Here is a 137,364-nt window from a genome sequence, read left to right as displayed (position 1 = left end):
GTTTGTCTGACCTGGTCAGCACATCCACTAAGTTCAAAGATCTCTTACAGGTTGGTCACTATTTTTCAGATTTTCTTTGGTTTTTTTAAGGTCATAGCAGTAAAAGTAATATTTGCTGGATTTTTAATCATAATCACTACTTTCTTAACTTTTCCTTTACAGTCGTCCCTCAATAAAACCCGATTCACCTCTTGCAACCCTTCCAAATCTACATTCAGCAAGAGAAAAGTGTAAAAATGTTCATGTCTGAGGGAGAAAGAGTTTAACAGCCTTAAAAAAATCTAGTATTACTGTAAAAAAATAAAAGTTAACTACTTTGTGGATTTGTTTTTATTGCAGATTATATTTTTTAGAACATAACCACTGTATACAACAGCTGTGTAGGTTTTATAAGTCAAATTAAGTGAAATATATGGCATAAAAAATTACTAGGATAGTGATGAGTTCAGTGGAGTTTGGGCTTATTAAGTTTACCATTTAGAAAACCATCACCTCTTCATGAGACCTGAATGTTAAGGAAGCATAATTATTTAAATTTGGGAACACGTATAATTGAAAATGACCCCTGTGAGCAATACTATAGCACTGTTATGGTAAACATTTCTGCTTTCTTTCTCAGGAGGGTCTGACTGAATTAAACACAACAGCCATAAAGCCTCAAGTTAAACCCTGGATCAGCGGCTTCCTGTCCGTCTCACACAACATAGAAGAGGTGATGCTTTTGCATTTGTAAACAAAAACAAGTTGGATCTTGTAAAACATGTTTGGATTTTTTTGTTGTCCTCACAGGAAGAGTTTAATGATTACGAAGCGAATGACCCGTGGGTGCAGCAGCTCATTGTAAACTTGGAACAACTCATGGGAGAGTTTAAGGTATTTGTACCTTTTAGTCCACTGATTCCTGATGGTTTTTTTTGTAATCCTCATTTTTATATCTCACCAGGCGGCCCTCTCCCCCGTCATCTACGATACTATGACGAGCCTGATGACCAGCCTAATAGCAATTGAGATGGAGAAGACGGTCCTCAAATGCTCCTTCAGCAGGGTGAGCACAAAGAAATGAGGGCTGAAGAGCCAAACTTGGCCACAAGGTGGCAGTGAGCTTCCTGTGAACAGAAGGAAGAAGAACTACAGGCTCCGGCTTATCTTCAGATGGTCCACGAGCACATAGGTGAATTTTGTGTCTTTGACCTTACTCTGATCCTTTTGTTGCAGCTTGGAGGGCTGCAGTTTGATAAAGAGCTTCGATCTCTTGTGGCGTATCTCACCACTGTCACCACCTGGACCATTAGAGACAAGTTTGCTCGCCTCACACAAATGGCAACTATCCTCAACCTGGAGAGGGTAAATTTAGATCTTATACATTCTTACCAAAGTATTCTACTTTCAAAAAGATCCTTTATCCTGGAGCTTCTACCTTAGTAACACTCTCAGGTATTTAGATTGAATTTTGTTTTTTGACCCACTTTATACCATAATGTAGAAGTTGGACGTCTGTTTGATTTGAGAGCTCATTCTTTATTTATTTTTAATCATACACTTTCACTCCCTGAAAAAACAGGTTTTATCTGAAAAAGCAAAGTAAAGCAGATTAAGCAGATTGCTTATATTCCAATTTAAAGAAAATAAAGTGCTTTAAAAAATAAGCTTTTTCACAATTTCTGTTCTTAGCTGCAGCTACTTTTGGTTGTTGACTTACACTGAAATTTGGACTATTTTTCCCACTCGGCTATCATAATGGCTGGAGCTAGACTTCTTAAACAGATTGACATTATTTTTTTTAAAGCCTAATAAATTTTATTTATTGCATGCTATTTTTTAAAGTCACATCTCCTGCCAGTAAAACAAAAATACAAAATTACATCAGCACTTCAAGCCAGTTTTCTCGTATAAACAGGATTTTAATTTAATTAAGTTATATTTTGATAGAGCCATTTCACAACAACTTTACATACAGAGGATGCTAAAAATTCAAATCAACTTTAATAAACTTTTTTGTGTACAATCTGTCCATTATTTCTGAATAATAACCACCACCCAAAGCTATAAGATTTCTCTCACTTTTTGCTATGAACAAGTGTCAAAAATCAACATAAAAAAAATGAATTCCTGTTTCAATGGTACAATGGATGCAATATAAAATCAAACAGTGAGGAAATGTTTAAACATTTGTCTAGCTAGCACATGTTGTAGTTTAATTTTTTTTTTTTTTTGTTGCCTGCAGACTTAACAGAGGTTTTCGGTCTTTAGCAGGTTCAGTGGAGCAATAAAACTATCCAAAGACAAAAATCACATTAGAAAATATTCTAACATTTTAGTGCACATGCTCACATCTTCATGTTTGTACTTTCAGGTGACCGAAATCTTGGATTACTGGGGTCCCAACTCTGGCCCGCTGACATGGCGGCTGACTCCCGCAGAGGTGCGTCGGGTTCTGGCTCTGCGGATCGACTTCAGAAGCGAAGACATCAAGAGGCTGCGGCTGTAGCTGAAGAGCCTGTGCTTTACAGTGACCACTGTGCATTACCCACCTGAGCTCAGTCTGTGCATTGGGGGGGGGGGGTTATCCATGGTTCTGTACATGAAATGGCTGAGGTTTTACTTTGGTTTTTAAACAAAAGCTCTGATTGTTTCAGAGTGCTGTTGCGGCTCACCTGGCTGATGCCAGTTTTGCTACAGTTCCAGTTGAGCACTCAGACATGTGATGTGAAGCAACTGGGAGTGGGGGGGGGTGTTTAATATTAATTAAATGTAAAATATGTAATTAAAACCACAAGTGTGCTATTGTGTCACAGTGGGAATTCCAACTTCTTAACCTGTAGCTGGATGTGAGAAATCAGGACACTAAGAAAGTGGAGCTCTGGGTATGTCAGTGAAGCACAGCAGTAATGAACATCATACCCATTAAACTGACAGAAGCAGGTCAGACAGCTGATCCAGCCCAGTCATTCAATATATGAATAGCTCCTTGTCTGTGATGAACACTTTTAACCTAATAAATTGAGAGCTGCTGTGCTGCGCTTCTGATCCCTGCCATCCACCACGCTTTAGCACCGCCCTGTTGCCATGCAAGACCTGTTCCCAATCTTTTATTCATGTTTCGGACTCTAAACGCAAAGCTTTGTTCGCAAGGCAATGAAGCATTAAAAGTGGTCCACTCTCATAATGTTCAGCCTAATTTCCTTTGCCTAACCTTAATTCCGGGTACAGATTAAAGCCGGCCTCAGCGTGGCGATGGCACAGCTTGTCATCACCTCTGTTACCTCGCAGCGTAATCACACTCAGACCACCAGCGCAGGAGTCGTTAGGAAAAATGTGGCTTTAATGTAAACACAACATTCGATTGGCTCAGCACAAACATTCCACATGAGAGCAACCAGTAAACTACTGAATAGGATGGGGTGCAGCACAAAAACATTCACAGTAAAAAAAAAAAAAAAAAAATCTGATCAGGTGTAATCATATATTTATATACAGTACGGTGCTTTTTTAAGGTGAAAATGAAGAGAGGGTATGAGGATTGATATGTGATGGGTAAAGAGAATACAGGGATGGGAAGATGACTTGATTGGGTGCACAGGTGAAAATGGAGAGCTGTACTTTGTCCTCTGTGAAAAGAGAAATTGTTCCCTGTTCACTCATCAGTGGGAAACAAAGGTCTTTTAAAAAAAAAAAGGAAAGATAAAACTCCCCAGACAGAGGCTGCCTCTAATGATTTTGTTTTCCATGTGCAGTCTTCTATTTCTACTCAGATTCACGTGGAAGGATTCGAGCACACAGATCGAGATGTTAACGTAGGGCGTCTTTCCACCCTCTTTGCAAATTTGACTAGTCAGGGAAATAAATGTGTGGCACGGGGTTTTCTGGAGGTAGGAGGAGGCATGAAGGGCATGAGGCTTTTATAAATTATACAATGATACTAAAATATTATATTTGTTACTTAAATAATATAGATATGAGCTATGATTATTGACCTTAGTCCTCTATCTGTCATTATCAGATGGTTGGCACCGATATGAAATTTTCCTTCTCTTCAACAGGCCGACGGGTTTTCCTAACATTACAGTGTGGGGGGGGGGGGGGGGGACAATGGCGATGGGCAGCCGCTCCAAATAGAAGTCTCTATTTCCTTGTGTTTGCAAATAAAACAAGAGAGCTGATTGGAACAGACCCGCAGGCTACGAGAGCATGTGTGGCTCTGAAGGAAAGTTCATAACAGCTTCCTTCTTCCCATCCGTGACCCTCAACCATGAGTACAGCACCTCCCCAAAACCAGTATCATCGTCATCTCCACCCTTCGCACGCCAAATGAAGCACCAGAGGCTGTATTCAAATGTCAAAGGCTTGCCATCAAGAATGGGAAAGCGTCCCTCCGTTCTACATGGTGTGTTACATTTGTGTACGTTTAGCAGGACAAGCTGAATAGACCCACTGGTGCTTCTGACCTTCACATTTGTTGATATAGCCATCAACAAAACATGGAAACATTCAGCCCAAAAACCCTTTTTTTTTTAAAGACAAAACTGGGGGAGGGATACTTCAAATAAGGAAGGGAACAAATCATGGCAATAATCCAGTGTGGTGTCTGACGGCAGCTCTTTGGGTCCATTTGGACGTGTAGAATTACATATTTATGTGTTTAAGTATCATCAAAATTACCATTATTATAACTTCACACACTCCATAGACAACCTCTGTGCTTCTGGCCGGGCTTCAGTATAAGCCGCACCCTCTAAGGTTGTTTGCAATAATGATGTCAGTGACGGCATCAAACACTACCTGGATGTTTCCTGTGTCTGTGGCACAGGTCAGGTGACAGTAGATCTCCTTGTTGGGAGAGCGGTTCTTACTCTCAAACTGAACCTGAATATATGCAGTGGCATCATCGTATGTGTTAGCACCTGGAGTCAGAGGGAGGAGGAAAGAGAGGGGAGGGTGAGAGACAAACTCCAGTCCGGACAGAAGACGTTTCAGGAAAAACTGCGGGTTCACCTGTGTACTCCGGAAAACAAATCGTGAGCGGCGATTTCTTAATCTTCTCGGCAAACAGATCCTTCTTGTTGAGGAACAGGATGATGGAGGTGTCGATAAAGAACTTGTTGTTACAGATGGAGTCAAAAAGCATGAGGGATTCATGCATGCGGTTCTGTGGGCCAAAACGAACAACAATGAGCCCCAAGTACAAGAGTTCAGGACTAAAACACAGAAATTATCTAGAAAATTTTAACTCCTGCAATTATATTACAAGTTTTTATTTTATTTAACAATTTATTCTGCATTAAAAAAAACTTTCCCTAATTTTTTTTTTGTTTTTAGTCACAAATAATACTCAAAAGTTAATTTTTGTCTTTGTATGAATATAAATGCCATTCAGGTTTAAAAACTTGATTGTACCAGTTACTTTTCAGTATAGTTGTGGGATCATCAAGTCTTCACTCCATAACTAAAAATTTACCGCACACTCATACTGAAATAACTAAAAGACCCTCACAGTTGTTTCGTCTTCATGGAGAACCTGATCGTATCCACTCAGAGCAACACAGAAGATAATGGCGGTGACGTCCTCAAAGCAGTGGATCCACTTCTTCCTCTCTGACCTCTGACCTCCAACATCAAACAGCCTTAAAAGGAGGTAAGAAGTTCAGAACCAAAGTCCCCAAACTGAGTCATTTGAAGCTGCAAAGCCGTCTTCACCTGAAGTGAAGGTTTTTGAAGGTGAAGTGAGTTTCTACAATGCCAGTGGTTTTCACTCGGGTTCTCAGGATGTCCTGCTCTGTGGGCTGGTAATCTCCTGCCCCAATCCGGTCTAGACTGTCCAGGTAGCTGTTAAAAACAGGCAGGGAGTCAAGAAAAGAGAAAAAAAAGAAGTTTTTTTTTTAAACAGAAATTAGCAACAGTTTTTTTGTTTTTTTGCTGCACTCACTATTGAGCTGAGTCATTAAGCTGGTATTCCCGGGCACGGTTGAAACACTCCTGAGTCCCAGCATCAGCCCATAGACGCTTCATCGCAGCGAGAAGTTCTGCAGAGTATGGTTCTGTGTCCTCCATGCGGCTGACCACATCGCAGACCAGCTTAGCATCAGCCTGGTTAAAATATTAGTCATCTGGTTAAAGGAAGTAGCATAAGAAATATATCTACCCTACTTCATCTGTTATTTGAAATGTATAAAAAATATTCTTATTTCATGTGAGGTTCTTGTTTCTTCTCCAGGTAAGGAGCATAAGATGGTTGATTTCTCCCAAACTAACACTGTAACTTGTGTCAATCCATCTTCTGATCTTTGTATTTCTATTCTGCTTTCAGAATCAAACGTCAGTGTCTGCATCAAAACTTATGCAGGAACAGGTGAAACTAACTTTTCGGTCTTTGTCACCAAACTCGATGCCCAAAGAGTCCATGGCTCGAAGGATGGCGGCCAAACTCTGGATGGTGTTGCTGTAGACCACAGGCTTATACTGCTTCACATCATCCCCAGAAAAGCCATCTTCATGGATAATCCTGCATGCGCGCACAGACATTATCTCAGAGGAAACAAGCTAGAACAGAAAAATGGTCTCACACGTCCATATGTTCCTGGATTTCATTTAAAAAAAACTCTTCTCAAAATGAAAGCTCCACATTTGCTGCTTGCTTTCCTGTGCATCTGTGTGTAAAAGAGAGGGATGCTCATATCTTTTCCTAATAATTTCTATCGCCTTTTACCCTCTTCAAGTGTGCCCATCTTTAATGGGCATGGGAACTGATCACTTTCTCAGTCTGTGAAGAGTAACTGGAAAGTAATGTGATATTTAAAACATTTATAATGCATGATGTGTAATGGAGGAGATTCAATCAGAGCACAAATCAATCGCTAGTGTACAATATTGGACAGTCAAACTCTTCACAACCTAGCCAGATTTGGATAGAACATCTTAAACTCAAATTACTAAAAAATAATCCCATAAAACTCGGACAACATTCCAGCTCGTGCTAGCTGTACTAACAAACCACAGACGTGCATAAGGGAGGCCGCTTTTCATCTCATCAGTGCACATTATGAAAAGATGTTTCACCGCGGAGATCAGCCACCTGGCCTGAATCTCCACCACCATCATCACAATTAACACTTTTATGCAATAAAACATTAACCTGCTAAATGAAAGGGAACAGGCAAGATCCCCCAATAAATTCAGGCTATACATTTTCATAAAAATCGTGTCTGTCTTTATAATATTTAGTGGAGAATTTGACACATCTTCCATCACTAAAGCTCTTTCAACGTGTCTAAAACCTTTAGGAGAAAATAAACTGAATTATAGATCAGTCATTTGCAGAATTCACTCTTGATTTTTACCATACTGGTTCATCTTTAAAAATAATGTACTGCATGTATGCAACACAAATTTGAATCGATTTTTTGCACATTTGATGGATCTCTACTGAATATTTCCATGGAAAATTTCTAAAGAAGTGATCGTTTAAGCCTCCATTTATGTGTTACAGCAAAAAGTTTAACATTGGACCTAATTCTTAATATATCTTCAGACTTTTTTTTCTTACAAACCATTTAGAAAATACTAAATGAACTTTTTTTTTTAAACAAAAAGGCCTTTGTTCAGGTCAGATCTGTGGATTTAGCATTTAAGACATTCCTAACACAGACACTATGAGTTATTAATGACATCCTTTGACCAATCAGAGAGTCTGAAAATGTTAAGTATAAAAATAGACATCACTGACATTTCTGCAGCTGAGTAGCGGCAGCAGCAGAAGCAGCAGCCCCCTTGTTTAATTCATAAAATCCACAAGCAAAATCTACTCCACTGTGTGTATTATTCCACTTTGTTATAGGTCATATTTTCAGACCAGTTTGAGGCCTTAAAACGTCCTGTTACTTTCACTTTACCACTGCAATAGGAGTGGACCTGCACACAAACAGATACTTCTCCCAGATCATTATGTCACAATGAAGAGGCTGCAGATCACACCATTCATGTAACCTTCAATACCTAAACTTTACGACCCAAGGTGAGTGGTAAAACCCATCAATCTGCTGCTTGCTTTGGCTAAAACAAGCCCTGGGAGTATTTGTAAACACTATTTGGACCTTCATCATGGGTCTGGGGAATAGCAGCAAGTTATGGGATACCAGGGACCGCAGGGAGGGTAATGAGGTGAGGTAAGGTACAGAGGGAGGGGTGCAGGCGGTGCAGCAGGAAGAAGAGGAACATCTGCTTCCTGCCAAACTAAGGAGATGCTTCAAAATGTGCAAAAACTGTCTTTCACATGTCGAAACATCTACATACTTTACTAAGAGGTTTAGAGGGAAAAACAGCAGTCGTGTAAAACATCAAAGAGTGATTTAGCTTAGACAGGAGTAGGTTTAGATGTAGTTTTAGAAGCCATATTTCTGCGTAAATCCGCTTTATAGTCAAAGTACTCCCGGCGATATCGGGCACTTAAAGCCATTAAGATTAAAAGCAGAGGTATTCACTAATGGAGCAGTAGTGACCTCGCTGTAATTCACACACCGACACACGCACAGTGACACGGGCCCAACACCCACGGCGCGCGGTCCCTGTAGTCGTGCGTTTCAGCACCCTGGCCGTGAACAGCACCCCGCAGGGACGCACCGGCGCGGCCTTCCGCAGCCTCGCTCAGTGGTCTGCAGGAGGTGCTCAAGTCACCGGCGCTCCTCCGGGGCCTCTTGAAACATGGCGGCTCAACCTGTCCTAGTACAGACAGGGGAGGCGCAATCTCGGGCCTTTCACTCGAGTTTGAGAGCGCAGAAATCGCTCCGAAAAAGGCTCCACTTACTTCATCTGCTTCACGATGGTGCTTTTGCCGGACTCTCCGCCGCCTGTAAAGAACGAAGGGCAGAGTGAGAGCGGCAGGCAGGATCAGTACCACGGAGAGCACCTCCGCCCCATGCAGCAAAGCCAGCCAAGGCGACGCAGCCCTGCGGCCGCAGCCCCGCTCTTCTCTTACCGAGCAGGAGCAGTTTGACGTCCTTAGCAGCGACCATCCCGTCCTCCTTCAGGTTTTTCTCGATGGCCTTGCTCCGGTCCAGAGCCGCGCGCTCCTCGGCGCTCAGTGTACATCCCATGTTTCTAAGCGAATGAGCAATCCCGTCTCTCCCCGGTCCGCCCTGTCCCTCGGCGATCCTCGGTCACTGCGTGGTCTCTCTGTCGTGCTCCTCCCGCGCTGTCTGCTACAGCATTAGGCCCGGATTGAGGGCGAAACGGAGCCGGGATCCCGAATCGGTGACTGCGCCTCTCTCACTGTGTCCCCTCTCTCAGAGGGGGTAGGGGAGGTGGGGTCGTAGCGCTCGAGTCTGTGGGGTTGGGGTTGTTGTTAGGTGGGGAGGGGGGTCTCCTGCCTCCTCTCTCAACAGGGCGGCGCTGATGATGACGACTGCGCGTGCCAGAGATTTCACCGTATCTTAACACGAAGGAGGGGCACGCGAGCTCGAAGACGGCCGCGCGACTGGCTGCGCGAGACTCACCTAACAATCTGGCTGACGTCAGAGCTCTAATCACGCCCGTGGAAAAAAAAATCAAGCCAGAGAGGACTTTTTGCACTATTCTGTCCTAAAACAAGAAAAACGGTAAACTAAATGAGAAGTAAGGAGTTACATTTACACAACTACCCTACATGTATTCAAATAACTTTTAGCAAAGCTGTTACTCCTATTTTCTTGTTTTACACTTTAAAGACCCACACCAATGAAAATTCACGTTTTTGTTGTTTTTAATGTGCTCAATTGTGTCATTTTTCTTATATGGAGAACATCTATAAAGCAAACTAAGATTAAAATTGCATTTATGGGTATTTCCTTATTCAAATTGCTGTGAATCAAGAGCAGACAAAAAAAGCTGTTGGAAAAAGGCTGTAGCTGTGACGTAGGTACTACACTCAGCCAGCAAGACCAAGTGGGCCCCATATGGTTTAAAAGTGGGCAGAAAATGGGGGATCCAGCCGGGTTTGTCCGCAGTTTCCATGGTGGCCCCACCTTGGCTTTAGTGGGCACTCAATGTGTCCACCAGGCAGTTGGCTAGCATAGCGAGCCGGCCCACTGAGTGTTCACATAAGCCACCATGGAAACTGCGGACAAACCCGGCTGGATCCTCCATTTTCTGCCCACCTTTAAGGCCCACTTGGCCTTGCTGGCTGCATGCACCACTTCATGCCGATGAATCTACTTGTAGATGATAAGTTGCATGTTATCCACAATAGAGCTGGAACCTGGCTCAAAACTGTACGATTGGATTGCTCTGATATTACTCACCATTTTCATTGCACAAGTCATGTTAGGTTGGGGGTGTGAGGGGCTGTAAACCAGCCAGTGTAAACAAACCCGACTTAAAAATAAAAAAAAAACGTTTTCTTCAAATTGCCACTGACAATGTTATCTTTATTTAGACCCCATTTCTAATGATCTACTTGTTGAAATTCTATTTATACTGAACTGACAACTGCTTAACATACTGTATACAGCTTTACTTTATACTCACTTACTAAACCTAAAAATAGTGAAGGTTTCAAGTAATTTTACATCTATTCTTTCTTGTTCTAAAGATCATTTTCATTGAATGACCCAAATTCAGCAGTGTGGACACATATTTTTCAGTCTGAGTAGATGATTCTACAGTCAGCAGAAGTTAGTCAACCTCATGAGGTTTATAGATTTACAGACATCTACCTCACATCATCACCACTCCACTGCTGTGTTTTTAGTAGAATATATATTTCTTTTTCTTCCTTGTTTTTTTTTTTTTTTTGTCATGGTTAAAATGCGACTCAAAGCACATAAACTTTCCTATCAGGTCTCTCGTAACCCTTGTGCTATCCTAGGCACTTTAACATTGGGAGTTGGGTCATCTAGACCCACTAGACAGTGCTCTGAACCTTTTTTCTTCAATGATTTGTGATCTTCAGTGGTGTCCATGGATTACAGTAAATCTTTCCACATTTCTCCACCTTTGTCATGGTAGGGAGAACACGTCAATGTAAGGGTGGGGTCATCTAAGATAGCACAAAGGTTATTAAGGACAGAGACCTCTTGACAAATACTTTCAAATATGCCACAGTACGCCTTTTATCAACAGATGTGTCAGGAGTTTGAAAAAAGAAAAGTGCAACAGATTTATCAATTTGATTTCTAACAAAGTACATATAAAAATGTAAGAAAAATCGTTTTTTCCCATTTGTGAGTGCCACCTTTGCACTAAAAAAAAGTTGAAAAAAACTACATTCAGGAATATATTGGAAAGTCAGGTTCAAAAAGAAGGGGATTCAATTTAAAGTCATTTGCAGACTACATTTTTTCACACTTATGACTTAACTGAAAATATTTCTCTGCATTTCCTTATGATAAATATAGTGCTGATGGAGGATCCCATGGGCATTTATGTTGGCATTATACAGTTGTGAAGACTCTTTAGTGCCAGATATTTACTTGGTTTTCAAATCATTGTGACACTCATTGTTAATACTTGGATCTTCTGCCTAAATAAAAATGTTTTCTTTTCTTAGGAGCAACTAATCCCAATGGATACACTTGCTGCAAAGAAAACTTTTATAATGGTGGCAATCATCATCTGCCCCATGTTTTAAAGTGGTTAAATGAGATTATGTCATGGAATCGAGTAAAGCAAATAAGATATGACGAGAAAGAGAATATGGATTTTTTTTTTTAAAGATTTGGCATTAATTTCTAGAAAACAAATGACATCTTTAAGGTCTCAACTTTCCTTTGTGTGTGCACCTTTGTTTCTTTTCGTTTTCTATTTAATTCTCTTTACGCTCTTGTCATTTTTAAGTCCATATATGCTGACTAAAATGTTTGTTGTATTTAAAGCAAACTAGCAACAACAACATAAAAATAGTTTTCAAAACGTACATTGAATATAGCTAAAGCTAGCTGTGGACACTTGAAAGATGCCATTTGTGTGTCGTTTCAAGCCAACTGTTTTGTTTTTTTTTGGAATTAAAAAAACTAGTTAAAGCATAGACAGCTGACCCTTTCAAAAGAAAAAAAGCATAGGTCATGCCCATCCATTTTTCAGTTCTGCTTTGCCCATGCAGGATCACAGTGACTTCAGGACAAAGGCGTATTTTTGGACTGTGGTAGAAAGCATGAAAACCCATGCATGCAGGAGGAGGAGATGCCAAGTCCACACAGAAAACCTGGCCTTCCTGCTGCAAGCTAACAGTCCTACTGTGCAGGTCTAAAAGAAAACCTTTCCTTGTTTTAAACTTCATAATTATACGTGTCCAAAGTTGAGGTTATGACCATACCGTACATAGATAGTACGGTAAATGTGATTAGAGCTTCTAAGCCACACGTCACATCTGGATGGATAGTCAAGTAAAGTGTGAAGCAGGTGGGAGGAAAAGCAGGTGGAGTGGGGGTGGGGCTTTACACTAGACTGAATGAAGCCTAGTAGAGCTCACCCAACAAGACCGATCCATCCATCTCCTCTACAACAGTGACTCGCATATAAAAAGTCAGTACACGCCTCAGGTGCAGCCAAACACACACACACACACGTTCACCAGCAGCTTTGTTAATCAGCAGTTCAGGCGAATGCGTGCGGGCACGTGTGTGCGACTGTCAGCGAGTGATGGCAAAAAAGGGGATTAGCACCAAATCATACCTGAGGGAATTTTCACTAAATTATCTTTTCAGTTTTAATTACACTAATGCATCAAACACAAACATGAAGCCTTTTTTGTGACCATTTAATATGCAAGCAGACATTTTATAGTAAAAAAAAAATCTATAAGCTGCAGCGATGCATTCACTAGAAACAAGCTGCAACAGGATTGACTTACGACAGAAATCACAGACATTCAAACTGTGCACACAACTCTTAACAGTATATTCTTTTAACAGTGATTACTTCATATTAGGAAAAACAACTATCATTAATACTAATAACTGATATGCAAACCCTGATATGAATCACCAGCTCTCATGGGAAGAGGCATGTGTTCACACAACAAGTGTGACAAATGCGCTCACACACATATTCACATACACACTCACATGTAATCCCACAGTGGAATCATTTTACATGCGAGAAAGACAGACTTTACACTTTTTAAAAAGCAAGAAGGACACCCCCCACCCCACCCCACCCCACCCCCCAAACTCCAATCATACATTGATGATTGTCGCCACAGTTTTCAGGACTCGTATTTGGAGTTACTCTCAAGGCTGGATCTCTAAAAGATTTTCAGCCAGGCTGGTGAGTTTGCAGTCCTCCAAAGCTCTGACCAGTCTGCTCAGCTTGGCGGCCCTCCCCTCGGCCTGGACGAAGCGGGTGAGGAGCTGATAGGCTTGCTCATACAACCCTTCTCTCTCGTATTCATAGGCCAGGTTGTCTATGGCTGGGGCTTTAAGAGCGCGGCAGGTCTTCCCCAGGGCTCTCCCTACGTGCCTCCACTGACGGCCCACTCCATTAGAGAAGCTCTGGATGTCTACTGCAGTCAGCATTCGGTCTTCTGTTGGTTCAAAGGATAAAGAAGAAGGAAAACACATTGATGATATTTAATCTGTGATTACGTAAACTCTGATGATGAAAATGATGATAAAAGCAGATGATGTTCAACCTCATGACTGGACAGCATTCATCTGCTTTGCACCACTTGAAACATTATAACTGATTGATTTAATTTCTGCACCAAAACAAGCTTTAACACCAAGTTTCTAATCGTAAGCAAACCTATTTGAGCTATTAGATAATAGGCTTGGAATTTATTAAAAATATTTTAGTATAGAAATTTATCATACAACCCTTTTGAACAATTTCAAAGTCCCTTTGGGGAAGAATATGCCCCCATTATTGAAAATCCAAAGTTTCCTTTATCTTCCTTTTTAAAAACATGACTTGACACTACATCCTGATTAAAATTGCTTATGAAGTTTGTTGCAAAAGTATTGTCCGTCCGTGAAAAGGTTTTGTACTTGTAATAAGAGATTTGTGTGTCTGCAAAAGAAAAACTGAACTGAAACAATCTCGAGAGCACATTAGAGCTCTGAGGCTCACCCTTCATAAACTCATTAGATTCCTTTTTATAATGGAAACTGTCACCAGCGCATCCAACAGATTTGGGTTTTCCAACATTATTTTTTACATGTTTTGGTATTTATATCAATGACAGATATTTGAGGTAAGTATGGAAAAAACTACAAAGACGAAGAGCCCCGTTTGTCTCATAGCTCATGAAAAAGCCACTATATCGCTTTTACTTTATTTAAAATTGGGATGACCCACAATGAAAACAATCCAAATACGTAAAACGAATACATTATCTGATTCCACTAATCTCCTCACATAGACTTGTAGCCGTCATTTTATAAAAGGCTGGATTAAAGTCCTATGGAAAAAAAACAGATTTGAGCCCAATAGCTGTCAGACAATTTAACACAACAATCAATCAAAAAGGTGCAACAGGAATCTGACATCCTGCTTTTGAGAGTCTAATTTCATATGCAGATTTTCAAGCCAAAAGAGCGTTTTTAAAGTCCCACTCCAGCCATCTTTTGGTCTATCTTAAAAGCGTTTCCTTGGTCTTCTAATTCTGATTATGTTGTTTTTAGCCAAAATCATACACCTGTGTCATTTTCTAGGACAGTTTCTGTAGAGCGGTGGGAGTTTATTAGGAATTCACCTCAGAGTTGTGGGCAGGACTATGGTCACGGAGCAACCCGCCCCCTTTTCCCTCCCACTTGCCTTGAGCTCTATGTTTACACTCTTTCCCACTAACTTAAACCCCCTCCCTCCCCAAACCTAACACTACTGGTGCAACAAAAATGGTGAGCAACATTGGAGCTATCCAGTTTTGAGCATACTGACAGCCCAGTCGAGGAAAACAAAGACGTACACGGATCTAGTCGTTTACAAGTGGATGTATCAGAATAGAGCGGAGCAGGGAGTTTGTGGCTCACCCATTATTTTTCTATGTCACAAATGCAATCTTTTTCAAACTCCATTTTTTCGTCTGCTCCTGATTCATTACATTTTGAATAAATAAATACTCAGAAATGAAATTTGGGGCCTATTTTTCTTTATGTCCTCCATCATCAGGAAAATGCCAAAAGCATATGTAAGTAAAAAAAACTGAAACACAATTTTCATCAGAGTGGGTCTTTAAAGACGACACAGCAATGACACCTGATTTAGAGCATTATCCGCTCAAGGAATTCTTACATTATGTGGCAATAATTTATTTTTAGTTCAAATAACTTATATAACTGCAGTTGACAAAAAAAGAGGAAAGAAAAGCCTTTCCAAACTCTCTGAGTTAACACTTCAAAAGGTTAACAGTTCAAAAAGGGCAAACTTCACTGTAGCGAAAGGTAAAAATGTTTTACGCACCAATGATTTTATTCTGAAACTTGAAGCAGTTGCTCGGGACAGACGACTCCTCCTGTGTGAGGGGGGTTTGCTGTGGGGCAGATCCCAGAGCCTGAGTCTGCAGCTGCTGCTCCAACTGATCGATCTCTTCATCGCGCAGGCGTTCCGGCTGAACAAAATAAATTAATTAATAAAAAATTAACAAGGAAAAGAAAACCTCAAGGCGAACACGGATTCTGACTTGTGGTTGCATTAAACAACTGAATCCATTAACACGCCTTGCTTTTTCCTCTGTTTGTCACTCAAAGCAAGAGTCTTTTCTTATAAATACAGTCAGTTTAGAAACATCAATACCATCTACATGATTAAAAATTAAACAGAACAGATTGAAAGGTGCAGGGAGGCATCCCACTGAGAGACTCACAAATGATTTCATTCATTCATTTGTTCTCTTTTTATTCCCAGAGACATGATTTACTTTTCTGTTTCTTTTATATTACAGGTCCTAATAGTATATCAACACAACACTTACCAACAAATGCAATATGTGTTTAATATCAATGAGAAAGGAATATTTTAATTTACTGATAAAAGAGTAGAAAATTTTGTGAACAATAGATTTCACCTGCTGTTTAATTATGATTTGCAGATGATTTACTGAGATGGATTGTGCAGAGGACAAAAGGTGCAACCCCAGTTTTTAAATGAGAATTTAATGTTAGGGTGTGTGTTGTCAAGGTTACATACATTTGTACTCATGCAAACCTTTAAACAAATCAGGCTGATTTTGTACAATAAGGTAAAATTCAGAGAAACACATAAGAAAACCTATAGAAAAACAAAAATCCATTTTGGATCATCAATAAATGTAGAAAATATACATAATGAGGGTCATGCAATATTTTGCACCATGGTAATTTGTTTGTGATGGGTTGGAGTGGTATTTAAAAACAAAAAAACTATTTTCTATGTAAAGTGATAGGTCAGTCAAGGAAAACAGAGACATACATGCATGTATTTGTCTGCAAGTGGATGCATCAGAATGGAGCAGAGCAGAGAGCTCGTGGCCCTCTGACTGTAGCTTCTACATCTCACCCACAAGATTTTTCCAACTGCATTTTTTCGCCTGCCCCTAATTCTGGGTACTCCCAATAAAGGAGTACCCAGAAATGTAATAATATTTTAATTGAGGCTACACAGTGATACAGTGGTTAGCGCTCTTGCCCCACAGCAGGAAGGCCCCTGGGTCAAGTCCCAGCTGGGGGACCTGAAACAGAACACCAAAGCCTTTCTGTGTGGAGTTAGCATGTTCTCCCCATGCATGCGGGTTTCCTCCTGGGACTCTGGCTTCTTCCCACCGTCCAAAAATATGCTTCATAGGTTAATTGGTTACTCTAAATTGTCCCTAGGTGTGAATGTGAGTGTGAATGGGTGTGTGTGATTGTGGCCCTGCGACAGACTGGCGACCTGTCCAGGGTGTCCCCTGTCTTCACCCGCAAGTGGCCAGAATAGGCTCCAGCAGCCCAATGACCACGATAGGGACGAAACGGATTAGAAGATGAATGAATAATTTTAATCTTAATTTTTTATTTACATATCTCCTCCATCATCAGAAAAAAGCCAAGAACAAAAAAAAACACACTTTTATTAGAGTGGGCCCTTATTTTTTTACTGTTTTCATAGAGTGAAATGTATGTTAAAAATCTTTTCTAAGTCAAACTCACATTTGACTTAAAAATGTGTATGAAAAATCTCAGAAAAACTCAAACTTAAGGAATTTATGATACTTTAAACCATTGACTGGTCAAACCTGTGTCCACCGCCATCCAGTTCCAAGTTTAACATCAAAGCAGACCTTACCTCACCAACCTGATATCACTGAGCGTCAGCGTTACCTGAGATTGGTGGATGTGCTGCAGGCAGACCTCCAGCTTGTCCAGACAGTGATCCAGAATGTTTGTGCTGGCCTTGAGCTGGGTTTCAACACTGCACTCTTGAGCCACAGCAAAAAGCCGGCCGGCGTGCTGGGAGAAGGACTGATGCAGAGCTCCAGAGCTATAGCTATCCAAAAACTGCTTGCATGCTGCCATGTTCACAAATTTCACCTCCACACCGAGAAAGGGTTCAGCATCGTGGACCTTTAGGATCTCGTAGCCACCCAGACCTCCAGCAGAATCTGACCATGGAAAATATTGATAAACAATTTGAAAAAGCAGTCTTCTATTTTATCACTGGACTAATGAACTAAAGGGTTCACCTGTAAGTGTCAGTTTGATGACTTTGAAAACAATAAACTTCCCATTTTGGTTCTTGTAAAGGGACAGCAGGTCCACATCAGGGCAGAGCGACTGCAGAAATAGGACCCCACATCCTGTCCACGCCCCTCCATCCACAGTCGTGTCTGCCATCTTCTAAACAAAGTGAAAAAGATTTTGGGGAATAAAGGTGCAGGAAGGAAATGAACCACATCAATAGACTGTTTTTTTAAGCTGGAAGAAAATAAAAACTAATTAAAAATGTAAATTCAGGCTGATAACCCAGACTGGCATCTGCCAGAGGATCGTGTCTGCTCTTGATAAAAAATAATATAGAAACTTATAATGATAAAATATTGGTTTCTAAATGTATGTGGAAACTCATATGTTATCTAACAGTTTAATTAAATTATGAATTTCTAAGTGTATATCTACATACACTCATCTTTGTCCACCTATATGTTAGATATTTTAATTAAGCAGGACATCTGTATGGATACAAGATAATGTCTGTTGTGAGCGGTGAGTTTAAGTTAAGCAGAATCATATTCAAATAATAATCTGACAAAACAAAAAAGCAGAAAACTCCAAAGAAGAAATAAATTATCATTAACATCAGACAGAAAATTACCTCATCTTGTAGCTCACTCTTTTTTAAATAAATTCTCATGTTACCCTCTTTAGTTAGGTGTCCTTTTAAGTAGTATGAACAAATCTTTACACATGTATTTGTAGGTACGTCAGGAGTCAACATTAGTATAATTTTTGACAAAGATTAAGAGATCATCAATTCAAAGCTTCTTTAAGCATTAGTAATTGCACCTCAGCTAAAGGAACTGGCGCTTAAATATTAATAATAATGACCTTCCACTCTGCTCTTCTCATTCGCCCCCCTTCCAAAAGCGTCTGTTCTAGCGCCGCCACAAAGGTACATGGAGATGCAGATTGGACCATTTAGTATCTGTTATGTATGGAAGTTATTCTGGAGCATAATTAAAAATAAAAGTCAAAACCAGAAATGCTATTTCATTTTCAAAATGAAGCTGCATTTGTTGACTCAAAATTAAAAAGAAAAAGCAATCTGCCAAACCGCTTTTTTCTTTTTCTTCTTCAACATCGCTTATTCTGTCACTTCATTAAAATGATAGAGAAAATTGTATTTGACATTTCATTTCGGTAAATGTGTAGCAAAATTCAATAAGAAATGTCTAATTTGACAGTTAACAATGGATTAACAGAAATGCTTTTTCATTTTCAAATGTAACTGCATCAAATGACTCAAAAATAAAATTAAATGTCACTCCTTCAAAATGCTTTTTCATATACTATTTATATATTTATATATAATATTATTCTTCCAAACCTCCGTAGTTATTTGATGTATTGTAATTTGCCATTCTTAACGATGCCTAAAAATACTTAATCTTTATTATTTTACTGTTGCATTACCTGCTGTAAAATCAAATACATTCATCTTCACATCAACAGGATCTTTGTTGCAAACATAAACAATTTTCCAACAACATTAAATATAAAATCTAAATTCTGAATCTCTGTATGAATAACCGTTGTCCAAAATTCTCTAATTATCTTCCCCAAAGATGATAAAGGAAATATCAAAGTTGTTGTACTCCAAGTAGCTAAAGCAGTGAAAATCAGAGTTTTTCCCACTTTCTTTTTTCTTTCTCTTTTGCCTTCTTTAAAGACCATCATTTCATAAAAGACTGGCATAACCTCACTCCTCCCTGCCATCAGCTCAGCCACAAGCCTGTATCTTAGAAGAACCTCTGAAGCCTGTTCAGCCCGTCTATGAGTCGCTTGATGGTGAGCACTCTGCACGGCAAGAACATTCTCTGAGCTGGATTATAATGCATTTCCTCATATTTCACTAATACACGCCATGCTCCGCAACTGTGTCTACGGGAATGTCCACAACTTAGCCAGTGTGTAATTAAATTGTATCCTATCTGCTGGCACTCTGGAAATATACTGCGAGTTCACCATCTGTATAAGGATTACATGATTACCAGAAGCTTAAAATGTATTACTTATTTTTTGCATCCAAAAAGCTACCTCTAGCATTTCCTTGACAGCTGTGAGGGACTACATTTAAAAATGTGCACAAAAACACACCTTTAAATTAGTAATCAATGCTTTAATGCTTTTTTTAATACAGATCCTAAAATTTTACATATAAAGATCAACAAGCAGGTGTTTTGTATCTGTTTTCCTAATTCCAGCATCACTACTACATGTCTCTGAACACAAATTATAAACAAAACTTTACAGTTAGTTATTGAGGCAAAGAAGAGCACGGCACAGCGTCACAACAATACAGTTTAGTGTGGTTTTGCTCACAGATTCAATGTCTTATCATTAAAAATATACAATGCGGGTTGACAAAAATAGCATTCCGTACAGTGAGGCAAAACAGTATTCATCTGCAAGTTTTCACTTTTCAGAAATAGATATACCTTTTTAATTATTTGAACAGAGATGTGACATTATTGTGACAGAAATGGCCCCCCACTATTTCAGTTGGAGATCCATGCTCTATTTACCTCATTTTAATTTGTTTTAATCCAATCTTTGACATTACAATGCTTGGTTAAATTAGAGCATGTCTTCACAAAGGGGTAAAGAACATGTGCAGCAAAACCCACTTCTGGAAGCATTATAGTGATGAATAAATCTGATAAAACTATTATTGGAGTTTTATGTGAAACTTCATAAAATCCTTAACTCTTGCGTTTAAATATTATTTATTCCGCAATTAAACATTGACTATTAAAAATATCTGCCTATAATGCCCTAAAGCTGATTTTAGGTCAAATTTAAGCAGAAAAAAACAAATAAAGAAAGCACTTTTAGGAAGACCGCTCATTAGAGATTGTTCTGGATTATTTAAAACAACTCATTTTACTCTGCGATTAACTTTCCTAGTAAGCAAACAGCTGTAATGCTGAAATCTAACCAGGAAACCTAGTTTAGCATTCTATAACTTTTGGTTGACGTTGATTGGATTGTGATGCACACATGCTAGTTCACGTACAGTACATGTACTGCCGTAAAACTTGTATTCGCAGCTAAGCGGCATGTCGCGCAACAGCGAAACCCAAACAGGAACACGCAGCTCCGTGCTATATTTCCTTAATTCCGCTTACAGATCAAATGTATTTACACTCGTCATAAACTTACCTTAAAAACTTTTCTAAACTGTTCGATGACGCTTCCTCCTCAGAAATCACACCTACTGACACAGAAAGAAGTTCCTGGCCTCCGATTGGCTGAGAAGAAATAAAAGCTCAATCTGATTGGTTAAGACCAGAGCGCAGCCTGAGGAAAAATCATGAGGGCCAGGAAGTAATTCCCTCCTCACCCCCCTTTTTGCTGTAAGAGTGGGGTTTCTTGAAGTAAACAGTATTTTCTCATCTCTGTGGTCAACATTTCCGTGAAACGATTTCGGATGTTTGAAACACAGTTGAAATCGTTCTAGAGTACAGTAGGCGGGGAGGTAAAAACAAAACCTTGAAGTTGTTAGCTTGATGTAGTAAAAAAATAACTGGTAACCAAACTAAATGAAGGATTTACAATTTACTCCCTTTAAATATTATAATATTTTAGGGTGGTGGCAATCATAATAGTATACTGCAACAAAAAACGTGGAGGTAAAAGTTAGTATTTCTACATTTGTTATTTGAAAATGTATTTGCTAATAACAATGGCTTATTCAACTGTTCAATTTGTGAAATAAAAATATGAATATACCTGTTTCAGACTAAACTGTCAACTATTTTATAGCTTTACACGGTAAATTATTTATGAACCTGCTGCTTAATTTTTATTATTGTGGGAAGGAAAAGACTGCACAGTTTTCTTCAAGGTAATACTAATGCTCTTATATCAACTAATTTTACATTTCCAGTTAAATACTGCAACAAAAATAAGGTTAGTAACACCTTTAAATAAATGAATGAGTGTTGCACCATTTTTCTGGTTGCCAGTTGTCCAGATCATCACCAGTTGACTTCCACCTGTTTTATTTTATGGTTTAAAGTGAGATCTCTGTTGTGTATTTGTGATCTTGATTCTGCTTCTGTGGCACTGTCATTTATTAAAATAAATGCCACATCAATGATACTGAAAAATGTAAATTGTCTTATCTAACTTTAAAAAAACATTTATTTGGGATTTAAAATGATTTCATAAAAGTGCTGCATTATCTTGATAGCTGAAGCCTAATAGCATTGGCTCTCATGGTATATAATGTAATTCAATTCAATTCAATTTTATTTGTATAGCCCAAAATCACAACAGTCGTCTCGATGGGCTTCGAAGTAAACATGAACTCAAAAGAATCATGAATACAATGAGTTCAATAGGAAAATACTAAAATGAACTAACAAAGTGACTAAGCTATACTGGCATCCCTGTCCTTAGACCCCCCTTCGTGTTAAGGAAAAACTCCTAAAAAAACGGATTCCGGAAAAAAAGAAGAAACCTCAGGGGTGCCCACATGAAGGAGGGATCCTCCCCCAGGACGGACAGGCGATTTACCAGAACTCTTAGCGAAGAATTAACTTATCTAAATCCACAACTACATATATAAAGTCCAGCAGACGAGCTTCATCCAGCCGTGATTGGGGGAACAGTCAGGGGTGCAAGTCGAGCCTGAGACAGGAACCACAGCCAAGTGTAGGAGCAGGAGCAGAGACGAGGTACTCGGTCGGGTACAGAGCAGAGACGAGCCAGAGGCAGGATCCACAGCCAGGTGAAGGAGCGGGAGCAAAGGCGAGGTACATGGTCAGGAACAGGAGCACGGATGAGCCAACTGGAGTCTGGAAGCACTCCCACTCCCCAGGAGGGGAGAGGGAACGAGTGACAATACATGAATTGCACTGCACCAAACAGCGGCATGGCAAACTAAATGATAAATGATGATGAAGAATAGAGGAGAGGAAGGGTAGAAGTAGATGAGAAAAGAGGACAGAACCCCAGTGCACCATAGTTACCCCAGCTTCAACTTCTAGCAGCCTTTTAAAACAAAAAGTTATTGTTATTAAGTTTAATTTAAACACATTAACATTAAGTTAAATAATCTCTGAATACTAGCTAGTCTGACAATAAGCCTGTCCAAAGAGGAATGTTTTCAGTCTAACTTTGAATGTAGAAACTGAGTCGGCCTCTCTTACATGAGCTGGGAGTTTATTCCATAAGACAGGGGCTTGGTGGCTAAACGCTCTACCTCCAACCGTACTTTTACTAATTCTAGGAACCACAAGCAGTCCTGCGTTTTGCGAGCGAAGTGTTCTTATCGGATGGTAAGGGACAATGAGGTCCTTAATATAGGACGGGGCCAGTCCATGTAAGGCCTTATAGGCTAACAGGAGGATCTTGAACTTGATTCTAGAATCAACCGGGAGCCAATGGAGCGAAACTAACACAGGAGTGATGTGATCTCTTCGGCTAGTTCCTGCTAACGATCTAGCTGCTGCGTTCTGAACAAGCTGGAGACTTCTTAAGGAACTCTTAGGACACGCTGCTAACAAAGAGTTACAGTAATCCAGCCTCGACGTAACAAATGCATGGATGAGTTTTTCAGCATCACTCTTAGAAAGTATATTTCTGATCTTAGCAATATTCCGCAGGTGAAAAAAGGCAGTTCTACACGCCTGAGATATGTGAGCCTTAAATGATAAGTCCTGGTCAAATAAAACCCCAAGGTTTCTAACTGTGGAATTGTAAGTATTGTAGGGTACTTCATCTCTAATAACTGAATTTTTAGCATATGAAGACTAAATTTCACCAACCTTTAAAGCTTTTTTGAATCTAGAATTTGTTTTAAAACTGAAATTAAGAGGCCCAGTATCATTCACTTATCAATGTGAAGTGAAAATATTGCATTCATCCCAGGAACCCATACAGATTTTTGTGAAAATGTTTATTCATAGTAAACAAAGGAAAAGTCATAAAACCCTCTGAAGGCGGACGTGTCGGCAGAACAGCTGTTGTGGTTGATGTGTTTCACAAATTTAAGGGTTTCTTTGTCTCTGTAGACGAGGGCGAGAGAGTTGTCCTCTGGATACACAGTCAGAAGCTGTGCAGAAGACACAAGCAAGTCGGGTCAAGAAGATATGAAGCTCACAAATTAGGGGTAAAATAAATCAAGTTTGACCATTAATAATAACACTCACTTCTTCATCCTCTTCGTTGGCAATATAACAAGTGAAACCCCCAAACTCTGACTGCCAGCCTATGAAAAGACAAAACATTTCTGTAATAGAATGAATAAAACAGTAAAATCTCCCTTTAATCTTGCTTGTGTGCTCACCTGTGCAGCCAAAAGGTAAAAGCAGGTCCAGAGCATATTCTGCCTTCTCTGCCTCTCCATCATGCAACAAGGTGTAGCTGCCATGAGACCATCGACGCACGTTTCCACAACAGACAGGTGTGCTCAACTCTGAACGAGACACAGGCATTTACATAGTAATGGTAAATGATGTATACTTGTGTAGTGTTTTTCTACATTCCTTGAAGGCCCAAAGCACTTTACAGTCACAGTCCCATTCACCCACACACACACACACCCACACACCCACGCACACACACATTCACTCACTGCTGCCTTTTACTGGTGCCAACATATAACCACTGTGTGTGGGGTTTAGTGTCTTGCCCAAGGACACTTTGACACATGGGCGGGCAACCAAGCCTGCAATCTTCTGATTAGGGGTCGACCACCCCAACATATAAACACAACAATGAATGGAAATCCTGACCAAAAAAAGCGACATAAACCTTTCTCTTTCTTTGCACTGGCTGCTGATGATTCTGTTGAAGAACCTGCAGCTTCTCCCTCCATCTTCTGTTTTGCTTCCTCTTCATCCTCACTATCCGCAGGACACAAGTAGTGCAGCCTCAAACCAGTGAAGTTGGAGAGAAGTAGAAAGAAGGCTTCTGAGTTGAGCAGTTCCCAACACTCTGTCACACATTCAGGCAGTGTGTCCAGAGAGGCCACGTCAAAGCACCTAAAAGCACAAGATTATCAGAAGTCTTACTGCAACAGACACTTCACAAATAAGACATCCAGCTAACCTCTACCTCTTATTGGGCGGACCTCTCTTCATCCACACAATTTGAGCTTGTTGCAAAGCTTCACCCACTTCCTTGAATTTCTCCTCCTGAAGCAAAAACCCACTTTTAGCAAGCAGAAACAAGCATCCATGTAGAGAACATCACAAATAAAGGCCTATAATAATTATTATTTCTTTCATTATTCATTCATACTTGGTGATGGTAAGCTACTGATGCAGCCACTGCTGCCCTGGGGCAGGCGTGGCTGCCAGTACGCGCCTACGGCCCCTCTGAGCATCACCGGGACATTCATACGCATTCAGACTTTGGAACCACATTGGGGTTGGTACCCGAAGAAAATCCTTGAGTTGAATTTCCGAGCTATCTTCAAATTCTTCCTGGATTTTCTCTTGATATGAAATGTCCAAGTAGACAGGATTGACCCATTCCAGGAGCACCGTCTCCTGCCAGGAACAAAAGACATACACGTTGTTTATTAAGGGGGGGAGAAGGCATCTTGCTACATTTGTTCTTGTTTAAAATTTTGCATAGAGTAATATTGCCTTAAAAAATGTGAACAGTCAAGATATATTTTTATTCACATAAAAAAATGGATTGTTTTGACATCCTTGAGTGTATCTTAAAGACCCACTCCAAGGAAAATCGTGATTTGGTGTTTTTAACATGTTCCTGTGGCATTTTTTTGATGATGGAGAAGATATATAAAGAAAATTAGGATTAAAATCCAATTTCTGAGTATTTTTTTATTCAAATCATTGTGAATCAGGGGCAGACAAAAAATGCAATTGAAAACAGATTGTTGGTGTGATGTAGGAGCTACTACGGCAGGCCACAAGCGCCCTACTCTGCTCCATTCTGATGCATCCACTTGTAGACGACTAGATCCAAGCATGTCTTCGTTTTTCACGTCTGAGCTGGCATCTGCCTGAAAACTGAATGGCTGGATGGATAGCTCTGAAATTGCTCGCCATTTTTTGTTGCAGGTGTAATGTCGGGTTGCAGTTGTGAGGGGCTGTAAGGGAGGGGATGGGGTAACTCTTCGCCAGCAGAGGTGAATTTCTAATGAACTACTGCTCTACAGAAACTATGTTCTAGAAAATGACACAGCTTTTTTGCTAAAAACAGCATATTCATAACTAAAAGAGCACAGCAAATGCTTTGATAATGAATAAAAGATGATCAGAGTGGGACTTTAAGAAATATTCGAGTAGGTTCCTAATCACAAGAAATCAAAGTTAATGTGCAAAACAAACATGTGGCACAAACGTCTCTTGGTAGATGTGGATTCCTTGGGAAGGGTGGCTCTTTGTATCGAGGAGGTCGCTGCAAAGAGGATCCATGAAACCAGCCGCTTACTGAAAGACGGCACTTGTCTTGAGACAAAACCTCTCGAACCTGCAAAAAATTAAATCATACTGAATCTAGTTTTCGATCCCATCTTTCCCTTCTGGTTCAAACAGTCACAAAGCAGAGCGCTTCTGCTCACTTGGTGAAAGGAGACTGGAGAGACTTCAAAAAGAACTAGAGTGTTCCAAGAGGGTACAAGAGACTTCGCAATACTCTGTGGCTGGAAATGACCTAAAATAGAAAACACAAGAATATGCAAACACACTTGGGTCTCAAAAGGTACACACTCAAGCAGTGGGATACTCACTGTCTGTTGCGTAAAGATCGAGGGTCCCCCCGTCACTGCTCTCCCATGGGGGCACGAAATACAAAATGAAAGCGACGCGCCTCCCCTCCAACTCATCGTCATGACACAAAAGAACATCTTAAAAAAAAAGTAAAGATGTCAAATGCTAACTCAAAGATGCTTGAAATTGTATAAATCTGAATACCTGTGTACTCATATCTGGCACAAGAAACATCCACAGTGGTCTCCAGCTCAACCCCCAACACGTCTCCCAGCCACGAGCGGAAAGGACCAAAGAGTGCCGCCCTGCACAAAAGCAGAAACCTTCACTTCTGATGCCAGGAAAAGTACAAACAACATTTAACCGGATTCAAAACAATAAATCTGGAAGCCCTGTCCACACACAAGCTGTTCTGAGAGCCCTCCATGACATTTGATGCAACATGAATAAAAGATTATCTCAAGGGGGGAGCCATCACTGTGTATTTAATTGCAGTCTTTAACCTCCAGGACTCTACTTGTTCAGTAGACACGGCTGGTTTAGGTTTGTAGGTGTAAGAATAAAACCACATTTAATGTCCTAGTCTCATTATTCAACATAAAGAAGCACAGACGGCAAAAATGACGACAAAAGAAACTGTAGTAGCAGCCTCAACAGCTTTTCAATCCACCTCTCCTGTCTAGAATAATTCATTAATGTGTGCCTTTTATTAAAGTGAAATTCAAGTGTTAGATTTTTACAATAAAACAAGAAGTTTTGGAAATATTGAATCTGTTCTCATTAAAAGATCCAAGGTAAATCCACTACATTTTTCTAAAAAAAAGGCCTTACGAGTTCCCTCTGCAGATTGTTTTAGCAGATTCTACCTTAAACTGTCAGAGGATTATATTTTTAGACCCACAACCCAACACAATGTGCCCTTGTTATGTGTTGTAGCACAAATGAAGTCGGAGGTCAAGGCTAGCAGGCTAGCAGTTTGTTTATGTAGGTTTGGAGCTGCAGGGTCTTGACACCACACAACAGTGGTTCTTGAACTCGGGTGCAGGGTCTTTAAAGAAAGAGTTTTGGTGCTGGCTCAGGCAGGATGCCTGTATGTATGTCAGGCATCCTCTTGCTACTGTAATATGGATGCTCCACCAATGTTACATCAAGCAGGTATGAGTTTTATTTGGAACGCAGCTCAAACATAAAACTCCATGGAGGTGCAGTAATTTTATATACAATTGGCGTTCACTAACATTTTGCTTGACCTGTGCTTCTCTGCACTAAAAATGGGACCCCTTTACCCAGATGATTGCAGTTTTGATGCAATCCAGTTTTGTTGCTACTTATGATTTCTCAACAGTGAGAATTACTGCACAATCAAATGTGTAAATCATGTATATTTTCCTCAATAAATGTAGGAAGCGGGCTAATTAAAAGACAACCGTGCTCTCTAGCACCCCCTTGTGGATCATTAACCCAATATTTCTCTTAAATACAAGCTAAAACTTTTTTTAAACTACTTAAATTTAGATTTTAAAAAAGTATATAATGCACTTAATCTTTCATTCACCATATATGGAGCATTAGTGAATAAAAAATAAAATGTAAACTTAAAAGCAATAAAACTGTTTAATATTTTGTCAAATATTAGTCTTAAAATTCTGTAGTTGTCCTGAAATAAAAGCTTATTAGCGGCATACATTTGTAAATGTATTTATTTTATTTAATAATTAATCAGCAAAGTCAATATTGTTCATTTTTCTTGAACATATGTGGGTTTTAGTAAATAGATTCATCACATAACATTTAATAAGACTGCATGAACTGAACGGGCAGGAAAAGCAGGAACTGATGTTTACAATAAGAATTGAATTAAAAACTTAATAAATAAGACAAAGTTTTTCTTCCAAGCAAAATCAATGCAATAGCAACTAAAATGACCCACAAATGCTGGCGGTATTGTTACAGGTAGTATAGATACAGATGTAAAAGACTTTAGCCGTCATTGAAGAACCAACATGCACAAAACCTTAGATTACCTTAAATAAGCTTAAAGACATTTTGTCAATGGCTTAAAAAAAAGAAAGCTAGGTCTCTCTTAGAGGTAAGAAATATTGATTACAATAAATGTAGGCTTGTGTGTCTGGTTTATGGATAAGCGCTGGATCAGGTGGTGGAGTAAAAGAGATTAACTCGCCATTAACTGTGGTGTTTGTGATTCCGTCCCTGTTCCAGTGAGACAATAATAGCACATAACTGCATAAAAATAGGGCATCTGTTTTTAGCATGTTCTGCAGCTTACTGACCAGAAATCATGATAAATACCCTCTAAAATAAGCACAATAACACCGTCCTACACCAGGATCTTCACTTTACACTTTTATTTATTTACCTCAGTCCAGCAATATGTGGCTCTTTTCTCTTTTTCAGGTCATCAGACTGTGGAGGAACAATAAAAAAAGAAAACCATGAGCAGAGACTTCAACAGACATGAATGTGTGGAAAGTCAGAGGGTTGAGTACCTGTTTGAATTTGTAGAGATCATTTGACTTTTCGTGAAAGTTCAGCTCCAGCAATTCACGCTGGAGATTTTCACCAAAGGTTTTGCTGCTGAGGAAATTCTTGATGATGCAGTGTGGGAAAGGGTGACAATCCAACTCCACATTACCTATACAGAAAAAAGAAAAAGAAAGTGTAAATATGTGCGGCTAGCCCTGAACTTTTTTCTTGGACACAAGGACCCAAGGGAAGGTTAGGATTACGGTCGCGGTTAGAGTTAAACCACCAACCTCCTCCAGGGGAGGAATCAAATGTGGAGAACCCATTTCACACACCAAGCTGCGTGACAGACCACGACGTAAAGTTTAATTTTAAACAACAACAAAATGGAACCGTGGACGCACTTCAAATAAAAGACTTAAATATGACTTTATATTTCATTTTTAATTCCCCTTTTTTATTTTAAAGGAATAAAATGACTAAAGTTGACATATTTTCAACTGTTTATCTTGTCTTTTAAAACTCTTTCAGTTTATTTGATCTATTTCTCTTTTAGGAAGAAAAAGCAAGATGTCATTTTTGAAATCAAACTGGATGCACTGTGCATGAAAGAATAGAAAAACTAAATTTTAGCTGCATAATCTATGTTGTTGTTGGTTTTAATACTTAACCCCACGCTGCCTATTGATGCAAATAGGCAACAAACCACTTCAGCTCCAAAATTACCTTAACTTAGCATCTACTCGCAAACGAAAACAAAAGTGCTTTTGGTTTTTTGATAGATGGAAATAATTTCGGGTGTCAAGGAATTAAAGCATGTAGTTGTTAGTAGATCTACAATTAATCCCTTAGATTTACAGTTAAGTATGGTAGGCCTGCACAATAAATTGCAAATTTATCGTTATCGCAATATCAAGATCACAAAAGTCGGCGGAAATTGCAATACATGGTAACCTTAAATGTGCTAAAACGTTTTTATGACAGCTTAAAGTATTTAACTAATCAAAGAAATCCCTTTATGCAATTGACCAATCAGATGGAGCCCTTTTATGTTCGATGCTGACCTCCTATGTAGACTAGTTTAAGTTACAGTGTAATTTAAATTATGTTGACTCTTATTTAAACTAAACTGTTGCAGTGAGATGGAAATGATGTATTTGGTTGTTTTGCTATTTGTTTATGTACCGCAAATTATATCGTCATCGAAACATTATTCACAATATCGCATATCGCAAGTTTTCCTCACGTTGTGCAGCCCTAAAGTAGTATTTTGCTTTTTAAGTCTTTATCATTATTATTACTTTATTATTATTAAGTATTTTTAAATTTAACCTACAGTTAACAAGACACAGTCCCCTTTAATGGACGTTGAAACTTATCTTTTCCTGCAAAGTTTATTTAAAAAGTGATTTTCAAAATAAAAAAGATATACCCAGAATACAATTTCTTTGCATTTAATAAAGTATTTTTATGGAAGATTTAAAAATAATAATAATTGTTAGTTTAAAACAGGTATTTCTTACAGGTAATGTTTAAAGCCCACTCTTTACTTTTCATTTACAAATTGCTTTAAAATCTTTAATAATATTATCCATGGGTTGTTCCATAATTTTAAAGTTTCATTTGATGTCTGACTTGAACCTCGACTCAGTGAGGTATAAAAGTAGTCATGTGTTCTACTGGATAACTACATGTAGTGATTTTCTTCATTGTTTTTTGTTTGGTTCTGTGGTTTCATCTTTAGGTTGACTAGTAAGTAACTGACCCTGGCTCCAGTGGGTCCCACAGCCCCACGCCTCCTTCATGGCCCTCTTCAAGCTCTCGTCCTGCACATCTGGACAAAGTTCTGGTAGCTCTTCGCAGTTCTTCTTCTTCTTCTTTCTTTTATCAGTATGATCAAGTTCCTCTTGCGCTCGTTTGGAAGTCATGACAGGCCTTGGTGACTGTAACACAAGAAGGAAACTGCAGTGTGGACACAAGCTGAGTTGCGTGTGGCACGTCGCGGGAAAATGACGTAAAGTGTTCGCCTCGTCAACGATATGCCCCGAGTACAGACTTTCAGGCAGGGCTGACGTCATTTTTTTTTTTCTAACTGTCCATCTGGGATGTTTAACTTGTGCTTAATTATTTATATACGAGTTTTATACATTACAAAACTCTTCACTTGTTTAATTTACTTGCATATAAATTAAATCAACATACAATTTTTAAAACAAAAGGTTAAATTTTAAGCCTGTGCATTTTTTACAGTTGTAAAGACAACTCTTCAGAAAAACCCTTTTTCCAACCTAAGAAGTGTTTTTATGGTAATGTTTGATCATTTGACCAGAAGGTCATTGATAAAGTCAGACACTGAACACCCGGTTGACAGTCTTTCCTCTAATTTATCCCAAAGCCCCACCCAATTTTAGACTTGGCACATTGCAGTTAGAAATGGGATTCTGATGCTTGACCATGGAAACTCAATCCGTGAAGCTGCTTGCGCTGTCCTTAAACTACGGTAACCTGGAGGCTATGTGAAGTTTAGAGGTCTGTAGGGGTAGATTCTGTTGAAAGTTTGTGCCCTTTATACAAAATGTCAGCACCCGCTGACCCTTCTCCTACACTTTAAAAAAAAATCAACATCATAAAAATAGGATTTCTGCCTATTTCTAATATGGAATTTGTATATAAAAATGTCATCAAGCTCAAATGTTTAAGTTAAATAAAAGTGACAAAATTGCCTCGATATTCTCATCCCAGACTCCAAGATGCTTTAACTAATACAGAGAGATCATTGTTTACTGCAATAAACCACCAGGTAAAACTAAAAACTGCTTCACAGGCTCAGGGTGAAGTTAAAACCAAATATTTCTCTCTATTTTATTAAATAGAGAATATTAAATATATTAAATACTATTCTGCTTTATTTAAATTTCAAGGGTGGTTTCACTTTTTTCTTTATAGATAGAGAGAAAGCAGAAACTAAAATCCTTCCATCTTCAATTCTGACCAAATGCCCTTTGCCCATTTGGTGTGCTACTGCTGAATTATAACCTCATGTTTAATAATATACCTCATGTCAACCAGAATTTTCCAAGCTGCCTGCCATGTTCCTGAATAACAAATGAAAAAAGAAAACCCTCAACAAAAGTTTAAAGTTAGAGAACTTCATGATGGGAATTATCTACGAGTTCAAAAAAAATCACCGCTCAGCATCACTGACCAGCTCTTGTATAAAAACACACAAAAGAAGGCTTTATTAAAAAGAACAGCATTGTTACAAGTTAAAACAACATGAAATGCAATGTCGCAGTTTTTTAATCAAACATCAGCATTCCTTAAGTGAACATAAAATCCGATTCACACTGGGAAAAGACATCTGCATACTATAAAAAGTTGCAGTCTAATTAAAAAAAAAACAAAAAACAAACCACAAACAGAAAGAAACGTCAGAGTTTACATTTTCACTTTTCTTCTAACAAAAGTATGAACACCCCTGTGGACCTTTATTCTACCTGACATGACAAGGGTCTTTTTTTTTGTAAAAGCTGAGACAGAGGTGGAAATCTTTTTCATGACAGTATTTTGGCTGCACTCACAGAGACAGACACTTCCGTTCCCCCCCCCAACTTAGTTGTAGATGAAGTTGAACCTATTGGAAGAAAAACAGACAATTTGATCAAAAGAGAAAAAAACATCTTAACCAGCCAGTGTTTACACAAAAATATGAATTGCTAAAGGTCATTTGCAAATCAAAACAAATGTTTCTCTTTAACTCTGCTATGCTTTTGATATCTTCATTTATCTATAATCTGATCTATGCATATCTGCAGATCTATAACAATAAATGTTTCCTAAACAAACTATGTGCAAACAAATTAAGTTCATGTTTACCTGCTCAACAACTGTGGTAGACTGGAGATGATGGGTCCGTACCCGGGAGCGTTGTCATACAGCTCAAACAGTGGTGCCGCCACCAGTTTATAGTTTTTAGGAACGGCAAACAGAGCTGTAAAAAATATTAGTCAGAAACTTCAAAACAGGGGGAAACTTTGTCGTTGCACATCCAGTTATTTTCATGCCTCACATTTACAGTGCAAGTATGTACAAACCTTTTTCCTGCAGCTGAACCAGGAACAGCTTTTTATGCTCTTTAGGTTTGGTGATGTGAGCTGGAATGTAAGGGTACTAAAAAAAAAAAAACAATTAATTTGAGGTTTAAGCTCACTCTGTTATGAAATTACAGATTTTATCCATCGATTGATTATAATTTTCTTCTTTATTTTCATATTTTGTGCTGTACAGTGGTCCCTCGTTTATCGTGGTGTTTAGCTTCTAACAATATTAGGTGATAAGGTGAAATTTGCAAAAGTAGAGTTATAGACGTTTTAAGGCTGTATACCTTTCAGACAGACATGAACCTTTTTGACCTTTTTCTCTCTTGTTTAAACTCTAAGTTTACACCTTCATAGAAAAATAAATGCAGTATTATAGAATGAAAACAAAGATCTGCTCACAATCAAAGATTTATGTAAATTTGAGAGGCTGCACACATTTTGTACAAGAGACACAGCACAAAGGAGATTAATTGAGATGGTATTCTGCCAATCAAGACTCAGAATCAGAACACAGAGAAAAAGATCAGCAAAAAAGAGAAACCGCAAAAGCTGAACCCCGACATAGCGAGGGACCACTGCACCTTAGTAAAATTGCAAAGCAAAAGTAAACAAGAGAATAACAATTTTGTGTGTACTTTAAATGGCTGTGCCAGAATGTTTGCTCAAAAGTAACATCTTTGAACCAGAATAAAGTCTTAAGAAACGGATCTCTAGCTCAAGCTGCCAAAACATTTGACATTACTTTCAGATGCAATTATCACAATCAACCAAACGCATCGTCACCAACCTGTGGAGGCTCAAAATTGGGGCGCCACCAGTTGCCAATACAGTCATCAATCACCCAGTCTTGCTTCACCCCATCCTGTCGCCCGAGAATCTAACAGTAAATCAGAATTTAGCCCACAAAAATCCACCCACACCTCATAAACAACACGTTAAAACAGTCCATGCTTTAGATACCTCCGTCATCAGGCGTTTCAGGCCCTCCACCTCATCCTCCCCAGGATTCAGCTCCCCACCCGGTCTGCAGCAGAGAAGAAAACCGTTAGGAAACCGTGCAGGAAGAACCATCTCTCTTGTCTGTTACATCTTAACCACTCACAGCTTGAAGAAAGTTGTCCCCAGCTGCAGTAGCAACACATGAGGAAGCCTGTGTTCATGAACGATGAGAACACCCTCCACTGTCCTGCGCATTCCCATCTTGTCGAACTCTTCTCGCATCCTCTGGAACCGGGCGGCCACCGACCCATCCTTCTCGTACAAAGGTTCTTTGGTCCCAAACGTGTAGTTAGTGAGAGGGTATCTGAGAGAAACAAAACCCTCGTTAATCACTGGTTCTGAAACCTGAAAGATTTGTTAAATAAGAGGCTCGTAAATATGTACAATATATAGTGTCAGAGCAGGTCGCAAACTAATCTATGTATCCGTTTTTGTCGGATCTTTTGCCAAGTTATGAAATCAGTTCATAGTAATTTAACCTACTTAAAGTGACAAACGCATGAAGTGATTTTATGTTTTTTTTTAATTCCCAGATTCTTAAATAGAATAGATTGGGAATAGATTACCAAATACTGTTTCCTCACAGCAAAGTCAAGCCTTACGTTTCTTTTAGAAGTTACTTTTATAAGTATTCATTGAGAGTGGGGTCATGTGTGATGTGTGTTAACGGAGGGGAGTATGAAGGGTGAAAGGTGGGCTGGATTTTTATTGTAATACTGTATGTTTTTTTGTTTTTAAATGTAAATCATTTCGAGTTGGGCAAGGCATGAGAAGCCCTTTTTTATATAAATAAAGTTTGACTAAGTTTAGCAAGTTTTACTTACGGGTAAATTATCATATTGATTTTAAACGTGTAGTGTAAATGAAAAACGATATACTACTGAAAGGTCACGTGCTTTTTTCCCCATAAGACTTTCACATCAAAAAGCAAAAGGTAAACCAGGTGTGGCTAGAAATTACTAATCATGTGCATGATGGCGAGTTCCAAACGAAGAGTGCTTTTCTTCAAAAAAGCAAACACAAACGAAAAAAGGTTTCTTAAAAAGGCCTTAAATGTCTGCATATGCTGTTATTTCAATTGTCAAATAGTGTGAATAGCTGCATGCAGTCTTGGGGAACTCACAGGTTGATGGTTCTCTCCAGAGTCAGGGGTTTAGCGGGCCCGCTGATGTATTTGTTCGCAAACTGCTCTCCACCGCGGCGCGGCCAGCCGGTGCTTGAGCGACTGGGCTGAACGACCGACATTTTTTTAACTTATCCTTTAACACGACAAAATTACACGGGTGTGACCCCAGGGAGAGTCCGTTTGTAGCAGAGTTGATTAACGAAAATGAGCACAATCAATCCGAGGTCTCCGCTGCGCCGTGTCTACAATCGAACCTGGGCTCTTCCGGGAGAACGAGCGCGGCTTTGATTAGATTTTCACTAGCGACATCTGGCGGTGTGGATGATTAAAACACTGCCGTGTTCTCTGCTTCAAGGCAATCTGTTTAAATAAAGCTATTTAAAAAATCCATATTAAGCATGAATTTGAGCAAAGGTTCACAAAAGAAAATATTCTAAAAATGTTCCCTTATTTTTAATAAAACACTATCCTGCAGAGATGGAGAACAACTACTTCAAGAATGAAGAGGATTGGGGTTTTTTTTCCATTTCCTTATTCAAGGAGGTTTTTTTATTTAAGACATTTTCACAATGACTTTTAGTTGTTATGTTAAAGGCTATACCTCAATTAAAAGTTTAATTCAGGTACAGTGGCGTCAAGTCCTTGTAAACATGGACTTAAGTAAGTCTGTAATTACAGGCACAGGTTCCCTCAAATTAAAGTTTTTTTTTATGTCAATTTTTTGAAATATAAATGCAAAACATCCTAATTCGTTTCCACAATAAGCAGTGTTGTATATTCCTTATTTCAACAAAAAGCTTCCAATTAAGCCCAAATCTTGCAGCAAAGTTGTATTGGAAGACAGTTGTGACAGTGTGGGGGTATTTTACTCTCAACTGCTTGGGTCTCATCTCCTTTGTGGACCTGTCTTTGCTGCACAAAAGGATACAAATCACAGAAAAACAACACATCGCACAAAAAAGAAAGCTACTGGAATAAGTCCTTGAACTCAATATTCCATTTAATAGTTATAATTATGTCTCTTTTTCATGTATAGTAAACATGGCATATTTTAACACAGTATTTTTCTTATGGTACATAAACATACGTGCATTCCAAAATTTCCAACATAAAGTCTTCAACATAGTTTACATAAAAAGGACAAAGACACTGCTGGATTTGTTGATTACACCACACCCTGGGGATCTCATATCTTTGGTCCAATGGCTCACCCTTAGTGGTGTGCTGTGATGTTGTGGTCCCTGTAGTGCCATGGATCGTTCCCACTCCCCAAAGCCTGTCAATCTGGGCTCTTTTGCCCGTCACAGTAGCTGGATCTTTGTACTGACGGTTTTTCATTCAGTATCACTTACTACTTTCTGATGTATTTTCCTCTTTTATCTGAGCCTCTACAACAGCTTCATCCCTGCTCTGTTCACTTTCTTTACCTGCTTTATTCAGGGTGTCATCTTCAGCTTTCACACTTTCTCCCTGCTCTTGCGTTTCTGTCATGTCACCATTATCAAGCATAGCTTTCTCCTTCCCACTTTCATCTTTTTTTTCAGTATCAGTGGTTTCTTCACTCCCATAAACTTCCCCTAACTTCTGCATTTGGACCACTTTCTCATCCATATGTCCTAAAGGGAAACAAACATAAAAGTCTGTTAGTAAACCATGCATTAGCCCACATCAGACTCACATTCAGTTTGAAAAATAATCACCTTTTTCTGTCATCGTTTCTGTTTCTTCTACTTTAGTTCCATCTTCTTCTGACATTTTCACATTCTTATCTTGGCCTGGACTATCATCGGTAGAGCCGATCACATCATGAGACGTGGCACTTGAGTTATCAGCAGGGAGCAGGCCAGACGCAGGTGGTGAGAGGGTAGTGCTAACATTGTTGGAGATGTCTGAGCCATTTGTGCAGGAAAAACTAACAGCAGCAGTCACCGAACTACAAGTGAAGGTGTTTTCTGTCTCATTTGAACAGGAGGTGGTGGTGGATGTGGTGTCTTTTGGCTTGGTTTCATCAGTAGAAGTCGAGGGAGGGGAGATGATGGTGGAAATAACTGTTTCTGTTGTGGAGGAAAAGTTCACTTCAATGCTGGATGTTGAGCTGATGGCTTCATGAGGGGCTGAATGGGAAAAGGAGGTTGATGGAGGGAAAGGGGAAACAACTGTGGAAGATTTGGTATCAGGGATTTCACCTGAAACTGCTACTGTAATAGATTCACTTGAGTTTGGAAGAGATTGGGTCACTTCAGGGACTGAGGAAAGTAAGCTTGCATGGCTACAAGAGGCAAATAAAGATGTATCATCACCAACTGCTGTGTCTGAGCTGGGGATGGCTGATAAGCTTGATGGCACATCTGATATGGTTGTGCATGGAGAGGAGGCTGTGATGAGGACACTTGTGTCACCTTCAGCAGCTAGGGTGGAGTCAACTGAGAGAACACCATTTGACTTCAGCAAAGTGGACTCAGTCAACCGGTTTGTGGATGTTGTGGAAACTGAGCTTTGATCAATGAGAGCAGAAACTGTTTCTGGGGTGGTAGAAGGAAGGCTAGTTACTGTTGAAATGGAAGTAACTGGGAGGCATGGGGTGGTGGACTCTGAAGAAGTGGAAGGAACAGAGATAGTGCTTGGAGGCTCAGTGATGCTTTTAGGTGATGTGGGCAGCTCAGTGGAAGAATCGCCAGTTTTGTGGGTAGATATTTTAAGTGCTGTACTACTTGTGGGTGTTTCTGCGGTCTGTTCATCTGAGCAAACACATACATCTGTATCAGCAGGAGTTACAGTACTTGAAGGAGAAACTGTAACACAGGCTGAGTCAGAGACAGAGTTTGAGATTGTCGGTAGAAAAGGAGCAGTGGCGTCGGTGAGAGCAGGGGTAGCTGAAGCTGGACTGAGTTTAGCCGGAGTGTTGGACTCTGCTTCCTGTATCTGGGTTAGCTCATTCTCAGGTGTGTTACGGCCGGATGCTGCAGGGGGTGGACCTGGTTTGACAACTGGCTTTGGGAGAAGAGCAGGTTTCCCAGCTGCCTCGTGTGCAGACACACTCGTCCGAATTTGATGCCTTGTGTCTAAAGACCAAAAATATTTCTTTTAAATGCAATTCTACACAAATAGTACATCTGTTAAATCAGATGAGTTTTACCTGAAGAGGCAGACATTGTTCGCGGTTTTGACAAAGTGGGAGGCGGCTCAGATTTACTATCAATGATGGTACCTGAAGCACAAGGAAAATGTTTATTTTTACAGAGGAATTAAGTATCTGTTTTGCCTCTTTTAATGTATATACGGAAAATCTTTTGAGTTTATTATCACAGTGACTGGCAATACTCTGGTTAAAAAAATTTTTTTTTTACTTATTCATGCATTGTCTTTAACATGAAAGCCAATAAGAGTTTAATTAAGTTGAGAATTTCAAGGATCTTACCTTCAGACTCTGCCTTTTTCATTTCTCCGTCTTGATTCTACAAGAATTACCAGAATGTTTTGACTCTTCTTTTTATAAATTTCCAGTTAAAATCCCCTGAACTGAAACTAACCCACTTATACTCACCTGTGTCTCTGCTGGCTGAGGTTTGGAAACCCCAATACGCTGAAGCATGAGATGCAGTTTCTGCTCAAAACTATGTTGGCCTTCAAACTGTTTCTGAAACCAACAGAAGAACCTCTTTTAAAACTTGTATGAAGCTATAGCTGTAAAGCAGAGTAGGCTCTGAGCGTTAGTTCCACTCACCTTTGCTGTGTTTTTGGCATTGGCAGTCCCTGTCGCTGCTGATCCAGAGAGTAAAATAAGAGACTGGGATTTCCCCTCTCTGAGAGCTCGGCGAGGAGGCACCACCTCGCTCCTCAGAGATGCGTCATCAGTAACAGGTGTCTCCTGAACAACTGACTCTCCAGTAATAACACTGGGATGTTCCTTTCCTTTATCCTTTTCATTTTCTTTTGCTTGCTCTTTCACGCGATCCTTATCTTTGTCTTTATCGGACCTGGTAGCCTCCCTGAGTGGACGAATTAGATCAGCGATGGAGGTCTTTTTAGCACGTCCCTCCTGGCTCGGCTCTGATTTCAAACCTCGCCTCTTCTTGAGGGTAAAAAAATCACCAAGCTTCCTCTTGAGTGTTTTCGTTGGTGCTGGACAAGGGATGGAGCTGTCAGGAGCCACTTCTTCTTGTACTACAGTCAGGTCTTCATCTGGTTTGTCCCTAAGCAAATACACTCATCACAGCAAGTTCTCTTCTGAATCTGTAAAATAAATTAGACTAATCTGAAAGTTGCATACTTACAGAATATCAGTGGGGAGGACTCGCTTTGTAAAAAACTCCTCAACTCCTTCATCCACTCGCCCCATGTGCTCCAGGACTTCATTTTCACTCTCAATTATCGTTTCCTGATGACAACAATGATGATACACAAAAAATAGGCAACAAACGCCAGAGAAAAGATGAACAACAACTTAAATCTTATGAGACTTTGAATTATGTAACAATCATCTCAGAAAATCCACTCTGACAATGCAATTTCTGCATGCATCTTTTGGTTTAATTGTCTACCCATCTGTGCCATGAAGAAGTCCCTTGGGGTGTCATTTGCTCAGGAACATATATTGTGTGTGTGTGTGGGGGGGGGGGGGGGGGGTCTTTGGATTTAACGCACATAATATGACTATGATAACTTGTTTTGCCAATAAAGGTAACATGATATCAGAACTGTTGTCATCCAAAGTTGTCTTATCCTGATCACATCAAAATTCATGCCCACAAGTACCAATGAAAGCCAAGAGGTTGGCAGCAAAACACAGTTTTAACAGAAGTCGTGTTACATGATATGCTGTCGTGGGAATTGCTTGAATTTTGTTTCCGAGGGAGGGACTGTGTGTCTACAGCCTAAAAGCTCTGTCAGAACACAATTAGCTCAGTAGAAAATACATGATCAAACAGTCTAATAATTTGATTTTAAAAAAAAGGTACTACAATGTCATTATCTTTAGCTTACAGAAAACCAGAAGAGGCATTCAGACTAAACTGGCACTTGCTCTCTGTAAAGTAATTATGCTCACACATGCAAAAAAGGAAATGAATTCTTCAAAGAGCCAGTAGCCGGTACAATGAAACTGCTTCATTCAAACAGGGACCAGGCTTCTTTTGCAGCACTCCCCTTCTATCCTTCCCTTCCCCCTGCCGCTCCCCTCTGTACCCTATTACATCTCTCCTCTCTCCCTCCCTTTCATTTTTCTTCTTCACACACAGACACCCTTTGCCACACACTCCATTTTTACCAAGCCCCTCTAATGGTCCTACACAGTACCTGTGGTCTGCTTGGGCGATAGTTCAGTTTTTGTCGGTGAGGTCTCGGTCTGCTCTGGGTGTAGTGCCTGAGAGCTGGTCCGCCCAATGGCAGCTCCATTGGGGAGACACGGCACGCTGTTGCCGTGGAGCTGTGTTGCCGTGGCTCTGTTGCTGAGGCACCGTTGCTAAGAGCACCAGCAATATGTAATGCCTCCACTGAGGTGGGAGGGGCCAGGCTGGCTAGACTGACAGATCTGACAACAGAACCTCGCCTTTCTCTGGCCCCCCTCCCCTCAATGAGAAGAAAACCAGAAAAAAAAAATGGTGACAGATTAAGAAGAGGCTCAGAGAAAAGAACACAGTCCCCATACACTGATGTCTGTTTCATCCATGAATCCTTGCTCTTATCAGCGCAATGCACTAACTATCGTATTACAATAGAAAATTATTGGATGTACACATTGTTCAGTTGATTATGTAACAAATTAATAATTTATTTTTGATGCGGAAAAGATGGTCTGATCCTGTAATTGATACGTTAACCTGGTGCATCCTTTTATCACAGAGATTACAAACACAAAGTCCGCCCTTGTAAATTTTAAAATAATGTTATGGCACTCCTGGTAAAAAATGATAAAGGAGGTTCCCTGACTTTACCAAACTATGGGATTAAGCGCATTTTCTTCTGGCTTTACAATTTCATGTATTGGAATTACAGTGCTGCTCTATGAGCACTGTCCAGATATTGTTGGGTGGTTGGTTATTTGACATTCAAACCAGATTCAGCTGAACAATGTCTACACAGAGCTAAAAATGTTTCATGCTGCTTTTCAAAAAATTTATATTTCAGGGTAGAGTTGCACTAACAATTTAGTTTCACAGTAAGCAGCTCTCATTATAGTATCACACCCAGAAAACATCTCTTTGTGTAAATCCAGGCCATCCAGTTTACATACAAAGTTATTGTTGGAGCTTTAGAGTGTGTGTGTCCACTCCTGATGCAGACATACTCTGTCAGTAAAAGTTGCTCTGCTCTCCGGTTGCCAAGTTCTTCAGTCACCGATGTGACAAATGGTGTCCATGCAAGGAAGCATTTCCATCCCAGATGGCAATGGCCTGAACTTTATGCTCCGCTTTGACCATCTGCACCATTTTAGCAGAAGCTTTTATTTAAGCAAACTCTGATATTATAGTAAAGGGAGCAGTGTGGGATTGAGTATTCTGCCAAGGGACACAGTGACTAAAAACTGAGATTTCAACACCTGTCCCAACTATGGGCAGAAGGATTGCTACTAAAATCACTAAAAATCAAATATGCTGCAGTTAATAGTACAGTTGAAACAATGAGAAAACCTAACTTGAAACAAAATTCAGAAACTGAAATTAGAATGGTATTAACAAAACATTAAGTCAGTGTAGATTGTGACTATAAAGACGCACTTTAATCATCTTTTTAATCATTTTAAACCCCTTTCCCAGTGGTCTTTCAATCGTGCTTATGCTTTTTTTTAAGATAAAATCAATAAAACCTGTGCCGTTTTCCAGGACATTTTCTGCAGAGCAGCAGGAGATCTTCAGAAATCCGCCTGAGTTGTGTTCTGTTGTCGTGAAGGGAGCCTGCCCACATTTCCCATCTTCCATTGGGTTAACACTGTCTCCTGCTACCTTCCAGCCCTTCACAACCTCAACCTAGCTTTACCATTGCAACAAAAATGCTGAGCAATATTAGAGCTATCTAGTGGCACATATTACAGCCGGATACCTGCCCATATGAGGAAAAAAAAGACATACATGGCTCAATCTGTCTGCAAGAGGAAGGATCCACTTGATCCAAGCAGCGATCTTGTGGTCTGTTGACTGCAGATTTTAAGCAACTACAAACTTTTTCAAACCGCAGTTGTTCATCTGCTCCTGATTCATCACGAATTGAATAAAGAAACACCCATGAACACAGCTTTAGTCTTATTTTTTTTAAATACATTTCCTCCAAGAACATGTTAAATACACACAAAACAGAATTTGCATCAGAGTGGGTCTTCAATTTATTGACTATCACTATAGTGACTTAGTAATGTCCCTCTACGGAAACAAGAAAAAGTTGAGCTGCAATGTCAAAAAAGCTGATAGGTTGTTTTACTGCTGTTTTGTTGATTTTCGTCGTATTGATAACGGTTACCCCGCCCACTTCCCGTCAATTCAAATCTGGCGCCTTTAACTAACTTCAACGCAGAGCCACAGTGAGGCCACGCCCCTTTACGTTCTAGAGGGCTGTTTGTGCGCAGCCGCGTTGGTTCTTCAAGACCGCCATTTTATGTTAGGCCTGCTCTCCCAGAGCGGGAGAAAACTGTTAGCCGAGCCCTGAGGTCCAACGGCTCTCCCCTGCAAGGCTGAACAGAGTAATCGCAGCAGTCGATCTCCAAAGTCAACCGACGGGATAAGGAAGTGCGAAGAAGTAAGTAAACCGTGTGTATTGATCTCAAATCCAGGGAGGTTTTTGTAGGAGCCGTCCCCGGCCTCTAGGTGTCACGGTAGGGCTTACCGAGCTGGCGGCTGGCGGGGGGTGTTTGTCTCCCTCTATCGTTGTTCAAAATGCACTAAATGTGTCCGTAAATTGTAACCCCTTGTCACATGCGAATATTTCGATGCCTTTCGGTGGATAAAAGGATGTTTTCCCACAAAGGATAGCCAAATGTACTCGTGTTTCTGTTTTTAGTTTGTTCAGGCCTGTCGTCCATCTTATCGTACCCTTTGTTTCCTGTTTTCAGACGTACTCGCGCTTTCCTACTAACTAACCACTAGGAAAGTCTTTTGAGTAGTTTGTCTTGTTCACGCTGCAAGTTCGTTTTCTTTCAGAAATACTTTTTCTGTCAAGTAGGAACAACCAAATTCACAATAACATAAGTGTTTCAAAAGAAGCGAGTGAGTAATTTAAAAACAAGATGGTCCGACCAAGCGAATGACAACAATACCCTAACGTTGAGTCAAAACGGGAACCTTACTATTTGAAAATCCTCCTGTCTGTTAATCAATGTGCAAATACAAGACTTAACATTATAAAGTTTTTTTTTTTTACTGTACTATTAACAACTAGTTAGGTCGTATTTTTAAGTTTAATTTAGTTGTTTTTAAAACTGCTAATTACAAAAGTATTTACCAGGCATTCTGCATTTTTCCATCTATAGTTTATAATCCTTTTTGCATTGAGGGTCACTGGTTAGTTAGTCTATTTTTTAGTGGGGGGTGTCATTTAACTTCCTGGTGCATTTTTGTAAATTGAGTAAACATAGATAAGGAGTCATTATTCTCAGTTTCACAAGATGTCTAGACTCACTTGGATTTATTGACTTGTTTAAAGGAGTTAGTCATGACCACAAATTCAAGTCAAACTGACTGATTTTCTGAAGAGTTGGGTTTTTCTTAACTTTCTGTTTCTCCTTAGAGTGTCGCTTGGTTTGACCATTGCTGCGGAGGGCAAGGTTGTTTCCATGGAGACTGGCCAAGCGACTGCTCTGGCCTCCGATGGAAAAGTCCTGTCGGAGGGCGGAGAGGCCCTGATTCAAACTGGCCAGGGGGATGAGGCCGGTACTATGGAAATGATGGTGATGGATGCTCTGGATCCAGCTTTGCTGCAAATGAAAACAGAGGTCCTTGAAGGGGGCGGCACTGTCACCGTTACTGGTGGAGATGAGGGGCAGATCATCACTCTCCAGGTATAAACAGACAGGTTATCTGTCTCCATACAGTTGTATGGTTGATTATGATAGAAATCAAAGGCATTTACCTTTTGTTTGTAGGTGGTGAACATGGAGGAGCAAGCAGGAGCTGCATTAGGCCTAGGTCAATTACAGCTAGTGCAGGTTCCAGTCACAACAACTACTGTAGAGGGGCTTCAGGCGACTTATGTTGAGGCATCTGCTGCCAACAAAGATGCAGTTATTTGTCACACACTTCCTTTACCTGAGGGGTTTCAGGTGAGAAATCCCTGCTCATTTTCTTGATTAAACAATATTTGTTACTGATCTGTCTTACTTGATATTCTGTCGATCCTTTTCAGGTTGTAAAAGTGGGTGCCAACGGTGAGGTAGAGACTGTGGAGCAAGATGAGCTCCAGGCTGCTCAAGAGGATCTCCAAGGGCAAGAGGGTGAGGAAGTAGAGGAAGATGAAGAAGCAGCAGAAATTGTAACATCGGTGCCTCAAGATGACCCAGAGTGGACAAAAGACCCAGACTACCAACCCATCACAGCCGTCCGTAAAGGAAAGAAGGGAAAGAAGAGCCGCCTGCGTTACGCAGAGGGCGACCGGGACATGGATGTTTCTGTGTATGACTTTGAAGAGGAGCAGCAGGAGGGCCTGCTGTCAGAGGTGAACGCAGAGAAAGTTGTGGGCAACATGAAGCCCCCGAAGCCCACAAAAATCAAGAAAAAAGGTTGGCTCATCGTATGGTATTTCTAAAGAAAGTATTAGGACACGAAACGGTTGCAACCCCTGCGAAATTGATCAAATGTCTTTTTTTCCAGGTGTGAAGAAGACTTTTCAATGCGAGCTTTGCAGCTACACATGTCCAAGGCGCTCTAACCTGGATCGGCACATGAAGAGCCACACGGATGAGAGACCACACAAATGTCACCTCTGTGGAAGAGCCTTCAGGACAGTCACCCTGTTGAGAAACCACCTCAACACACACACAGGTAAACCAAATATGTTGATTTTTAACAACTAAACTTATTTTTTTTCTTCCCCCAGATAGCCAAAAGGATAAAACTTCTCTTATTTCTGCTCCTCCAAAGGCACTCGTCCTCATAAATGTACAGACTGTGACATGGCGTTTGTGACCAGCGGCGAGTTGGTGCGTCATCGCCGCTACAAGCACACGCACGAGAAGCCTTTCAAATGTTCAATGTGCGACTACTCTAGTGTGGAAGTAAGTTACACAAACGAAAACAAAAAAAATGTCTTCCCTTTGTAGAAAATATGAGAATGTTTTTGAGGTATCCGCCTCATTTTTCATCAGCTTTTGAAATCTTTTCCCAGGTGAGCAAGTTGAAAAGACACATCCGCTCTCACACAGGGGAACGTCCCTTCCAGTGCAGCCTGTGCAGCTACGCCAGCAGAGACACCTATAAGCTGAAGCGGCATATGAGAACACATTCGGGTATGAAATGCTCACTGACTCACATTTGTTTGTTTAAAAGGCACCACAGGCTTACTGTCTTTTATGTTGCAGGCGAGAAGCCGTATGAGTGCTACATCTGCCACGCTCGTTTCACACAGAGCGGCACCATGAAGATGCACATTCTGCAGAAACACACAGAGAACGTGGCAAAGTACCACTGCCCACACTGCGATACTGTCATCGCACGCAAAAGTGACCTTGGTATGTCCTTCAGAGCACCCACTGCTTTGACCTCAAGACAATTTAAGGATGAGATCTTGGGTTAAGAGGAGATTGAGATGATTGTAAACATTCTCAAACGACTGAAATGGTTTCTAAAATACAGGGAAAAAGAGGACATCAATTGAACGTTATTTAATCAACTGTCGTGTTCTGATGACATTTTAGGTGTCCACTTGCGAAAGCAGCACTCGTTTATTGAGACCGGGAAGAAATGCCGTTACTGCGATGCTGTGTTTCATGAGCGCTATGCTCTCATTCAGCACCAGAAGACGCACAAAAACGAGAAGCGTTTTAAGTGTGACCAATGTGACTACTGCTGCCGGCAGGTTGGTGTTTCATGGAGAGATCTTCTGCATGTCTTTTAGAGTGTTTAATGGTGTCTGAACTGGTTTGATTTTTCATTTTACAGGAGCGTCATATGATCATGCACAAGCGTACGCACACTGGTGAGAAGCCGTTTGCCTGCGAGCAGTGTGAGAAAACCTTCAGGCAGAAACAGCTTTTGGACATGCACTTCAAGCGCTACCATGACCCCACCTTTGTCCCCACTGCTTTTGTCTGCACCAAATGCAGCAAGACGTTCACCCGCAGGGTAGGTTGAGCTTTGGTGCATTTTGTTCAGTTGTTGACCATTGTATCATATGAATGGTGTCTGCGCAGAACACCATGCTGCGTCATGCTGAGGGCTGCACGGGCGAGGCTTCAGGAGATGAAAATGGAACTCCCACACCCAAAAAGGGCCGTCGTGGCAGGAAGAGGAAAATGCAGGCCAGAAGAGATGATTATGACGACGATGATGAGGATGATGAGGATGATGATGACAACACAGGTATTTTTTTTGTTGTAATAGATGTATAGTAGGGTTGTGTGTCTTTCTCAATACAGGTCCCCAAATCAATTTATAATAGATTAAACTAACTTTCAACTATCTAAATATTTAGTATTTAAAACTATTAAATGAAAATGTCTTTTAACAGAGAAACTTATTTCTATTTGACATTTTTTAGTTTAAGCAACAAAAACAGCTTCAAACATCAAAAACCTAATATTTTGGGCTTTTAGACTGTTCAGTTCTTTGATTTAAAAAAAAAGTGTCATTAATTAATGATTCACATTTAGCCAAATGCATTTGACCTGAGTTGGTATGAGCAAACTTCTGATTGGATGACTTTGTTTGCATCACATCTACACAAAGGCAAAGACAATAGAGAACACAACAGGAAAAGAAGCCTGACAAAGTTGATGTAAAATCTTTTTATCTACCTATTCTTGTTTGTATCTGTCGTTTAAAACCGATACTGCTGTTACTGTCAGCACTGTATTGATTTATTTATTGGTTCTATATAGATAGAGTTAACTATGCCTACCAAGTCCTGGTTCTGCGTGTTTTCTGTAGATCAGGTCTTGGCAATTCTAAAATTAGGGGATTGATCTTTTGTCATGTTTTTCACACTTTAGCATAAACAATTCCATTTACATGTTTCTTCTAAAACGTGTCTTATTCTGCCCTTAACCTGTCAACATTCACATAGTTTAACATAATCCATCACAGACCCTTTGTTTGTTTAAACAGACAGACGAGCTGCTGGTGCTCTGATTGCAGGGACTTTGTTTTGAAATCTTTTAAAAGTGCTCTGCTGCAATTTGTGCAAGTCACTACATGAAAAGCAATCTCTGTGTTTGGTAAAAAAGATGCAGACAGAATTCCTGAGTGTTGAAGAGTGAGGGGTTTCTTTGTGGCTTTATGCATGAAGCTTTCAAGTGACTGATAAATTACTTAAAGTCTAAAAAAAATATGCACCTTAGTATTTACGCTGCAAACCTTTGTACATGTCTCCCTTTACTTGATTGAGCAGTCGAGTTCTGCTTTAAATTTTGTGTACAAGAGTTCTTCTCCTGGTGTGTCGTTTAGGATATAAGCTGACCATATCCTTTGTTTTATTTTTAAATAAAATTCCAGAGTTAGAGTAATTTATTTCCATTTATTCTGATACAGAGGGTGAACTGGATGAAATAGAGGAGGAAGATGACCTTCTAACTGAGATTGAAGTGGAACAGGCTGCTCCTGTCATCCCCATCCCAGCTCCAATTGAGCCCCCAGTCAAGAGGAAACGTGGACGACCTCCAAAGAATAAGCCTGAAGGTAAGCTTCCAAAGCATCATTTCTAGCTTTTTCTCCACTTTGTCCTTGTTTCAGTGGTATTAGTAATCTATCCGTTGTGTTCAATAGAGCCATGGTAACAATGTAATTACCCTTTTGTGGGATCAATAGTGTTGTTCTACTCTATGGACCTGAAATGAGTATGACCTGAAACTATTTTCAGTAGCTGCCATTATTCATGTGGAAGATGAAGTTCAAGAGGTGGAAGAACTTGTGAAAAAAGAGGTTGGCGCCGAGCAGGTCAACTGTACAGACGAGACCACTGAGCAAGTGATCACCGGCGGAGGGAAACCCGGCGCCCAGTCCGAGGAGCTGTCCCAGGCGGATGCAGCAGCACAGGAGGTGCAGCTGTCTGCAGCACCCTCCAATGGAGACCTGACCCCTGAAATGATCCTCAGTATGATGGACCGATGATGGGCATGAGGGTGGACGCTGTAAAAACACCCAAATTCTGGAGTAAATCCTCTATTTTAAGTCTTTGTATTTAGGATAACAAATACACAGAAACAGACATCACTGTTGTAATTTAAGATTGACCTTGTGTGTAATAAGGATAAATGGGGAAACTTTTTTTTCCTTTTTTTTTTTTTTAGTAAGAAAATGTATTTCAGTACGTTTTTAGTTTGGAGTGGCTGTAATTTTTTAGTCTGTGTCTTTTTTGCCCTTCCTCTCTGATGTTTACAAGCTAAGAAATTCATAGAAGAAGGCCGTCTTTGTCTACTTGTGTTTTAAATAACGGGCCTTGGTTATATCCCTGAACCTCATTCTAATTTTTCGGTTTCTAGCCTTCTAATTCTTTTTGGTTTTTATTTTTAACTGTTTTGTACCAGAATCGATGGGATATACCTTCATGATTTTTCTGGACTATTGTGTAAACAAATGAGATGAGCTTCATGTACTGCTGTGTGGACAGGACACTGCTTTTTTTAAAAATGGCTTTGAGGATTACCAAATATTCAACCCAAGGGGAATCCTGGAATTCAGGAAGATACTGTCCCTGATCAGTTACTTCAAAATATGAAATGTGAAACATCATGAATTTTGTTTTTTCCTTGTGTTAGTAATTTCCTATGTTTAGAGCATATTGTAGTTTTTTTAAAAAGCTTACTAGATTGTGTATCTCATGCTCTTTTCCGTTGTAAATGCTCTAGAGGACTTGTGTGTACTTCACACTGTCACAAACAAGTGCTAGGAAGAAGGGGCTGTTTTTGCTGTTGTGTAGTCATTCCACTTGGGGTTGATTTTCGGTTTCTATCTTGGCAGAGTCGTGTAGCAGCTTGAATGACAAACAATTGTGACATGAGCGAATAATGACTGTACAACTAGTTAAAGAGAGAAAACGTTTTGAGATGATTTCTAGAGAATTGAGAATCAAGATTTTTTTAAACGATTTGTCTCACTGTTGCAGCAACAGTTTGCTTGACTCCTTTATTTTGATTGGCTGAAAAACATCTGAATCTTTATGTTCTTGTATTTTGCTTGCAAATATATTTTATTAAATGACAAACATGATATTTGGGTGTTATTTGCTCATTTTAAATAGGAAAAGATTTGAGGTATGAAGAATTAAAGAGGTTTTTCATTTTTCTACTGGTGTTAGTTTTATGATTTACTAGAAAAGGGGGCTGTACTACAACATGTGACACACAGAAAAATGCATCATGTGATAGAAGTATGTTGAGGTTACTCCGTTTCCTAAATTAACCCATCTCAAGATATGAATGAACACAGATAATATCAAAACTATTTAAAGTTACTTTTACTATTTAAAGACTGATGAAATTGATGAAATTCTGCCCTGGGTCAGTAATGGAACAGTAATAGTTCAGCCATACAGCATGGCAGTGGAGTTGTCACAACTGGAATACTGAGAAGTTTGAAGAATCCATCAAAAGGTCACAAATGAGCAATTACTCATTAATGAGTGTGGATATAAAGAAGTGGTTAATGGAAGTCGTAAAACACTTTGAATTGATAAAATAATTTCAATGAAAAGGAACTTTCAGCCTTTTTTAAAAGAAACATCTTAAACCGTTGCCCATCTCTGGTACGTTTTTAATTTATTGATCCAAATGTTTTACCAACAAGCACCGTAGTTTTGTGGGAATCTCTGTTGTGGACTAAAATGCGGAAATCATTGATTTCAAACCCCTTTGTTTCAATGCATTTTAAACAGAACTTTAATGTGTCTTTTTATTCTGTTTTAATAAATAAAACATGCTGTAATCTCCAAGAGCCACATACACAGTTGAACTATATGTGTGCAGCATTATGATAATGTAATTTCCGGTTTTGTACTGTGGCGAATCTGGAGCACATTTCACTAATGCCAACTTTTACATAGGCGTTACATACAACTCACGAGTCAACTCCGCTGGATGGATCTAAAGCTAAAAGTGAGGCAGCATTAATTCCTGAGTCACATATGAATGACCGGAATCATTACGTAAGTTTGTTACTCCCCTCCAAGAAACATCACACTTATTCCTTCCGTTTATTCCACAGACAGATGCACCGCCAACATGGCAAAAGTATCCATGGAGAAAACAGCCTTGTGGCTAAGGGACATGCGTGTTGCCACAGTAACTAGCTAAGACAAGCGTTCCGGCTTTTTGAGCAGGATTTCAAAATAAAAGAAGCGGTGTAGCTTGACCGCTGGTACAGCAGTATTTGAAGCAGACTCCCTCATGTGGGTACACAATGAAGGCAGTGAGTCCATATGCCAGTTTAAAATACTTCAAGTGTATGGCAGAAAACATAATTGGACATCAAATTTTCTTGATTAAAAATTTAATAGGTCAAAATGTCTACCAGTCACATCATCAGTGTTTCTGGAGTCAGAAGGAGTTGCAACGCCATTGCCACTCATTAAAGTGGCCATTACATTTTCCCAAAGGAATAATTTGAGAAAAATCCCTCTTGAGTCACCACCTTATTAACGTGGGGGTAAAAGCCCAGTCATGTTTTTTCCACAGAGGCTTTTTTCTCAACCTTTCCTTTCTTCCTCCCTACACACTTTTCTGATAGCATGTACTCTCTGTGCACACCTCAATGCCAGCTGAAGCTATTTTTGGATCTCCAGATTGTTGATACCACATGACTATTCTAGCTTTTGGCACAGTTTTTATTCAGAAATGCCTCAGAAAATGACCAGTACTGCATTTATTGTTCCATATAAGTCAGTGCAGATCAATTTCCTGGGTAAGCATGTACATAAGTTACAGTTAATTTTTGTCTTCATTCTTTCCATTATTAACATGACAGCTTTGAACAATAGGAGGCCAAAGGGCTTGGGAAAATACCACACTGGTACTTCCATACCTTGAAATTAACTGGTAGTGGAGAGTAGTCAGTGTTGGTCAGTCAGCCAGCCCCCCTGCTGGCTGACTGATTTGAATGATTATAAGTCAAAACGACAATTTCAGAAGATTACCAAAAAGTGAAAAGGAAAAAAGCGAAAATCTAACAAGGTCAAACCTCTTTCAAAGTCATTTCTGTGGTACACATAAATAGACGTAAATATGCGTATTATTCCATTTCTTATTCAATACAAGCTGAGATGTCAACATGTATAAGTCAACATACTCACTATTACTCAATAATCAGTTTCTCACCCAAAGGAATGCTGTTTAGCTTTGACATAGCTTGAAGATTACAGGCTCCACTACGTTATTTGAGGACGCCGATTCGATTCAAAGTCGATATTGGTTCATTTTGAACGATCCAATTTGATCTGATTCACTGACCTAAAATCTATCCAGGATATTACTTCTTGTTAAAGTCTTTTGAACCTTTTTTGTGTTTTATCACTGTATTATTTATTGGTAAAACACTGTATACAGCCCAATGGGCCTCCTAGGATGATGATTGAAGGTGGTCTAGAAATGGAGAAATGAACTGAAATGAAACCTTTAGTTAAAATTTCAACTAGTTTGATTCAGAGAGAAATACCTGAGTACTGAACAGTGCAGGTGAAGTTTCCCAGATTCTTTATATTTCTTCCAAGACAATCAAGTGTAAAGGAAATATGTGTACAAACAAATACGTAAACAAGAAGTAATTGCAAATCCATTAGTTCCATAAGGTTCAGTCCACTGTTTTTTTTCCACATAAAAATAATACAAACTGAACATTATCAGAACATTCTACCACACTGTATGGTCACGTCTTTGCTAAATTCAGTGTTTCCACACATTAGACTGTAATGATGGATTGATCATCTTTTGCTGCCGTCACGTGTGTGGTGTTTTTACATCATAGTGAATTAAACCTACCATGCCTCAATCCAAATGGTATTTTCTAATATGGATAGTTATTTTATTTTGAATTGATTTGATTACCCATTACACCCCTATTGTTTTGATCGACTGATTCACCGATTCACACGTTACTATGTTTTAATTTTCTCTGTGTTTCTAAAATGTCCTTTTCAATACACTGACAAAATGTTGTAAATTAATGTCATTTTTATTGCTAAAATTAAAAAAAGAAAGACGTTGATTATAATAGCAACCACAATCCTTTTTCTAAATCCATGTTTTGGTAATTGTGTAGTACGTAAATGGATTTATGAACTTTTACACTGAAATCCATTAGCCGGAAGCAGTTACGACTGCGTACAGACGGTTTGACTGATGACAAAAAAAAAAAAAAAAAAAAAAAAAAAAAGGGCTGCGAAATCAAGAAGGACAGCGCCCAGAATAACTGTAAACCTCTGGTAAATGCGCGCAGCATCTCGTCGGGATGGGACGCTGCTTCTCTGCTTCGCCTCGTGGGATATTTCAACAGAGGTAGGCGCTTTTATCTCCAAGGTCACTAAGCGGGCCCTGAGAATTGTCTATCCCTATGGAGAAAGTCTGAAGTTGTGTTGCTGTGAATGTGATGTTATCGTAATGGTATCCGGCTGCCATCGGGCTATGGCAGACCGTATCCCGGTTCTCCACGGAGGGATTGTGGGGTTCTCGTTCTCCTCAGCCGGCGGCTGACATGTGACCGTAATAACTTGAGGGTTCGGGCTCCGGGGATCTTTGTGAGGACGGGGGGCGGACTTTTGTGGCCTTTGAGGAGCTCCTTCAACTGGGATATGGACAAATCTGAAACGATGGCGTCCCCCAAGTTATTATTTTTCCCCCCCTCTTCTTCTTTTGAGTTGATATTCATCCTTTGCCTCTTAGTGCAAGTAAAGAGTCCCCCTCCCCGTAAGGGAAGAGCTCGTTTATCCGACTCAGTGGCCTGCTGCCTGCCGGCGGGTTAGCCTAATCCAGTAATCTGGAATAAAGGTGGCTTCATTTTATTGATACATCACTTCCCCTCATCCTCTTCCTCCACTTCCTCCTCCTCATCCTCAAACAGACCCAAAGTATGGATGAAGATCCTAACAGAGTGGAGTCATTCTGTTGGAAATATCCAAAAACACAAAATAAAAATAAAAACTCTTCTAACATTTATTTAAAATATAATTTTACATCTGGAAGTAAAAAAAAAACATTGCCAATTTTAATGTAACCTGTTCTGATAAAATGATTAAAATGCTCGTCACATCCATCTAATGTTATATTATGAAGCTATAGAACTTTAGTTATAAATAATACTAGTTTTTATTTATCTAATATTTGACTCATTTGTGGAAATATTTTCACTATTGTTAGTCTAATCCTCTTTATGTTTTGTAAGATAATATTAATTATTATTTTCAAATTTGGATGATATTTCTATTGATAAAAACAATAAAAACAGACAGTTGTAAACCTCCCAGCATGCACTTTGTGCTTTGAAGCCCCCCCCCCCCTTCCCCTTTTTTTTCAAACTCCAAGTCTTGTGAGGTGTTTGCAGACAGTATCCTCTTTGTTTTCGCTGCTCTGCCAAGAGGATTAATGCAGCTAATAACCGCTAATATAAGAAAAGAAGTATAGAAGCACGTCAGGCAGAGAGGAAACAAAGCAGTTGGATAGATCTGGATGTTCTGCTTGCTGTGCACATGCGAGGAGCTGAGCTGTTTGCATTGTTTTTCCTTCATGCACCCTAGTCAGTGCTGCAATCTGTGTTAATCAGGAGGCATTTATTTATGTGTAAATGCTCTTATGTCATGGCATCCTTTTCCTTTGTACTACCGTAATTTTGCTCAGATGCTCTCACCCTCCTCCAGATTAGGACTTTGACTTGAACTCCTCATGAGGGGACCTCACCTCACAAACACAATAATCCCACATCAGATCAGATGTATTTAATGGAGTTTTGTTTATGTAAAATGATAATCCAAATCTACTCAATCCCACCAAACCCAACAGGTGGAGCTCTTCCCATCCCATCTGTTACAACAACAATAAAGCTAATTTCTCGACTATGCAGAACAGATGTCACTATTGGTGTGCAAGTTTGGCTTCTGCTTGTGCGTTTTAAATCTGTAATCTCTGTTGTGAGTGGATTACCGGTTTGAACCCTCTTGTATCTTTTGTTAAAGTTTCTTCTGACCCGTGCATCAATCCAGTTGGCATTTTAAAAAGAAGCTGATTTTTTTTCTGATTTTTTTTTTTTTTTTTTTTTTTTACAGCCAAGTGCTCGGTGGAAGACCGGTTTTATATTCCTGGGCCAGACTTCAGTGTAGAATTTCCTGTGTAGAGTCAGCCATGAGACTTCCTGCACTCTGGTGCTGGATGTGGAGGAGCAGGGGTGGGGGTGGGGGGGGGGGGGTGGGGGGTGGAGAGGAAAGGAAGAGAAGCATAAGCAGACTGTACGCCCCACTGCTGTCAGCTGTGCATACAGCCAGCGTGTCTTTTGCTGTTTCAGGCTTTTGACAAAGCCCTTTGGACAAATTGAGGAAGTGAAACTCTTCCTCTTCTTTTGTCCCTACTACAGCCACCTCTGTGTTTTACCGGAGCCTCTCTCAATAGTAGCAAAAATTGTGTCAGGTACGGGGAGAAGAGCAGCATTTTTAACCCCGACCCTCTCCTTTTGTGCAGACACAGGACATGCCCTTTGATTTGCTAAAACCACACGGCTACAGGCAACTCTCTAGGCATGCAGTGATTGTATCGCCCCACTCAGCAGGTGACCAATCTTTAAACTTGCTCTGGGATTTCTAGTTTCTTCTACGGCTATGATCTTGCACTCGCCTCCCAGGCCTTATCAGGTGTGATAACTCTGCCTCCTTCCCTTCCTCTCCCTCCCTCAGTCCTGTTTGATCCAAAAGAAACGTGCCTGTCTAAAGAAGCAGGATGTTCACAGGCTCCACCAAGCTGCCACCCGCTAAAACCCCCCAGCCCGAGAGGCTGGACGAAGTGTATGCTGCCTTACGCAGAGGCTTACAGTGAGTAAACACACCTCAATACAGGGTGGGATATCGCAGGTTTAGAGCAAAGACTGAAGATTATGTCGCTGTCAGGTCGTACCTGCAGGTCCACCAGCTGGAGCTGGACAGTCTGGGTCACCAAGTTAGAGAAAACAAGAGAAACGGTCGTCTGGTGAGATGTCAAACTACTCCCACTAGTATTAACTTTACTGTCAGATCGAGAGGGTTCACTGTTCTCCTTCTGTTCATTCCCTGCAGGGGTCGTTGTACGAGCAGGACAAGGTGAGTTTCTTTCACACCCACTGCAGTGTTTTAATGGCAGAGCAGATAAACAGCACGGATGGAGGGAAAACTTCTCTCACTCCATTTTTTTCTTTTTTTAGCAAGTGAAAGCCATAGAGAGGTTCATGCGCCGCTTGGAGTTCCACCTCAGTAAGGTGCGTATGCTAAAATAATGAAAAGGATTTTGCATGGGAAAGCAGCATCCACATGTGCATTGATAAGAGCAGCAGTCCAGAATTTTTTTTTTGTTTGTTTATATTTTCAAATGACCAGCAGGCAGATGTTTGAACAGAAGATACAATTCAAAAAATGATGGATATATTCGATCAATAGTTAATGTAATTTTGGCAGAAGCTTTCTTTTGACAGCAACCTTTACCATCTGCTTGTCTTTTATTTTTTTTATTCCTCCTTGTGTTCAGTAAAACCACAAGGACCCATGAAGTAGTGATGTTAGCATCATGGAAAGGTTTTTTTTTGCAGTACCTTACTTTTTAAAAAAACACTGAATTTTGAGAAATTAACTCTCACTTTGCTACCTGCTGAAAACCCCCACAAGTTTTGAACAGCTTGTCAACTAAATAAAGTGTTTTAGCCAATAGACAGATGTAAAATGTTAAAGATTTGAGAGTTTTCGTCATGAGCTGATTCTTCTGTGGCTTAAAAATGACAAATGCACACGGTAAAAATGAACAAATAAGCAGTTAAAAACACCTTATAGAAATTGATTTCTGATCACTACCTGCATTTTTTTGGTATATTTTTGATGAAACCTTTGTCCTTTCAGGTTGAAGAGCTGTACGATGCTTATTGTATACAACGCAGACTGCGTGATGGAGCAAGTAAGATGGTGGCAGCATTCAACTCTGCAGCTGGCAGCAAGGAAGCTCGGGAGAGTCAGAATGAAGCCAACAGGGGTTACAGGGAATGTACAGAGGCAAGTGAGCTCCAACAGCACTTTATGCAGTCCAAGATCTTCACTTGGATCCGGGGGGCTGGACAGATTTTGATAATGGTTTTGTGAAATGAAGTCTGTTCTGATGATCAGACTTAAGTATTCCGTTATTATTTGTGCTCAGACTGCCGTTATTGTAGGTTGGTGGTGAGCTGCAGCTCAGGCAGCCTGCTTGGTTTTGGCTATGAGCTCAACAGACTGCTTTGTGGCTGGAATCAGCTGACTGTGTTTGTAAATGAGCAGATATTTTAGGACTTAAGCTGCAGAATTGGGAACTTGGAGTTATCAGCCTTGTTCAGTTCAAATTCTTTTTTTTTTTTTGCTGCGCTTTGGCAAGAAATGTGTAACAAATAAAATATATATGACTTAGTGCTAAATAATGAAGTTATTAATGAAAAATTAATTGTTGATGATTCTGCCATGATTTATCTTTCTTTTTTTACTTCAAGATGTATTAATAGATGCAAGTATGTATTAATTATGTGATAGAAATAACCCATAACTGCTAATGCTGCCTGTCTGAACTGGTTTCTTTTTTGCGTGTGCAGCACATGTGTTCCCTTGAGAGTGAAATAGAGAGCCAGATGGGAGAATTTCATGTAAAGATGAAGGGTGAGTCATCCTTCTCTGACTTCCCTTTTTCTGTTCTCTCCTTCTAGTCGAGTTCTGACATTTTTGTTTACGTCTGATGTTTCAGGTCTTGCTGGATTTGCGCGTCTGTGTGCTGGTGACCAGTATGAAGTAAGACAGGAACCCCCCCTTCTGTTCTATAAATATCTGTTTCTGCACAATCCCCTGGTTTATGGCTGGGCCCTCTTAGGTTCTGATGCGTTATGGCCGGCAGCGCTGGAGGCTACGAGGTCGAGTGGAAGTCAGCAACAAGCAGATATGGGACAGTGAGGAATATATTTTCCTGCCACTTGTTACAGAACTGCTGTCAATAAAGGTAAGGAACCATATCTGAAGTCCAAATAAAACATTAAAATCAGTTAACGTTTTTTTTTTTTTATGTTTGCTGCTGTATTTGATATAAAACCTTTCTTGTCTTTAATTGAGGAGTCTACTTTAAATCTGCAGTAAAAAGGTTTTGTTGACGTTTAAACTTGAGGTTACAAAAGTTACAGGAAGAAATATTATAGCAGTAATTTTACTGCTTAAGAGACGGTGATTGGAGGTTTAAATGGACATTTAAATATCAGTGAAGAGAATAAAAAAAGATCAAATTTAAAGATTAGCTACAGTGAAAATTGTAATTTGGGTGCATTTTTGAAGTTCTGATGAACTCCTGCTGCTCTGCAGATAATGACTTTTTATTTTTGCTAAAACAGCCTAATCATAATTCAAAGACCATTGGGAACACTTTTAAAGTGAATCTATTACATTTATATTTAGTACACACCAGACCTGCTTGGCTGCGTTTTTTGAACAGTGACACTATAGCAGTATGTAAATGCACAGACAGTCATGCCTTCTCTATCAGATGAATACGACCGGAAGTCAAACGTTGGAGGAAACGGCCGTTCTAATGTTCTGTGCTAAAGCTATACGAATGCCTAAGCTGTCATGACAAAGAAAAAAAGCACTTTATCAATGCCCCAAACTGAATAATGGCAATACTATTTTGTACAAAAGTCTGAAAACTCATAACTCAAATGTTTAAATTATTTTAGCTGGTTGGTCTCATTAGTTTCTTGCAGATATTGCTACAATGGGACTAAATTGTGTATTTTCTTGATAATAATAAAAAAATTTATTTCAAGTGCCTTTCAGGTCACCCAAGGTCACTGTACAAGGTTAAAAATAAGAAAGCAGAATAAAACATCAATAAGAAATTATCAGAGTAAAACATGAATAAACATAAAGACATAAAAACAGGATAGAAAAACAGACAAATGAGGTTGTGTTAACTGAATGGATTAACTGTGTGATTGTTTGAAGAGATGAGTCTTGAGTTTGGATTTGAACAGTGGCGTCAGAGTCAGTGTTGCATAGATCTAGAGGAAGAGAATTCCATAGCATCTTGCTACATGTTGTAGAATATCATATACGAGATAATCTCTCCTGCCTTAAATGAAACCACGTGGTTTATGATGTATGGTACTGAAACCTGATCTCTGTCAGGTTTAGGCTTCACTGCCATCTGAACATGTTTACTCCAATCCCTTTGTGCTCCAACGTTTGCAGATAATCATCAGTGTTGAGGAGTGATCTAAGCATGTTTTGATATCTGAGATTCACTCCTCTCGGTTGTCAAGGTTACGGAGCTGAAGAGCCTGGCTAATCACGTGGTGGTTGGCAGCGTGTCCTGTGAAATGCTGGACCTGTTCTGCCCGCTCCCGCAGACGCTCGCCGTGGATATCAACGACCTGGGGACAGTAAAGCTGAACCTGGAGGTCACTTGGAGGTACCTAAACAGGCAGACCCCGAAGCCCCTCCTATCACCCAAACATCATTTGGTTTTGGTGCTATAAAAGGTAACTGTATTCTCCTTCGAAAGCCCATTTGATAAGGATGACCAGACCTCCTCCTCCAGCACGGTTTCCAAACGGTTGCTGTCCAATCAGAGCCCTCCGGACACACCATCCATGCGAGAGCAGGTGTTCTACGTAAGTATCTGAAAATGGAATACATATTTTGATTGTTGTTTTAAATCAAACAGTGAAGGGTCCACAATAAATCCTCCCCACCCTGTGAAACGTTTATTTATAACACACAGACGTGCATTTTTCAGATGAATCTCTGATAGCCGTCAGAGTCATTGCACTGGCTTGTTCTGTTTCAGCTGCTCCCCAACTGCTTGGTGTGTAGTGGTAGCGCAGATGTGTGCGAGGACCTTCACAGAGGGTTGTGTGTGAGGACGTGTGGCTGTGGGAGCGGGGTGTCCCACGTGGGGGGGATGAATGTGGGCAGCGCAGGCTTGTCTGGCAGCAGCCGTGTGTTTGAGCGCAGCTGTGGCTCTTGTAGCTGTTTGATAGAGGTTGAGTAGCGCTCCATTATGTCCCTCGTCTTCCTCATCTTCAATGAAGAGTGCACCTTGTAGCGGCTCCAGGCAGAGCCGCTCACTGGAGAAGGCTTTTCCCAACCGCACGGCGGATAGGGCCCGGTTCTTGCGCTGGGAGTCCAACCGTCAACTTCCTCCCTCTGTGTCACCTCAGCCGGTGTGTTTAAAAGTAGCTGTAGTTGACTCTGCTGTAGTGAGAATGAAGGGATGTGTGCTTCATTGTAGACACAATCAAAGCTGTCAAATTCAAAGACCAAATCTTTATTGAAAGTTTGATTTCTGGACATATTGATTACAACTTTTGCTTTTACTTTTAAATCTATGAAGTTAGAAAACCTCATCTAACCCTCCAGATGCAAATAAAATTGTTAATTCAGAGATAATTAAAGGTTTGATTGGTTTTAGTTAAAACTTTTTTTTAAAGATTTTCCAAAACTGAATTTTGTTCTTGCTCTTTCAAAAATTTCATTAACCTGCTTTGAATTTTTTTTTTACATCTATAAAAAATGAAAATGCAGTCTGTGCATTTTGCAGCTCTAAATGGAATATATTGTATATATATATATTGTTTTATGTTAAAAAGAAAAAACTATTGCTTGTTTTTGCATATTTAAGATCCAGTACTGATTCATTTTCTTTCTAAACAAGTTTTTGTGTTTTTTCAGGCCAAAAACAATTTTTCTGTTCAAGTTTTTTCCTCCTTTGAATTCTTTTATTTTAAAACTAGTTCTGTGAAAACTTTGATACCAAGCAGAACTCGTTTTGAAATGAATCAAATATGTATTCATGTAATTCTCAGCCCTGAAAGTGGGTTTGGAAAAGACTTTTTGAACCAGATCTCCCTCTTTTGTTTCTGATTCGTAGTTTGGAGAAAAGAGTTCTGTTTGAAAGTTTGTGTAAAGTTAACGGTTGTTCTCATATCTTCCAGTCCCTGCTGAAGCGTCAGGGGGAACTTGAGAACGGGACAGTCTGGTCCAACTCCTCGGAATCCTCTGACGACTCCTCCAGTCCTGCACTGGCTCATCACGCTCAGAGGCTGACAGCCTCCAACGTGCTCCAAACCACTCTGACGGTGTCATGCGGCCCGCACAAATCCACAGCTTCCACTCCATCGCTCTCCTCCAACCAGGAAGAGGACGAGACAGAAGTGGGAGATGTTTTCCCGCCTACAGATGCGGTGTCCAATGGCCACCTGCAGTCCTCCTGCTCAGACTGCCTCGCTGGAAAGAGCGGCTCAGACTGTCCTGCAAATCGCAGGTCTTCTGTCCCATCAGAGGACCTTTCAGAAGTCTCAGCAGAGCTGAGCTTCTCCTGCCCAGAGGAATCTTCTATGTCCACAGCGTCTTCAGAGAAGAGGGCAGACATAAACAGTCCCTGTGAGGACTCATCATCACAGGCTGAACAGACTGAGGCAGATACGCAGGACAGGGACAGAGCTGAAGCTGCAGAACGTCACCAAAATTCACCACAAGAGTCCATGCAGCTGTTAAAACAAGCAGAGGAAACTCCGACGGTGAGCTGGAGAACTCTTCCAGCAGGTTGGTCTGTCGGCTCCAGGCTGGCGCTCACATGCTTTTGTCTCTTCTCAGGCTCCCTTTCCTGCTTCTGCAAGCTTCAATCAGGAAGTGGAGACGGCTCTTGAAAGTTTTGACTTTCTCAATGACTCTGATTTTAATGAGGACGAGGAAGACAGACCGCAGGAGGAAGAGAAAGTAGAGGAAGAAGAGCAGTGCGGGGAACGCATTGAGGACCAAATTAAAACTGAGGAAGAGACGAACAATAAAGAAGAAAAGAACACTGAGAACTTGTGCTCCACGGACAGGTCAGTGTTTTTAGTTTAATCTTTTCAGTCCAGGTCTTTGCTATATCTGACTACTCAACCCCCCTGAAAAAAAAGTCAGTTTTGACTTCAACACCTACTTTTTCTATGCTTTTCAAGCACTTTGGACCAAGTTTACCATGCTGCCCTTTCAGGCGTAAACCTGTCCAGGATCTAACATTTCACACTTTTGTTTTGCCAGATTTGAGAGGAATGTAACCCTCAACCTCTGGTTTATGTGCAAATAAACTTATGACCAAAACAGATTACACAGATGGAGCAATTTACCCTGATGTAATCCTAAATATGCATTAGGAAATTAAATGGTACATGAGACAAACATTGAGTAAGGACTAAAACTCAAATCTCTCCAAAATTACTATGAGCACATTTAAAAGCCCTCCAGCTCTGCCCTAGAATCTGCCCTGTGACAAAGAAGAGTCATTTTTGGAGCACCTTCAAGCAAGTAACTGGAAAATCTGACGTGTTTTTCGAGTCCGCTGTCCTTTTAAAGGTCTGGAAGTGGTGTAAAGACCTGTTTATTCCTGTTCAGAAAACTATGTGTCGTGTGCACATCCTAAAAAAACAAACCCGGGGGTTTGAAGGAAGTTATTTCTGTTTTCCGTTGACTTTTTTTATTAATGTTTTTTTAAGACACATGTTTACTTCTCCAAACTTAATTTGTTCATGTAAGTGCTGTTCGTGTTTGTATCTGGTCTATGGGATTGGTTCACTTCAGACGTAAGTAGTTTTTCTGATGAAGCAGATGTTACAGCCCCACATTCCCCAAATCTTATTCTATGGTTTGCTTGTACTTAGATTCATGATCAACATCTAAAGTTAAAAGTGTATAAGATTGAAATATTTACGGTAACTTGTAAACCTCTTGATGAAGAGCATCTTCCCGAGTCGTTACACACACTGTAACTTCTGTCTTTGTGCAGTGACGATGAGGAGGGAAATGATCTGGAGATTCTCATGGAAGCGCCTGAGGGATTCAGGAACTCAGATGAAGATTGTCGTTCTGGATCACAGGTGAACAATGCTCTTAAAAGGCGCAACAATGCTTTGGCTGTTGCCATGTAAAAAACAAATAAATACAAACTGTGCTTCAAACATTTTGAAGGCCTCGAGTGTTGAAGATGAGCAGGATTTGGGTCTTGTGGAAATTCCTAAGGCTGAAGATGAGATCAGTAAGGATACAGGAGTTGGTGAGTGGTTTCTTACCAGAAGCAGAGACTGTTTGAGTGTCAGCAGGTGCTAAAATGACCATTTTCTGTTCATATTTCAGAAGAGGAAACTTCCCAAGAGCTGTAGGAGCATCTTTCTAACCCCCCCAGCCCGTTGGCCACTGCTATCTTGGAGGGCCGAGTGGGGCCACAGCTGATCCGCTTGTCATTTCAGTGCCATTTCTCTGCCACTCTGCAGGCCTTGAGGATGTTCCAGTCACCACTTAGACAAACAAATTCTTCTGTCACAGTGGAGTTTGTGCTCATGTTTGCCTTGTTTACCAAGTACGCTGAACCGGGTGGTTCTTTCCTAAAAAAAACCCACACACACACACAAAAGCACCTCCAACACCAGAGATCATTCGTTTGACTTACTCTCCATCAAGTTGCCTGTGTTAAAGTGGGATGCCACTAAAGTTTACACTTTTATAAGCTGAATAAGAAACAGATAAGAGGCCTTGTTTCTGAATTTTCTAAGTCATTATTTTCAAACCATTCTATAAGTTAAGTCATCTGTTTACCAAATTGCATTAGCCCCCCCAAAAGAAAAAAAGCACCACCAGTATTTGTGGACATGACAGAATTAAGCCAGCCAGTTACATTTTCAGTGTTGAGTCAGTGCACAGCCCAAAGCTCTCTACTGTCGGAGGACAGACTTTTATGAGCATGTGATGTTTGTCTGAAGACAAGAAGTCCTTTACAAACTAGGAATGTACCCTGAAAACAAAAAGATCTTTTCCCTTAAGAGCCTTTTTCATTTCTATCTGCTGAACAGACACATTAGGAACACAAAATGTACCTGTTTTTACCAAAAAAAAAAAAAACCACATGTAAGTGTGGATCTGTATTTAATTCTGCATGTCTGTATAAAAAAAATCAGTTTCAAGTGTGTAAGCTAGGCTCTGAGCGAAGAGCCACCTGGTCTATAACTGTGTGACAGCTGCCACATGGGGGCGCTAGTCTGTCATTGATGTGCTTTGTCATGTTCCTTCAAACGCCTCTTCATTCAGAAAGTGCCTCAAGTGACAAGAGATGTTCCGGCTTTAAGCGCCACAGCAGGAGAGCTGGCAGAAGATAGCAGTGTTTATTTTCTGAATCACTTTACCAGTGTGCAGTAAGAGATATTTACTGTTTCATAATAAGAATTGTATATGTATTGAAATGTCAGAAATGTTTCAACTTTATAAAGTTTTCTTTAAAACGGATCAGAGTAGGTCTCGTTTGTGGTTTTATTGATGCATAAGTGTTGGTTTTTAAGGAAAAACGTTTTTTTTAAAGAGTGTAAACACATTTTTTAAACAGATAAAAGCCATTTTATTTAAAGTAATTCACATGTTAAGATGAGTTTATAAAAACAGCCTCATCAGTTCAACATGAACTCGTAAAAGAATGACTAAAATCGTACAAACTTTCTAAGAACATTGAACTAATGTGTGGATAAAACAACAGCATCAGCGACAACATGAACTCCACTTTCATCAGTGTTAAAATCGGCAGTGCAGTTTCCTGAGAATCATCGCTGAATAAACCCAAGAAATAAGATCTCAACCCCATCCATTACCTACATATGTCCACATTCATCCTGAAGGGAAGAGACCCTGCAAGTAAAAACAAATCCCACTTGATTTCTGTGGAGGAAACAATATTATTAGAAATGAAAAGCTTTTTAAAAAATATTTATTAAGTTAATTTAAGATAAAAGGTTAGATGTCAAATTAGTACGTTTAGAGCAGGGCTCTGCAACCTAATGCTCCAGAGTCACATGCTCTTTTATTCCTCCGCTGTGGCTCTTTGGCGTCAAAGACAAATATTAAATACATTATTTTTGCAGTTTTACTTCTTTTGTTTATTAGGTTTTGTGGTGGAATATTATTAAAAAAACACACAGTATGTTCTGCAGCACTGCAATATAGAATTGTATTTACATTTATTTAAGTTATAATGATAGAAAATACTATCTTTGACTTTCCTGCATTTTTAATTCAAGTAAATCTGCTGCAGCTGGAGGATCTTACTTGACACAGGGTGTATCTTTTTTTAAAAGGAACTTGTAAATGCTGCTGTTAAGAGTAAAATAAAATATTTATATATAGGAAAAATATAACATTGATATACTATTGTAAATATCTCAAAGCTACATTTTCTAAATGGAGGGCTTAATGACCACAAAAACACAAGTTAAGTATATTTTCTAAACAATAACATGGGAGTTCGTGGCTCCATCTGGGTTTTGGTCCGTAAGAAACGGACCTAAATGGCTCTTTTAACGTTAAAGGTTACAGACCCCTGGTTTAGAGGATCATACATTTTAGAAATATTTAAATTTTGGTAGATAACTCGTCCTTATAAAACATACAATATAATTTGAATGTAAAACTGGATGAAACAAGGAATTTTAATCTGTTTGCAAATGAAATATATTTGACTTGTTGATTCTCACCTATAAACTAAGAGGTGACTCCACTGACCCCCCCAGCTGATGTAAAGCTGCACTGAGGCCATTCTTCAGTGAGGAGTAGTTGGGCTCCTCAGAGTACTCCAGGGCCATCACAGACTTCAGGTAGGTGTGAAACGCACCTGTGCAGTGAAACACAAACAGATCATCAAGCAGTGGATCGCCTCCTCTGCTACATGCTATGAAAAAAAAAAAACTTACTGGAAACTCTCTTCTTCCCAAAGCAGTGCCTCAACAGGGCATCTACATCCTGTCTGTACCTGCATTTAAACGTTTTTATTCCAGTGGTCATGGGTCAGTAAGTTCAAAATGTAAAGAAATGCAACAGAAATCGGAATCATTCAAAAAGGACACTCCTGTTACAGCTACCTCTGTTTCTGCACGGCCACCTGTTCTGGCTGAGCGAGTTCGATCCACGGCAGCGTCCCCATGTGCCAGTGCAGCATGCAGTAACCCAGAGACTGCAGGTCACTGCGGCGAGACGGACCTGAAACACACCAGCGACAGCATCTATGCTACAACGGCTTCTTTCATGAGCAGTTTCCCTCACACCACCAAAAAACTAAAACTATCTTAACAAACAATAACAAGGTTATTCCGCTAAATGCAGCAGAGGTTACAGTTCAGTAAAAAAAGTCTGCAGTTTGATGATCAACATGGGATCATGTCTGCATCACTGAAATCTGAGTGTCTGAGTGACACAGCTTAAGAGAAGAAAACTGCATCAGCTAAGGTTGGACTAAAGGGATTCCATATTCATGAGGTCAAAGACCCACTATAAAACTGTTCTTGGTGTTTTTAACATGCTCTTGTGGCATTTTTCTGATGATGGAGGAAATATATAAAAAATAAGTTTAAAATTGCGTTTGAGAATTTCTTTATTCAAATGGTTGTGAATCAAGATCAGACCCACAAATGCCGTTGGAAAAAGCTTGCAAGTGTGACTTAGATGCTACAATCGGCGAGCCACAAGCTGCTCCTCTCCATTCTGATGCATCCACTTGTAGACGACTACCGGTAGATCCACGAATGTCTTTGTTTTCCTTGTTTGAGCTGAAATCTGGCTCAAAACTGTACTGGCTGGAAAACCCAACTCCAATGTTGCTCGCCATTTTTGTTGCACTGGCTTTAACCTAGTGAGAGAGCGCCTAAAAAAATGGATGACAGGATGTGAGGGTGGGCTTACTCTGCACACAGTCCCGCCCACAGCTCAGAGATGAATTTCTAATGAACTGCTGCTGCTGCTCTACAGATACTATATACTCGAAAATGACACAGATTTTTGGCAAAAAGATGGCATAATCATCATTAAAAGACCACCTAGAATGCTCTTAAAAAAGATCTAAAGATGATTGGTCTGGGACTTTATAGAGTCAGATTTATGCTACGTGGGGGGTGCACCTGCTCCTTTGTGTGCGTCCACGCTGATGAATGGCAGGGCGCCTTCATGCGGCGTTCTGCTGGCTTCCCGGTACTCCACATGTTTTCCTCCAGGACAGTACCTGAAGGCGTGGCAGTATCCTACCAGGTACACCTGACAGAACATGTAGGAAACATGTTCGTTAGAGGATTCTGGTCTGGTATTAAAAAGAGAAACAACATTATCTAATACATTTAAGAGAGAAAAAAAACAGCACAAAGTAATTTTTTTTTAGGTCTATTGAGCCCTTTAACAAAAATCACCTGTGCATCCTGTCCTGGTTTGATGTAGATGTTTTCTGCATTAATGTCTGCGTGGACGTACTCATTCGAATGGATGAACCTCAGCACATCCAGCTGGAAAAGCAAATAATTCCATTTATACTCGATTTCCTGAGTCATGAAGGCCACCTGACAAGCAGACATCCAGGAGAACACTCACTATTCTACAGGCCAGCTGAAGAACAACGCTCTCTGACAGAGGTTTGTTTTCTTTCTCAATGACAGAGTGGAGAGAGCGCCCCATGTCGGGGAAAATAAGAAACCTGCACGGTAAAGAGAAAAACCTCAGTGTGACATGTTCATAAAAAATGAGTAAAAAGGTCATGAAGTCATACCTGTATGAATCTGCATGTAGACCAAAACCAGCACAGGAAGGAATTCCAAGAAAATCCATCTTGTTTTGTTTGAGCCATTTGTCAACTACAAAAACAACCAATCCCAAAATCTAACTGATCAAACCGATGTGATGGGGCACCTTCTCTAAGTAAGACTACTATTCACCAAGATCAGAACAGAAAGGGACAACAAGAATAAAATAAAAAAAGTCAACAAACTGAACAATTACCAGCAGCAGGTTTGGCAGCTCTTTGCAGAAAGTTCTGCTCATTAAAGATTTTTCCTTCTTTAGCTCCCTAAAATTAAAACAACAGAGGAAGTCAAAGAAGCATCAGACAAAAATTCTCATTTAAAAAAGATCTGAAGAATTTGTGCTGACCAGTTTTAGGATGTGTGATTCCTTTGAGTTGGGGCGTAACACTGAAAGAAACAAAAATATGACTCTGTTAAGACAAATAAGCCTTATTTATCATTTTTCTATGCTGTTTGTGATCATTAAATCTGCCACTAATGAAGCTACTTAAACAAACACATTCATTTCAGTCCAAACCCTAAGAAAAAGTGCAGAGTTTTTTTGTTTGTAAAAAAAATAAAAAAATAAATAAAAGCTGAAGCTGATTGGTTTCCCAGTGTATCCCAAAACGATGAAATGTGCATTTCTAAGAAAAGAGCACTGAAATATTACAGTCTTCTCATAGTATCACCTTCATACAGAAGCTCTGTTGGACTCTGACTGAGCAGCCTCTGCAGCTTCCACTTCTTTCCCGTCATGTCGGTCACCTCCTCGCATTCTTGCAGCAGCTCCACTGCGACGGCGTGCTTCGCCCTCTTACTCCTCGCTGTCACCATCATTTTGACATTGGGAAATTATTCAGGCTGAATTAGAACCTACTAAAATATATTTTAAAAAATGTTTCTGTGAATAAGTATTAAACTAAGGAATCAACCTAATAATAAAAAACTCTTAGATCTATCATAAACCCTTGTTACCAGGGAAACAGAGGCAGCAAAGTTACACAACACATTCAGAATGCAGACAATCACCTCTTCAAATTAAGAGAAAATGATCCAGAAAATATTGTGAAATGCAAATTCAATTACAAACAAATTGTAAAAAAATTCAGAGATAGGAGAGAAGGAGGGGCAGACTCTGTTTAAATCTACACACTGGAAAGCTCCTTTCTGCTCAAACAACACTGCTTCACCCAATTGTGAGCTCTATAACACACTGCACTGCAAGGAAAATGAAAACTGGAAGCCAAAAAACAAAAAGAATCTAGATTTTTAAAAAAAGCTGGCTTAGGGCTACATTGGTTTAATCAGATTCACAGATTGGATTCAGTACAGTAACATTCAGTTCTTTTTTAAGTTTGGTTTTTGTGTTTGTTTTGGATGTTGGACTTTGTTTCTGTCATGTGTCATGCTTAGCGTTCTTTCTCTGTACCTAAGAAACGCATCTCTCATCAATGTGGTTCAGGTTTGTTAGGGTTTTTATGTCAATCTGAGACTGATACTATTGTCTGGTAAATAAAAACATGCATGTTTATTCATCAGGTTCTGCCCTACCTTTTAAAGGAGACTTGATGACTGGTGAGGAAACAGGTGAAGCAGCATCGACTGCAGGTCCCTGTGTTGCCCCGCTTCCTTTATCACACAGGTTTTGAGGCTCTTCTGCTTGTCTCTTAGGAGGGCTGGACATTTTGGCCTTTCCCTTGCCTACAGAGTGTCAAGAAAAGAATGTAAATTAAATGTATGTAGGAACGAAGAAATACATGTTGTGTTTACCTTTAGTTTACCTGATCGAGTGCACTTTCCTCGAGAAGGTGAAACATCTATGGTTGGTTCAAATTCAACTTTGGCTTTCATAGTGCCAGTTTCTGTTGATGCAAATAAACGTTAGTGCACATTTTTTGGATTCAAGAAGTGTAACAGTGATTTGAATTGGCAGGTTTAAACAGGCACAGTAACTTCTGAGTTTGGTCATGTAACGTCTTCCAAGATTTGGCCTCTATTGCCAGCAGCCTAAATAAAAACTATAATTATTCTGCAGATCATTTTACCTTCAACTATGGCAGGATGAGCGCTGGGTAGCACTAGGGGGGTGGGATCTTTGTCCAGGCGCAGCGATTTACGGGTCTTTCGCAGTGGAGGGCGAGGTGAAACGTTCATGGAGGCGATGTCCTCCTGCACTGTTGAGTAAAGACAGATAGTTAAGATCTGCAACCACATGAAGACGAAAGGAATTGATTTTTTTTTTTGTTTTAGTCCAAAATGCAATTGCACTAACCCTTATTTTCCGTAAGCTTACAACTTCTTGCAGCAAGGTTTGTTTTAGTGATGGCTGTCTCCACTTCTGCTTTTGTGGAAGCAGTGGAGCTTCCCGGTCCAAAGTCTTCAGCCGCCCAAGAAAGTTTCTCACCACATGATGGACAAAATCTGTAACCAGGCTGCAACTTTGTCCCACACTGGGGGCAAAATTGGAAAGGCATCCTGCAAAAGTAAACATATATTTATTAGGGGTGTAACAATTCATCGCTTAATCAATGAATTGATTTCTATTCCTGAACCAGATTGATTTGTCTGAGACAGAATTGAATCAAATTGACCAAGACCATTAAAAAATCCTTTCAAAATGAGACAAATCGATAATAGAATCAAAATAGGAAAATACCATATGGTTTGAGACATGGTAGGTTTATTTTACTATAATATAAAAAACAGTGCTTTTGGTTTCTATGATTTAAAAAAAATGCCATCACTTGTGAATGGAATTGCAATTAATTCTTGTTTTCTTGTTTGTATGCATATTTAATTTACACTTGATTATCTTACAAGAAAGTACGAGGCATCTGGAAAACTTCACCTGCACTGTTCAGTACCAGATATTTATTTCAGAGTCACACTGGTGGAATTTTTGGCAAAAGATATTCTGGGTGAATTTTAGCTCAGTGAATCAGATCGAAAATCGAAAAGTGAATGGAATCGACATCCACAAATATAGAATCGAATCATTGTGAAAATGAATCTTAACACCCTTAACATTTATGCATATGACCCTTATGGTTCTGTACAGGAACATTAATCCTTATTGTGTTCAGAGGCTGACACGGAACACAGTTCTCTAAATCACGTGTTTGTCAGGTCATACTGACAGCAAAGTCTGTCACAGCTTCCATGGAGGAGCTATCACATTTTTAATTGATTTATATCTCATAAAGTTCTGCAAAGTTAGTAGCAACAAAATATATCAAAAAGTTTAAAATGTATTTTTTAACCTACTTACGGAGAAGAACGATGCGACAAAAGCAAACAAACTATTTTTTCATTACGTTTTCAACAACTTGTCAAGTAATATATGTTGGTACTGTACTAGCGATAGCAAACTGTCATTTAGCAAAATGAAAATGTTTACCTCACGCATATAATTATAGGCAGTTAATGCAACAAACGTCAGTGTGGCTTACATTAAAAACTATTCTCTTTCGTTTTCAATATACCAATAATTATGAAAACTACGATGTATGAAATCGTTAACGGTACCTGGAAAAACAGACAAGACTGTTTTGGTTTGAAGCTTGCTGTTCTTCTTCGCCGACTAAACAGGAGAGGTTCCAAACGTGCTGCCCCCTCGTGGAATGCTGCTAGAATTACAAGCAGCCCAACTTTGTTGACTTGAAGGTCAACTTGAAGGTAGTAAAGATCCAAAGGCTGACAAACTTAAGGAAATGGAATGGTACTATATTAACTCCTTAGGAAATAAAACCCTCTTCCAAAAATGAATATATGATTCGGAAATTTCTTTTATTTTTAGTGAAATTAACCCCACCACCTTTGTTTTTCTTTTTGGTGAGATACTACACAATTCAAGCATTCATTAAAAATAATAAAAATCCATTTGAGGTAATAGATATATACACATTTTTATTTGGAAACAATTTACACATTCAGCATTTGAAAAATGGCACTGCTGACAACACAATGTACTTCAGTCTAAATCAAATGGCACAGATTTCTAGTGATGGCCTTACAAATATTTATTTTAATAGATTGGAAAAAAAGAAACTTGTGGCTGCTCTTGAACACCATCTGAAAAGCATCAGAGTTAACTTGTAACATTAAAAATTCTTTCCATACAAATTTTTATTTCAGTATAAAACAGTCTGCTGACATTTCATTTGAAAACATGATAAATCTGTAAAACATTGAAGGGAGTGTATAATCATTTAAATGTATTAAATTGCACATAATTATCATAAATAGGAACTATGCATTTCACCTAACTTAACTATGAATAATATTGATATTTAGCCTGTTTTCATATAAAGGCACAGTGTTAATTAAATATAGTAGGTACAATTACATTATGATTTAAAAGAAAGCAAATCAAAAATGCGTCCCAAACCTCTAGTGGACTATTATAATATTAAATACATATACATTTGGAATTTAGCACATACATTAATTTTTTCAGTTCTTGCTACATTTTTTACTTGAATTTCAGAAAACTGCAGAACAATTGTTGATTTCATAAAGCATTTACAAAAGGAAAAAGGGCTGCAGTACAACGAGGTGAAAACTATGAAGCGCATGTTCACTGGGGGAGGCATCGATAAAACCACAGCATCCAGGAAAACATTTAGCAAAGCTTTAGTGGAACAATCGCTGATCTGTTAGTTGTCTGGTTGCAGATAAATGTTATCACTCAGACGTGTGCGTTCACCAATCTGTGGAAGACAGTCTGTTTCTGAGAGCACATTCAGCATTATGAACAGAGAGGAATTGTACATCAGGTATTTTTACAAATAAATATGCCCCACAAACAACCCATATGCAGGAATCATTGGAAAGAAAGTATATTACTGAATAAAGGGGAATAAAATGAAATTCCCACACGAAAAACAACATTCACTTCTGTACTGGTAGGCTTATCAGAGCACCTTTTACAGCGAGTATGATGTACTTTCATGAAGGAAATGGTACAGATCATGATGAAGAGGTGGACTGTCATCAAGCCAAACATACTGTATAGACTCCCACTTTTTAATCTTCAACAGGCACACTTTCCCCTGTCAGGAGCCTCTGGGATGTCTTGGTGATTGGGTCCGTTGGGTCGAACCGTCCCGTCTGGGATCCACGACTTGTCGACGCAGTGCTCCATTCTCCTCATGATAAGATCCAGCAGGATTCTCACAGCCTCTGTGACGTTTTGTCCATTTGCTGCACTCGTCTCGAAGTACGGTATTCTGCGTGAATGCAAAAACCACAACAAGAATTGATGCACTCGTTTCATCTTTACTATTTTAAACACATTTATTCCAAGAGGGAATTTTATTTTAGCTCTTCTGAACTTCAGTCCCAGTTAGTTTTATGATTAAAAAAAAAGAAAAAAACAATGTTTAAACACAACAACAAAAAAAGTGTTGCTGCTAGCAAACAGATATTTTTAAGTTATAAAAGTTCTCTCAGGTGTGGCTAAAAAGTACTAGACCAGGATATTTTACGTCAGCAAATATTTGCTTTTGAAGGAGGACAAATTTAGTCTTGCTGTTCAAGGTTAGGCAAACACAGCGCCACAGCCCTCTTGACAAACGTTTAAGGGAGAGGTTTAAGTGCGAACGGATTAAATCCAGACTGAGATACCCGTATTTCTCTGCCAGCTCACGAGCCTCGTCTTCACTGATGGCTCTCTGATCCATCAGGTCACACTTGTTGCCACACAGAACCACGTCTGGGTTTTCACAGTACGCGTGCATCTGTAATTGACCTGGAAAGCAACAATCAGGTGTTTAGGTCTCCGTTTCAGAACACAAACAAGAAGGACATGATGGACTGATGAGGAGCAGAGCAGCAGCTCAGGAAACTATTTTCAATTCTGAGTTTGGACATCGTCAGACGTACTCATCCAGTTTCGGACATTGAGGAAGCTTTGTTCGTTTGTCAGATCAAACAGGAGGAGGAAACCCATAGCATCTCGAAAAAAAGCCGTCGTCAAACTTCGGAATCTGAAACAAAATAGGAATAATTCACAACCGATATGGAGGATTCAGAAAGTTCTTCAGAATGCGAGTATGAAAAGAAGTCCATGAACCTCTCCTGCCCTGCAGTGTCCCACAGCTGCAAGTGGATCTTCTGTCCTTTACTGGATGTTCCGCCTGAACCTGTGGGAGGAAACAGCTGTAGGGAAACAAAAACCAAAGACGTCAGATGTTTAGTAAAAATTCAGATTTGAAGGTTCTTCTGCACAGAGAAAAAAAAAAATGAGACGCAATCATATAAACCTATAATAAAAAATCCTAATATTTCTACACAAATTGAAGAATTCAAAGAAAAAAAGGATTAAATGGCAAAAAACATAAATATGGCCGTGATAACAGACCGTCCTGTATCGTTTATACATTTAACTATTGATTCCTATACTTATGGTACACATTTTTGTAATCCTACAAGATTGGACAATAAAAATATAACAACATTTATCTCAAGACACTGCCATAACAACTCAAGAGGGCAAATGTTTGGGAAATATCTTCAACACAGATGTTAGCAACCAAATATAGAAAAAAAAAACTATATTCAAATAATGTTCTATGGTTTTTAAAAAAGATTACTATACTTTGGAATCTAGCAGTCAAAAGAACCAATTTTGTGTGTAGAACATTATTTTTGGCAGATTGTTTAAGTCCAACGCAGTAAACAAAATTTACCATGAAATATTTCTTGAAGTGTAGCAAACGTGATAAAAAAAAATTGTATTTTCTTATCATAAATTTGAAAAACACTGCTCTGATGTAAATTCACTCCTGAAGTGTTTTGCAGGATTTTGAAATATTTTAGAAAAAGTTTTAGAAGTGGAGATTAGTAGCAATAAGGTAAGAAGAAAGTCAACACAGCACTGAAGGTAAGTGTTTATTCTTCAGGAGGGTGGTGCCTGCACCAACATTAGTCATATCTAAAGCTTCTGTTACAACATCAGCTGAGCTGGCAGTCTGCAGCAAAACCAGCACCTGCAGCAATCAAAAGGCATCAAACTTACCACAGTTTTTTCCCTGAAGTCTATTCCCACTGTAGTGATGAACTTGGAGTTAAACTTGCCATCTGTGTATTGGTATAAGAAGCTGGTTTTTCCCACACCAGAGTCCCCCAGAGCTAGGAATTTGATGAGGTAGTCGTACTCCCCATCAGACATGCTGAATCCTTGATTTCTACATTTTAGGATTGTTACAAACAAACACAAACCGACATGGTCAGTAACCTAGCAGAAGACATAGGAAATCCTCAATCGAAATGTAAACAAAAGGAAACAACAAAATTATTAAAAAAGTGGTAAAGATTTCCATTTGTTATTCCAGCCTTTTCTAAATACTTTAAAATAGAAAAAAACATTCTCTTGTAATTCTACAGGCAGATGTAGCACTTTGAGAGGAAAGAGGAGCAGCAGCTTCATAAAAAGGACTTCTTTAAAATGACAGAGAACAAAAATGTGTGGAAATATTTTGCACAATCATTGCCTGAGGAAACACTAATCCTCTTTTAAATAATATTAATAAACGAATGAAAAAAAACAACACATCTCAGTTTACTGCAACATGCCAAGCTTTACATTCAAACTTTTAGGTATTATGGATTAAGAATGGATTTAAATCTGCCTGAACAAAATGTAAAGCATCACAAGGCTGTGACTAACTCAAGGAAATATGAAACACTTGATGTAACTTTTTGCAATGCTTCAATAACTGCAGGAAAAACCTAAAAAAAGCAGCAAAGCCAAATCACATGGTTGGTGCTGACCAGAGCCAGACAAGCCCTGCATTCCTGTCTCGCCCCCTAACCTTTCATCGAGAACTATAAGCGGATTGGGGTTTCATGCAGAATCCAGATCCATGAAAAATGTGCTGGAAGTCATGGCAGCAAGCTTCACGGCGCCATAAACAGAAAGTTACAACGTGCAAATCCCACAACTGCAAGATTTGCATCTCTGCAGACAAACCTGTTTTGATTCAATAAAGATTAAAAGTTGGATCAAGTTTGGCATCAACAAAGCTCTTCTAACAGGCATTTATCTCCAATGTGATTCACTTCTAGTGTAAAAGCATTTCTAATCATCAGTTTTGAATTTTCCAGATTTTCTTTTAATGTTTTCAAAAACGTTTCATTTGCTCCACTGCACAGCTTTTCTTGCATACAAGGCTAAGTGAGCTCTACAACACATTCAGCCTTAAAAAGTTAAAGGTGTTTTGTTAGTTTAATTTTATATAAATCTGTCACATAGTTCATACTGCATACTTCAGAAGAATCCCATTAAGCCCCCCCCCCCCCCCCTGCCTTCACTTGCAGCGTCTTCATGGCAGAACACACCTGATCCAGGTGATCAGCAGTAAGTAGGGCGAAGACTGCTGGAAAACAAACACTCTGTCCTTTGCAGCCATTGACTGAATGCAGCAAAGTTAGGTCAAACATGGCTCCGCCCACTTCTGGCTGTTCCACGTCCCAAAATATCCCAGCCAAACTACTGAATCTCGACAATTCACTTTGGTTTACAAATTCATGATTCAACTTTTCTTTCAGGATTTGATTTGTCAGTGATCTATTGAACGAATGCTTACATTGATAAAATTGTAAATCAATAAACTAACTGAAAATCTGTATTTGCCAGATAAAAGAAGATTTATGAGTGAATATTGAATTTTCCAATTGAATTTCATCAGCACGTTCATTTTTATAAACCCCATTCCTACCTTAGGCAGTATATTTATTTGTAATAACGTCTAAGCTGTTTCTATTCACAGTATAACCCCCGCAAAGAGGTGAGGTCCCATCTCGACACAAAACTTGACTTTGTTTAGCCGCAATGCAAACCCGTGGAGTTTGCACCAATAACGTTAATACTGCACCACGATGCAATCGCTTACAAGCAAGACATCACCACACAAACGAGTTTCAGTCCTCTTACAGTCAATGTAGGAGTCTGTTATGGGAAAGCTCTGATGTGATGCCAACTACGATGACTAACCCACTCCACAGGACTTTCCTGATGACATGAATCAATTCCTCCCCACTGAACCCAACATGGCTGCCAACAAAACTGAATTGAAGAGCATTTCATGAAATCCCATTTAGAGGTTTGAGACTCATTTCTATTTGTTTAGGATATTTAAAGACTTTTTTTTTTTAAACTAAAACTTCTCCTGTGGATCAACCCAAAAATCTGTTGTCAGGAACAGGAAATGTCACCACAGCTATTTCACATTCAGGTTTATTCCACAACTTAGACATTTTTGCTAAATAAAGCCGGTCAAACTAAAAACAGCACAGTAAATATGTTTTGGAATTAAAAGAAAAAGTTTTATCAATTTGCACTTTGACAATATAACATTGATTCATGACATCCATGAAATCATTTTCTTTTATCCGTTATTTATGGTGTTTTTAGGCAGAAAAAAAAAAGATTTTCTGTTAGTATTTAATTTATTTTTTTAGTTCTTGTAAATGTAGCTCAGTTTTTTTAATAATCTAACAAAAACAAAAAAAGTTTTATTAAAATTGATATAAAGTTCGGGAAAAAATCTGTTTAATTTAATCCTACAGAGTTGGAAACTGAATTAAACCAATTGTTAAACAAAATCAAATCAATTTAGTCATTTGGCAGCAAGACCCATATTATTCATTAAAGCTCCACTCTGTAGAAAATCCTGTTTTGGAGTTTTTAACATGTTCTTATGGCATTTGGAAGACTCATAGCCAAAATTAGGCTCAAACTTAAATTTCTGAGTATTTCTTTATTAAAATCAGGGCTGCCCGATATGAGGAAAACTCGCAATTTGTGATAATAATGATCAATATTTCAATGACGATGTAACTTATGATACATGAAAAAAATAGCATAACATCCAAAAACATCATCTACATTTCACTGCAACAGTTTGTTTTAAATAACAGTCAACATAACTTAAATGATTCTCTAAAATGACCCTCGCCTACTTCAAATTGTTGTGAATCAGGAGCGAATGAAAAAAGGCTGTTTAAAAAAAAAAAACATTTTTGTGATGTAGAAAACACTGGGCGGACCACAAGCTCCCTGCTATGAGCTCTTAGCAACGGGGAGGGGAAGGGGAGCGGAGTTGCTCGGTGCAAACAGTCCCGCCCACAACTCAGAGACAAATTTCTAATGAATTCCAGCGGCTCTGCAGGAAACATGTCCTGAAAAACGACACGTTTTTAGGTTTTGGCTGCAAATGGCAAAATCATAACTAAAAGACCACTGGGCATGCTTTTACAATAGATCAAAAGATGATGGGAGTGGGACTTTAAACTGTTGCATATACTGACAAATGTATAGCATTTTAAAGAAAGCAGTCAAAGAAACAAGAAAAAAGAGAAAACCCTAAAAGTCAGAAAAACAAAAAACAAAAAATAATCCTGTATAAAACAATAGTTGCTGCATGAAGATGAGTTTTGAATGGGATTTATTTTCAGGCAGGAGAACTTTTCACACCTTGTCATTTTAGTGAATAGAAAATTGTCACCTGAAACTAGTATTATGAGTGTAATACCTATTTGAATAACATCACACTGTTAAAATCTAGTTGGTAGTATTGGTAATAAACAGTGAAGCAGCAGACAGAAAAATGGAAATCTCAACAACTTCACGTGAATTAAAGTATCAACATTTGGATCTGATTTGACAGCTTATTGATCAATCTACTAGTTAAACTCAGATCTTCTTTATTGACAGGGTCCAGTACTTCTGCTTAGGTGAAAACACGTCACAACGGCAGCACAGCACAGCAAAACCACACTGTCGGAGGGAAGACTGCCTCAGCATATTCTAGCAGATTATCAATCTAATCAGACGTTTCCTTTGTATGAGACGTGTTCCAAAGGCACCGTGACAAATGAGTTATGAAAAAGAATCTTGCCTCGCTTCATTGTCGTGTCATAACTGAGAAAAATAAACGCTCTACTGACAGAATGAGATCTTTTACAGAGCTGAGCAAAAAACAAAAAGGGAAGTGCAGCCGTTGCTACTTAAGATATGCTTTCCTTTGACAATCATGGCCCAATTTGTGCTACTCCACTGATCAAAGACGTGGCCGACGTGATGCACGTGACATTAGAAAAAAAGGCCATAAATTTGGATATATTATAAGCTGGAAGGGCCCTCAAGACCCTAATTCTTTTCATACATAAACTGCTCTAACCTGAAGCTGGTTCAGTTGAATGAACCTGTACAGCAAATAAACTAGTTTATCTACATACAAAAGTGGCAACAGTCTTGTGCAAGGATCACCTTCTCAGCTATTGAGGAAGTTTGTCGGAGACGGTTTTTTTCTTTAGAAAAACATGGCCAAATGTCTCATGAGTTTCCTGTTAAGGTAACATGTGCTAAGCATGTTAGCTTGTTTAGTTTGCAGCTCGAAAAAAATTTAAAATTATGATTTTTTTTTTTTTTTTACACAAGCAGCTTTCAAGCTAGAAAGACAAAAATGAGCCTATCAATGGGGATTATGAATAACCTGTAGTATATAGAAAGCATTCCTGATATAAAATGGCTAAAATACAGAGGAAAGTGTTAGATAAATTCAGACTGACTGATGTATTTCCGAACAGAAAACGACATCAGCTGATCAGTATGAAAGCGATGATCAATTTAACAGCGGGTTCATCTGATGACTCCTACTTAAATGAATAAAGTGACTGTTCAGTCAAAGGTCAGGAATATTCCATTTTTATTTCCAATGACAAATGGAAGTTCAATAAAATACAACAGATTTGTAAGATGAGAACTCATTTATAGAAAGTGCTTCTCAAAAATTAGAAAGAATCTTTCAACAATCTTAAAAGAATTGCAAAAAGGAAAACGAATTCAGATGCAAAACTAGAATTTAAAATTGAAGTGTTAACATTTTAAAATAGTCACATTCCAAATTTTCTATTGATCTATGGTAAAAGCGTCCCATTGGTCTTTTAATTATGATTATGCCATTTTAAGACATAATCAGAAAACCTGTAATTTTCTAGGACCGTTTCAGCAGACGGCAGTAGTTCACTAGAAGTTTGTCTCTGAGTTTTGGGAACTGTTGGTGCTGAGTCCTGAGTCTGTCCTAGTTTCCCAAAATCCATCTGATTGCATTCTGTCCTGCTAGCTTACAGCCCCTTACACCCCCAACCTAACATTACCTGTGCAACAGGGAGCCATCCAGTTGTAATTAGATACCAGCTTGAACGAGGACAACAAAGACGTACACGGATCCATTTGTCTGCAACTGGATGCATCGGAATGGAGCTTGTGGCTTGCCGTAGGAGCTCCTACGTCACACCTAAAAGCTTTTTCCAATGACATTTTTTCATCTGCTCCTGATTCACAACAATTTGAATAAAATAATACTCAGAAATGCAATTTTAATATTAATTCTCTTAATGTATTATGTCCTCCATCATGAGAAGAATGCCACAAGAATACCAAACCACCATTTGCATCCGAGTGGGTCTTTAAGAAGTGAAAGGTGCTCTTTACTTTTGATATTATGTTGTAGTCCAACAATGTTTACATTTTAAACCCATTAAGTGAGTTATAATGATTGACGGTTCTGGTCTGCCGTGGTTAACTGTTGTTTTAAACCTCTTGGTAACATCCTTTCCATGTTAAGCCATGTTTAAATAAAGATTAGTCAAACTCATGTTATTCTGCCTGCTTCATTTTACAGAGGGAGGGGGCGAGCGCGGCTGCCAGCCCTCCCACCCATGCAAGACGGAACCCACGTAGCAGCCAAGTCACAGATAAATGGAGGAGCCACCGTGGGCGGCCAAGGGAGGGGGGTTCCGGATGTGCACCACCAGCTTATCAAAATACAACGTGACATAATTAACAAGAATGTGAATGTGCTTTTTTGGGGGGAGGGGGTACATTTTTTATTTTTTTTTAAAGGGAGGCACAGAAAAACACGTGAGACAAGAGGCGCTCCAAATCCATTTGCACGCAAAGATGCGGGCCTGAACAGCCAATTATCCCAAACCAATTGGTCCTCAGCTGGTCCTCATGTGGGGGACGCCGGAAACATTTTAGTTAGCCTGCAGTGCGGGTCCTGTCAAACTCTCAAACTTTTTCAGACATGTTGTTCTCAAAATTGGACCGTTTGGTCAAATGACCTCCTGCGTGAAGAGATGTTGGTGGCTTGCAAGGTGTAACGATGGTTTGTCATTTCGCTGCTTGAGAAAATAACGAGAAAAGTGTCCGCTCAGGAGAAACAGGTTCAAGTTTTCCAAATATCAAAGCTCTTCAGTTTCTCAAGGAAGCGCAGAAATACCAGCAAGACCATCAAGTCGAGTAAAAAGTTTCCTGCTAACCTCTGACAGATGCTACGGGCTGATTTCTTGACATTTCCTGAAAGAAAAAGTACTCACCAGCCGCGGGGCGTTGCTGCTCTGCTGTCTGTCGTCAAAAAGAAAACGCTCAACTGTCCGCTTCGGGCTTTATGGAAGCTAAATGACGGAGTTCTTGACTTTCGGCGTCCCTTTCTGGCCCAGCAGAGAACTTGAGAGCAGCCGCATCTACTCGGAGCTCAGACCAACTGCCGCCTGGCCGCGCTGAGAAACAGCGCCTCCCGACGGTACAGGCGGGAACTGCAGCACGTCAAGGATGGCCCACATGGGTCAGTCCATCTGACTGGTTAAAGTTTGATGAATAAATAATACAACCATATTAATTGGTTGGTTTTAAATTCAACAAATAAAATTGTTACGCTGAATAATCTGATATACTGAATGAAAAAAAAACTTATGTAATTTGCAATTTTTTAGTTACCTCTAAGGTTCCTTGATCTCCCTTCTAAAATATTTTAGAAATGTCCATGGTAAAGGAGTACACAAAGAAAATAAATAAATTGATTAGAAATTTCTTATGAATTATGAACTAATTATTTGTTAACAAGTGATTGCTGTTAAACCAATAAATGGTTGTTAGCAAAAGCAAATAAATAAATAAAATTCATAATAATTAATCTTTGCACATGACTTTATTCTTCAACCTTAAATGTTACCCACTGCAATGAACAGGATGATAGCAGTCTACAGAGCAATTTAACACTTGTTAAGCGGTGAAATATTTTTATCTCTGGTTTGGGACATTTAACAATAGCTGTGTTGTTTTATTGAATGCATCAGGTATTCACATCATCTTCCAACGTACCTAATAGAAAACTGGATAGGTATTGATAAAAGCTTAAAATAATGAATGCACAAGCAATCACTCTGGTATACAACCATCGCATTAAAATAGCATTATTTTTTTTCAATACAGTAGAAGAAATCCAGTATTTGTTCCATTGCTAATTTTGTAGGGTTTGCCTACTTTGAAAAAAAATTTATAGTTTTTTGTCATCTTAATGGTAGATTCAGTGTAATAGTAAGAGTTAGAAAAACACAACGAAAATTGAGAAAATAACTTTATATACATTTAACTGTATATTTCTTTATCAATCCAAACAGCTTATCTCTATAATGCCATATTCATTTAATGCTTACATTTTCAAACAATATTAACTCAAATTCTTTAAAATTTACCTTGGATAGAACATTTCAATTCTTCTTTCAAGTTTGGTGTTGGTACAAACATTGCAAGATTTAATAATTACATATCAGTGTTTACAAGTAAAGCTAAAAAAAAAATACTTTGTTTTTGCTTGTTTGCCTAAGTTTTGCTAATTGCTAGTAAGAAAAGACATTAATTCCTCTGCACATAATCTCACATGAACCGGTGATCCTTATCTGACCGTAGAAGTAGGTTAAAGTACGAGGCTTTTATGTTTCATTGTGATGGACTGACGATCTCTGCAAAGTGTGCAGAGGGAGAGGCCATAAGGTATTTACTTAAAGTATGCTCTACACATGTCATGTTGAATTAAGACATTTTTATTCAATATACACACGTTCTCAAAAAGTATCTTATGATGGCCTTTGAGTCCAACACAGGCAGTGTGGCTGAAATAAAGACACAAACATTTGTCTGTTTATTTCTTTATCACGATGAATTACTTCAGTCTGTTTTATTCTGTTTCTTCGGCACATCTGTGTCTTCTTGTCCTGAGATCTTCTGTACAGGCTCAAAATAAGGTTTGTAGATATACAAGCCTCCCGCAACCCCGAGCACAGTGGCCAAAAGCAACTGCGTGAAAGGCAATCTTTGCCTAAACATGATCCTTTTCAGTTAGAAATCCCAATGGAGACACTAGAAGATCCTAAAAACAGAAGCAAAATGATGTAATCAGTACATTTATGCAGACATCATTTCCTGGTGGGTTTTTTTTTTTTTTTTTCTTTTGCATTTGCTTCACAGTGATGAATGTTGCACATCCTTAACATGTTGTAAGTGAAACTTTCACCTCAAACTTACACACCCAAAGCAGTATCTCCACAAACACGAATTTATTATTATTTTTAATCAAATTATTTTTCTAATGTTATGATGCCACATTTTTATTGCATGTCCTCCCGTTAGCTTTAGAGGAAATTATGGTTCTTTCCATTTTGAAATTAAAATAACCAGAATAAAATTCTTTACCTAAGCCTGATGAGTCAATATTAGTGCTTTAGTTTTCCTTGTTTTGTTTTTAAAATAATATAAGTCATGAATGATGAAGCAATGAGACACGTGAAACTTTTGTTTTTATGGTGTTACTTTCAAAATTCAAACCGGAAGTGAGTCCTAACTGGGGGGGAAACTTGACAACCTTGACGTTTTGTGAGTACTTTATGAGACAAAACCGCCATAATGTATTTTTGCACAAAGGTTACAGTCTATAGCATTAGTTAATACGAAATCAAATAAACTGACAGCGCGTCTTTCTGTAAGGCAAATAAACATGAAAACAACAAGCAACCACAACGCACAGCAAGCACACTTACATGAGAGGAGCATTCTTCTTCTGGTTTTTGCTGTGGTACAACACTCTTGAAGGAGCGAAGAGTGCCCTCATGTGGGGAATTAAAAGAACAACTTGAAAAAAGGTGACGTCACACAAATAATGGTTAAGGGTTGCTAAGATCTTAAATATACTTTAACAAAAACTTAAAGTTATTGTCTATTTATGATTAACACATTTGGTAAACCTTATAAATGGACACTCATTATTTTATTATTAAATTATGACACTTGTGGCAAAAGATCTAAAACAAATGAAATTAGGAAATTTAAACAATATCATAAGCTTGAAATGTGTTATTCAAATTTCCAACTGCTTTTCGGATGCTCAATACCAATGTATTCCCATGGTGAAAGAAAAAATGTGTTTAAACAAAAACTTCAAAGTGTTGGACCCAGGCAATCGACTATTGTTGTCTGATAGTACTCCATCTCTAATAGGCGGTTAATTAACTATTAGTTTCAGATTAATAATAATGAAATTCATTATTGGAGCTGTCAAGTCAAAAGTGAACAGAAAAGTCAGACAATGACGAAATTCTTGAAAAAAGGAAAGTCGAATAGATTTTTCCTAATTTTTCCAAATTATGAAAAGTACATTCTTATTGAATGTCAGGAGTACACCTATGTTTAAGAGCTACCTATACAATTTTCAGCCTCAGGGATTTAAGAATAGAGCAGTATAGAATAGAATAGAATAGAATAGAATAGAATAGAATAGAATAGAATAGAATGAAACGTTATTGATCCCACAAAGGGGAAATTACCTTGTTACCATAGCTCTATTTAAAAACAGCAGATAGCTAATAAATAACAGGATTAGGCCTGCACAATATACCTCAAATTTATCGTTATGGCGATATCTCTGCAATATGCATATTGCAAAAGACAGCGAAAAACGCAATAAATCGTAAACCTTAAATGTGTTAATACAACCTCAAGGTAACTTGAAGCATTTAACGAATCAAATAAATCCCTTTATGCATTTGATCAATCACGTTGTTGACCAATTGGATGTAGGTCTGTTATGTTAGATGTTTGTCACCTATGTCGACGAGGATCATTTGGAGTATAATTTTTAAACTGTTGCAATTAAATGGGAATTATGTTTTTGGTTATTTTGTTATTTGTTTATATACCGCAAATTATACCGTTATCGCAATATTAATCTCAAATATCACATATCGCGAGTTTTCCTTATATCATGCAGCCCTAAACAGAATGTAGGGTCTTTAAATACTAAATATTTTTAATATATTCTCTCAGATTCAATTATTTTATTACAAAATATTGAGAACAATCAGTTTCAACAAAAATATTCTTTAAAAACATCCTAATCAAATAGAAATAAAGCTGTGTTGCCATTGACTGTAACCAATCCCGTCCTTTCACTGTCACGCATGCGCACAAGAACTCTGACTTGACAACAAGGCTTCGGATGTGAGCCATCGACGAAATGGACACAGCAGTTGAGTATTAATATTTTAATTAGCCTTTTTGTCAAACCAACGAAGACTTTAATAACTCTTGTCATCGTGACATAAGCTTTATAGCACATGTACTACGTTTTCATCATGCCGGTTAGTCGCCACGCCTATTAGCGCTTTTGTTGAGTTGGGTCCTCCCTTCTTCGACTGTTGCTGACCGGTTAGCAACATTAGCCTAACAGCTATATCATTCCTCGAATGATGTAAACCATCCACAGCGGGGGGAAATGGTGGAGTCTTTCGTCATAAACTAGTGTTTTGTTCTTAATAGGTGTCAGCTAACAGCATAGTTACTCAGCACGCGCGCCTGCCTAGCAATCCAGCCAACACCGATGGCAACCATAACCTGGTTGCTACTACTAGGTGTTGGTATCAAGCTGAATGCGGTTGTAGCTAAATGGAACCTCTAACCTCAACCCACTCCTTTTATTTAAAAAAATCTATAATCAATGCCTAATTTTTATCATCAGTATTATGCATTGATGAGGTTTTCATTAAATCTGCAAAGCATCCTTTCTGTATTGACACTTCCTCATACATTTTCTTGGTGTGTCTCATTTGTTTTTAGGGCCATAAGCATGAAAAACAGGAGGTCAGTGATAATGTCAAGGTGGTAGTGAGATGTCGCCCACTCAACCAGAGGGAGAAGATGACGGGATTCAAACAGGCCGTCACGGTGGACGAGATCCGTGGAACCATCACAGTTAATAAGTTCGAGACGGCTCAGGAGCCTCCGAAAACATTCACCTTTGACACTGTGTTTGGGCCTGACAGCAAACAGCTGGATGTGTACAATCTCACAGCTCGCCCCATCGTAGACTCAGTACTTGAAGGATATAATGGTACAGTTCGTGTGGTAACACTTTTCTTATGATTTATCCTCTCTGAGTGACTGAACTTTAAAATGGAACAAAGGTTTCTATACTGTTGTATTTTTTTTCTTCGCCTATATCATGTCTCTGCTTTTTACCGTAGGCACAATTTTTGCATATGGGCAAACTGGGACGGGAAAAACCTTCACCATGGAAGGTGTGAGAGCAGTGCCAGAACTTCGAGGGATAATCCCAAATTCCTTTGCTCACATTTTTGGTCATATCGCCAAGGCCGAGGGGGACACCAGGTAAAGGATTTTGACACACAGGCCACGTAATATTGCACCATGACATGATTTTGCTGTTATCAATACATGTCAAGCAAAATATAATGTAGTTAAATGTTGGTTTTTAGCCTGATTGATAGATTGAGGTTATATTTGAGGAAAAGCTCACCCACTACTGTATCAAAAAAAACATTTGTGTAATGTGATGAACATTGTTAAATTTACTGTATGCCAAAATTGTAATGTAAGAATGTCAATGCAGTTGCCAAGAGCGATAGAGTTCATTGATTCCTAAAAATTGTCTCCTCCTAAGTATTTATGGTGAATCGTCTGCTGAGCTTGCCGATGACCAGTTAAAAAAAAACTTGCAGCCGGATCCTATCAAGACAAAACAAATTCAAACCCTCTTACATATTTCAGTCATTTTGACATTTCTAATGTTATGCTACATTATTCTACAATGGTCAACGATATTAATATATAAAAAAAATCCTGATCTGACCCATTTTTAATATTATAAAGACCCTTTTCAAACCCTTTCTTTGTGGGTTTTATGAGCTGGAACTCTAATTTATGTAAAAAAAAATAAACAAATACATACTTAAAATCATTATACAGCGGGCCCTTAATCTAAATTCTATGAAAGTTGAGTTTTTTTGAATGGAATTGTGGAAATGAATCCACTTTTCCAGGGGATTCACATTTTTTGGAAAGGGTTTGAATGTCTCCACTGTCAGCAGTCTGCAGCGAGCGCTTTTTTATGTTTGGGAATCACATCCTACTGATGGGACGGGGTCTGAGGTGTTCGACCGGTTGGGATACTCACTGAGACACACGAGGGTGGCTCCGACTGGACGAGTACCTCGGGTCCGTCGGTCCCTGACCAGAACTCTTGTTTTGTTTTTTCACCTGCTGGACTAGACACGTTTAAACAAAAATAAAAAACAAAAAAAGAATCACATCTGTTTGGACGTTAGCTCTCATGTGCTTCATCTAGTTTGGAATTTCGTCATAAGCAGCAACCAGCCAGGTGACAGAATAGCCGTTAAACAGAATTTGTTCCATCCCAGGAGTTGCTTTAATGTTACATATAAAATAGGAACTTTTAACTCTTACTATTAGATTACTTCAACAAAGCCCCTGTTTTGTCTTTTAAAATCTTCATTTACAACCTCAACTTAAGTTAAATATGCTTTTTAAAGTATTAATCAAGGTTTTGTCCACATATTTACCTTTTTACAGATTTTTAGTTCGTGTGTCATACCTGGAAATTTACAATGAGGAAGTCCGGGACTTGTTGGGCAAAGACCAAATGCAAAGGCTAGAGGTAATACGGTTATTCACTTTAGTCACCGATAACAAACTGACTTTTATTATTGCAGTTCTAGTCTCAAAATTGTACAGATTGTGGAAAAAAAAAATGTTTTTGCGTGACAGGTGAAGGAAAGACCAGATATAGGCGTGTACATCAAGGACCTGACTAGCTATGCGGCGAACAATGCTGACGACATGGACAGGATAATGACAGTGGGCCATAAGAATCGTAAGCACAAAAACTGACAGAGAACATCAATATTTACTGTTAGTTAAATAGCCTAACTGGGATTTTTGTTAATCTACAGGAATAAACTGATTATGTCTGAATAGGAAGTACATGATAGGTCATTTCTCCTAGTAAACCAATTCATTACGTTACGTGATCTAATGGGTTTTATTTTTCTATATTTTATTAACCTTTTATTCTTACATTTAGGATCTGTTGGTGCTACAAACATGAACGAGCACAGCTCCCGTTCCCATGCTATTTTCACCGTCACTATTGAGTACAGTGAGAAGGGGCTGGACGGAAACCAACATGTGCGAATGGGAAAGCTGCACTTGGTTGATCTGGCGGTATGTAAAATAAAAAAAATGTCCCTCAGAATGAGATGACACTGATGTCATTTGTAAATGCATCTCCACAGATACGTCCCCTTCCATTTTCTGATCTACTTTATCCACCCCATTTGCTTTCCATCCCCGCAGGGTTCAGAGAGGCAGGGTAAAACTGGAGCCACAGGTCAGCGGTTGAAGGAGGCAACAAAGATCAACCTCTCCCTCTCCACACTGGGGAACGTCATCTCAGCCCTGGTTGATGGCAAGAGCACCCACGTTCCCTACAGAAATTCCAAACTGACCCGTCTGCTTCAGGATTCACTGGGAGGAAACTCCAAGACTATGATGGTACAGCTGAAGTTCGAAAAAATGTGGTTAGAGATGATGCAGTTGATCCATTTGGTGCAGATTTATTGATGTTTCGTTGCATTACAGGAACAGACTAGTTTTGTCAAAATTTAATATTATAAAATGGGAATCCTAATGAATGCTGTTCTTCTTTCCACCAGTGTGCAAACATTGGTCCCGCAGACTATAATTATGATGAGACCATAAGTACCCTGCGCTATGCTAACAGGGCTAAAAACATCAAAAACAAGGCCAGGATCAATGAGGATCCCAAAGATGCTCTTTTACGACAGTTCCAAAAAGAGATTGAGGACCTTAGGAAAAAACTGGAAGAGGGTAAGAAGCCGATGATCAAACACATACTCAGCACAGAAGAGCTTAAAGCACTGACACTTCTTATTTATTTAAAGTGTAGATAGGCTGAGAAACCTGCGCTTTTGTAATTTTAGGTGAAGAGATCTCTGGGTCAGAGGGCAGTGGGTCTGAGGAGATGGATGAAGGTGATGATGAAGCTGGAGAGCCAGGAGAAGGCCGCCGGAGAAGAAAAGGTAGGAGTCTGACATTGGAACAATGACTAGGGCTGGGGTTCGTTACTAAGATGGCGATTAGATTTGATTCACAAATCAAGTTAAATCATCTACTGAAGAAACCAAGATTCGAACTCATATATTATGTTTGAATGGTTGCTAATTGCAAATCTTTTTACTGAATGTAGGAAAACTAAAAAAAATGTATCAGTAAATATTTTTACAAAATATTTTTTCAGGGCATTAAGAAATTAATGTATGAAAAAGACTTTATTCTGTCCCCTTGTCTTCTTTCACCTCCAAAATTTTTTTTAAATGTTTTACAACCTGCAAATTATAATTTAATACCAAATGAGAGTAAGGCTTCTGATTTCCAAAAATATCAAGGTAAAAATTTGTTAGTTATATATTCTGGAATAAATCTTTTAATACTTATATCTTTTTTATTTAATAATTACCCTTCAAACAAAAATAAAAGCAATTGAGTTTGGTGAATTTTTTCTGTTTCAATGCTTATTTCATGTCTAAAAATGATTTAAAGATATTTAAAACACAGAGAAGACTCCGTTTCCTCAAAAATATTTGGGAATAAGATGCACTTGTGGAGAAGCAGCTCGTTTTCCCAGTAAGCCATTCCTCAATTGACTCTGACAGAGACCCTACAGCTTTGATGCTGTTCATTTTGCCTGTTATTTGCCCCCTTCTTGTACCCCCAGCTGCAGACTGAATGACAGCTGGTTGTTGTTTAGGACCTGGTTGTGAGCACCTGAGAGCTTTGGTCCAGATTCTGAGGGTGGCAATTGAAATATGGAGGAAAAGGCAGAGGAAGCGTTAATTACTGCCCCACAGATAAATTTCTCCTTTTGTGGAGGCAGTGTACGGTCTAGGGCAGCATCCTCTTGTAAGAAAGAAATTGTGCTTCCACAGACTGCTAAGACTTCTGTTTGTTAATTACTGTGATGTAAATAAGTGTTAGAAATGCAACAGAACAGCCTTCCAGACAAGAGCTAGAAGTAGAAAAATCAGCCTGATAGAGAAGATTCATCGTACAAAGCATGTACAATGATATAAACTATCTCTTTGATACATTTTATTAAGAACAAAACATTGTTTTAACAGAGAAACCTTTACTTTTGTGCTGAGTTTAGATTGTTTCAGAGTAACAACAACCTGCTTATATTGTGTAACTGTTGCCCAATCTTAAATACACCATTCACCCATACTGGGTTTCATTTCTATGCATATTGACAGGAATTTACCAGGTGTAACTGGAAGTTTTCTCCTTTTTGGAAGTTTGTTTAAACCTTTTTTTGTAGTTTTCTTGCAAATTTTAAAGTCAGAAGATTTGAGATTGTTCTGTAATGTATCACTCTTTCTCTTTTTCTCTTCCTCCTTGTGCGAAACACGTCCTGTTTTAAACACACCCTCCTCCTTATTCAAGAAGAAAGAGGTTGGTGTAGGAAACTACATGATCTCGGTGTCATGTAATAAAAGTGTCTTTCCTCAGATGAAATAAAAAAAGACTTTCCCCATCCGCTTCCGTAGCTGTTACACTAACTGGTTGCTTCTTTTTGTTTTTGTCTGATGATCAAGCAAGGTTTTGATTTGCTATGTCTTGTCCTTTGTTGTGCCAGCATTGAAATGTTCACGCTAAGAGTAATTTAAAACTGCATTTGCATCAAAGTGCATGTAGTTTTGGAGCTAGACTTCAAAAATATACACTTGCCTTAGAATCTGTGAGAAAAGTTATTGGTTTAGCTTAAACTTTGCATGTATTTCATTGGTATTGTGTGTGTGTGTCTGTTTAGGAAGGAAGAAGGTCTCGCCGGACAAAATGGTTGAGATGCAAGCAAAGATTGAAGAAGAAAGAAAGGCTTTGGAGGCCAAGCTTGACATGGAGGAGGAGGAAAGAAACAAGGCCCGAGCAGAGCTGGAAAAGCGAGAGAAGGACCTTATTAAGGCCCAGTGAGTCTATCTAAAGAAAAAAGAAAGATACTCCTTTGTATTTGGGAGTTTTGTTCAAATAATTACAATTTTGCCTTTAAATCCTCAGGCAGGAGCATCAGCTGCTGCTGGAGAAGTTGTCTACCTTAGAGAAGAAGGTGATTGTGGGTGGAGTGGATCTTCTGGCCAAAGCTGAAGAGCAGGAGAAACTCTTAGAAGAGTCAAACAATGAGCTTGAAGAACGTCGGAGGAGAGCTGAGCAGCTTCGTAAGGAACTGGAGGAGAAAGAGGTACCTGTTTAAACAGGGAGGACATACTGGCACTGTGTCTCCATTGTTTTCTTGGTGCTGCTGTAATTTTAAACTCATGAAAAATTATTTTCACCAATTTTGAAAGCCTTAAAAAAAATAAACTCATTTTCTGAAAATGAGCTATTTTATTAAAAAGAGTAACCAAAATGCTGCGGCTCATGGTGCTCTGGAGTTGCCAAATTTCAACAATTAATCATGACTGACCTCCAAACTTCATTTGCCCTTTTTACTAGGGGAAGAACAATAATGTAAAGAGTACTTTGTGGAAATAGTTTTTATACCAGAGCAACTGCATCCAAGTCACTCTTCCCAGAACAAAGCTTTAAGCTGATGTGCACAGCTTTACAAAACCAAAGTCTGTAAGGAGATAGACGAGCTGGTTTGGTTTGGGAAAAGGGTTCTGCACACAGTTCTGACATGATAGATATTCTTTGAATTTGGTCTAATTGATTTAAAAAATCTCACGTCTTAACAGACACCAATTCACTCAAGATTTTCAACTACTTCAAACATATATTGCTGCATTACGGAGACTAGAAATATGATTAGTTTATTACCACTCAAAAGCCTATTCCTTTTTTAATCTGATGACCAAATTCTACAGTCTTTCTTACCTAAATTAAAATGATTGACCTCACTTTGACCACAGTAGTTTTTTTTTTTTTTATTATTTGATTTTTTGCTGTGAAAACAGTCTTGTGACCATCTCTTCCCATCAAACAGCAAGAGCGTCTGGACATAGAAGAGAAGTACACCAGCCTACAGGAAGAGGCTCAAGGGAAGACCAAAAAGTTGAAGAAAGTTTGGACCATGCTAATGGCTGCCAAATCTGAAGTAAGCAAAACTATCCTGGGTGATGCTTAATGATCCTGCGACAGACTGGCGACCTGTCCAGGGTGCCCCCTGCCCAGTGGCGCAAAAAGTGGCTATGCAACATATGCGTCACCTAAGGGCGCTGGCCAAAGGGGGCGCCATACCCAAGTTGCGAAAACTATTTATAGTCCGTATTGTTTTATTTCACAGCTGTTTGTGCACATTGATTTTCATGATATGATCAGTAACAGAAGCACATCATAACTGATTGGGCGCCGCAGCCGCTCCCCCCTCCCTCGGGTTTTGAACAGAGAGCGCAATCCAGCACGTTCTCACGGACACGTGCTGGAGCGCGGTCTCGCGGAGATGCACGCGAGGGCGCACTGTTGATTGTTTTTATTTGAATTATGTGATCATCTGATGACAGCATTAAATGGAAAGGCAAAAGAAAAAACAATCGGGGGATCCAAACAGAAAACACAAAAGGGACAAAGATGTGGTGTGGATGAAGAAAAGTTTCTCTAAATGGTTGAGAGACAGCAGGTATGTTATAGCAGTGATAAAAACAGGCTTGGAAACATTCAGGTTAAAGCTACTATAGTAAAATGGTCACAAAAGTGTCTTGCAGCTGTACTGAGCAGGATTTACAGTATCAATAACCATGAAGAGAAAGAAGGAGCTTGTTTGTGCTGATTTAGTTTTTAAATAATTTCTTTAACTAGAAAAAAACACTGAAATTTTTTTTATCCTTTGACTGAAATAGAACTAAATGATGATAAAAGCTGCTCCTTTAGGCAGGAGTAGGCAGAAGTATGTGTGATGGTAAGTTAGATGGTGGTTTTGTTTCTTTTTATATTGTTAAAAGTTTGGATAGTTATTCATTGAGTTTATTTAGTTTACAGCCTTTTGCTTTTAATATCACTTTGGCTGAACGACACTTCGGATTTTAGTTGAACATTTGGAGATGTTTGACAACAATAAAGAAATCTATTCTATTCTATCCCACCACTAAGTGATATCCAACACAAATATTATTTAAAGATAAAAATGTTTCTATTTTTACATATAGTTTAGTCACTGTATTCTTTGAAAATCTTCCTAACACAAAGTTAATATCACACAGCTGTGAGGATGGAGAGAAAGAATCAGGACAGATGGAGGAAAGAAACAGGCTGGTCTTATGGTGGACGTTCAGGGCAAAGCCAGTTCATAGCAAGTCAGTCATTTTCAAATAATATTCATCATTAGCAAGATGTTTAATTTATTTAAAACATAAAATAAGTTTTGCTTGGCCATATGATTTAGTGGAGAAGAACACAGACAAAAAGGGGGAAGGACACAGACATGAGGTTGGTGATGCATCTGATAGAAAAGAGAGCAGAGATGACTTCAGGTAGGAATAATGAAACCATTTAAGTCACAAAAACCTAGATGCTCATTCTGGTTTAAACTTCTGCTGACCACCTGTTCACTTATTTTGGGGAAACAAGTGCAGACATACATGACAAGTCAGTCCCAACAGAGAAGAATGAGGAGAGACGATCAGCTGATGAAGAGGGAGAAGAACAGAGAGGTACAGAGGAGAGGGCTGGGGCAAAGCATTACTTAGAAGATTCTTCTGAATGGCCTTCACCACACAAATTTGGGGAATCATTGAGGCAAAACATGGTAGAAAATAGCTCATAAAAAAATGGTTCTGCTGGGCCATATCAAGAAGCAGTAATGGGATTTATACATTTAAACAATAAAGGTGTTGTGTGGATGTTTAGATAGCCTTAGAAGGGGTGGATGGGACGTTCTATTATGTGTATTTATGTCTGTGTGTGTGTGTGTTAATGTGGCCGCATACCCCTATGAAATTAGGTATTGCGCCCTTGCCCCTGCCTTCGCCCAAAAGTGGCCGGAATAAGCTCCGACAGCCCCGTGACCCCCAAAGAGAATAAAGGGAAAAAGATGAATGAATGAATGAATGCTTAATAATATCAGTGATTTATTCTTAATAAAATCTATAACATGAGTCTATATATTCACTTCTAAATCAATTCTCCAAAAGCTGTTAACATTTAAATGTACTGTTGTTTTCTCTGCTAGATGGCAGATCTTCAACAAGAGAATAACAGAGAGATTGAGGGTCTTCTGGAAAACATCCGCCAGCTGAGCCGGGAGCTCAGGTTGCAGATGCACATCATAGATAATTTTATTCCCCAGGAATATCAGGTCTGTATGTGCTCACATTAAAAAAAGTTTTTGTAAATCACATTTCAGAAACGTTATTGTAATTTATCTTTAATTTAATTAGATTATGTCATATCATTTATGATGACATCCATATCAGATTTCTTGAATTTTGTATTGCATTATTACAGGTAAGTACTGAGTTTGACAGGGATGGATTTACGATGCCTCAAACCTTCATGAAGCACACCTGCTGGCCGATGATGAGGCCTGCTGTTAGCAAATAGCTTAACTCTTGCTTGTAGACATATCAAACAGACTTAATGAGTTCAAATAGCACAATATCGGTTCCTAAAGCATCTCAGGCTTTCAGCATTTGTTTGTAAATACGGGCAAAACCATCAAATCTGGGGGGTATTCCAGGAAGCATGTTTAAACTACCCTGACTTTAAGCCTGAACTCTGGCTGAAGTCCGCCTGAACTTGCTTACTCTGGATATGCCCGTTCTAAAAGACCGGATATATTTACGCTCGATTTGGTAACCCTGGTGTTACGCCCCCATTGTGTCTAGGGGCACCGAGGCGGCATAACATAAAAAAAAGTAAAGTTTTGGCTAATAATTTAACTGTAACAAAAACACCAAACAAATGTCTCCATAAAATAACCAAAATTTATTTACAAATAAACAACCAACAAGAACTAAAAGTGAAGCTAAAAGGCTTCAGGGTGAACCCAGGCCAAAATAACAAACAAAACCCCAACTAACTGAAACATGTAATCTTACCTGTACAAAGGAAAAGGAAAATAAAGACAAAAACTAACCTCCTTAACCTAACAAAAACAGGAGAAAACATGTACTAAAGAAAATGGCGGTTCACCCCTACAGCTTCACTTAACATAACTATAAACCAAAAGATTAATCAGAGTGGGCACAGACAAAACTACGAAGGACTACGAATACAAAATACAAAAGTGCAACACACAACTAAACAAGAGGTGAAATCAAAACCAAAATGGAGAAGAGGGCCAAGCTGCAATGGAGACTGTTGCAGCAAGGCTCCCTTCCCACAGTGTGGAAGTCCATGGGGTGATTTAAGGCTGCCTCCTCCAGCTTTGGTCCAAATTGAGGCCACACCTTCATGCACCACACCTGTAAATAATCACAGACATACAAACAAAGATCCACAAAACACTGAAGTCCCACTCTAATAAAGAAATAATACACAAAACACAGAACAAACAGAACAAACCAAAACCAAATACGGCCACAGCCGTAACACTGGGTTAATGCGTGTGCACAGCAAGTACATAAAGACATTCTCAATGGATCGCTGATTTCCCGAGTCACCATGGAAACGCGTGGAGAACAAAAGAGAGCGCCATACTTCAGTGAGATGGAGTCAGAGATTTTAATGACGGCATATGAAGATTAAACGCCCATCCAAAAAGTAATACGGCTGCATCAGCAAAAAATGTTCAAATGCTCTACAGCAGGGGTGTCAAACTTATTTCCTCCGAGGGCCACATCAGCATAGTAGTTGTCCTCAAAGGGCCAGATATAACTTACACATGTAACTAAATGTAATGAAAAATAAACGTAACTACTCCTTAATGTTAAATAACTCATTATTTATTTATTATAACCTTTTAAATTGACAATTACAGTTGCATAGAAAACATATGTTTACTTGTTACTCTAGCATAAATCCTGTTAAATTTGATTCTGTCAGGTTAGTTTACATGGACAGTGTTTAAGTCCTAATGTCTAGTTTCCCAATCCGATATTTCAAGTCCAATTCCCCCTAGATATGAATAAATACACACCAACTTTTATTTTTTATTTTAAGAAATTAAAAACTTTTATGCTCTTGCGGGCCACATAAATTGACGTGGCGGGCCACATTTGGCCCCCGGGCCTTGAGTTTGACACATGTGCTCTACAGAATGTCTTATTTTAAAAGGACCACAATGAATTTCCTGGGTTGATTTTCTATTTAGGAGATTCAAATCAGAATCCCTAAATGTATTTATTGTTTGATTGCTTATTTATTTTTTCATGGTGAACACAGACACTGTACAGATACAGACACAACCATCCTACACCAATTTTCTATAATTTTCTATAAATATAATACAAACCAAAAAGTGTGTAAATCATACAGAATCCATTATCTACTCTTATGCCTTTTTCATTTGTTCTCTGTTTTTCTTCTAGGAGATGATAGAGAATAATGTTTACTGGAATGAAGACATAGGAGAATGGCAGCTGGTGAGGTCACTTTGATTTGTGTTTGGTTGTCATTTTATGACATTAAAAATATATTATAATTAAAGTAAATAAACTTATTTCTATTAGATTATATAAGACTTTCCTTTCATTTTGTTTTATTTATTTATATGTATATTTGTGCATATTTTTTCAGAAATGTGTGGCTTTCACTGGCAACAATATGAAAAAACAAAGCCCTGCCCAAGACAAAAAAGAAAAGGATGTAAGTCCATGAGCTGTAACTGTATTTATTTCCTTGTTTCTTTGACAAACTCAGTTTGCTTTTGTTTTGGTGCTGTGACATGAAGCCGTTCGAGGTGGATCTGTCCCATGTGTACTTGGCCTACACAGAGGAGAGTCTGCAGCAGTCACTGATGAAGCAGGAAAGGCCCAAAACCTCTAAAAGTAGCAAGAGCGGCCGACCTAAGACTGGGCGAAGGTGAAGTTTCCATCAAAAACTAACTGCATAAACATGTTTCACTTCTTTTTTTATTTATTTTTTTGTGTTTAAGTCATTTACATAGAAAATGTGGTACTCTTTTCTACATTCTCAGTGCAGCTACTGTTTGTGCGGGAAAAAGGTTTTGTAAGTAATGCTAAGCCTCGATTTATACTGACAAATGATGTAAACGTGGAAACTCTTGATCTGCAATGTTCAGATGGAAACAACAGCAGTCAACATAACACTGATTTTGAGACAGAGATTTCTGAACAGAAAAGTAGCTCAGTGTTTAATTCAGGAAATTGAAGCAAATATTAAAGATTTTATTTAGACATGATTCGTATGCTTCTTAAGATATCTTTATTTAGAGGTTAGATTGAACATAAAGTTGAACCGTAACGTTGAATCAGTTATTTGTTTTAATGATTTAAAATTTGTAATTACTCCTTTTTACATTACTTTTTTACAGTTAAAATATCCCTGTGTTGCATAAAATTGTAATGGGGTAAAGTTTTTGTTTTTTCTTTTAGCTGTTAAAATTTTAAAGTTTTTTTTTTAATGATAAATCATTACCATGGATGCTTTTGTTCGTCTTTCAGTATCTCTATATTCCTTCCATCAAGGAAAATGATAATCCTCCTATTAATTTAAGAGAATAATTGTGGTTGGGTGAAATATGTATGTGATGTAGAATTGAAATGAAGATGGTGACATTATTGTTAACACTGGTGTGCTATGCTGCTGTTGACATTCATCATGCACCCATCTCCTCACAGGAAAAGGTCTTCAAAGCCAGAGGCTGTGATTGAATCTCTTCTGCAATGAGGACGGCTGAAGGCGAGGACTCCATTTCACTGCAACTCTCATGTCTGTTAGTCAGTTAGCCTGTTAGTCTGGTTTTTGCTTGAACACTATGTATAGCAAATAATGTTTACATTTCTTTTGTTACTTTTCCATTGTTCATACTGTAATAATTTTCTTCAAACAGTCTTACCTACTATGAGCTGGTTGAGTACTTCATGATGCAGTTCAACAAAAATAGCGTTTCATATAGTCTCATTTTATTTATAGATATATTAAACAGCTGTTCGAACTTTACAAAAAAATTGTTTTAGCTCTGCACATATGCTCTGCCTGCTTGACAGGTTACTGTTTGTTCAAATCATTAAGGCGTTGTGTGACTGAAAATGACTTGTGTTTTCGGAAAAAGATGCAAGAAGATAGATAGAACAAAGAGTTTTGGGGAAAGAAGCATGTAAATATTTGAACATATGAAGATAACTGTCATTTTTATTTCCAGTGACTGATGTTTTTTTTTTTTGTGAGAAGTTAGAACTTTTTTTGTAAAAGTTGTTGTGGTTGATAAATCCACTGTTTTCTTGTTTTCCCACTTAAATGTGCACCTAAAATAATAATGTATATTAGGCTCAAACAGCAGTTAAGTTTTTATTGGTAATGTTCAATATTTTCTCTTTATCAAAACATGATACTTTCACTTTTTTTCATAAATGGTGGATCCTGCTGAAACGTAACCTTCCTGTTTTTAATGCAGCCGTCTGTTGCTGTTTACATTTTCTTCTATTACTGCTCCATACCACAAAAGACCCACTCCAATATTCTTTTGATCTATTCCAAACAGATTCTCAGTGGTCTTGTTATTATGATTATTAAAGCCTGTCATTTTCCAGGACATAGTTTCTGCAGAGCAGCAGTTCTGTAGTTCATTAGAAATACGGGACCAATGGCACAGAGCACCACCTTCTCTTCCCCTCACCATTACAGAGAGCTTTCTGTTTACACGCTCTCCTGCTAGCTTACAGCATCTCTCGCCCTCTATAACCTTATTGGTGCAGCAAAATGGTGAGCTAAATTGGAGCTACCCAGTAGTAAAATATTGACCGGGATGCCAGCTCAGAGAAGGAAATACCAAATATGAATAATTTGCTGGGTCAACAAATTGTAAAGCTAAAAAATAAGTCACCAAAAGTGAACTATTTAACTGGAGCAGGGAGTGGGTTGCATGTGTGCAGCACAGCAACTAAACGCATTTTTCACCCAATTTGTTTCTTAAGCTCTAAATCTCTGTGTGTTGACCCTCGAAAGGTGAAATGAAAATAAAAAGCTTAAAATGTTTCCTGCTTCCTGTTTTTCATTTTTGACAAGATAGTTTGCATTGTGAAGTTTAGTACTGTTAACTAAAAGTTTTGTTGTCCAATCAACAAAGTGCTTTCAAAACATGAATTTATCATTATTTCAAATGGTTATAAAATGATAAAGTGATTGTGGATTGTTAACCATGCCTCAGTATCTGGCATTGTGTAAGGTGATCAAAATTCCAACTACTTCACCCAAATCCTCTTTTTATTCAAATAATTTTATATTCAAACGATTTTGAGAATGTCATATTTCCACTTATTTTCCCCCCTGCTTTATGTATTTTACCCCAACAGTAAATTCAAAAAAGATCTGTTTTTCTGGTCCATTTTCCAAATATTTTTTCCACCAGGTACTCACTCCCTCATCTTCACAGAAGTTTTCATACAAAAGAAACCCCAAAAAATGTCATTCCTCTTAAGAAGTGATACATGTACTGGATTGGTGGACATGCCTTTACCCTAAACCTAAAGAAATATTATTTATAGGTCCTAAAGAACACAAGACTCAAAATTTTGTGAAATGTATTTAATTATCAGTTTTGTTTGAAACAGAACATTTACAACTTAAAGAAAGAAGAAGAAATAAAATGTAAGAGAATTTGAAATCTTTAGAAGCAATTAAAATAAAACATTTTTTTCTTTGAAATTTTACAAAAGCTTTCATAAATAAAATAAAATAAACAGGTTGAGTTCCTTTGTCACTCCAGCCAATAGGTGGCAGTATTGCACGTTTAACTTTGTCGGTCTACAAAAATTAAACGCAAAAGAAAATGTAAAACGAAACAGTAAACTCGGAAGTGAAGCTAAGAATTCTTAGCCCAGAATTCATTTGCATAATTTGTACGTTTGTTTGAATACACATGTTTTTAAATTTATAAAGTTGAATCGATAATGACAGAAGAACAGTTTTCAGGTTTGTTTTATTGTGAGATCAGAAACTGAGTGAGCTTGATCTCACGTGAGTTACTCCCGACTGGTGAACTATCATGCTGACAGTCAGCAGATGGAGAATCTCCGATCGCGACTGTCTTTCGGGAAAAAAGCCGACGATGTGAAACTGAGGAAACGTAACTCCCGCCTGTATTCAAAGGAGGACGAGAGCCTGGAAAACGGTGCGGCTGTAACTTCTGTGCGCGTTTTCCATGATGTGCTCAGAGGAGTTCACGGTGTTTTGATCCTTGGTCCCATCAGGAGCGCTGGGAGTCAGGGTGCTCGTGTTTTCCGTGGTGTTCAGGCTGGTGAACTGCCTGCTGGTTCGGACCAGCTTCGTCCCTGATGAGTACTGGCAGTCTCTGGAGGTGTCCCATCGAATGGTCTTCAAATATCCTTTTGGACGACGGTCATCAAGAGCAGCAGACAGTCAGAAAGAAAATTCGGTTTGGATTTGTTTAGTGGTCTTTATTATATTTATGTATTTGTTTATTTATTTATTTATTATAAAACATATTTTTACATTTGTTTCCTCCTTTAAATAAAGTATCGTAATGACCATTGGGGGTACCAGCTCATGACCATTCAAGTATGTTTGGGTTTATTGCATTTTCATTTTTGATTAACCTGACAGACCCCCCCCCCCCCAATACTTAGCAAACATGCATTCTGTAAAGTGCATAAACATTATTTATTAACTGAATATGTCAATTTCAACCAGATAATTCAAGGAGACAAGGACCTTTTTCAATTTAAAGCACCACTTTTTCATCTTAATCTCATCCTGTTCGGTTTATTCATAATCTAATCTGTTTAAAGTAATGTTTTTTGTTTTAACATGTTGTTATATCATGCTTACTACATTAAAACAGAGGTGATGACAATAAAAAAGCATGTTTGTTACAAAATTGTCAATTTGCATTTGATATAATTGTGAGATTTTGTGCGGTTATAACCTTAACCACTGCACTTATGGGTATCTGACCTGGGAATGGAAAGCTGGAATAAGAGGATTTGTGTATCCTCTTTTCTATGCATGTCTGTACAAGATCCTACTCTTCTTAAACCATGACTCGGTTCATCTCCTGGTAAGTTTCTTTGTTTTCCTATGAAGAAATTGATTATATTTGTTAAGCTGGTCACTCGTGAAGTTTGTGCTCTTGCTGTTTCTGAAGATTTGGCTTCCAAGAATTGCTCAAGCTCTTCTGGCAGCGTTTGCTGACACAAAGTTCTTTTTTCTCATCCGATCACTGGAAAACCATGACACGGCCAGATGGACAGTAAGTGAAAGGGCTGTTGGTGCATGTCATTGCTTTTTTCTTTTACATTGAAATTAATACTCTTCTGTTGTCTGCTTTGATAATCAAATGCTTCAAATTATTGCTGCTTATCTATCTATCTGTCTGTCTATCTGTCTGTCTGTCTATATTAAACTGATTTCTCTGCATGTGATTGTTGTCTTATTTATTTAATTTAATTTTGAGATCTGACTTCGTTGCACAGTTTTACAAACAAATAAAATCAGTATTCATCATAAAACTGGATTTTGTGAAGTCATGAGGAGGATCATAAGTTTGTGGTTTCTAACCTTAAAGTTCTTGTGGTGTTTTTGTCATCCAGTTCTTCTGCCACATGGTCTCCTGGTTCTCCTGGTTCTGCTGCACTCGGACCCTGACCAATAGCACAGAAACCATCCTCACTTGTTTGGCTCTTTACTACTTTCCTCTGCCTGGATCCAAAACACACAGCAGGTGTCAAAATGTCCCTTCACTTCCTTTTTCATTTACTCTCATCTTTTCAGTCTGTAACTCACAAATTCTTCTTTTCTTTTTTAGCAAGAAGTACTTGGCCCTGGTGAGCTTGGCTGTGATAGTTCGACCAACGGCGCTGATTGTCTGGTTTCCTCTGTTGATGCATCATTTCTGGCAGGAGGAGCATAAACTGAGGCTCGTCACTCACAACTACATTCCCATAGGGTTTGTATTTTCAGCTCCACAGAACTCACTGTCACTGCAGCCACTCCTCTCACCCTCATTGTGTGTCTGTGTTGTCGCCATCAGAACATTGGCTTTGGTGATTTCTGCTCTGATCGACTGCGTGTTCTACAAAAAGGTAAAAGTACAGCTTTTGTTAGATCCGGTATCTAAAGTGGGATCTAATAGCTGCTCTTTCTTCTAGTGGACTCTGGTGCAATTCAATTTTCTCAAGCTCAACATCTTCCACGGTGTGGCCGATTTCTATGGCTCTCACCCCTGGCACTGGTACTTCAGCCAGGGCTTTGCTGTGGTGATCGGACCACATCTTCCATTTTTTCTTCATGGATCCATTCTCGCCTTCAGAAAGTACAAAATCCTCTTGGCAGCAGTCGTCTGGACCATTGTGGTCTACAGGTTAGGCTCTTTCTGAGTTAAGAGAAGATAGGACTGTTTATTACAGCTACTTGATTGTATACCTAATAAAATTATATTTATCTTCTGTGTTTTTAAAGAAAATTATCTTCATTATTAATTTGGATTGTTTAAAACATTAAATGCTTACATTTTTGAAAAACGGTATTATTCTCCCTCCTCAGTTTTCTTCCTCATAAGGAGTTCAGGTTCATCTACCCAGTGCTGCCTTTCTGCATGGTCTTCTGTGGTCAGTTCTCGGTTTAAACCTGCAAAAGTCTAGCATGTGGCTGCTCTCAGATAGATGCGCTCAGACGTTTGTCTTCCCACAGGAACATCATTGGCTCATCTTACAGCACGTCGCCGAAGTGCAGCTGCTTTCCTGCTGGTGGCCAACCTTATTCCAGCTCTTTACACGGGCCTCGTTCACCAGCGGGGAACTCTGGATGTGATGATCCATATTCAGAAGCTTTGTGATGTTAAAGGCAACTCCACACAACCTCAGCCAGACGTCCTCTTCCTCATGCCTTGCCACTCTACACCCTTTTACAGGTACAGCATCTTTCAGCAGCTGCAGATGAGTTGGTACCCCAACAAAGAGCAACAATTTGGCTTCCAGATCAGCTCACAAACCCCGCCCCCAGAAAGTCAGTGCTAGCTTGGAAAACAAAGAGCAACAATTTGGCTTCCTGTTTGAAGCAGATTATCACAAAAGTGACTGAATCCAGATCAGCTCAGAAATTAAATTGCACTGTGGGAATAATTAACCCTTGTGCTATCCTAGGCATTTTAACAGTGGGATTTGGGTCATCTAGACCAGTGTTTTTCAACCAGTGTGCCGCGGCACACTAGTGTGCCGTGGGAGATGGTCAAGTGTGCCGTGGAAAATTGCCCTCATTAACTGATCTAAAAACATTTCCCATCTCCAGGAAATCAGCTCTTTGTTCATCCAAACAGGTCCTGATAAAACACTGAGTAGTTAGGACTATAAACGATCATAAAATACTTTTTTCTTTGTGTTTATTTGATTCTATTAAAGACATTTTGATAAGAATGACGGTAACCCGAAATAGCTGCAGCTATAACTGTGTAAGGAAAAGTCCCGCAGCTTTTACTGTCTCCACGACTCCACCAATCATTCTTGAAGGCTTAATCACATGTCATCAGTCTGACTAATCAGAAGTGGTTAAAGTCTCCACTTCCTTGTTCCAATTTAGCTCATAACTCAGTCAGTTCCGACAAAAACACCAGCTAAAGCTCGTCTTTAGCGGTGTAGCTTTCCACAGAATCTGGTATCAGACCGTGGAACAAGTGAACAAAACCATGAAACTCAGAGACGCAAGTCTTTCTGCCTTTTTGTAGCAGTTTTCACACTACATCTCCCATGATGCATTGGCTTAAAGGGACAGCGTCTTGAAAACACAACGAACATACAGTTTGTATGTAACTTAACTTTTATTACATCTTTCAGAAAAACATCTGCAACTTCCTGCTTTTTCTGCCACAATTATCACAAAAATGCACGTCAGATTGCCGGGGGGGGGGGCTGTAGATCAAAACAGACTATGAGTTTCTGCTTTTTTTTTTTTTTTGGGATGCTGGTGTGCCGCGGGATTTTTGTCAAGGTTAAAGTGTGCCGTGGCTCAAAAAAGGTTGAAAAACACTGATCTAGACCCACTAGACAGTGCGCTAAACCTTTTTTCTTCAATGATTTGTGAACTTCACTGGTGTCCATGGATTACATGAAATCTTTCCACCTTTATCATGGTAGGGAGAACATGTCAAAGTAAGAGTGGGGTCATCTAAGATAGCACAAGGGTTAAGATAAATGAACTGAAGCAACTCCTAGATGGGTTGTTGTGCAAGGAAGACTTCCTTATTCGCTGCTGTTGTAGAAAATGGGCCAACTCAGAAAGTCTGGTTCCAAAAACATGTTTTCCATCTGTTGTTAAATTGAAACACTATGTCTATGAACCTCGTCTTTTAATATTTAAGACTTAACCGTTGTTCTATTATGGTTGTGACGTTTTGATTGACAGAATAATAAACTGAAACTTAAACAGTTGACTGTTAAATAATGTTTTTGAACGTTGTGCTTCTGTTGGGTGTGCCCGTCACCACTTTCTGGGAAAGGAGGGATTTTGTGGTGAAAAGCTGAAAAAAAGGGTCAGATTTTTGTGGTAACTGGAAAACAATGTCAAAGCAGCCTTTAACTTACCATGAGTGCATCAGCTTATATTCTCTTTTCTCTTCAGTCACATCCACTGCCCACTAAAGATGAGGTTTCTGGAATGTCCTCCAGATCTCGGAGAGGAGGGATACTTTGACGAGTCCGACAGATTTTATGAAGATCCCCTGCTCTGGCTCAGAACGTCATTTCCATACAAATCCTCTCTGCCAACACATCTGGTTTTGTTTAATGTTTTGGAAAAGGTAAAGCCTAATTTACATTTGTGAAAATATTGGTAAAAAGATGCAACTTTTTAAATGTTTTTTTTTTTTTTGCAGGAAATCTTCGCATTTCTGCAGCGCAATGAATTTGTCAGGACTGCAGAGATATTTCACACTCACTTTCCAGAGGGAAAGGTTGGAGGAAGCATCTTTATTTATGAAAGGCACTGAAAAACACTGGAACAATTAAAACTCTAAACAACATGTTATCAATTTGCAGCTGAAATAAATATTTTAACTGTTATTTCTTGTTTTAGTCCGTGTCAAATTAAGAACCAAAAAAGAAAAAAACAGACGAGCTGTGATGTTTTTCCAGTTTCATCATCATTGCTGTGCCAATAAAAGGGAAATAAAATTACAAGCTTCAGTGAAAGCATCTTCAGGTGGAATGATATAAGCAGCATCTGATCAGAGATCTGCATCCGCAGCCAGCTCATTTAAACTATTTTTACTACAGAAAGTTAAAGCAAAACACACAATATACACAGAGCCACTTTAAAGGTGGATTCATGTCAAGGTGCTTTCTTGGATTTTACCCTTTGTAAACATGGCACTAACTAGATTCCAAATGTCTGTAATTCTTAAAGTGAATCACAATGAATGTTTTTAGAGAGGTTGTTTCTCTAACAGACTTTTTCATAAAGGTTTGTGAGGTCTCTCACAACTTCAGTTGGCATCTAAAACTCTACACCTTTCGTGAACAGCCAGTAGCATACGCCTGTGCAACATTACACAAAAAAAGTGACTTTAAATTTGGGTACAGCCCCTAAAGATTTACAGCTCCGATGTTAAAACTGGCTGAGATGTTGTCAGTATTTGGGGTCAAACGGCATTGGGCCCAGCTCTATTTTGACGTCAGTCAGGTGCGGGTCTGTGCTTCTCTGTCCTGCTCTCCTACATTTGCGCCCTTGGTGCTGCCGATGTCTGGCTTTGTGCTGCTTCCGCTGTTGGCGTCTCGCCCTCAGCTCCTCTTTTGTGTCTGCACTGGGTCTTTCAAATGGCCCGCTGTGTGATACAAGCACAAAATGTGACTGCTATGATGCATAAAATGCACAAACGACACCAGCATGGGTAAAATAAGTACAAAGTGCAGCATACCTGTTCAAAAAGAAAACAGAAAGCAGAAACCCCGCCCCCAGAAAGTCTGTGCTAGCTTGGAAAACAATGCAGTTTAATGAAAATTAAACTACAGAAGTCTTACCGCGCGCTAAACCTCTTTGCGTATGTTTCTCTGAAGAAGTGCCTGTAGATGAAGTCATCAAGATCTCCAAACACGTCACCATCCAGACTGTAATGCTCTTGCATGTCTGTCAGATAGTCTTCAACTTCAGTCACAAAGTCTGTGAACAGCATCTGATCATGGATGAACAGCCCGTTGTGGAAAAAGTTGCCTAAGAATGCGTCCAGCTCCTTCCAGTGGTGGAAATGGTCCACCTCCTGCTGCAGGTAGCTGCGGAGCAGCTGCTGAAATTCATCTGCCCTGATGGGCTCTGTGGCTTTATTGAACAGGCTCATGGACTCCTGGTAGGCACAGTCAAAGACCCCACTGCATCCTTTCATCCTGCCCTGATGACTGCTACTCGTTTGATCTTCATGTGCTTTCCAGGTGGACTTTCGGGTGTTTTGAAAAAAGTCTGATTTGGCTCTGTGTGGATAACTGTGGGATCTGTGCTCCCAAGACTCCTCGGAACTCTTTTCCTCATTTTTCTTATAAAAACCTCGAGCTTTGTTGAGGAACGTTGATGCTGAATCCTTGAAATGTCGGAAGGTTGATTTGACAGAATCAGAAAACTTCCTTAAATTCTCTTTTACAGCCTCTTTAGCTTTCTTGATCTGCTCCTTGTGGTGGTGGACAAATTCCTTGGTGGAGTTTTTTACAGCATCAAAGGTCTCCTTCACTTTCCTTGCCATACCCTGCTTTGTTTTTCTCTGTTTAGACTCTCTGTCTCCCTTAGATCTTTCTTCTTTGGTTTCCACATAAAGCCTCTCGAACAGATCCGAGCGCTGCTGCTCGAAGCCGAGCTTCTTCTCCAGCTCCACCAGGTGAGACTGCAGCTCTTCTACTTCTGCACCCGCTTCCTTTCCAGCTTCAGGGACGAGACCCCTCAGATGATTCAACTCTCTCCTGAGCTCCGCTGTAAGCCTGCTCTCTTTGTCAAACTTTAATCTCAGCATCTGAGCTTCAGCTTCCATGTCTCCGTTCTGGATCTGGACGTCAACAAGCAGCTGCTTTTCGTCCTCCAGTTGCTCTTTCAGGCTCTGGTTTTCCAGCAGGAGAGTGTCAGCTGCAGCTCCCACTGCTTCCAGATCCCTGACCTTGGAGCGCAGGTTTCCCATCTCCTCCTGTAAGATGAACAAAGACCTTTCCCCATCTTGAAGCAAGATCTTTAGCTGCTGGTTGTCCTCTGCTGCCTGTTGCAGCAACAATTCCAGTTCATCGTTCTTAGCCTTGATGAAAAATAGAGGAACAAAGAGGGGAAACCTTAAGCTGTTAATTGGAGGACAACAAATTCTGCATTTAAGAGGTAAAGAAAATGCAGCAAAAAAGAAACTGCATTTGTGTTTGGACAGTAATCCAACATCACTATTACCTGAGCGTCTGCCTGTTTACTGACGAGTTCCTGGTTCTGTTTCTTTACTTTCTCAATCACTTCTGTGAGCAGCAGCATGATTTGTTTCTCATCCAGGCGGTCGTGTTCAGACCCAATCATCTGAATGAGAGTGGGAAAACAAAAATGTCATTACATTTTATTAAATTATTAAACGTCAAACTTCAAAACTCACTGAAAAATTGAAATTGTAGCGAAACATTTAAACAAAAAAGTTAATCAGCGAGTGAAAATCACGATTAAAAACCCAGAATGTGTCATCACATTCAAACATACCTGGTTTGGGGAACCTTGATCTCTGGCATGTTGCTGAATCAGATCTCTCACACTGTCAAGCTCATTCACTCGGGATTTATCCATATGTTTTTGCCTTTCCTGGATTTGGGACGTACCTGTAGAGTATATGAAATGCAGAGGTCTGTGAGTGGAGGCCTGTTTGAGCAGTTGTGTTCCCTCAATTTTTCTTAACCAAATGTTTGTAAGAATAAAACTTTTATCAACAAAATATAGAGATGAGTGCAGATATAGGTCTCCCTTGAAAATTAGATTTTATCTCAATGGGACTTCCTGGTAAAACAAAGGTTAAATAAGAAAGAAACTCAACAAATACCAAAACAATTTTTTTTAATCCAGATGTTAGAATTAATGACTTCAACTAAAACTTACTTTTAAGTTTCTTACCATGAAAGTGGCCAAAGCCCATGCTGATGGCTATGATGAGGGCAAGCAGGATACATTTGTTGAGGATGCTGCCGTCCCAGCTCTGACCTGGACCCTTTACAGCAGCAGCAGTCGGTTCAGCCTCCTGCTGCTCTTCTTCACGCTCTTGTTCTTCCACGTCTGGGGTCTTGACCTTCTCCTCAGCTGACCGTGATGCCGGCACGACCGCCTCTTGTTCCTCCTCCTCTGGGTCTGTTACGCCCGCTGTGTTTTTCCTCACCCTTCGTCTTCTTATCAGAGCACCGGAGCTTCGCTCAGCCTCGTCTTCACTGCTGCTGGAGTTAGTCACTGTTGGGTGCTGCGCTGGAAAAACTACATATGACATGGAGAGGTGCAGAGGGATAAAGAACAAAGTCAAAACCAGTTAACTGCAAAAAAAGAATAGTGCAAAACGTCAGATTTTAAGATCAAATCTATAGGATTTTAAACACATAGATATAAATAAAACCCTACAATTTCAATTTAAGTTATATTCTGTGTTTGTGAGATGTGACTTAACTTTGTCCAAATATCAGCTTGCACACTTGGAAATCCCTTGATACTGTGATCAACATGCATAATATCAACACAAAAAAATTATTTCCGCATTAAAAATGTTTAAAGGGAATTTGTTTGTAAAATAAACTAAAAAGAAATCAATGATCTCTTTCAGTATTATCAATTATTTTCAAGAGAGGATACATTTGATCATTTCCAACTATGCATGTTGAGTTTTCTTTTCACTGTTGTTAGTTAGGCTAGTTTTTCCCAATAAGAGTGAATGTTGCACTTAAAATGAGCTCATGCACAGCCTTTTAAACAGCATTCCTTCAGCCAAAAATGATTAAGGCTTGTCAGAATTAGCCTGCACTGCTGCTGAGCAAGCATTGCGTCAAAAGATTCACTCCACTTTCAATCATTGCACCTGTAGGAGAACGCCCTCCAGAGAAACGACTTCTCAGACGAAAGCTTAAGTTCATCAAACTCTGCGGGAACTTCCACTGACTGAACAAAACATCTGAGGAGAAATTCTTTTGCTGAAGCTCTCTTTGCTGACATTTTGAGTCAAACTGGAGTAACCAGTTTGTTCAAGGAAACACGAGAGCTGTTCAATGCAGATGAGTGTGTGGTACCAGTCTCTGCAGCTGAAGAAGTGAAGGCGTAGTGGCTGCTGCAGGACGTGCCGAGGTAAAGCTCTGCGGGGGCGGCTGCTTCCTCCTCGGTGTGCTCGTCCTCCTTCACATCTCCCAGTGTTACGATGTCAGAAAGATCACTGGAGGATAGCACAGGCTCCTTCCCTGCAGAATCGCCTTCCACCTAAACAAGATATGTTCAGATTAGTCAATAAAAGTGGGAACAGCATCATCATAATTAAAGACTATTAACACACATCATTTTCAGGTGCTTTTGTGTCCAGAGAGTACAGTGTTTTATCTCCCGCCTGTTCTTCCAGTGTGTCATCGAGGGATTGAGCAGTCTCCTCAAAAGCTGCAAAACATAGCAAAAAGACAAAATGCAAAAAAACACACATTAATGAAGCTCTTCACATTCACAATCTCATTTCAGGTTAGGCATGTTCAGAAGTTTATAGGAACACCATAATTTGAGAGGAGATATTCTCTGATTAAAACCCCTTAGAGACTTGATTGTAATTAAGCTTTTTCTAATTTTGTGCTTTGTCATCATCTGCAAAACTCTATGATACAACAATAATTATGATTTTACCAGGTGCTGAAGTCTGTGAGTCCAGCTGCTCTGGTTCTTCCAGTGAGGGGCGCTCTAACAGCTCAGCTCCAAATTCAGCAGTAGCCTCTTGCCCCAAAGTCTCAATATCTGAACCCTGTAAATAAAAAAAAACATTAAAACTGTCCAATACAGGAAACATTTTTTTAAACACGTCTGTCGAAGTTTACCTCATTACTAATAATGCTCCAGCCACAAGATGACTCTGCATCACTGGATGTTTCTGACATCTTTGTCTGCAATGAACATGTGGGTCTGTAGAATTAAAGACCCACATTGTTACACACACATGGCCAAATACAATGCACACAAAAAACAGCGACCTCTAGTGGTGGCAGAAAAACTAGCAAGTGAATCAAAGCAGCACGACATAAGTGAAAACAGCTTCCGTTAAGGTCCTGCATACTCTCGGATTGTCCGCAGTTTTACCCGGCATAGGGATTTAAAGACAACCCGGGCCCGTTTTGAAGCCACTTTATCTAATTTTAATGTACACGTATATGTTAAAACACTACATTTCGAAGCCACGACTCAACCTACATCCGCCTTGACAACAATGCCTTTCAGATTTAACAAATCTATTTTAAACAAAAAGAGCTGTTGCATTAAAAAACAACAACAACGAATTAACTCACATAAAATTACAGTCTGAATCAGCAAACCAGGGAGCTGTTTACAACCAGTTCAGCGGTTATTGCAGTATGACCGGACGTAGCCGTTGAAAACACTGTAATGTCACAGTTTCTGGGAAATGTAGTTCCCTATATAAATTTCAAGTACTTTTCCCGCGATACGTCAAACTACAGTTCCCGAGTATAAGCCCAAACTCCAACAAGTTTGACGGGGTGACGTAAACCACGTAAATAATAAACGTAGTCGAAAGAAAAAAGAAAAGCTCAACCCAGTTGTTTCTACTTTGACTGCATTGTGGATGGTGTGGGATGAAAGAAAGTTTTGCTAACTCCTAATGAACTTTGATGACCAATTTTTAAAAAAACGTTTTCCTTTAGGACTGCCTTAAAGCTAAAGTTTACATTAAAAGAAAATTTAGATCCAATGTAAATGCAATGCAGTTTTAACAATCTCCTAGAGACAAGTGTTCATTTATTTCGGAACTGCTCGCATGTTAAATTATTATGGCAGATGATAATAATAAAATGTATCTTCTTTTTTGTTTTATTCTGTATGTAATTGTTTTTTGGTCTCATAGCAAGAAATATACAGAAAGATCCTTGCTTGAAGTAACTAAAATCCACATACGAATGTAAATTTTCTGACAAAAAACTGTTTATTGGATTTTTTTGGGGAGTACAAACAGTATATTAATTTTACACTTTATTTTAGAAATCCAAAACAAATTAATTTAAGAATGTCTGTTTGTAATACGTTCATACCATAGTGTGAACCCCATTGAGACGAATGTTGTTATTATTATGGGCTACATTGAATTGAACTAATACGTTCAAGATCCTCATGCAAGTTATAACTCCCTGGATAGAACGGTTTACTTTTTTCCCTCTTTTTCTTTTCCTATGACATTCTATTGTCAGGTGATGTCACGTCATGCCAGATGTACTCTGGGGAATCAATGTGCTCACTCACTACTATGTTGAAATTTGAAAATAAACTGTTTTGTTTATATCTGTAAGATCTCGAAGTGCAACAAAGCTTTTTTCAAAAAGGAAATTCATTACTGAGGTTTTTAAAAAAATTGATATATAATGTAAACATTTAAAATTTAAAATGTACTCCTTCATATATAGCAATATCATTTCAGTTGTATTTTTATATAATTATTTTTACACAAAGTTTGGTGTTTCCGTTGGCTCAGACTGGTCACACAAAGAAGTGCAAATGTTGAGGAGCACTTGGTGATGGTTTTAAAAAATATACATATTTTAGTAAAACACTTTATAAAAATGACATAAACTAAGGTTCAGAAATAATTCAGAAGAGTTATGTTGTTGTAAAAGCAGCTTCCCTCTGAGCCTAAAGCTAAATTACAGTGTTTTCATTCAATCACAACTTGATAAATGAGAATATAGAGTTATGGTTGGATGAAATGCTGCAACTCTACTAATATTATATATAATATTAAGTCTTTGTGCTTTTTCAAAACTGAAATATTTAATTGAAACCAAGGAACACAGGATCTATTGAACAGGAATCAAAGAAAACAAATTTACCGTCATACATTTTTTTGTATTTTTATTCAAAGTGAGAATCAGACTTTTTATAATAAAACATTGTCTAAATTGCCCTTGAAACACTTGGGAAAAAACTTGCTAATCATTTCCATGTCACAAAAATATAACAAATCATCAACAGAAAATATCAGATAGCATAATCATTGCAAAAAAGGTACATTCAATTTCATATTTTGAAACCTGTTTTTCCTCACTGCAGAGCAGATGCGGGTTCCCCTGAGCATGACTGTAAATAACCCGCTGTGCTCAGAAGCTTAGAAAGGAAAACAAAGAGCGAACTCTATGTTTTATCCCTTTAAATTCACATCCTCGGACAGGAACATCAATCCAGCATTTGACATGAAAAGCAGCAGACCAAAATCCTGGGTCCTTTGATTTGATTACAGACACACAGTTCTGTGTCATCTGAACTGAAAATACAACAAACAGACAAAATAAACACCAAAGTTAGCACCTATGTACCCTTGATAACTATATGACCCAAAACTATAACTGGTGTGACTCAAAAAGCTTTGGTTTGGTTACTACAAATGTTCCTTATTGACAGATTCAACATTTAGGGATTTAAAGAGAACTAAGATGTTTGCTTTGTTTAAAGTTTGCAAAAAAAAGCATTGTGACAAAATACTGAACTAAAAATAGAATACCAAGCAAAAATCACTGGAACCGATCGAGTTTCACACAAATAGGATGCTTTTGAACTGATATCTGACACCAATATGCAACGGTGACCATTTCAAAATCTTTGGTTCAAACAGTTTGCCCTTTAGAGTTAAAATGATTGAAACGCACGAATCACTTCCCTTTATAATGATTGAATCCTTCGGAGAGTCCACTGATTAAAAACACAGAAACATGTCAACGTCTGTGCACCCACTGATGTTTCTTTCTTGAGTCATAAACTAAATCACATCTACACTTATTTGTACAAGTGAACTCTCAATACACCAAAATATCAAAATATAAATATTTAATCTCTATAATTATTTGAGTATATCTTTCAAAATAAAGTGTTGAGAAAATTATTGTTCACTCACTCTTGTGGAAACATACCAGTGGGTGCACATTAACATGAAACTGCACTGTTGCAACTCAGACCACTAATCAATATAATACACTGTATATATCTCTTATAATATTCACCTACTATACAGACATCTGTTTGCAACAGTTCACAAATAACTCTGCAGCAGGATAGTTTGGTCAGTGTGCATAAAACTGATTATTTATAGTAACTCCATAAAGCCTCTGCTAGCACTTTCTGCGAGTCTGTAAAACTCAGCACTCTTTGTGCAGCAGGTGAAGGCCACTAACGCGCATGGCGTTGTTTGAGGTGCAGCGCCTCAACTGATCTCTAAGGCCACATTTCATCTTTGGTCTGATCCCTTGTGATTAATTCTCCTTCCTCGGTGGCCTTTTGCCAGAGATTAGTCGAGGAACCATAGCAAACTAAATCCGCAAACAAGTCTTTGGGTAATAGCTTTGCAGTCACCGCTGCACATTGGCTTGAAATACAAAACTACAAGTGCTAATCTGTATCTAATCTACATCAAAACAAAAACTAGTTACAAAATAACTACACATCGTACTCCTCTGAAGTACAATAACTTCTAAGAAAAATAGAATTTTAGAGGTAAAACATTTTATAGCATTCTTCACTTCAGTCTCCTTGATTAGACACTTTTTCCACTACAATCATTCTTCATGTGTCGCATCCTCACGTGGAGTTGCTCCCTCAGACAGATTAGGCTTTGGTGTCTGTCATCTGAGGAACACTGTCCACATTAAGGCCAAATATTATAAAGCTTTTCTAACCCAATATGCCACTGCAAGCACTTCTGGTGTCAATCTATACGCAAGTCAAACAGGGAAGTCAACAACAACCAGCTCTGCTGACTCCCTCTGTCATCTAGGAGGCAATTTGCATTATATGGAAAAGGCAGCACTAATTCCTGAGCTACTGGCACGCATGTCAGAGATACATTCATAGGATTTTCTATTAGGAAATTACACAGTACAATAGTTTAGCACTGAGAAGATACCCTGTCTGTTCACCATGTAACACTACATGGCTTTTCAATGTACTAAACCTTGTTCCCTGAGTGGAGGAAATCAATACAATAACAAAAGTTACTCTTAAACGAGGTAGTATAAAACAGGAATAGTAAGGGCAGCTGCACACGCGCATACAAAATAAAAACTGACATTCATTATTTCTTTCAAACTCAAAAATGGACAAAAATATTATTAATACTGGCTCAGTACCTCAGCATCGTCTGAGGGGACAAATAACAAAAGGATGTGATAAAATCCTTCATTCCACACAACCAGGTGGAGTGAGAGGAGGAAGCTGCAGTGCCCTTACCATCCACCAAATCAAACACAATGTAAAAGAAAATGGGACAACAATTACACCAAAAGTTATCAGGACGTACAACAAGACGTGTAAATGAAGCTGCCCATCACGTAACCTAAAGTAGTTAGAAAAAATATAGTGGAAAGTTTACCCTGAGGTAAACTGAGGTAGATTAAAAGCAGAGAGACCTCACACTCCCCTTCTGCTCCAGTGATAAACTCTCATAAATAATGTCAGATATGTCACTTCCCTGACATTTCATATATTTCTTTAAACATTCACGGTGGGTGAGATTTTTTCTCTCCAAAATATACAGAAAAAGAAACTTAAAAAAAGACATTCATTGAAAGAGAAGCCATGGAAACCAACTAAACCTCTCGGCCAACAGCTGACAATGTTCAGGTCTTTGCTGGCTTCCTGATTTAAAGATAAATGATAATAAAGTTCACTCTTTCTGCTTCTTCACACAGCTTACAAAACTCTCACGCTGACAATCAGTCCAGCAGTTTGCTTGCAATCAAAAACAACATCCACAGGCCTTTATGGGTGAATTTTCCATATGTTGGTGACCTGGATAAAGCTGTTACCCCTTCCACGATACTTTCTTATTTCTGAACATCAGTGCAAACACATGCACATGCATTACAGAAGAGGTTTTCCAAAGCTTTACAAGCTCTGTGTTCCTCTGAAGCTCTCTTAAGTAGGTTGATGTTCTAAACTTTTACTTAAAATCGGTTCTGTTAAGTCACTCTTTCAGCTAAGACTTCTGGTACATGAAACCCATAAATAACCTGTTTTAAAGTACATTTAAGAAATGACATGTAAGATTTGGGGCTTCTGCAAGGCGGATTTTGTTCTGTTTTGAGTGTGACACCTTAGCTAAATGATAAAAGTCATTTTGTCCATTTTTGATGTTGCACAATGTTGTTTTGATTGCAAGTCACTGCCTTAATAGATGCACACGCAAACACAGACATGGCTGCACACTTGCAGACTGAAAACCTCTCTGGGCTTCACAGTGACTTGAGGCAAATCTCAGCAGACCCTCTCTATCAGGTCAATTTCCCTCTCATCTGACAGCTCGTGGTGCTCCTCAGCAGGACCGCTGCAGTCCGAGTCCCCGCTGCTGTCCTCAGCCGACAGAGATGGCGGGCGGCTGTTCGGACCAGAAGACAGGTTGGTCAACTCCGTCTCGTCGTGAGAGTAGCGGCCAGAGTCGCCAGTTTCATGGCTGCCGTCGCTGTTGGAAGATCTTTCTGTGTCGCCTGAATGTTCCAGCAAGCCCTGAAGGGTGGAGGGCTGGTTTGGAGAAATGCACAGTTCTTCCTCGTAGGTCAACATCGTAGTGCCAGCCTGATAGGAGACAATGCCGTGTCCCTAATTTGTTAAGAAAAAAACAAGAAAAGATGCCCAGGTTTACAGCTGTAGAAAGCAGCTCTAGCTTTGAGTTAAACTTGTTAAATAAAAATACCCTCAAAGAATAATTTACTCCAACAATTTCTTTTCCCAAAAAGATTTGTGGAACAGATTTTCATGAAACACCCCCCAAATACAGAGATTACAAGTAAAAGATGGTTGAGAAAAGATAGGCCTCAGGCTCAACTAATGAAAGGCAAATGCCTTTGCAGCTAAAACAGATAAAGGGAAGTTAAGTGATTCTGATTTCTGGGGATTTTATGGTGCCAACATAAATGTAAACATGACCCATGAGAACTCTGAAAAGCCCACTGACCCGTCTAGGAAAGTCTTCATCCTACCTGCATGGCAAAGCTCTCCTTTTTCATGTCACTGCTGAAGAAAGACCATTTCTTTTTCTTCTGAGAGCTGGGCTGAACAGGTCCAAGAGAATTGATGATAAGATTTGTTCCACCCTACAAAAAAAGAAAGTTTTACTTTACTTTAAATAATTAATATTTTAATTAGCATTTCACCATTTAATCTGTTCTTTAAACATCATCCTTACTAATTTTGTAATAACACGTTGTTAATCTTAAATGCAAAAAATTACTGCATTGTCGCTACATATTTTCAAATTAATTTGTTAATTGTTTCCAGTGGAATGCTTTTGTATATTTTGGTTTTATTTCATCTTGATATATACTTAATAGTATTTTTTTTTACTTTAGCATCTACGTAGTGGCTTTGGGTCATCATTGGAATGGTCACATCAGCATTCTCCTCCTGTTCCTCTGATCCCTGCTGACCTACAGGTGTGGTAGATCTGCTCACACCATTTCTGTAGATCTTCACAGCCGAAAGCTTCCTGCAGGGAAAAAACATTCAACAGGAGACTCACAGAAATTGGAATATTAGGGAAAAGGGATAAGTGTTGCCGGCATGTTTACACAAAGTACCTGTTTTTGCCTCTGCATATGATGATGAAGGCACAGATAATGATGCAGGTGAGAGCAATGCACACGCCCACACTTATACCTGTCATTGATTTTTGGTCCAGATGATAGAAACCATCAGAAAAGCCTGGAAAGTATCAAAGTTGAATGTAAGTACCGTAAAAAAAAGAACATCGTAGTCACCCAATGTGTTTCTGTGTGACTTCAGTAATGAAGTCACTGACCTGTGGAGTGTGAGGAGCCACTGGAGAATCTGATGTCTTTTCCAGCTGAGGGATCTGCTCTTACTGCCAGCTCCAACACCTGGGAAAATGGACCATCGCCCATTTGGTTGGATGCAGAGACTTTAACCAGGTAAACCTGTCCAGGCTTGAGGTTCTCCAACAGCGCCATAGTCAAGCTTCCTGTGGTGGGATATGATCTTTTTGTAAGTAAATTGTTCTAAAAACAAATTCAGTTCTTAACCATATTTACAGAGATTAGAAAAGAACAGCCTAAAAAAATTAAAGGAAATGTTACATATTATTTAAATCCATATAAAGGTTGTTGGAATTAGTTTTGGGAGTTGTGGGTAACATTTTCTTCATAAGGTATTTGCATTTGCAAACTAAAAACAAGCAAATAGTGAACAATTTAGCAACAAAACCCTAACATTTTCTTATGCATGTTATCCATTTAAACCTGTTAGAAACTGATGGAAAATATCACTAAAAGTAGGATTTAAACTCTTCTTTTGTCAAACATCAACATTGTATGTCTGTAGACAAAGCATTCAGTTGCAGCCAGAAACTGCATCGAGCCAAGACATACAGAGAGAAGGCAGGCTCTTACAGAGAAAACAATAGCACACATTCAAGCAATAAAAAATGACAAATATAAAAGAGTAAAGAAGCTCTCAAAGCTGCACGAGCTGAGCTGTGAACAATGGGACTTTGTGATGTAATTAAAAGCAAACATTAAAACAATCATCAGGAGAGAAGAACTGAAGAGGGGGTGTCAGGAAATCTAGGATATTCACCTCCCTTTCACCAGTACCACCCAGTCACCCCCCCAGCAGGGGGGCTGGATGCTCAGCATTAGAAGAGGAAATGTCTTTACTTTCAGGCATATTACCACAGTGTGAGTTGTTTGTTGTTTATTCTCATGTGTGTAGGCTCTTTCATGTGTGTTTCCTGGGATCAAATCAACCAAACTGCATAAATTAACGCAAACCTTTGCTTTGCTGAACTAGTGCCTTCTCAATAAAGACATTCAAGATTTCCTTCCAAACCATGTTCAGTAAAATACATAATCATAATCAATAAACGACAAATATTTAGCAAATACATACATTTTCTCGAATCAGTCATTTTGAAGATGTTTAAAACATTTTTAGCCTGTGCTGCTTACCCTCTTTCCGCAGCATTTGCCATTTCCCAGCAGCCCACGTGTTTCTAGAGGCGTACAGGACAGTGTAGTGCGTCACAGCTACATTGGGTTCATCGGGGAGTTTCCAGGAAACGAGTGCTGTGTCTTCCTCAATTAGTGTCACTTTGACGTTGGAAGGGGGTTGTGTGGGAGCTAGGTGGTCGATAGAGTGAAAAATTGTTATGAGTGATCTAAGCCTGAAATGTTCAATTAACTTCCACAAAACAACAAAGAATAAAGAAAGCATTGAGCTTACCTTCAGGTAAAGTGGTTTGATAGACCACGGGGCTCCAAGGGCTGGACAGCTGCTCTATATGAAGGCGAACGGCAAATTCATATTTAGTGTTGGGCTCCAGGTCACGTACCACAAAACTCTGCTCGTTCCTGCAGAAGAAAGATGTGACAAACTTCAACATTCAGGTCATTCAAACTTATTCAGTGAAACTCTTATAATAACTTTAAATAAAGTGAAGTGAAAACACCAATTAAGACTCCTAGATGTGAGCAATTAGCCCTTCTGATGTTTTTGTCATTCAATTGAGCTGGCCTTTCAAAAATCTCCACTAGATGGAGCTGCGGAGCTGTAGTGAGAGGCAATTAAATGGAGCTGGTGCCAAGAACACTAATTATTTGATGGCTCAAAATGTTTGATTTACAGACAGCTACAGAATACTGTGCTTAAAAAAGAATATAAATGAAAAAGATCTTTATGAAATTCTGAAAAGACAGAAATTTCAGGATCAAAGTGACCAGAACCAGAAGCTTACGTTTGCAAGTAGAGCACTAGAGATGCATTCTGCAGGCCGACAGGGTTGCAGCGTACAGTATAGTTAACTGCATGGCTGGAGCTGAACGCCGGTCGACTCCATTTTAGAAACACAGAGGTGGAGGTATTGGTCCTCACGTGAACATTATGTGGAGGAGGTGGAGGAGGCACTAGGCGATCCCGAACAGCTGAGAGAAACATCTCGTTAAGATTTTGTTGACATTTTTGGATAAAAAGATGCATGAAAATGCTGAGGCACTTACAGACACATCCCGGAGTGCTAACAGTCTGATCTGCTTGATATCCATCTTCATCAACATTATAAGCCAGGAGTTTGACATGATACTTCTTTCTTGGGTCTAAAACAATAAAAAGGGAAAACAAAGCAAACTGTAAAAACTTTCATTCAGGAGTTTGTGAAGAAAGGTGCTTCAACCAAAGAGTTGGACTTCGTAGGTGTCAGGCCAATGAGGTTTTCTGGTGTGACACTGCAGTGGTAAACGAGCGGTTGGACAGTGTGACAGATGCTCTTCGCTGTGAACCCTTTGGTCAGTTTCAACACCATTCAGGGCATCAGGACAGAGAGATCCACTATCCATCACCCTGTCACCCCGAGTCTTTTGACTGCAAATAAGAGAGCCCTTTCTTTGGCCCCGGTCAGGCCTGCTGGTCAGTGGTCACTTGCCCCTTGCACTTAGATTGTGAATCTGGAGGTCAGATAGAGATAAAATCCCCTGGGAGGGGAAATGCAGACGGTCAACAACAGTTTCAGGCCTGAGTAACCCTTCACAGCTGAATAATAGCCATCTGACCAAATGTCCCATTTATCCCTAAAAGAATAAGTGATTAGTATCCAGTTTATGGTTGCATATGATATTTGCAAAGACTTTTTGTTTGCCTTTAAAAGTTGCAGCAGATGCCATTATCTATCACCGATATAAAAGTGATAGGCAGCCAGACGAAGTCACACTTTAGCATTACCTAAGGGAAAGGTGTCTTTGTATTGTCTGGTTCACACACTGTCTTGATCTGAGTGGGAAAGGACCACAGGAGATGTTTCCATGGAGGTTTTCAAAGTGGAGCAGCTCACAGCCCACAGCCCTGGGGAGGTTTACTCCAACCAAACCAAGGCCAGCAGGTCATGTTGAGATAAAATTCTTAAAGCATCTAAGGTGGTGGGGGTGGGCTTTGAGATGGGACTTTGTTTATTTAACTTGAAACTTTAAAAAAAAAAATCTTAAAAAAAAAGACAAATGTTTTAGATGAAGATGCTATGAAAGTTTTGCTAAAGTTGAAAAAATTCAAACTAGAACTAGTTTAATAAGGAGTTTGTGTATCAAACTCACAAAGGATTATACATTCTTTGACCAGAGTATTCTAGTAATCCCGGTCTTTTAGGTTGAAGTCTTTAGTGCCCACCTCCACCGAGGAACAGGCATTGAGAGTGCACCTCTTCCCAGCCCCAAAAATACAATGGGTCTGCCATAATTATGCAGGAGAGGAGCTCTGAGAGGGGGGAGGCTGTGACATCTGGGCCACGACCTTTGACATGGAATCTCGGCAAGCTAAATCCTGCAAAAGGAGGGGTTACACGTTTCGCTCTAAAGGGGGAGGGTCAAGCAGAGGAAGTGAGTAGAAAAACAGGGAAACACCAGAAGTCAGAATAAAATGCTTGTACTGAAGTGAACTCCTTAAATTGCAAATGAATGAAAACTGAGCAATCAGGTTTAATTTTTAGCCACCAAAATACATCCAGATGTTTGATCATTTTAGACAATACCTGATAATCCATGAAATACACCCCTAAAATGCAGCTTTTTCTATTTCCAATCACCAGATTAGACCTCTTATGATTATTTATCTGACATTACTAGTATGCAAGTAGTTTTTTTGCAGGTTAACATTGTGTTGTAAAGACCTGCAGCTGTACATTGTTCTGTGTGCATTGTTTGGTCTCGCAAACCTTCTCTTTTTTCTGCCACACAACCCATCAGCTCCTGAAGTTTTGTTCTGTTGCGAAAGGCCCCCCAGGCCACAAAGAGCCAGGCCATAAATGTCAACTCCTGCATGAACTCTCACACCAGCATCTATCATCCCTCCCACCATTCCTCTCTCTATTGCCTTTACCCACACAAATCAACACGTATACACAAACTGACACGCATGCAGCTAAAGCAGGAAAAAGACCTTTGAAAATCATGGTCATTCAGACCTAGTTTTCCCACCAAGCACGTTTTTTAACGTCAGGAGTGGCTGCAATGTGGCCTCCAGCTGGGATATAAATCTACAGTTGTGCATCCAGGTCTGTTGCCATACGTCTATGAGAAACATTTCAGTTCACCAACTTCCAACCACAGGCCGAGCAGAGTACGCCACGCAGAGAAAGGTCACCTCACCGTGCCACACACACACTGGAGCCTTACGACCACATTCCTGTCCCCTCACAGAGCCCTCTCAATCATTTGGATTGTCATCAGGGATCATTCAGAAGGAGGCCGGTTCAGAGCGGAATCCTCTGCAGATGTACACAGAGCTGATTCAGCAGCATCCAGCCCTGGAACAGCTCCCAGCACAAAAATCAATGTTGTTTTTAAGAAGGAGAACAGTTACTGCACTCAACATCAAGTGGATTATCGGAAAAGCCATTTACAGTACCAGGAGATTTAATTTGAAGTCATGACCTGCTGAGGAACATCAATTTCCGACATCAAGCTACTTTCTTAAAAACAGCTGGATTGAGTTCGATCTTTAGTAGTAAAAGCATCAAATATAGGGAACAAGGGTACGTGTATAAAAAAAATTGATATATAATTCGTGAGCTTTGTACTGTCACAGCGAAATTAAAGCCTTTCTTTATGTCTAAGTTTACAAAATAAAAAGACAAAACAAAAAGAGACTGAAAAAACGTACCATGTATATAGTGGTAAAACAGATAAGAGTTCCCATGTGCTAAAAAGTACTTCACTGTCTATTTAGTTTTTCCTTTTCCTTTTTGACCAGTGGGTTACTGCAATTCTGTTAACAGCAATATAAACACAGGGGTGAAAAGCGTCTCTCCACTATTTTCACTGGTGCAGGATGTGTTGCCCCACAAGTGCAGTGCTGGAGCTCAGAGCTGCAAGATACAGAGCTCACACAGCTCGCCCATTGTTTGGCTAACAACTCAGATGGTCAGGGGAATGCATTTCCTTTAGGCCCTGGCTAATAAACCATCTTTGTGGCTCTCAAAGCCAAACACAATAAGAGTCTTTGATGCCTGTGATCCTCCAGCGACACTGCTCAAAGCAGTCATAAAACACATGATAAATCAGCTTCCTCAGAACAGCTTTCCTCTCCATCAAACAGCTCTGCAAAGCCCCTCCACCCAATGAAACCAGCACTTTAATTCAGGTGAAGCTCTCCTTTAGTTTGGATGACAACTACCCATGTTAACTTAGAGGGAAAATTGAGTTTACTTCTTGATTTAAAGATATAATAAAATCTAGAAATTAAACGTTTGACTTCATTTGACAAAGTTTGTTAGTTATCTTAATCTTCAATCATTTTTATCTACTCTAACTTTGTTTAATCTATTCTCTCTACTTCCTTTTTTCAAACACAATTTCCTGATCTTCAAGAAAGCTGCTGACCACCTGGTTGACCCCCCTGGTCACAGATGGTCAGATGTCCACTGAACTGGCCTGTCCCCCCTCCTTCCTGCATTATAAAAACCTACAGCTTTGCTGACTCCAAGACCAGAAAAGCTGTGATACGTCTACTAACACAAAAGAAAAAGCTGCACTCAAATATTCTGCTCAGAGGTTGGGAGGTCAGAGCAGGAGGATGTGAAGCTGTTCTCGTTTTTATGCCCAGTGATGCTCTGCTCAACACGTGACAAGCCCTAATCCCATTAATCACTCAAAAGCTTTGGTGTAAGCAGATGCTGCGGCTGGTTTTAATCAAATTAGTCAATCAAAGACTTTGTTCTGAAAACTTTGTTGGTTTCAAGAACTTTTTAGATGATTAATAACACACATTTTAGTCAATTATAAATTGTATTATAGACATTTAGGCGTTGAATCTCACAGCTAATAGTGGGGCAAAAAAATCTGTCAATGATAATTAACCTTCTGAACTAATTTTAACACAAGCTATAAAAAGAATAGTTGTCACAAAAAGCTTATAAATGAAAATTCTGTATCTCAAAAACCCAAAAGTGAAACTTCTTGACTACACTAATGAGTGACAGAAGGCTGGGAAAATACTGCATACAAAGTGATAATGTTGCACAAGGTAACCTGACACAAAACTCACCAAGGCCTTCAATGATGTGTTTGTTAACAGAGGCGCTCAGCTGAACTGGGGCGCTCTCAGGCTGGCTTTCCTCGTGGTAGAAGAGCTTGAAGCCCTGCATTCTGGCTGAACCTCTCGGTGTCAGATGCCAGCGAGCTAAAATCGTTGTGCAGTTTAAAGGCTCCAGATGCAGCTCAGGAGCCAAGGGAACTGAGGAAAACAGACAAGAATCAGAAGGGAAACAATACGTTTTAAGATGAAACAGTATTGATAAAGGTGTTTGTAAGCTATAAACATGTTTAGAATAGTTCCTAGTATAAAAAAAAAATCAAAATAACTATTCCCAATTTTTGTCTTACATAGGAAAACTAAAATGTGAACTGGTCACCTCTTAAAAATGTTAGAGTCCATACAAAACCTCTCTAGCTGTGTTACATTGTGTTTAAACCACAACAGCCAATTCTATTTCCCCAACTCAGACAGGATATGATTTTTCTCTTTTGTAGAGGTTTATAACAGTGGCAAGGAATATTAATGTTATGATGTAAAATGGTGCAAGGGTGGACAGCACGATAATAGAGACCAATTGATCAGAATGTCATTTCATCAGTCTTATAATGAAATGTTTGTCCTGCACTTTTTCAGTTTTATTTAGTTATTTACATTAATTCTGGACAATAAAAACAACATATTTGCTTCAAGCTGTACCTTGAATGCTGGATGCCTTTGGAGTACGATGAGAAGTCCAGGCAGACTGCTCGCCCCACCCTGCGCTGGTGGCAGCAGCAATACGCAGCAGGTAGATGGTGTCTGGTTGCAGATTTTCAAGGAAATATTGGGTCTTTTCCCCTGGCAGCTCTATTTGTGACACCCCGCTCTCAGAACTGGTGCGATAGGACAAGCGGTACCCAGAAACGTGACCACGGCTCAGCTTCATCGGAAGACGCTGCCAAGAAACTTGGATGTCTGTGGGGCTGCGGCTGGTGAGGCTCAGCTCTGGAGCCCGGAGGGGAACTGTGGACAGACAGGAAATACAAACATAAATTTGTCTTTTTGCTGCTCACTTCCTTTATATGTTTACTGTAAAAACAAAATAAAGCTATTACTTAGATACAATAAAATACGAAATTGAAAACACAATTTCCAAAGATAAAATAAGATATAAGGGAATGGGAAAACTGGCAGCTTTTATCGTTTGTTTTTTTGTATTTAAGGACATTTTTATTTTAACCCATAAGAACCCATAGTGACATCAGTGTAACAGAAAAACATAAATGTGTTCTGTGTTCTTGGTTTGTGGTATATTCCACATAATTTTATTCTTAAGGAGAAATGGGTCTGGGTTCTTATAAGAGAAAGTCTAAAGTAGACAGTGTTTGGCCTCACCATCCTCAAATGTGTGTTGGAAGACATGGTCGGACATGCGACTGGCTCCCATGGGCATGTAGGCCACCACATAGAAGGTGTAGTTGCGGGCAGGCTCTAGGTCATCAATAATGTAGCGAGTGGTATCGTTTCCAATGACAACTTGATATTCCTCATTGTTTAATCCTGGACAAATGAAGAGATTACACAAATAAATAAATGGGACTTTTCTTTTCAAAAAAGTATGAAACAACAACAAGCAAATACAGATTTTTATTGAAATTTTCAGAATATAAATGATAAGATTTCATTAGGGCTCTAGTGGTTTAGTCAGTGATTGCTGTTGCTGTGGTAACAAAAGCCACATTGTTGTCTCAACAAAAGAAGTATTCATGGTTCTTAGAATCTCATGTATGTGAGGTCTGATTTTAAAACAGAAATGCAACTTTTTAAATCTTTAATTTTGACATTACATTTTTCCAGCACTAACATTTTAGTGTAGTCCAAATAAAAAATATAAGAGACAAGATTTGAGATTGGATATTCATAATCACCAGCTTTGAATTCTTACCTGGTAAACAAAATACTTAAAAGTCAATAAAAGGACTTTTTGTATAATAGCCTGAAAGCCTCAAAGGGCCTTTTCAAAAATACAATGCTGGTTTTTCTGTTCAGTTCACACACTCTTGCTGCCTCCCAGAATACACACATTTTTAGACACTTCTTTACATGCACTAATTAGCTTCTCTTTTCAGAAGAACTTCAATGTATCACCAAGCCACTCTGTCAACAACCTGCACTGTTTAACATTCTTTAAGTGCTCAACTATGCACTGACTGGAAACTGTAAAATAATTACTGTTAAGCTGCATTTTTAAAGAACTTTACAAAGGGAGTTCAAAAAGCCTTTATTTTGACCTCCTTATCTGGAAAAATCCAGCAGGTGCTCTTTTCTCTGAGCAAAAATTCTGTGTCCTTTTTCCAGCGGAAGTCAGCTGCATTGTGATTAAGTGCAGTGCTTGAATGAACTGGCAGCACATTCTCCTGAAAAGTTGCATTGTGCGAATGTGACTCTTGTTATCAAACGTAAGTATTCCCACGGAAACCCAAAGACTTGGCTGCTTTTCTCCTGCCTCGGTCTAACCTTTGGGCTTTATGGGAACTTTTTAAAATGTTTTTGTGAATTGTAATGTCTTTATATTCTATCCAGCAAAGGAATGGGCTCCCGAAATCCAAGAGATGTTTGTCCTCTCGACTATTTGTTTAGAAAGTTTTTGATTTGTTTCTTTTTTTTTTTTAAAGTATTTCTGTTTAAAACCTCCTAACAAAATAATAACTTTCTTAACAGCCTTAGAATGTCTTATTGCATAAAAAAATACTATATTGTGTCAAAGCGACACTCACCTTCAGCCTTCATGTAGTGCACAGAGTACGCAATGACTTTATCCGAGTTATACTGAGGCCTTTCCCAGGCCAGAAGGATGGCAGAGCTCGACACGGTGTCGGCCCGGATGTTCCTGGGTGCGCTTGGCCGATCCTCCGACATCACCACGATGAGTCTGGCCATGGAGAGGACCGACCCCAGCTCGTTTTCTGCCTGGCACTGATAGATGGCATCGTCTTCAAGGATGATCTGGTTGATGACCAGTTTGCTGTTAACACACAATGCAAAGTATTAAAGAAACGGAGCTTCCCTCTGCTCTTCCTCCAGAGTGCTGTCATTCTATTGTTATTTTAACGAACACTGACAGCTGAATGAGAAGCAGGAATCAAATTATTGGAAAACCAACAAAAATTCAATTTGAACAGCTGTAAATTATTTGGTTTCCTTTCTACTGTGGGAGAAATGGTGAATTATTAATTTAACCAGGTTAAAATTGGTCAACAACTGTCTAATGAGACTCTTGACTCTGGTCTCTTGGTCTCTGCGGACATGTGTGAGAAACCCAAGGAAGAAATGTACCTGTGGTACATCTTGATCCGACCGTTGGACTGAACTTTTTCTCCATTTTTGAACCATGTGATCTGAGGTGTCGGAACCCCTTCAGCATGACACACAAATCGAGCGGTGCCAGCACGTGGGCGGGTTAAGCTCTCTGGCCATTCCACCAAGGAAGGTGGAGCTACATTTGAAAAAAAATATGTAAAGGGGACGAGATTAGTTTGTTATAAACTACAAGGAAAAAAAGTAAAAGTAACCTCCTGGAAAAGTAGTAGAACCTTTACCTAACACAGTGATGTTGGCTGATGAGACAGTATAGTTCCGTGTGCCGGGAGTGGTGGCTCTGCACATATAGACCCCTCCATGCTGCGGCTTAATGTCAGTGATTAGGAGGTTGCCATTTCCCAACACTTTAGTGTTGTAAACATCGATGGATTTGCCGTCAGCTCGGCTCCAGGAGATGAGAGGACGTGGATTTCCTGTGGCCAGGCACTCCAGGATGGCACTCTGGTGCAGCGACACTGACATGTTCTTTGGTCCAGCAATAATATGGGGTCTTTGAGGAAGATGGGGGGCTGGGACTGTGCAGGGACAGCAGGACACCATCAGTAAATATCTCACATCACTCGCAGTGAAGGGAAAATGACAGCAAAACCATCTTGATATATGTGTGTTGAGCAAACAGAAAATTAAAGACCCAGGATAGTAAAAATGTTTTTGTGGCATTTTTCTTATGATGGAGAAAATTAAAAGTAAAGTATTAAATTATGGGAGCAGACAAAAAATGCCATTTAAAAAAAGCCTATTACTGCGACGCAGGTGCTCCAGTCGGCAGCCACAAGCTCCCTGCTCCACTCCATTCCGATGCATTCACTAGTGCACAAGTAGATCCATGAACATCTTTGTTTTCCTTGTCTGAGCTGGCATCTGGCTCAAAACTGTACGGCTGAATAACTCCAATATTTCTCACCATTTTTGTAGCACAGGTAATGTTAAATTGGGGTTGTGAGGGGCTGTAATCTAGACAGAGAGTGTAAACAAAGGGATTATGGGAAATGAGGAAAGGTTTATTCTGCACCAATGGTCCTTTTACAACTCAGAGGTGAATTACTGTTAAACTACTGCTACCCTGCAGAAACTTTGTCCTGGAAAAACGACAGAGGTTTTAAGTAATCACTGGGAACTCTTTTACAACAGATCAAAGGTGACTGGAGTGGGACTTAAACAATAAGTGAAAAGACACACATGGAGTGACAGTGAGGGTGGCTTCTGCACTTCGGCGGCGGCTGGCGATGTTGGTGGCAATGCAGCGGTAATGTCCGGCATCTGCTCGTTGGATCCCGTGGATCTGCAGAACACCGCTGGGCAGGACTGTAATTCTGAACCAACACACACCAAAAATATTTCAAAAGTGGACAGTAACACAGCAATTATCAAACTCAACATTAAACAATTCCATGAGGTTACATTGAAAATACCAGTGTGTACCGTTCAGTGGAGAGGGGTAGAGTGACTCGATTGAACTCCCAAGTGATGATGGGAGGAGGGTGAGCACTGATTTTACAAGAAAACCTGGCAACTGAGCCTTCAGTCACCACTATGGATGTTGGCTGGAGTGCAAAAGAGGACATACCTGCAGAAAAACAGCATGAAGGACAAAGGTATCAGAATAGCATCCATATCACATTACAGGCATTAGTGTCGCACATATTTGACCATTTCAGCCGTTGTGGCAAACAAGCGAGGACATATCTACAAGTACAAACTCCAAAGGATGATAATAAGTTGCAGTTGTTTTGTTTGTTTTTTCAGGTCAATCCCTCTTTCCAAACACAGTGATGGATCCCAGACATCCATCTCCCAGTCAGATCCAGAGTGGATGTCATAAAACAAAAATGCCTATAACCTAAAGCCAGAGACATGCCAAGTCCTGCAAGTAGGTGTTGACTGGAGTGGAGCCACTACATCCTGCAGGGATAAGGTTTCCCTGAAACTGAGCTGTTTTCAGGCACCAGCTGACCAGCAGCTAAACAAGACCTACCACGAACAACTACTAGACTGTTAATGCAACAGGAAAATAGTGTATAAATCATGTAGGAGCTTTAACAGTTTGGGACCTTTAAGTCAGCGAACGGCTCCTTTGATAAGACCTCATAGTGAGCCATAAAAGTCTTGAAAAGGTCACCCAGGCTAGTACCATCCCCCTCTTCTCAGGAAGCTGCATCAGCCTGTGGTCAGTAATTTGTTAAAAGAAATCAATCACAGGTTTTTGTTTGTTTGTTTGTGACAGAGGAAACAGGGCGGCATGCTAACTTTCACGTGTATATCAAAAAATTTGCAAATGTCTCTGGGGAACTTCAGCTGCAGCAAACGCATTGTAGTGTGCATGAGGGGGCGGATGGATGCATTCGAGAAGGCAGTGGTCTAGAGCGAAGCAGCAGAAGAGCTGAGACTTAAAAAAACTGAAATTATTACCACAGATTTGATAAAAAACGTCCTTTTAAGTTCTGGCAAAGTTATAGTTATTTTAAGTTCAAGAAGAAAAAAATTCTACCAATTCTTATGGTGAGACATTTTGAAATCCATACTAAATCATTAAAAGATGGGAAATTTAAAGTTCCTATCAATTATTTCAATTACACACAGGTAAATGTTGAATTGTCAGTGGACTCAATGATATTCCAAGGTTTAAACAGAGACTAACGGTGGTGTAGATCAGATGTCCTCACCAAGGCCCTATTTAATCAAATTAGTCTTGAGCTGTTACCCCTTAGCTCCACTGTGGCTGTTTGATGTGAACATAGAGGAAAGGAGACACAGTTAAACCCTCTTCACACAACTGCACACACACACACACACACCCTGTGATGCAACAACACGGCTGCGGGACATGGGAGATGTGCTGATCTTCTTGCCTGACAACTTTGATCCCCCATTTATTTAGGTGATTCTTGACTGGAATACAACAAGAAATTCTTTATTTATTGATAAACTAAAAAGGCAAAGTAGAAGATCTATGTGCTGGTGGTTATCTTTCCCCGCTAGAAGGTTCTTCTGTCTCTTTTGCCAATTTCAGGGTAAAGTTATTGTACCAAAATTGTCAAGCGATTGGAGACATTTTACTGATGTCTTTTTACTAAGTTACCTATATTTAGTTTTTCTTTCCAGAAAAAAAGGCAAAAAACTATTGGAACCTTTTTTGTTTTGTTTTTGCACCAACACACAAAAACATGAAACTTTGGCTGAATATGTTAACATTACCTTTTCTAGAGTACAGAACAAATACCTCAGCTTACTCCCAAAAGCTTGAAGAAACAGCTCTGACCATCTGCCCTTCTCATTAATTTGACCTTTGACCTTCACAAATCTCAGGCTGGAACTCAACTCAGACAGAGAGCGGCTTGACTAGGACTGGGTATCATTTCAGAAGTTTAGATACTGATACCTTCAATTCCATTCCTGTCCATGAACTACACCTTTTTTTCCAATGAGACCACTTAGCGCATTACCTCAGAAACTTTGCTCCTATTTTTATAGTGTTAACTCTCTTCACATGCTTATCTCTTTAACCAATATACAAAAAAAAAAAAGAATTCAAGCACAATAAGGACAAAATGCTAGTAACACAATATATCAATGCACAGAGTTTTAAATACGCTCAAGCAGTACTAAATAACTTGTTTTACGTCAGACTCACTGCAGCTGAACATCCCATGAATTGAGGATGCAGCCTTTACACTGACTTTGGCTAAAGGATTCCTTTTTGTATCAACATTTGGAATAGAATTAAAATTATTGCAATTTGTTTGGTGTCTAAAAAAGATCTAACTTGATCTCCAGCCTAAACCAGTGCCTCTGCTAACAACATGCATGAAAGCTAACTAAACATTCACCTATGCCGTTTTCCAGCTGTGATGATTCAAAGTTCAATTTTGTCACCACAGGCTGATTTGTTGTATAAAAATTGCTTTAAATGCAGCCTAAGCTTCAGTCTGACACAAACTTTCACAAGCAGAGTCCCACAGGTATGAAAGCTCAAGTTACTATGCATTCTTTGATCTTTAACGCATTTTTAGTGATAGTCCAAACTGGTGGAGTGATGAAATGATGCATTTAGGACTTCATCTGGAAGCATATGGGTTCTTCTACAGCGGCAGCTCAACACACCACAGGTCAGTGGACAGGTCAAGCACAAACAAAGATTCTCCCACAAATGCTAGGAATGAGTTCAGCCCCTCTCTGTGGTCACTTTCTCAGTCAGAACACAACGCAGCAAAAATACTTACTTAACCTAAAGATTTCTTATATGCTTCATTTTTCTTTGGAGTGAATTGTTTATTTGAGGACCCCAGGAATTGTTTATTTGTTTCTGTTTGTTTGTTTGTTTGTTTCATTTAGCAGACTAAGGGAAACATTTTTTCTGCTCAGGCAATGCTCAACCTCCACCTAAGATAGTCTTTGAAACCTAGATTATTTTTAACTTTAAAAAAAAACTTGTATCCATTTACAATCAATATTTTTTCCCCCTTCTGCAACGTGTTTTTTTCAAGACAACAACATTCTGAACTCAGTGAATTCAAAAAAGTGACAAAAACAGCATGACACATGGAAAGTCCTGGTGTTAGCCTCAACCCTCCTTCCTCCAACTCATCCCCAGAGGTTCAATATTTGCTTAGAGACATTAAAATTGATCATCCTCCCTGGTTTCTCCACTGCATGCTAAATTGATAACTATCACTTGACCAATAACCCCTCAAAACTAAGCTATCTCAGCAAGGACTAATGACACCAAAAACCCCTCATTGTGTTTCCTTGTTCTACCTGCATTCCTTTGGATAACCTCGCTTTGGAACAGAGGGAGACTTCCCTACAACACTACATGACTCCAATGAACATTTCTAAACGCGACTAGAGGCTGATAACCAAAAAAGAAGAATGCGAAGCTGAAAAAGCCCACAAATCAATCACTAGCCGGGTGGCAGATGTGCTCCTCCTGCACACAGGCTGCAACCCTGCCAAGTGACCACTGGCCTGGCCAAACAAAGGCCTATTCCCATGAGCAGTGTGACCTCTCAAAGATCAGGATAGGCGGAGGGGGAGTCGTGCTAGAAAGAGCATTCACCCCCCTACATCAGGTCCTTATCTCTCCCAAAGTTTTCCAATCACTCAACAGCAACCCTCCACTAAAACAGTGGCCTCATTGTCCAAAACTCCTGTATCAGATCGGACTAAGAAGTCAATATGTGCAAATACATTCTAACCCAGCTTTATTTGTTATTCCATTTTTAATTATTACAATGGCAGTTCAAATGAAACTAACAACAACAAATAAAGTTAAATGGACATCTAGCAGCATTGTACTGAAGATTTAGATCCTCTTCACAGCCTCGCTGCCCCCCCATCTACTGACCTCCAGGCCTGCCATTCAGAGCAACCATAGTAACATTTCTTAACCTGCAGAGGTTCAGAGCTTTGGCTGGTCTAACTTCAGGGCATTTCTTTCATTAACATTAAAGTTCACACCATGCGAGTTGACTTTTGCCTTATTGCAGCCTCTAACTGTCATCGGGAATTCAATTTAAATGCATTCCTTACTTTAAGGAGCTGTCTTGATCTGGTTGCCTGTGGATACACAGCTAAATTCCAATCGTCTGTGCACACCAACGGTACCAGCACCAGAATATTAATCTTTTACAGACAAGTATTTATAAAGAGCCCATTTATAACCAAGCATGCATTGAGCATTACACAAAAATAAAATTAAGAAGCATCAAACTAAGCAAAAATAAAATGATCTAGGATTTTTATCATTTAAATACATTCCATGTGAGATTGAATTGCTATCTTCTAGATTTCCAAATGTATGCCACAAACCATTTGGAGAAGAACCCTTTTCCCAACTTTAATTGCTGTTTGTCAGCAATTTCTCACAATTTCATACCAGACATTTTTGGCTCATGTAGTCTGTTATCAACTGCCGTGTTTGACCGAAAACAACCCCATTAACTGACTGGTTTGTGGCTTAACCTATTTGAACACATTCCGACTTCAAACAATGTGTAGAAAGACAAGAGAATATGTATTTTTTCTGTTCATTCCTTTGTGTATCTGATATAGTATGAAGAAACTACAGTACAAGAGTCTCTGTATAAAAATCATCATTCATTTAAGGTCTGCTGACAACATTGTGCAACAAAGTTTGGGTGTCAAATTATTTTCTTTGTGCTTTGTAACTTTTAAAGTCAACTTACATCAACATCATCATTCTCCAATGAGAAGTTGATAACACAAAAACCCCCACTTCCTGTTCAGAAACAACAAACAGATCTGATTTCAGATGCATTCCCATTTGAATTATTCATCATAAAATTGGTTCAATTTAACTTTTACAATCACTGCAATTAGCTTTGCTGTGACCAAACAAAGTTGTTCTGACCAGTGATTTCAGGAAAAAAAACAACTGCCCCCACAGAATCCCTTCTCTTTTGTGCTTTTGGGAGGCGCTGAGGACAAAACTGGTCTGAGTGTAAAGCTTTCCTTTCACCAGAGTAGTGAAGCAGAGAGCAATTGTCTGCAAGGCATCCAGTCCCTCCTAACCTGAGAAGCCCTGCAATAAAGTTTAGGCCTTTTAGACACACAAAGTAAAGCCGCAGTACTGGGAAACAGCTATTCACATTAGCTTGTGTGTGTGTTTGTATACTTGCCACTTGTGTCAACCCCCACTGCTGCCCCTGAGTCCTTCAACTAAGCATTTCTCAGGTATGTGAAAATTTTACGAGCTTCCAGATAGAGCTTCTAGCAGGTCTAAGTGCCATTTTAAAACAAACTAGTAAAGCTTACAGACAGTGTTTATCACCGCTTTAGTTCATGCTGCTGGGCCAGTAAATTGATCAATTAATTAATAAATCTGAACGTGCTCTTGTGAGCACCAATCAGATGCTGTACGGAGTTCCTGAAAAAGGAAAAAATGTTGGGAAACTTTAAAAACTGAACATAAACAAAGAAATTGCAGCTTTCTTTGTGGAAGAATTAGGTCAAATTCAATTTTAACAGCTTGTTAAATCTTTAATCAGAAAGCTTCCTATAATATAGATTTCAGAGCACCCCATTTTGATCTTCGCCCTGGTGACGCTAAAGAGAAAACATTAGGTCCCTCATGACCATCTCAGCCTGAAGCTTCCCTACATCCCCCTTAAATCATGAGGCCAACTTGCCCAGCAGTGAAGGACAAAGCATTCCAAAAGAACAATTCCTCAAACGATCAGGGTGCCATAACATGAAAGGCCTGACCAGTAGTAAATAGGGGTCATCTGCTCTTTAGTATTGAGGGGCTGGGATCCTGGACAGCTTCTAACCTTTCAAATCTCCTGCACATTCATTAACACACCAATAGGCATCTCCAAGCACCATTTTAGGCTCTAACTCTGTGCGCCTCTTTCCACAGACTTGTTTTAAGTGTAAGAATGGGCCGCAAACACACACACACATTGTGTGTGTGTGTGTGTGTGTGTGTGTGTGTGTATATATATATATATATATATATTAGTCAACACAAAGGAAGATGCATACAAAAGTGACAAAAGCAACATAAAAATGGTTAAAATTTGAGAAAAAACCTACTTACTTGCGATTGTAAGACGGGCTTTCTGGCTCAGGATTGTTCCAAACTTGTTCTGAGCAAGGCACTGATAGCACCCTTCATCTGATTTGTCTCCTCGTCTGCTCTCCACCTCCGAAAAGTAAAGGGAGCCATTGGGCAGCAGATACACCCGTTCACTCTCCACAAGCTTTAATCCACTTTTGAGCCATCGGATGTGAACGGGGGCCTCTCCTCGTGCTTGACAGTCCAAGATAACTGCCTCCTTCCTCATGACAGTCACATCACGGGGCTCCTTGGTGAAAAACAATTCACTAAAGCATAAAATACCTGCAGAAAAAACATACAAAAGGAGGCGATCAGGAGACGCACACAAGAGCAAGACCCTCTGCCAGGAGGCCAACTAAGAATTTAAAGTATTTACACGCCAGCTTGCATTGACTTTTCAGGAGCTAGTAATTACATTAGTTAAGGGCTGTGGCACCTTATACCTTAAGTGGGTGAAAGTTGATGCAAGCGTGACAGGAAAATACAAGCTGAGATGGTTTGTCAAATGTAAAAGCGACTCGGAGTGTCAGCTGAAGGACAACGCTGCCATTACAGTAGGTCAAACAAATAAATCCCATAGTCCCTTCGGATTACTCTATAGCTCGACTCAAAACATCACTCATTGATTAAAAAAAAACACGAGTCGTTGTTTTTTTTATAGCAGACATGTTGTTTCCAAAGCATAAAAAAGAAAACCATGGATACATTCACACTAAACTTTTTCGGTGATGATAAATAGAAATGTATTACATGAAGTGTGATTCACTTTAATTTTTACTGAAATTATGAAGGAATGTTTTGTGATGATAATCAAAAAGCACTCTATTATGACAAAAACATCTGACCTTGATGTGATGAGAACCGGATCATGACAACTAAATATAGTTAAGGGTGGGATCAAATAAGTTTGTTTCTTCCCACTCCTTTTCAAGCAATAAACCACTCTACTTGACTTTAGTTAAAAATCATTAGATTTAATTAATCTAATGTGCCCCAAGCAGCAACTGTATCATGCCTTACTGCAAAAACCTCTATTTACGATTATGAGTAATTACATTTTTAAGATGATGGCATCTACCCCTTATGTTTTCACAAATATTTATAAATGTATTACATTTTGAATCAAATTAATGATAATATTTTTATGCAGGTGTTTTTTTCTATTAACAGCTTCTCATACCACCAGTGAAATCATGCAGAATAACTAAGTAAGTGAAAGACTGTATTTTAAACAGGAAATCTGACTGAATTGATAAGAAAACACACATTTTAAACTTTTTTTTCATTTACTAATTAATATTTAAGAAGTTGAGGAAGAATTAAAGGCCAAACAAAGTCACTGTAAGAGTAACTGTGTCTGGGTTAAGCACCCAAAATGCTGTAAGTGTAAATTGATAAAAATGAACTATTTAAAAACATACCGGTGGAGTCTTTCCTAAAGCAAAGGTCAGTTTGGAAACAACGTCATCTGTCCACTTAAAAAGCTTTAAACTTAAATTAACCCACTCTTAAGTCAGTCTTGGCACTCACACACATGCACGTAACCCGACGGTTGCATTGGAATTATAAATTCGTATAATGAAACAGCTGCTCACCTGAGATTGGAAGCAACATGACCACGAAGAACAGCAACCGCTGATAAAGTCTCCTTTCAACCGGCGCCATTGTCCATGCATCCTAGCTACTCTCGCATGTTTGCTTCCTCCACTTGAGCTGCACTCTACTGACGGCGAGGACTAGCGGTCAGAGATGCAGGAGGGCAGTTTCCCTCCTCTGGGATGGACGGAGTCAATTAATCACCTCTGCAGGTCAACGTGGACTCTAAGGTCTAGCGGCCCCTGCAGGCGGAACGTAGTAATACACGCTGTAGAGCTTCAACCCCTTTCAGACCCTTTAAAAAATGAATATCGCTGGAACGTGTGTTCATTTCCATAATTCCATGCAAAAAAGTAAACTTTCATAATATATAAACTTGGGGCCCACTGTTTGATTGATTTCAATTTTTTTTTTTTTTATTAAAATTGGGGTTAAAACTCATGAGACCCTCAAAAACAGGATTTCAAAGAATTTGAATTCTGTGGAGAAACCTGCCCAAATTTTGCAGGACATGAGTGTTTGAAACTGAGTTTTACCAACTAATCATGCACAGGTTTCCCAGATGTCATTAAATTGGTTCAGTTGGGTTTAATATAGAGAAGACTTCAGACTGGACAACTATCCAGAGGACCATCATTGATCCCCTCCATAGTCTGGATAAACCACAAAAGTTCAAACCTAAGGAGGCTGACTGTTAACAGAGAGAGAGAAAGAGAGAGAGAAAGAGATAGAGAAAGAGATAGATAGATAGATAGATAGATAGATAGATAGATAGATAGATAGATAGATAGATAGATAGATAGATAGATAGATAGATAGATAGATAGATAGATAGATAGATAGATAGATAGATAGATAGATAGATAGATAGATAGATAGATAGATAGATAGATAGATAGATAGATAGATAGATAGATAGATAGATAGATAGATAGATAGATAGATAGATAGATAGATAGATAGATAGATAGACTACACTTTTCATACATGTGTAATAAAAAGTGCTTTACATAATAAAATATTTGTAACTCAAAAACAAACCATCAAAGACTTTCATGCAAACACACACAAAAAAAGGTAAAGCACACACAATGCCCACATATCCCCCCACAAACCTCACACACAACACAAAATTGAACAAAAAGTGGAAAAACTTTAAAATTTCTGCGAAGTAATGGCTGAGTTTGAAAGAGCCACAAAGTGGATCCCATTATTTATTTAAAATCAAAGCTAAATAACATTGATAATTTTTCATGGTCATTTGGGGAAAATGAAATTAAATTTAAAGTTTCAAATGTTTTGTACAAGATATAATGCGAAAAATATCATTCGAAGGAATATTAAAAGTGTAGGCATGTTGTGTGCTGTGTGGACACTTTAGACCCCATTTGAAGCTTCAACGTTGGCTAAGACCTGTCCCACGCACCGGTCCCTCCAGAAGGACTCTCAGTCTTTCCTTTATCAATATAACGGATCAATATTGATGAGAGCACCACCAGAGTAAACTGTACACCAAATGCCCTCTACAAGCTGAGAAAAAAATGTAAATGAGTCTGTCCCTTAAAAGTGTGACCTGCAATTACGAGGCAGCATTGATAGGAACAGGACAGCTGCTGTGTCAATGTTGATATTGATCCAGTGTCCATCACTGATTGTAGGGGGAGATCAGAACCCCTGCCCACCCGTGGTCCTGCCCCTTCCTCCACCTACGATCCTTTATTCAGCTGCAGGACGGCTGACCAGCTGTGATGGCCATCAGGAAGAATAAAGGGAGCATGCTGATCAATTCAGAGAAACACGCTTCACGGAGAGGTTCATCCTAAAAGGAACTAGAATTCGGTTTATGTTTTAAAGGAATGTAGCATGAGACGATGCGTTTAAGATTATAACAAAATGAAAACAAAAGATTGAAACAAAACGTATTTTTCTGAATTTCAATCACAAAGTGAAATTTGTCCATGCAGGTGTCCATTTTTCTTACAATAGATGACTGAACCTTTTTACATAAACTTAATTATCCAAATAAATCCATTAAAAATAGGAAAAAATAATCAAAAAGATTTCTTTGTGACTTGTTTTTTTCTGTTCATCTCGGGTTTTCTGTTGATTCTCTGCATGGTAAGTACTTTTTTTTGGAGCATGTGCATTACTCAGGGCTTTTGCAACTCTAGCTTCATCAGTGACTGTGCTGTATAACGTGAGAAAGTGTGAGGCGGACCTCGTCCACACTGAAGCAGGCTCTGCCCTGAGTGTTCAATAAATCAAGACTTCAGTTTGGCTCTTTCAGAAAAACAGCAGTTTGTGGGTGTGCCGTTGCTCAGTCCGTGAGTGAACTCAGGTC

The 137,364-nt window shown here is 39.2% G+C and overlaps 15 protein-coding genes across 27 annotated transcripts in view; 5 read left to right on the top strand and 10 right to left on the bottom strand.

Annotated features, from left to right (window-relative positions):
• The window catches only part of cog4 (component of oligomeric golgi complex 4), an 8,364-nt gene extending 5,351 nt beyond the window's left edge, over positions 1-3,013 (top strand). Inside the window, exons 14-19 of the mRNA XM_023953497.1 lie at positions 1-50; positions 620-712; positions 790-873; positions 944-1,045; positions 1,216-1,344; positions 2,354-3,013. The exon at positions 1-50 is cut by the window's left edge and continues 64 nt beyond it. Coding sequence (XP_023809265.1) covers positions 1-50; positions 620-712; positions 790-873; positions 944-1,045; positions 1,216-1,344; positions 2,354-2,488 — 593 coding nt within the window. The 3' untranslated portion in view covers positions 2,489-3,013. The remainder of the gene's footprint in view (positions 51-619; positions 713-789; positions 874-943; positions 1,046-1,215; positions 1,345-2,353) is intronic.
• A 288-nt stretch (positions 3,014-3,301) lies between these two features.
• Positions 3,302-9,409, bottom strand: gnao1 (G protein subunit alpha o1). Its single transcript, XM_004067193.4, has 8 exons — positions 8,969-9,409; positions 8,798-8,840; positions 6,358-6,499; positions 5,924-6,084; positions 5,695-5,823; positions 5,492-5,621; positions 4,993-5,146; positions 3,302-4,901 (listed from the first exon to the last, which is right to left on the bottom strand). The coding sequence occupies exons 1-8, from the start codon at positions 9,084-9,086 to the stop codon at positions 4,714-4,716; spliced, it is 1,065 nt and encodes a 354-aa protein (XP_004067241.1). The 5' UTR covers positions 9,087-9,409; the 3' UTR covers positions 3,302-4,713.
• A 3,296-nt stretch (positions 9,410-12,705) lies between these two features.
• tradd (TNFRSF1A associated via death domain) lies at positions 12,706-20,898 on the bottom strand. Of its 2 annotated transcripts, none has more exons than XM_023953495.1 (5): positions 20,799-20,898; positions 17,603-17,756; positions 17,241-17,521; positions 15,367-15,514; positions 12,706-13,489 (listed from the first exon to the last, which is right to left on the bottom strand). In XM_023953495.1, the coding sequence occupies exons 2-5, from the start codon at positions 17,751-17,753 to the stop codon at positions 13,197-13,199; spliced, it is 873 nt and encodes a 290-aa protein (XP_023809263.1). In that variant the 5' UTR covers positions 17,754-17,756; positions 20,799-20,898; the 3' UTR covers positions 12,706-13,196. The 2 variants fall into 2 exon arrangements, with proteins under 2 accessions (XP_023809263.1, XP_023809264.1); XM_023953496.1 differs by having other exon boundaries at positions 17,603-17,753; positions 20,799-20,886.
• A 2,624-nt stretch (positions 20,899-23,522) lies between these two features.
• ogfod1 (2-oxoglutarate and iron dependent oxygenase domain containing 1) lies at positions 23,523-30,835 on the bottom strand. The gene is made up of 13 exons (XM_004067191.4): positions 30,579-30,835; positions 28,837-28,982; positions 28,707-28,753; positions 26,534-26,634; positions 26,350-26,466; positions 26,182-26,273; positions 25,962-26,090; positions 25,025-25,138; positions 24,702-24,781; positions 24,399-24,628; positions 23,932-24,060; positions 23,795-23,853; positions 23,523-23,697 (listed from the first exon to the last, which is right to left on the bottom strand). Exons 1-13 carry the CDS (start codon positions 30,739-30,741, stop codon positions 23,542-23,544), a joined length of 1,563 nt encoding a protein of 520 aa, XP_004067239.1. The 5' UTR covers positions 30,742-30,835; the 3' UTR covers positions 23,523-23,541.
• Positions 30,836-32,015: 1,180 nt separating this feature from the next.
• Positions 32,016-35,321, bottom strand: nudt21 (nudix hydrolase 21). The gene is made up of 7 exons (XM_004067190.4): positions 35,036-35,321; positions 34,016-34,216; positions 33,874-33,937; positions 33,701-33,790; positions 32,908-32,983; positions 32,690-32,804; positions 32,016-32,447 (listed from the first exon to the last, which is right to left on the bottom strand). The coding sequence occupies exons 1-7, from the start codon at positions 35,155-35,157 to the stop codon at positions 32,426-32,428; spliced, it is 690 nt and encodes a 229-aa protein (XP_004067238.1). The 5' UTR covers positions 35,158-35,321; the 3' UTR covers positions 32,016-32,425.
• A 696-nt stretch (positions 35,322-36,017) lies between these two features.
• LOC101157523 (uncharacterized serine-rich protein C215.13) lies at positions 36,018-40,533 on the bottom strand. The gene is made up of 8 exons (XM_011491543.3): positions 40,334-40,533; positions 39,313-39,416; positions 38,763-39,231; positions 38,583-38,675; positions 38,457-38,493; positions 38,175-38,246; positions 36,739-38,100; positions 36,018-36,654 (listed from the first exon to the last, which is right to left on the bottom strand). Exons 1-8 carry the CDS (start codon positions 40,430-40,432, stop codon positions 36,383-36,385), a joined length of 2,508 nt encoding a protein of 835 aa, XP_011489845.1. The 5' UTR covers positions 40,433-40,533; the 3' UTR covers positions 36,018-36,382.
• Positions 40,534-42,608: 2,075 nt separating this feature from the next.
• On the top strand, positions 42,609-49,383 carry LOC101157282 (transcriptional repressor CTCF). Of its 2 annotated transcripts, none has more exons than XM_011491532.2 (13): positions 42,609-42,766; positions 43,754-44,024; positions 44,109-44,285; positions 44,369-44,741; positions 44,833-45,003; positions 45,103-45,236; positions 45,347-45,467; positions 45,540-45,689; positions 45,876-46,036; positions 46,120-46,302; positions 46,371-46,539; positions 47,707-47,853; positions 48,038-49,383. In XM_011491532.2, exons 2-13 carry the CDS (start codon positions 43,800-43,802, stop codon positions 48,283-48,285), a joined length of 2,259 nt encoding a protein of 752 aa, XP_011489834.1. In that variant the 5' UTR covers positions 42,609-42,766; positions 43,754-43,799; the 3' UTR covers positions 48,286-49,383. The 2 variants fall into 2 exon arrangements, with proteins under 2 accessions (XP_011489834.1, XP_004067381.1); XM_004067333.3 differs by having other exon boundaries at positions 48,035-49,383.
• A 3,132-nt stretch (positions 49,384-52,515) lies between these two features.
• LOC101157042 (rho family-interacting cell polarization regulator 1) lies at positions 52,516-63,649 on the top strand. Of its 3 annotated transcripts, XM_023953493.1 has the most exons (18): positions 52,517-52,661; positions 54,831-54,918; positions 55,043-55,177; positions 55,253-55,331; positions 55,418-55,441; positions 55,543-55,596; positions 56,228-56,377; positions 56,944-57,007; positions 57,093-57,136; positions 57,216-57,341; positions 58,651-58,799; positions 58,893-59,001; positions 59,422-59,553; positions 60,325-60,909; positions 60,986-61,218; positions 62,160-62,250; positions 62,342-62,426; positions 62,507-63,649. In XM_023953493.1, the coding sequence occupies exons 3-18, from the start codon at positions 55,086-55,088 to the stop codon at positions 62,530-62,532; spliced, it is 2,043 nt and encodes a 680-aa protein (XP_023809261.1). In that variant the 5' UTR covers positions 52,517-52,661; positions 54,831-54,918; positions 55,043-55,085; the 3' UTR covers positions 62,533-63,649. The 3 variants fall into 3 exon arrangements, with proteins under 3 accessions (XP_023809262.1, XP_023809261.1, XP_004067380.1); XM_023953494.1 differs by lacking the exon at positions 54,831-54,918 and having other exon boundaries at positions 52,516-52,661; XM_004067332.4 differs by lacking the exon at positions 59,422-59,553 and having other exon boundaries at positions 52,617-52,661.
• An 85-nt stretch (positions 63,650-63,734) lies between these two features.
• Positions 63,735-70,556, bottom strand: vrk3 (vaccinia related kinase 3). Of its 4 annotated transcripts, none has more exons than XM_011491498.3 (16): positions 70,477-70,556; positions 69,224-69,426; positions 68,997-69,125; positions 68,733-68,813; positions 68,503-68,652; positions 67,641-67,775; positions 67,316-67,356; positions 67,166-67,232; positions 66,936-67,020; positions 66,761-66,863; positions 66,583-66,675; positions 66,301-66,433; positions 65,269-65,386; positions 65,101-65,159; positions 64,885-65,021; positions 63,735-64,072 (listed from the first exon to the last, which is right to left on the bottom strand). In XM_011491498.3, exons 2-15 carry the CDS (start codon positions 69,423-69,425, stop codon positions 64,885-64,887), a joined length of 1,533 nt encoding a protein of 510 aa, XP_011489800.1. In that variant the 5' UTR covers position 69,426; positions 70,477-70,556; the 3' UTR covers positions 63,735-64,072. The 4 variants fall into 4 exon arrangements, with proteins under 4 accessions (XP_011489800.1, XP_011489810.1, XP_020570076.1 ...); XM_011491508.3 differs by lacking the exon at positions 70,477-70,556 and adding an exon at positions 70,349-70,434; XM_020714417.2 differs by lacking the exon at positions 70,477-70,556 and adding an exon at positions 70,401-70,419.
• A 274-nt stretch (positions 70,557-70,830) lies between these two features.
• Positions 70,831-80,554, bottom strand: rab27a (RAB27A, member RAS oncogene family). The gene is made up of 6 exons (XM_004067187.4): positions 80,338-80,554; positions 73,970-74,138; positions 73,025-73,110; positions 72,835-72,938; positions 72,577-72,700; positions 70,831-72,179 (listed from the first exon to the last, which is right to left on the bottom strand). The coding sequence occupies exons 2-6, from the start codon at positions 74,120-74,122 to the stop codon at positions 71,984-71,986; spliced, it is 663 nt and encodes a 220-aa protein (XP_004067235.1). The 5' UTR covers positions 74,123-74,138; positions 80,338-80,554; the 3' UTR covers positions 70,831-71,983.
• A 1,268-nt stretch (positions 80,555-81,822) lies between these two features.
• Positions 81,823-82,918, bottom strand: pigbos1 (PIGB opposite strand 1). The gene is made up of 2 exons (XM_020714400.2): positions 82,837-82,918; positions 81,823-82,169 (listed from the first exon to the last, which is right to left on the bottom strand). Exon 2 carries the CDS (start codon positions 82,124-82,126, stop codon positions 81,968-81,970), a length of 159 nt encoding a protein of 52 aa, XP_020570059.1. The 5' UTR covers positions 82,127-82,169; positions 82,837-82,918; the 3' UTR covers positions 81,823-81,967.
• A 1,315-nt stretch (positions 82,919-84,233) lies between these two features.
• LOC101164388 (kinesin-like protein KIF3A) lies at positions 84,234-98,275 on the top strand. Of its 3 annotated transcripts, none has more exons than XM_020714391.1 (18): positions 84,234-84,320; positions 84,908-85,181; positions 85,315-85,459; positions 86,681-86,765; positions 86,876-86,981; positions 87,192-87,331; positions 87,464-87,661; positions 87,823-87,997; positions 88,111-88,209; positions 89,633-89,638; positions 89,997-90,153; positions 90,242-90,422; positions 91,167-91,277; positions 93,348-93,473; positions 95,647-95,700; positions 95,855-95,923; positions 96,009-96,139; positions 96,919-98,275. In XM_020714391.1, exons 1-18 carry the CDS (start codon positions 84,309-84,311, stop codon positions 96,965-96,967), a joined length of 2,118 nt encoding a protein of 705 aa, XP_020570050.1. In that variant the 5' UTR covers positions 84,234-84,308; the 3' UTR covers positions 96,968-98,275. The 3 variants fall into 3 exon arrangements, with proteins under 3 accessions (XP_020570050.1, XP_020570046.1, XP_004067234.1); XM_020714387.1 differs by having other exon boundaries at positions 89,630-89,638; XM_004067186.3 differs by lacking the exon at positions 89,633-89,638.
• A 778-nt stretch (positions 98,276-99,053) lies between these two features.
• Positions 99,054-104,349, top strand: pigb (phosphatidylinositol glycan anchor biosynthesis class B). 3 transcript variants are annotated; one of them, XM_011491465.3, is made up of 13 exons: positions 99,054-99,410; positions 99,490-99,619; positions 100,199-100,316; positions 100,404-100,508; positions 100,849-100,979; positions 101,064-101,082; positions 101,158-101,204; positions 101,289-101,340; positions 101,407-101,618; positions 101,801-101,865; positions 101,948-102,167; positions 103,871-104,048; positions 104,124-104,349. In XM_011491465.3, exons 1-13 carry the CDS (start codon positions 99,302-99,304, stop codon positions 104,235-104,237), a joined length of 1,500 nt encoding a protein of 499 aa, XP_011489767.1. In that variant the 5' UTR covers positions 99,054-99,301; the 3' UTR covers positions 104,238-104,349. The 3 variants fall into 3 exon arrangements, 2 of the variants coding, with proteins under 2 accessions (XP_011489767.1, XP_004067233.1); XR_002293150.2 differs by having other exon boundaries at positions 101,064-101,204; positions 103,918-104,048; positions 104,124-104,310; XM_004067185.4 differs by having other exon boundaries at positions 99,055-99,410; positions 101,064-101,204.
• On the bottom strand, positions 104,197-109,863 carry ccpg1 (cell cycle progression 1). 2 transcript variants are annotated; one of them, XM_020714383.2, is made up of 11 exons: positions 109,753-109,863; positions 109,288-109,372; positions 109,100-109,214; positions 108,765-108,862; positions 108,508-108,691; positions 108,300-108,392; positions 107,357-107,707; positions 106,952-107,067; positions 106,658-106,777; positions 105,268-106,514; positions 104,197-105,071 (listed from the first exon to the last, which is right to left on the bottom strand). In XM_020714383.2, exons 2-11 carry the CDS (start codon positions 109,345-109,347, stop codon positions 104,876-104,878), a joined length of 2,580 nt encoding a protein of 859 aa, XP_020570042.1. In that variant the 5' UTR covers positions 109,348-109,372; positions 109,753-109,863; the 3' UTR covers positions 104,197-104,875. The 2 variants fall into 2 exon arrangements, with proteins under 2 accessions (XP_020570042.1, XP_004067232.1); XM_004067184.4 differs by lacking the exon at positions 108,300-108,392.
• A 2,043-nt stretch (positions 109,864-111,906) lies between these two features.
• On the bottom strand, positions 111,907-135,165 carry prtg (protogenin). The gene is made up of 19 exons (XM_004067331.4): positions 135,023-135,165; positions 133,407-133,709; positions 127,271-127,415; positions 127,028-127,161; positions 126,067-126,363; positions 125,804-125,963; positions 125,245-125,492; positions 123,863-124,027; positions 123,185-123,490; positions 122,498-122,686; positions 118,468-118,563; positions 118,206-118,392; positions 117,695-117,822; positions 117,421-117,591; positions 116,256-116,435; positions 116,035-116,158; positions 115,802-115,943; positions 115,438-115,551; positions 111,907-115,057 (listed from the first exon to the last, which is right to left on the bottom strand). The coding sequence occupies exons 1-19, from the start codon at positions 135,090-135,092 to the stop codon at positions 114,716-114,718; spliced, it is 3,501 nt and encodes a 1,166-aa protein (XP_004067379.1). The 5' UTR covers positions 135,093-135,165; the 3' UTR covers positions 111,907-114,715.
• Positions 135,166-137,364: the final 2,199 nt, after the last annotated feature.

The sequence above is a fragment of the Oryzias latipes genome, chromosome 3 (genome assembly GCF_002234675.1).
Source record: "Oryzias latipes chromosome 3, ASM223467v1".
NCBI lineage: Eukaryota > Metazoa > Chordata > Actinopteri > Beloniformes > Adrianichthyidae > Oryzias > Oryzias latipes.
This window is presented reverse-complemented; position numbering and strand designations above follow the sequence as displayed.

Bases quoted from the DNA above. Each gene is read 5' to 3' on its own strand.
- prtg (XM_004067331.4), bottom strand. From the start codon at position 135,092: ATGGCGCCGGTTGAAAGGAGACTTTATCAGCGGTTGCTGTTCTTCGTG. The intron at 133,710-135,022 runs GTGAGCAGCTGT...TTTTTTCTGCAG, and splicing joins CATGTTGCTTCCAATCTCAG to GTATTTTATGCTTTAGTGAA. The intron at 122,687-123,184 runs GTACAGCTTGAA...TGTTTTCCTCAG, and splicing joins AAAGGCATCCAGCATTCAAG to TTCCCTTGGCTCCTGAGCTG.
- ccpg1 (XM_020714383.2), bottom strand. From the start codon at position 109,347: ATGTCAGAAACATCCAGTGATGCAGAGTCATCTTGTGGCTGGAGCATT. The intron at 108,692-108,764 runs GTGTGTTAATAG...TATCTTGTTTAG, and splicing joins CAAAAGCACCTGAAAATGAT to GTGGAAGGCGATTCTGCAGG. The intron at 106,515-106,657 runs GTAATAGTGATG...TTTTTCATCAAG, and splicing joins GTAAACAGGCAGACGCTCAG to GCTAAGAACGATGAACTGGA.
- pigb (XM_004067185.4), top strand. From the start codon at position 99,302: ATGGAGAATCTCCGATCGCGACTGTCTTTCGGGAAAAAAGCCGACGAT. The intron at 99,411-99,489 runs GTGCGGCTGTAA...TGGTCCCATCAG, and splicing joins GGACGAGAGCCTGGAAAACG to GAGCGCTGGGAGTCAGGGTG. The intron at 102,168-103,870 runs GTACAGCATCTT...TTTTCTCTTCAG, and splicing joins CACTCTACACCCTTTTACAG to TCACATCCACTGCCCACTAA.
- LOC101157523 (XM_011491543.3), bottom strand. From the start codon at position 40,432: ATGGAGCTGCCATTGGGCGGACCAGCTCTCAGGCACTACACCCAGAGC. The intron at 38,101-38,174 runs GTAAAACTCATC...TTTGGTCTTTAG, and splicing joins AACAATGTCTGCCTCTTCAG to ACACAAGGCATCAAATTCGG. The intron at 36,655-36,738 runs GTGATTATTTTT...GTTTCCCTTTAG, and splicing joins AGAAACGATGACAGAAAAAG to GACATATGGATGAGAAAGTG.
- rab27a (XM_004067187.4), bottom strand. From the start codon at position 74,122: ATGTCTGATGGGGAGTACGACTACCTCATCAAATTCCTAGCTCTGGGG. The intron at 72,939-73,024 runs GTTCATGGACTT...ATTTTGTTTCAG, and splicing joins GACACTGCAGGGCAGGAGAG to ATTCCGAAGTTTGACGACGG. The intron at 72,180-72,576 runs GTATCTCAGTCT...GCATTCACGCAG, and splicing joins GAGCTGGCAGAGAAATACGG to AATACCGTACTTCGAGACGA.
- nudt21 (XM_004067190.4), bottom strand. From the start codon at position 35,157: ATGTCGGTCGTTCAGCCCAGTCGCTCAAGCACCGGCTGGCCGCGCCGC. The intron at 33,791-33,873 runs GTATCTAAAGCA...ATTTACTGTTAG, and splicing joins TGAAACGCCTGATGACGGAG to ATTCTCGGGCGACAGGATGG. The intron at 32,448-32,689 runs GTAAACATGAAC...TTCTTCCAATAG, and splicing joins CTACCACAGTTGTTGAGCAG to GTTCAACTTCATCTACAACT.
- LOC101157042 (XM_023953494.1), top strand. From the start codon at position 55,086: ATGTTCACAGGCTCCACCAAGCTGCCACCCGCTAAAACCCCCCAGCCC. The intron at 58,800-58,892 runs GTACCTAAACAG...CTCCTTCGAAAG, and splicing joins AACCTGGAGGTCACTTGGAG to CCCATTTGATAAGGATGACC. The intron at 61,219-62,159 runs GTCAGTGTTTTT...GTCTTTGTGCAG, and splicing joins AACTTGTGCTCCACGGACAG to TGACGATGAGGAGGGAAATG.
- gnao1 (XM_004067193.4), bottom strand. From the start codon at position 9,086: ATGGGATGTACACTGAGCGCCGAGGAGCGCGCGGCTCTGGACCGGAGC. The intron at 6,085-6,357 runs GTTAGTTTCACC...TATTTTAACCAG, and splicing joins TTGGTGACAAAGACCGAAAA to GCTGATGCTAAGCTGGTCTG. The intron at 5,147-5,491 runs GTGAGGGTCTTT...TTTGGCCCACAG, and splicing joins TCCATGAAGACGAAACAACT to AACCGCATGCATGAATCCCT.
- vrk3 (XM_020714417.2), bottom strand. The intron at 67,357-67,640 runs GTGATACTATGA...TGTTTCTTTCAG, and splicing joins AACAGAGCTTCTGTATGAAG to TGTTACGCCCCAACTCAAAG. The intron at 65,022-65,100 runs GTAAGTTTTTTT...TTCACTGCACAG, and splicing joins TGGGAAGAAGAGAGTTTCCA to GTGCGTTTCACACCTACCTG.
- ogfod1 (XM_004067191.4), bottom strand. From the start codon at position 30,741: ATGACTTCCAAACGAGCGCAAGAGGAACTTGATCATACTGATAAAAGA. The intron at 24,782-25,024 runs GTACCAACCCCA...TTTTTGCTTCAG, and splicing joins AACTCAAGGATTTTCTTCGG to GAGGAGAAATTCAAGGAAGT. The intron at 24,629-24,701 runs GTAGAGGTTAGC...TTGTGCTTTTAG, and splicing joins AGAGGTCCGCCCAATAAGAG to GTGCTTTGACGTGGCCTCTC.
- LOC101164388 (XM_020714387.1), top strand. The intron at 85,182-85,314 runs GTACAGTTCGTG...TTTTTACCGTAG, and splicing joins AGTACTTGAAGGATATAATG to GCACAATTTTTGCATATGGG. The intron at 95,701-95,854 runs GTGAGGTCACTT...ATATTTTTTCAG, and splicing joins ACATAGGAGAATGGCAGCTG to AAATGTGTGGCTTTCACTGG.
- LOC101157282 (XM_004067333.3), top strand. From the start codon at position 43,800: ATGGAGACTGGCCAAGCGACTGCTCTGGCCTCCGATGGAAAAGTCCTG. The intron at 44,286-44,368 runs GTGAGAAATCCC...GATCCTTTTCAG, and splicing joins CTTTACCTGAGGGGTTTCAG to GTTGTAAAAGTGGGTGCCAA. The intron at 45,237-45,346 runs GTAAGTTACACA...ATCTTTTCCCAG, and splicing joins GCGACTACTCTAGTGTGGAA to GTGAGCAAGTTGAAAAGACA.
- pigbos1 (XM_020714400.2), bottom strand. From the start codon at position 82,126: ATGTTTAGGCAAAGATTGCCTTTCACGCAGTTGCTTTTGGCCACTGTG.
- tradd (XM_023953495.1), bottom strand. From the start codon at position 17,753: ATGGCAGACACGACTGTGGATGGAGGGGCGTGGACAGGATGTGGGGTC. The intron at 17,522-17,602 runs GTGAACCCTTTA...TTCCATGGTCAG, and splicing joins CATCAAACTGACACTTACAG to ATTCTGCTGGAGGTCTGGGT. The intron at 15,515-17,240 runs GTAACGCTGACG...TATTTTGTTCAG, and splicing joins AGCACATCCACCAATCTCAG to CCGGAACGCCTGCGCGATGA.